General features: G+C 44.6%; 4 protein-coding genes across 8 annotated transcripts in view; 1 reads left to right on the plus strand and 3 right to left on the minus strand.

The window, feature by feature from the left end:
• The window catches only part of apobec2a (apolipoprotein B mRNA editing enzyme, catalytic polypeptide-like 2a), a 4,381-nt gene extending 2,344 nt beyond the window's left edge, over positions 1 to 2,037 (plus strand). The window contains exons 3-4 of the mRNA XM_056606858.1: positions 116 to 427; positions 1,178 to 2,037. Coding sequence (XP_056462833.1) covers positions 116 to 422 — 307 coding nt within the window. The 3' untranslated portion in view covers positions 423 to 427; positions 1,178 to 2,037. The remainder of the gene's footprint in view (positions 1 to 115; positions 428 to 1,177) is intronic.
• Positions 2,038 to 2,580: 543 nt separating this feature from the next.
• pth4 (parathyroid hormone 4) lies at positions 2,581 to 5,369 on the minus strand. Its single transcript, XM_056605308.1, has 3 exons — positions 5,162 to 5,369; positions 4,773 to 4,861; positions 2,581 to 2,878 (listed from the first exon to the last, which is right to left on the minus strand). Exons 1-3 carry the CDS (start codon positions 5,189 to 5,191, stop codon positions 2,581 to 2,583), a joined length of 417 nt encoding a protein of 138 aa, XP_056461283.1. The 5' UTR covers positions 5,192 to 5,369.
• Positions 5,370 to 29,055: 23,686 nt separating this feature from the next.
• LOC130402651 (uncharacterized) lies at positions 29,056 to 32,262 on the minus strand. 5 transcript variants are annotated; one of them, XR_008903956.1, is made up of 7 exons: positions 32,122 to 32,262; positions 31,350 to 31,407; positions 31,030 to 31,080; positions 30,908 to 30,951; positions 30,598 to 30,662; positions 30,431 to 30,511; positions 29,058 to 30,216 (listed from the first exon to the last, which is right to left on the minus strand). XR_008903956.1 is itself a non-coding variant. In XM_056606899.1 (6 exons), exons 1-6 carry the CDS (start codon positions 32,229 to 32,231, stop codon positions 29,784 to 29,786), a joined length of 780 nt encoding a protein of 259 aa, XP_056462874.1. In that variant the 5' UTR covers positions 32,232 to 32,262; the 3' UTR covers positions 29,056 to 29,783. The 5 variants fall into 5 exon arrangements, 2 of the variants coding, with proteins under 2 accessions (XP_056462874.1, XP_056462875.1); XR_008903955.1 differs by lacking the exon at positions 32,122 to 32,262 and adding an exon at positions 32,044 to 32,108 and having other exon boundaries at positions 29,059 to 30,216; XM_056606899.1 differs by lacking the exon at positions 30,908 to 30,951 and having other exon boundaries at positions 29,056 to 30,216; positions 32,140 to 32,262.
• A 3,669-nt stretch (positions 32,263 to 35,931) lies between these two features.
• Positions 35,932 to 88,150, minus strand: atp2b4 (ATPase plasma membrane Ca2+ transporting 4). Its single transcript, XM_056606831.1, has 21 exons — positions 87,428 to 88,150; positions 73,138 to 73,569; positions 69,013 to 69,210; positions 68,479 to 68,736; positions 66,072 to 66,197; positions 65,731 to 65,856; positions 63,444 to 63,479; positions 59,207 to 59,380; positions 58,392 to 58,606; positions 57,892 to 58,134; positions 56,073 to 56,314; positions 55,440 to 55,677; positions 54,125 to 54,304; positions 52,973 to 53,060; positions 52,310 to 52,416; positions 51,808 to 51,999; positions 50,839 to 51,052; positions 50,348 to 50,559; positions 50,088 to 50,195; positions 47,465 to 47,647; positions 35,932 to 41,270 (listed from the first exon to the last, which is right to left on the minus strand). Exons 2-21 carry the CDS (start codon positions 73,331 to 73,333, stop codon positions 41,097 to 41,099), a joined length of 3,510 nt encoding a protein of 1,169 aa, XP_056462806.1. The 5' UTR covers positions 73,334 to 73,569; positions 87,428 to 88,150; the 3' UTR covers positions 35,932 to 41,096.
• Between the last annotated feature and the right edge of the window lie 56,029 nt (positions 88,151 to 144,179).

Raw genomic sequence — 144,179 nt, forward strand, 5'->3', positions numbered from 1 at the left:
CATGTTATGTCCACCACCTGGTAACTACGCTGGCCCTTGGTACCTACACACAAAGGTAGGAATACTACCATGTGTTCCTCTGAAGAGTAAAGTACTACTTTGACTCCCTCCTCAGGTATGTGTCATCTAGTCCATGCACGGCCTGTGCGTCAAAAATCGTGGAGGCTCTAAAGATAAGGAAGAACGTCAAACTCAGCATCTTTGCCTCCCGGCTGTTTGAGTGGGAGGAGCCAGAGATCCAGACGGGCCTCAAAGCCATGCAAGAGGCGGGCTGCAAACTGAGGATCATGAAGCCCCTGGACTTCTCCTATATTTGGGACACATTTGTGGAGAACGATGAATGTGACCTGAACCTCTGGGAAGACTGCAAGGACAGCTATGAGTATTACCAGGAGAAGCTGGCAGACATACTGCAGTACTAGCCAGAGTGAGTGTTGAGGGGCGGGGCGGTGGAGGGCAAAGCGGGGAGGATGGTGACCCAATAGACACACCCTACATTGCTAGTGTTGGGGACCCAATAGACACAGTTCACGCTAAATTGGTAGTGTTGGGGACCCAATAGACACAGTTCACACTACATTGGTAGTGTTGGGGACCCAATAGACATAGTTCACACTACATTGGTATTGTTGGGGACACAATAGGCACAGTTCACACTAAATTGGTAGTGTCGGGGACACAATAGACCCAATAGACACAATACACACTACATTGATAGTATGCTGTGTAGTTCAAGGTGCCGTACCTATAATTTGAGTGCCATTTGTTGTGACTGAAATGCTCTGTAAAATGTCTGCTCCAATTGGTTGCAAGCCTAACCCAATTTACATTTAAGATCACTCCCTGCCCACTTCTGACCAATCAGGGAATGTTTCCCTGGGAGCAGAATAGGAGGTAGGAAGGGAGGGAGAGGGGAGGGAGGGAGGGAGGGAGGGAGGGAGGGAGGGAGGGAGGGAGGGAGGGAGGGAGAGGAGAGCGGGATGGAGTGAGAGGAGAGAGGGAAGGAGGGAGAGAAAAAAACCTTAAAAAACCCATGCTTAACACAGCTTAAGCTGTGTTAAGCAAGCTCTTAACCCCATGTTTAAGAGTCAGAGCAGGTACAGCAGGTAGATACTGTGATACACAACATGATGTTGATACTGCTATATCCTCTCTCGTTCTGTCTCCCTCAACATAGGAACACAGTTGACTCAACACAGAACATCATCATAACTCGAAGACCACCTCTACTGCATCAGCCTCCATGTTGTTCCCCTTTTGGTGATCGATCTGTATTGTCCATAATGCACAATGCATAATGTTTGTTTTTATCTAATTGAGTAGATGTTTTTTTAATTACAAAAATGTAATACTTAGTTATAAATTAAAATAAAAAAAATATTTTAAGAGAAGTTAGCAGAATATGCGCTTGAGTATGCAAGTATGCAATGTACAATTGCAAAATCCATCAGGACAGATTTGTTGATCCATTTGTCATTTGAACCACCTGTATGAATGGATTTATGTGTTTATGTGTGTTAATCTAAATGGATTCACAAACCTTGAATACATTCACCAACCAAAAGATTAATCTTTGCAGAATTTTAGACAGAGGTTCACTATTCCAATAGCTCTTGTAATACGACTTACACACTCACATTACATATATCATATTATATAAGCCAATTTAGGTATTTTATTCATGCTGTTTATTTGCCATATATCTTAGTAATGGAATGCACTGCCAGTATTGCAATGCACAGTGCAGGGCACACTGCCAGTGTGGCAGTGCACATCTGTGTTTCAAATGCTGCTTCATCCAACCTGAACCAGCCATCATCTTCACTCGGCCAATAATGTGGAACTGAGTAAGACAATCTCACCTCTTTTATTCATTAATACAATTATAGATATAATAATATATCATCAATGTATATTATCTATATTTATAATAACTGTTTTCATATGATGTAATAATCCAAAACATGTCTTAAATCATATTAATACTTAAAATAAAAGTGCTATTTTAAATTATTATTTGTGACCTTCTCAATGTTCTGATTGTGTATTTAAATTGGCACTGATTTGTAACTGAATCAAACCAAGAACGCAAACAGGGCCAACGTCTGGCTCACCTTAAAGGCGTCTTCTTTCTGTTCTTAAATGGGGACGCCAAATCAACCATCAGGGTCACAGTTCCTACTAACATAGTGAGGAAAAAACGTATGCAATGACAAATTATTTGACAGATTATGATTGCAATGTATTTATCTGAGCAACATTTACTATTATTACAAGGCATTTAAATACACAACATAGTAGATTGCTTAATACAAAGTTAAACAATGATGGCAAGCTTACTGATATCAAAAATACTTTAGAAAATTATAATAAAATGACTGAAAGAAATATTCCATCACATATTGAGCGTAAACATAACAAGTGATGTATCCAATACTTTGTATTGTTGTCCATGCAATGGATTCAATTATATATAATAACTAGGTATATAAATTGATCTATATATAGATCAATATATATAGATCAATATATATAGATCAATATATATATATATATATATATATATATATATATGTGATTCTATGGCTCTCTCTCTGGCAGTGGCATCAGGTAGGGATTAAAAACGTCTCTGAGCAGGTTGTCCCTGGCTGCTCTGTACTGGCCGTTTGACCCAACAGACTGGGGGCTTCCCCCTAAGCGGGCCCCCAGCCCTGGACCCAGGCCCAACCGGAGGGCCTTGGGGGGGATGAGCGGGGCGGAGCGGGGCTGGGCGGTGTGGAGGCCCTCCATGGCGCTGGACAGCCAGATCAGTCTCCTGAGGCTCTGGATGCTGCGGCCGCGGTCGTGCAGGAGCTGGTGTTCGGTCACCGAGCGACGGCTGAGGTAGGGGTACACGGAGCAGAAAGGTTGTTCTACTGCATCTACTGCACGGTACCGTCAACAACAAGAACAACCTTAAGACCCAAACCTTAGCATGTAGGACGGACGGCACAGAAAGGTTGTTCTACTGCATCTACCAAATCTGACACAGTTTTACTGTTACTGCAAAGAGCCACATCACACACACACACACACACACACACACACACACACACACACACACACACACACACACACACACACACACACACACACACACACACACACACACACACACACACACACACACGTAAACACCTCTGCTCAGAACTCTGCTCTGACAGATTTACTGTAATTTACTTTCATAAATGCAGCCATCGTTGTTTCGTTCACATTTATGCCAAGGGTTCTTTTAATGGCACATAATCAAGGAGTTATTCTTTGATCACACAATCGTTTCACACAGATCGTGCAAATATTGCAAAAAGGCTTGTCTTGTATGTCGCAAGACTCATCCCATGAGACACAAAAATACTTGCATGCTTGAAGATCGGAGTGCAGCTGCTTTTTAATAGCCGTGTTGATGTCTGATATTCTGTTTCCTTCAGTAAACGATTTTACACTGCCAAATATAACCATCTTATGCCCGCCTTTTTCCCGCCATGGTCCGCGGGTTTACACTAACAGAGGTTATATACCGGCTCTAAAGCAGAGACAACGCAGCGTTATCAAAATGAGTAGTTCTTACTGGAGAGACGTTGAAATCCGCAAGCTGCTGACTATCATGGGAGAGAAGGGGATGCAGTCGCATTTAACGCAGACGGAGAAAGAGGGTGCGATCTACGAGAAAGATGCAGAGCAACTTTCCTTACAAGGCTTTTGTCTGGATAAAAAACATGTGGTCAGCAAAATAAAGAATATGTTGGCGTCTTTGCACTTGTAAATAGTAGCCTACACTGAGATGTCTCATTCGTGCATGCGAGTGGCTTGAATAAAAATAAAAATAAAACATTCGGAGAATGCAAATATTCCAAAGACGTCTACTCTCAGTGCGTAGCCCAGTCTACTCCATTGAACCATGAAAGCCGGCTCTGTGACGGAGGCGGAATAAACCCCCTCGGTTTTACACAAGCAAGACAGTGAAATTGCAGGGTGTGCCAATCCACGACCGAACCGGCTTGGCAGTGTAAAAATGCCTAGTGTGGCGGGACAGTTGGACGTCTGATACCATTCGTTTTAGATTGTTGTTTTCAGGAGACAAGATTTCAACAACAAGTGAGCTGAAGTGGCGCTGAAGATTTTGCAGAGTGGCTCGCCATTACGTTATTTTTTTTTCTCCCACTCTGTTAAAAACGTCCTGTGTTCATCTTCATATTTTCGTTTTGCAGTGCATTTTTCCCTGCCACTTTGTGAGTGAACTTGACACAAATTGTTTACTTAACAATAAGGTTTTCCTTACCTCCAAGCAGAGCGAGTAGTTTTATGTTTGGTACTCATGTTTACATACTCATGTTTACATACAAAGTGAATGTACAGAAGCGATCACACGAAAACGCACATTTGCGTGAGATGAAAATATTCATGCGGCTCGGGAGCTGAGAGAAAAGAAGGGGAGAGATTGAGCAGTATATCATCTTGTGCTGCTGCAAAACTTGAAAAATAGCAGTAGCAATCAGTTCCCCATTAGTGAAGTTCAAGTAGAACAGCTCCCCCTGCAGGTGGCGTCCAACCTCTCGGTTGAAACACATTTATTGTCCCTATAGACACGTTTTAAGATAATTACATGAATATGCTTTATTGCAAAACGTTTAGGTTCCTAAAAACACATTGTCACTTTATAAAAACGACTTGTACTATCATGTGTTTAATCATAGCTTACAGAAGGTAAAGAGCTCCTTCAACACAGCGCTCACCTCTCATCCTCCTGACACCGGCCAGCCGGGACCAGAGCCAAAACAAGAACAGCAAGGAACAGCACAGGATTACGATCAAACCACATCTTCTGCAATGGATAAAGAGAAGCCATGAATGACACTAATCACCATAGAGACTGATGTGCTCCTTATGATCAGGGACACTCATCATGAATGATCAAACTCGTACACCATCACTTTGGACCCACTCCAAAAATGTTTACATTCTCCTAAAACTCAGTTTATCACGGGGGGCGAACTGACCTGAAAATTAAATCTTCATTCATGCGTTGATTTAATACAAATAATATTCATAAGACTTAGGATCTCTCGGATGACATAAAGCAATAAGCTCCCTGCGGGCTGTAAAGAATTGAGGCAGTACTTACGTCCGCCCCGGGTTGGACGAGCAGGGTCATCAGTGCTCTGACTTACAGCCTTTCACTGCTGATCATTGTGCTGCAAGGCTTTTTATAGAGCTCCTCTCTCATACACACACACACACACACACACACACACACACACACACACACACACACACACACACACACACACACACACACACACACACACACACACACACACAAACACACACACACACACACACACACACACACACACACACACACACACACACACACACACACACACAAACACACACACACAAACACACAGAAACAGGCACACACTCGTACATGCACACACACACAAACACACACGCACATGCAAAAGCTCACACCACACCACAATCACACACATAAGCACACACACACAGTTTAACATGCTCAGGCATATGTACCCCCCCATTGGCTGAGTTAATAGACACAGATCCACTCATTGCTTAAGTTTATCATGCAATGAAGAGAATAATAAATCCATTAATCAGGATTTAGATGAACCTTTAGTCTGAGTTCCGTTTGTCTGAGCATAATTAATGATTTTGTTAATATACCTTATTGTTGAGATATAAGGGTGAGGGAGATTCCACCATCTTTCGTGCTATTCACATAAAATAACTCTGTGGGTCTTTAGACTTAAGTGAAATAACTGTGTGCACAGCTCAAACATTGCGACACTGTGATTCTGCTTTAGAGAAACATCTGAAAGCAAGGGGTAAATGTTTTCTCCAATCCACACTCTCACACACAAGCAAGAGCGCAAACACACACATGCAGACACGCACGCACGCACACACACACACACACACACACACACACACACACACACACACACACACACACACACACACACACAGACACAGACAGACAGACAGACACACACTGACACACACACACACACACACACACACACACACACACACACACACACACACACACACACACACACACACACACACACACACACACACACACACACACACACACACACAAACATGCCTAGTTAAGATGTTTGTTCCTTGGTTTCGCTTTCACATGACATTTTCACAACTGAAACTATTCTCCCACCAGCTAACAAGCCCTAATGAAGCTGTGACACCACTTCCTGGGATGACAGAAGCATCTCCACCATCACTGCTGGCAACACTGTTGTCTTGACTACATGGTGGAAGGTTTCCCTTGGTGAGAAATGCTGTCTGGTAAGGCAAGTTTATCTACACATCACCAATGTGTAGATAATTCACTCATCATTCAAATGTCATTGATTACAAATGCATTTTCAATTACAGTAAAAGCTGGGGCAAACGTTGTTTTGAAAAAAATAAATGTTGAGACCAGATTTAAAAGAATAAACAGACCTAAAAGCAGCTCCATCGTGATAGGTCTGATGCCTGGGAACAGCCAGCAGTGTTCTGGGAGCAGGGAGCAGCGTTCTGTTAACAGTGAGCAGCGTTCTGTTAACAGTGAGCAGTGTTCTGTTAACAGTGAGCAGTGTTCTGTTAACAGTGAGCAGCGTTCTGGGAACAGCCAGCAGTGTTCTGTTAACAGGGAGCAGCGTTCTGTTAACAGTGAGCAGCGTTCTGTTAACAGTGAGCAGCGTTCTGGGAACAGCCAGCAGTGTTCTGTTAACAGTGAGCAGCGTTCTGTTAACAGTGAGCAGCGTTCTGGGAACAGTGAGCAGCGTTCTGTTAACAGTGAGCAGCGTTCTGTTAACAGTGAGCAGCGTTCTGTTAACAGTGAGCAGCGTTCTGTTAACAGTGAGCAGTGTTCTGTTAACAGTGAGCCCCGTTCTGTTAACAGTGAGCAGCGTTCTGTTAACAGTGAGCAGCGTTCTGTTAACAGTGAGCAGTGTTCTGTTAACAGTGAGCAGTGTTCTGTTAACAGTGAGCAGTGTTCTGTTAACAGTGAGCAGTGTTCTGGGAACAGTGCGCTGTTCTGTTCTGTTAACAGTGAGCAATGTTCTGTTAACAGTGAGCAATGTTCTGTTAACAGTGAGCAGTGTTCTGTTAACAGTGAGCAGTGTTCTGTTAACAGTGAGCAGTGTCCTGTTAACAGTGAGCAGTGTTCCGGGAGCAGGAGCAGTGTTCTGTTAACAGTGAGCAGTGTTCCGTTAACAGTGAGCAGTGTTCCGGGAGCAGGAGCAGTGTCCTGTTAACAATGAGCAGTGTCCTGTTAACAATGAGCAGTGTTCTGTTAACAGTGAGCAGTGTTCTGTTAACAGTGAGCGGTGTTCTGTTAACAGTGAGCAGTGTTCTGTTAACAGTGAGCGGCGTTCTGTTAACAGTGAGCAGAGTTCTGTTAACAGTGAGCAGCGTTCTGTTAACAGTGAGCAGTGTTCTGTTAACAGTGAGCAGTGTCCTGTTAACAGTGAGCAGTGTTCCGGGAGCAGGAGCAGTGTTCTGTTAACAGTGAGCAGTGTTCCGTTAACAGTGAGCAGCGTTCTGGGAACAGCCAGCAGTGTTCTGTAAACAGTGAGCAGCGTTCTGTTAACAGTGAGCAGCGTTCTGGGAACAGTGGGCAGCGTTCTGTTAACAGTGAGCAGCGTTCTGTTAACAGTGAGCAGCGTTCTGTTAACAGTGAGCAGCGTTCTGTTAACAGTGAGCAGCGTTCTGTTAACAGTGAGCAGCGTTCTGTTAACAGTGAGCAGTGTTCTGTTAACAGTGAGCCCCGTTCTGTTAACAGTGAGCAGCGTTCTGTTAACAGTGAGCAGCGTTCTGTTAACAGTGAGCAGTGTTCTGTTAACAGTGAGCAGTGTTCTGTTAACAGTGAGCAGTGTTCTGGGAACAGTGAGCTGTTCTGTTCTGTTAACAGTGAGCAATGTTCTGTTAACAGTGAGCAATGTTCTGTTAACAGTGAGCAGTGTTCTGTTAACAGTGAGCAGTGTTCTGTTAACAGTGAGCAGTGTCCTGTTAACAGTGAGCAGTGTTCCGGGAGCAGGAGCAGTGTTCTGTTAACAGTGAGCAGTGTTCCGTTAACAGTGAGCAGTGTTCTGTTAACAGTGAGCAGTGTTCTGTTAACAGTGAGCAGCGTTCTGTTAACAGTGAGCAGAGTTCTGTTAACAGTGAGCAGCGTTCTGTTAACAGTGAGCAGTGTTCTGTTAACAGTGAGCAGTGTCCTGTTAACAGTGAGCAGTGTTCCGGGAGCAGGAGCAGTGTTCTGTTAACAGTGAGCAGTGTTCCGTTAACAGTGAGCAGTGTTCCGGGAGCAGGAGCAGTGTCCTGTTAACAATGAGCAGTGTTCTGTTAACAGTGAGCAGTATTCTGTTAACAGTGAGCAGTGTTCTGTTAACAGTGAGCAATGTTCTGTTAACAGTGAGCAGTGTTCCGTTAACAGTGAGCAGTGGAACTGTTAACAGTGAGCAATGTTCCGGGAGCAGGAGCAGTGTTCTGGGAAAAGGGAGCAGTGCTCTTTGAACAGCCATCAGTGTTCCGGGAAGAGTGAGCAGGGCGCTCCTGAGGACCAGAGAGCTTTAGTGTGCTCATAACTAACAAGCAGATCAGAGATGGATTTGGATACTAACCTATTCAGTGCTTTATACACTAGAGGTATCGAATGCAATAAGTAAAATAACAATAACAAATAACACTTATCGCCGTATAAATTGTAATAAGACTTGTCTGTTGAATGTAATGCAGTTAAGTTGAATTGAATGAATTCGTCAACTTTATTTTAATTAATGAAACACAAGGGGCCGGTTGTACCAGTCTTAACTAAGCTGTTGTTCTGTCACGCTCTACTGAGGAGACTGGCAGATTTGAACCCAAAAGCACGACTCAGAGACAAGCAAATACAATGATATTCCGTTCTTTACTTCGTTAAGCAAATCAACGGGGACGGGGCGGAGAACGTAGTCGGGGACAGGCAGGGTCGGGAAACCGGGACAGGAGACAGGCGAACGAGGATCCAGAAGGACGAGGCGGGGAACGTTGTCGGGGACAGGCAGGATCGGGAAACCGGGACGGAAGACAGGCGAACGAGGATTCAGAAGGACGAGGCGGGGAACGTAGTCGGAAACAGGCAGGATCGGGAAACCGGGAACAGGAGACAGGCGAATTACTGGAGAGACTAGCATGAACCTAACAGCGAAGACAATCTGGCAACAGGTGAACAGTGTTCAGCCAACTTAAAGGCTCCACTAATCACCTGACGCAGCCCAGCTGAGAGGGTGAAAGGGGCGTGACGGACAGACCGTGACATGTTCTGTTGTTTCTGGGTTTGCGCAGCGGAATCCATGCTAGCATTTCGCTGCTGTTCCCTTCTCGAGGCTGTTCTGGGCTCCTCCTCGGTCCACACGCACCTTTTGTTGCTACCAGAACCAGACATGTGTTCGCACATAATGGGCGGTAGAAGGCTTTTTCTAATGCAATACTAGAAAAGCTAATTTAGATGTGTGTGCCGTGACGAGTAACTGTGGACAGCTTCACCACCACTTTGGACGCAGAGTCTAGTCCTCCAAAGTTTCAGGGCTCGTGGTGAAGTTTTGTTCATGACCGGCGAAGATTGCTCCTTGTAAGTATCGAGCTTGCGTGATGGCGGACCAAATATGCTGTTTTTAATTTGGTAGGGGCTGGTTGAATCTTGGCAGGTTTGGTAGGGCCTAATGGCTCAGCTGCTGGTGCAGTAAGTAAACCTTTTTTTAGTGGGCCGTTGAACCCCAAGTCCGACTTCTCATGATAGAGACACCAGCTGCAGCTGTTACGGCCTGATTCCACCGGACGCGTTACGGCAACGTTACGGCAGCGGCACGTCTTGGCCGCGGTCACCGCAGCAGATAGGTTCCACTCTAATCAATGAGACCATTTCCACAGGGCGCGGCTGCGGAACGTCTCAGCAACGTCCCAGGAGCGGCTCGCCGTGCCGCAGCGCTATCATTCCGTAGCATTTCTATTTTTGCCGCAAGCCGTTGCTGAACCGCGTAAATTTCAACAGAGCAGATCGATCAGGGCAGGAAGTGAAAAAGTAAAAGCCATAGAGCATTCCGGTCCATTTTCAAAATAAAACACAATAAATAAAACACCAACATTATTACGTCATGACCGGTGGCACAAGGTCAGCAGTCAATCAATCAAAGGGTCTCAAATCATCCTTTTTATAAGAACAATGTCAGAAAGGACAAAGCGTGGCATTTAATTGCAGTCGTTTTGGGAGTGGAAGGTGAATACATTAGGTTTAGGATTATCGCGGGATCTTGTGATCTCGCGTGAATACGGCTGGCTCGCAAGGCAGCGTTGCGCTGCCGTAACGCGCCCGGTGGAAATGCAAGCAGGGCAAGTCGCGGCCAAGACGTGCCGCAGCCGTAACGTTGCCGTAAAGGCTAGATTCCACCGGAGGCGTACGCGCCGCGGGACGGCTGCGCCGCGGTCACGCTGCTGATCGCTTCGACTATAATCAATGAGACCATTTCCACCAGGCGCGCCGCGGAACGTTTCAGCAGCGTCCCAGGAGCGGCGTGCCGCGCCGCGGCGCTATCTTTCCGTCCAATTCTATTTTTGCCGCGAGCCGCTGCTAAACCGCGTCAATTTCGACAGAGCAGGTCGAGCCGGGCAGGAAGTGAAAAGTAAAAGCCATAGAGCATCCGGTAAATTTTCAAAATAAAACACAATACTCAGCTCATGTAACTTCACATCAACATTATTACGTCATGACCGGTGGGTCTGCTCAGAGGGTCGGCAACATTGACGACGAGAGACTCATTGTCGAAGTTCAGCAACATGAAGTCATTTATGTACCAAATCATCCTTTTTATAAGGAAAATGTCAGAAAGGACAAAGCGTGGCATTTAATTGCAATAGTTTTGGGAGTGGAAGGTGAGTACATTAGGTTTAGGATTATCGCGTGATCTCGTGATCTCGCGTGAATACGGCTGGCTCGCAAGGCAGCGCTACGCTGCCGTTACGCGCCCGGTAGGAATGGACGCAGGGCAGAGGACGCAGCCGTTCCGCGGCGCGTACGCGTCCGGTGGGATCCCGGTGTAAAGGCCTCCACACACCGGCGCCGCAGCGCAGCGTCGCGTATTTTACGCGCGTCAAAAGCACGCCCCTAGCACCAACAGGAGGCGGCGCGACGGCCGCGCTGCAGTATAAAATCAGGAAGTCACCTGTCAATCAACCGCAGCAAAGACACGAAACGCAATGGGTGAGTAGCCTATTGTAGCCTAGTTTATTTATTTTCCATCTTTTTGGCTGAATAGTTGGAAAAATGTAGGCTAATCTGCGCAGTGAAAGTATGTTTTCAAGCATCAGATCAACTTAGTTTGTAGGGCACTTTATCGTTTTATTGACTGTCATTTCTTATTTATTTTATATTTTGCAATTATTCATCTACTGCATCAACAATCTCAATATCTGCAGGACCTTCTATTAAGCCTTTTTAGTATATAGTGCAGTCACCTTTTAAGGCCAATTGTTATTGTGTGTATTTATTGTATTGAGCTCCTGGATGGCTTTATTGATCCCCATTGGGACCAATACAGTATCTATCTATCTATCCATCTATCTATCCTTAACATAGCCACACATTTACATGTATGCAGCCAGTAGTTAGCCATTTTAATTGAGCAAGCTCTTTTACATTTTATTGAGTTTTTTTTATTTCAACAGAACAAATAACTGTTGCCAGACAGAGGGGGGCTGCCCTTCTTCTCCTGCAAGGAGCAAGGAGAAGACGAAGGGTTTGGGTGCACCCCATCAATGAACGGAGACAAGAACAGGGGGTATGCCACAATCTGGTCCAGGAGCTCCGTGCAGATCCTGAGAGGCACGCCAATATTTCAATTCGCTACTAAGTGTGCAATGGCAGAACCATATGGTGCAGCCTATATGATGACCTATAATCTAGTTATTATCCCTCTCTGGTATACTCTTTTGCATATATATACATTTTTTTTATCCCTCGGGATAAATACAGTGATGTTATTGCTGTGCTGGATTCAGTAGCCAGTGTATTTTATTTGAGTGCTCGAGACACTTAATGTTATTTTTCCCTAAATCCAGAGAGACAGTTAATACATGTTCTGATAACAGAGAGACAGTTAATACATGACAATGCATTTTTGAGTTTTGCCTGTGTTTCCTTTTACTTATCTATTTTATTGTATGAGAATGTTTCTATGTGAAGCACTTTGAGTCTGCTTCATGTATTAAAAGTGCTATATGAATGAAGTTGCCTTGCCTTAAATAAAAAAATATATATTACAAGTAATCTGGTTTCTACCTACATGGTGTGATTATATGTGACTTGATTTCGTCTATTTCCCATTATGGTTAATGGTTTGGGTACTTAGTCCACCATTGTTGATTTCTCACCTGAAGATCCAATCTCCAGAGCTATGGCTCGCCAGGCAATGACCTTTTTGGAGTTGTCTTTGTAATGACGGGAACTTTGGTCATACAATTCGACGTATTTTTCCACCCTCGACGACCAGTCTCTCATCGTCCATTCTCGTAATTGTTTCTCACAAACGAAAGAGGGCGACATCCAGTGGTGAGGGGTAGATATGGAGGTGCCTACGGGACCCGGGATGAACAAACCAGCTTTTACAATGCGCTTTTTCAGGGGCGGCGACGCTCGGGAATAGAACATTGTCTCGAAGAGTAGTTGGGCGGCGCGGCGCGGAACGCTGCCGCGCGGCTAGTCGGCGCCGGTGTGTGCTAGTGTAACCTGCGTTGTGTTTTGTTTCCCTTCAAGCATTGGACTCGGACGCTCAGCATTGGATGCAGCGGTTTTATTGCCTGCACAATGGGTCAGCAACATAAAGGACAGGTTTAGAGCATTTCCTGGTCCGCCTGCAGCAGTTACCGTCTTTTCTGCTCTATAATTTATTATATATATTTAAAACAGTTGCGCTAAACAGCGCGCATAAACAGGTGATCCCTCCCCTCATGTGGCGACCAGCGGTATTCAGTGGCGGCGCCAGGGGGGGGCTAGGGGGTGCTAGAGCACCCCCTAGATTGGCCATAGCACCCCCATAGCACCCCCAAGAAAATAATGGTTTATTTATTATTGTTATTTAATAACAGTTCTTAATGAAATGTATTGTGTGATAATAATATTTTAATCACAAAAGAAAATAACAGATTGAAATAAACAGATTGTTCACCTAGCACGACACAGACACGTTGCGTGCGTGAACGTGATTGTTCAATGAGTAGGCTATAGGCTAGTAACAGTAATCCTGGCGATCGGTCAATTTTAAGTCAAGCGTTCACAAAATCACGAAAATGGATCGGCTCTTTTTGAAAGCATTTCTGACTCTTTGCCTGTTTAAATTAATTCTATCTGACATTCTAATCTGCCGTCTTTAGTTAGAAGTGTAGGCTATTGAACTTGGTATGTTTAGTTTAATTTGTCGCTCATGGTAGTGGTGACCTGGTAGTCATCTGGCGCAAACTTTAATCCACACACTGAAGTAAGTGAAGTATTTGGGATTACGTTATCTATAACATGCTGCATCCATTTTGACCGTCGGAGATGAACGCGGCTTTGTGCGCGTCCGTCAGAAGTAGCCTAATGACAATAATAATACGATCGATTTGAATGGTGCTTTTTATGTACCCCAAAGACCCGTTAGAGAGCAAACGTGTAAACATAGGCCTATGTGACGATATGGTGGGGAGGTGTTGTAGTAGAGAAAAATGCGACTCATATGCTATCACCCTAATTTCATAGCACCCTCAGTAAAACGCCGAGCACCCCCATAGCACCACCAGAAAAAAATCTCTGCCGCCGCCACTGGCGGTATTGCATGTAAAAATGGCGGGACCGGCTAGATTTTGAATGCTAGCATTGAATGCTAGCAACGCCACAAGTGGGATTATAAACATACATTTAACTAAAACAACCTATCGGTTACCTGCACAATGGGTCAGCAACATAAAGGACAGGTTTAGAGCATTTCCTGGTCCGCCTAGACAAAATACATACAATATTACAAATGCAAACGAAAATCAAAACTCAAATAAAAGAAACAATACAATGCCAAATATATGAAGAGTGTATTAAACAACCGTCTACAGATAAGTGACAATGATATTGATGAATTACTGAATCAATGAATTAGTTTAATAAAAGTTTCATGCGGACACGTTTTATGCTCAACCTACCTGCAGCAGTTACCGTCTTTTCTGCTGCAGGATATCCGGAATACAACATTAACAACATATCAAAATAAAAGTCTTGACCCAATGATACAGGATTTAACTATACACATACTCATTTTATTTGTTCCGTTACATACACCTCCCTTAAATCCTGCTAAATTGGGGACGTAGCGGAAAACACTCACCAAAATAAAGAGGAAGAGAGATAGAAAAAAAAATAATAAAAAAAAATACCTCCTAGGCCTCAAAACCGAGAAAAAATGCGTGTGGAATGGGGGAGTCAACCTGCTGCAGTTGAGGAACAGCCGGACTCGCACCCAGGACTTCACTCAGACCACCACTGGAATGAGCTTCCAGAACAGCTGAAACATCTGGAGCTCCGACCGAACCAGTGTCTGAGGCTTCGTCGGCGGACGTGTTATGTGGATTTTTGCCTGATCTCAGGACCATCTGATGATTGTTGGAGTACCTGAAGGCATTTTGGACTGTGTCATCCACAACACCACTGAAATTTCTCAAGAGAGACATGTATGGCTCGGTAACAATGCGGTGGCTTACGCAAGACTGGACGAAGGGTTCTCTGCTTAAAGCATCTGCCACAATGTTTCTAGGGCCTGGGACATACTTTATGTCAAAGCTGTATGATGCAAGTTTAGCCACCCATCGCTGTTCACAGGCATCCAGTCTGGGCTTTGTCAAAATGTATGTCAAAGGGTTGTTGTCAGTCCATGCTGTGAAATGTCTTCCCTTAAGCCAATGGCTGAACTTTTCACAAACAGCCCACTTCAGTGCAAAGAATTCAAGTCTATGAGCAGGGTAGTTCATCTGTGACCGAGACAACGTTCTGCTGACTACATCCTTGGCCTTGCCCCTTAAATGGATGAGAATCTCTTCCCCCTGCTCTCCAATAGATAGACCTCCCTTCTTTATGAAAGTTTGCATTAGCTCAATCCACTCTTCAAGAGTAACTGAGTCTGAATTCTCACCTCTGAAAGTAGGGGGATCTCTCACCTTCCTCTGACTCATTACATGTAGCTGAGATGATGACACAGAGTCCTGAGCTGCTATTTTTTTTTCTTCTCTCCGTCTTTTCCATTGTCATGGCTGGCTCACGGGTTACTGGAGCTCAAGGCTTTCTGACTCCTGTTAGTGTGGGTCGGGGTAGAGGTGTGTTGGGGTTGCCTATCCCTTTCCCTCAGCTTAGTGCGTCTGTGGGTACTACTGTAGGGATGGCAGCGAGGACTCCACGTCCTGTTGTTAGTGACACACCACACGCTGCTCACACAGAACAAAATAGTTTCCCTGCGCAACAGGCCCCCTGCACTTCCACTCCTTTAACTACAGAGGACCTTGTAGGCCAGATGAGTGGCATCGTGCAACACATAGGTAAACAACTAGCAGACAGCATTCTCACACACTTGGGTAGGTCTAGTCCTGCGGCGGCTTTGTCTACTCCAAGTGTACACAGTGGTAGCTACGCTCCAGCTCAGGACTCTGTGTCATCATCTCAGCTACATGTAATGAGTCAGAGGAAGGTGAGAGATCCCCCTACTTTCAGAGGTGAGAATTCAGACTCAGTTACTCTTGAAGAGTGGATTGAGCTAATGCAAACTTTCATAAAGAAGGGAGGTCTATCTATTGGAGAGCAGGGGGAAGAGATTCTCATCCATTTAAGGGGCAAGGCCAAGGATGTAGTCAAAGTGGGCATTAAATCAAGTGGCGTTGACATCAGACATAGTCCAGCTTCTATCTATAGCCTTTTAAGGAAGCATTTCAGTTGCAAGCAGTTTTCACCACTGCCTCTGCAAGACTTCTACACAACCTTCCCTGAACCACGGGAAGATCCCTTTGACTACTGGCTTCGCCTTAACTGTGCTGCTGATATTGCTGCCGAGTGTCTCCTGGAACAGGGTAAGCAGCAAGACAGCTTGTCCATTGAGGTCACACGTATGTTCATTAGGAACTGCCCAGATTCAGGTCTATTGCTCACTTTTCGTTCTAAGACCATCGACAAGTGGTCGGCTGCAGAAGTGCAAGAAGTTTTGGATGAGTACCACTCAGAGAAGGTCATCAAAGCAGCAGGGGTAGGGAAAGATGGGGCTGTTGGGGAGAAGAACGTGGCTGTGAACAGGATGGAGGTGGAGAGTAGCCTAGCTCCCCTGTGTAGCGCTCAGCCAAAACCACAGTCCACATCAGCTGATCACTCTGCTCTGGAGAGGATGATTGGTATGATGGAGAAGGTTCTTATGAATACTGCTCAGTCCAGATCAGCGGATAGAAGGACAAGTGGTCTACCTCGTATTCAAGGTCTTAAAGACACACCGTGTTTAGTTTGCAAAGACCCCTCTCATTCTGCCTTGTCACACTGTAAGGATAACAGACTGTGTTTCCAGTGTTTTTCTCCTGACCATGCAAGGGACAGATGTCCACGTAGGGGACAGAGTGCAGTACCCGGTGGCCAGGCGTCAAACTAACAGATCTGCGTGTGGGGGAGGACCACGTAGATTGTGAAAGTGTGCTTCCCAATTCTAGCTTTGAGGCTTTTTCTGACTATGAATCTCTTAGTCAGTTGTACAGTAGTGATTGTTCGTCAGAGAATACAGTTATTTTTCAGAATTTGCAGACAGTTCCCAGGTCTGATAGTTTATTTTACACATCAGTTTCAATAGTGAATGGACTCTTTCAAAGCGCTTATTGATAGTGGATCCATGGCGTGTACTCTTAGTGAGTCTGCTGAAGCCATGTTGTTGAAATACATTCCAAGCATTTCAAAGCAGTCAGCTCAAGATATTGTGATTGTTGGCTGTGGAGGCCATCGTGTCACTCCAACAGCAATCTATGACCTCCAAGTCAGTGTGTACGGTTATTCAATGACTGTTCCCACTTTAGTTGTCCCAGGTCAATCTGAGGAGATGATTCTGGGCAGTAACGTCATCAAAAGGCTTTTGACGTGTCTGAGAGAGGCAGGTGGCAATTGGAAGCTCACGTCCATGCCCAGCAATAACCAGAGTGATGAATGCTCTCAGTTTTTGTCCCTTTTCTCCAACACTCAGAGGTGGAGAGGTGAGTCTGTGCCAGACAGAGTGGGCACTGTAAAGCTCATGAGAAGTGTGACATTAGAGCCACAAACAAAACACAACGCAGGTTACACTAGTACACCCGGAATAATGGGGGCAGACTTTTTGACGCGCCGCAGCGTCGCGTCAAAAAGTCTGCCCCCATTATTCCGGGTGTACTAGCACACACCGGCGCCGACTAGCCGCGCGGCAGCGTTCCGCGCCGCGCCGCCCAACTACTCTTCGAGACAATGTTCTATTCCCGAGCGTCGCCGCCCCTGAGAAAGCGCTTTGTAAAAGCTGGTTTGTACATCGCGGGTCCCGTAGGCACCTCCATATCTACCCCTCACCACTGGATGTCGCCCTCTTTCGTTTGTGATAAACAATTACGAGAATGGACGATGAGAGACTGGTCGTCGAGGTGGAAAAATATGTCGAATTGTATGACCAAAGTTCCCGTCATTACAAGGACAACTCCAAAAAGGTCATTGCCTGGCGAGCCTTAGCTCTGGAGATTGGATCTTCAGGTGAGAAATCAACAATGGTGGACTAAGTACCCAAACCATTAACCATAATGGAAAATAGACGAAATCAAGTCACATATAATCACACCATGTAGGTAGAAACCAGATTACTTGTAATATATATATATTTTTTTAAGGCAAGGCAACTTCATTCATATAGCACTTTTAATACATGAAGCAGACTCAAAGTGCTTCACATAGAAACATTCTCATACAATAAAATAGATAAGTAAAAGGAAACACAGGCAAAGCTCAAAAATGCATTGTCATGTATTAACTGTCTCTCTGGTATCAGATCATGTATTAACTGTCTCTCTGGATTTAGGGAAAAATAACATTAAGTGTCTCGAGCACTCAAATAAAATACACTGGCTACTGAATCCAGCACAGCAATAACAACACTGTATTTATCCCGAGGGATAAAAAAAAAGTATATATATGCAAAAGAGTATACCAGAGAGGGATAATAACTAGATTATAGGTCATCATATAGGCTGCACCATATGGTTCTGCCATTGCACACTTAGTAGCGAATTGAAATATTGGCGTGCCTCTCAGGATCTGCACGGAGCTCCTGGACCAGATTGTGGCATACCCCCTGTTCTTGTCTCCGTTCATTGATGGGGTGCACCCAAACCCTTCGTCTTCTCCTTGCTCCTTGCAGGAGAAGAAGGGCAGCCCCCCTCTGTCTGGCAACAGTTATTTGTTCTGTTGAAATAAAAAAAACTCAATAAAATGTAAAAGAGCTTGCTCAATTAAAATGGATAACTACTGGCTGCATACATGTAAATGTGTGACTATGTTAAGGATAGATAGATGGATAGATAGATAGATACTGTATTGGTCCCAATGGGGATCAATAAAGCCATCCAGGAGCTCAATACAATAAATACACACAATAACAATTGGCCTTAAAAGGTGACTGCACTATATACTAAAAAGGCTTAATAGAAGGTCCTGCAGATATTGAGATTGTTGATGCAGTAGATGAATAATTGCAAAATATAAAATAAATAAGAAATGACAGTCAATAAAACGATAAAGTGCCCTACAAACTAAGTTGATCTGATGCTTGAAAACATACTTTCACTGCGCAGATTAGCCTACATTTTTCCAACTATTCAGCCAAAAAGATGGAAAATAAATAAACTAGGCTACAATAGGTATACTCACCCATTGCGCTTCGCCGGTGTGTGGAGGCCTTAAAGGCGGCTGCATGCTTCAGCGTTGGTGTTACGTTGTTGCGCAAAATTTACTCAAAGCAATTCATGCTCCCTTTTAGGTTGCGCGTGTTGCGCGTGTTGCCAAGCAATTTACCGCCAGAACAGTAGGTGGAGTAATATGTGGAGGAAAGTTTTTCGTTGAAGACGACCTCGAGAATGACGTCTTTGTCTGTGGGAGTCGTTGGTTTGTTTATGTGCCAGATCGTGTTCTCCCCATACACAGTGAATGATGGCAACAGACAGAGGAACAGGGGTGATGAAGTTGTTGATCATTGGGGTTGTATAAATGTGCATATCTCTCTACATTTTAAAACGACATAATGTGTTGGCAGCAAAGTTAACTTCACTTCAGGTTAACTTTGAGCATAAACCAGCCTTAAGGCTGGTTTATGCTCGGTTACGTAAGCGTAAGCGCAAGCGCAAGAGGCCCTTGCGCGCCCTTGCGCCCCCCTTGCGCGACTTCTCACGTCTTGCGTGCGTCGGGTGATTTTTCTAGACTTGCGTCATTTTTTACGTAAGCTTTTACGCGAGCAGCCCAGCCTGCAAGGCTGTGATTGGTTTGCTGGTCTGGTTACTACTTCCTGTCTGGAGTATCACCCGGCAAGCTCATATACAAAAGCATTAACCTGAAGTGAAGTTAACTTTGCTGCCAACACATTCTGTCGTTTTAAAATGTAGAGAGATATGCACATTTATACAACCCCAATGATCAACAACTTCATCACCCCTGTTCCTCTGTCTGTTGCCATCATTCACTGTGTATGGGGAGAACCCATACACAACCCGTGTATGAGTAAATTTTGCGCAACAACGTAACACCAACGCTGAAGGCGGCTGCATGCTTCAGCGTTGGTGTTACGTTGTTGCGCAAAATTTACTCAAAGCAATTCATGCTCCCTTTTAGGTTGCGCGTGTTGCGCGTGTTGCCAAGCAATTTACCGCCAGAACAGTAGGTGGAGTAATATGTGGAGGAAAGTTTTTCGTTGAAGACGACCTCGAGAATGACGTCTTTGTCTGTGGGAGTCGTTGGTTTGTTTATGTGCCAGATCGTGTTCTCCCCATACACAGTGAATGATGGCAACAGACAGAGGAACAGGGGTGATGAAGTTGTTGATCATTGGGGTTGTATAAATGTGCATATCTCTCTACATTTTAAAACGACATAATGTGTTGGCAGCAAAGTTAACTTCACTTCAGGTTAATGCTTTTGTATATGAGCCTGCCGGGTGATACTCCAGACAGGAAGTAGTAACCAGACCAGCAAACCAATCACAGCCTTGCAGGCTGGGCGGCTCGCGTAAAAGCTTACGTAAAAAATGACGCAAGTCTAGAAAAATCGCCCGACGCACGCAAGACGTGAGAAGTCGCGCAAGGGGGGCGCAAGGGCGCGCAAGGGCCTCTTGCGCTTGCGCTTACGCTTACGTAACCGAGCATAAACCAGCCTTGAGGCGGCTGCATGCTTCAGCGTTGGTGTTACGTTGTTGCGCAAAATTTACTCAAAGCAATTCATGCTCCCTTTTAGGTTGCGCGTGTTGCCAAGCAATTTACCGCCAGAACAGTAGGTGGAGTAATATGTGGAGGAAAGTTTTTTGTTGAAGACGACCTCGAGAATGACGTCTTTGTCTGTGGGAGTCGTTGGTTTGTTTATGTGCCAGATCGTGTTCTCCCCATACACAGTGAATGATGGCAACAGACAGAGGAACAGGGGTGATGAAGTTGTTGATCATTGGGGTTGTATAAATGTGCATATCTCTCTACATTTTAAAACGACATAATGTGTTGGCAGCAAAGTTAACTTCACTTCAGGTTAATGCTTTTGTATATGAGCCTGCCGGGTGATACTCCAGACAGGAAGTAGTAACCAGACCAGCAAACCAATCACAGCCTTGCAGGCTGGGCTGCTCGCGTAAAAGCTTACGTAAAAAATGACGCAAGTCTAGAAAAATCACCCGACGCACGCAAGACGTGAGAAGTCGCGCAAGGGGGGCGCAAGGGCGCGCAAGGGCCTCTTGCGCTTGCGCTTACGCTTACGTAACCGAGCATAAACCAGCCTGAAGCGCAGCGTCGCGTATTTTACGCGCGTCAAAAGCACGCCCCTAGCACCAACAGGAGGCGGCGCGACGGCCGCGCTGCAGTATAAAATCAGGAAGTCACCTGTCAATCAACCGCAGCAAAGACACGAAACGCAATGGGTGAGTATACCTATTGTAGCCTAGTTTATTTATTTTCCATCTTTTTGGCTAAAAAATTGGAAAAATGTAGGCTAATCTGCGCAGTGAAAGTATGTTTTCAAGCATCAGATCAACTTAGTTTGTAGGGCACTTTATCGTTTTATTTACTGTCATTTCTTATTTATTTTATATTTTGCAATTATTCATCTACTGCATCAACAATCTCAATAACTGCAGGACCTTCTATTAAGCCTTTTTAGTATATAGTGCAGTCACCTTTTAAGGCCAATTGTTATTGTGTGTATTTATTGTATTGAGCTCCTGGATGGATTTATTGCTCCCCATTGGGACCAATACAGTATCTATCTATCTATCCATCTATCTATCCTTAACATAGCCACACATGTACATGTATGCAGCCAGTAGTTATATAATTGAGCAAGCTCTTTTACATTTTATTGAGTTTTTTTTATTTCAACAGAACAAATAACTGTTGCCAGACAGAGGGGGGCTGCCCTTCTTCTCCTGCAAGGAGCAAGGAGAAGACGAAGGGTTTGGGTGCACCCCATCAATGAACGGAGACAAGAACAGGGGGTATGCCACAATCTGGTCCAGGAGCTCCGTGCAGATCCTGAGAGGCACGCCAATATTTCAATTCGCTGCTAAGTGTGCAATGGCAGAACCATATGGTGCAGCTTATATGATGACCTATAATCTAGTTATTATCCCTCTCTGGTATACTCTTTTAATAATAATAATAATACATTTAATTTAGAGGCGCCTTTCAAAACACCCAAGGTCACCTTACAGAGCATATAGTCATCATACATTTTTTAAAAAACAAGACATTGTGGAAAAAATAAATAAATAAATAAATAAATAAACATAAGCAATAAGAAATAAATAAAACAAAAACAAGACAAAACAAAACAAAAAAACAAACAAAACAGTGATCAGTTAGACGTTGTGTGCGAGTTTGAACAGGTGAGTTTTGAGTTGTGACTTGAAGGTTGTAATGGTGTCTGACTGTTTTATGTGTGGGGGGAGGGAGTTCCAGAGCCTGGGTGCTGAACAGCTGAATGACCGGGCACCCATTGAAGTGAGTCGTGATGTGGGGATACATAGTAGTCCAGCAGAGGTTGAGCGGAGGGAGCGGGAGGGAGTGTATTCTTGGAGGAGGTCGCAGAGATAACTGGGGGCTAGGTTGTGGAGAGCTTTGTAGGTGAGGAGTAGGGTTTTGTATTGGATGCGGTAGTGTACTGGGAGCCAGTGAAGTTGAATGAGGACAGGGGTGATGTGGTCAGATGATTTGGTGCGGGTGATGATCCGGGCGGCTGAGTTCTGAATGATCTGCAGTCTGTTGATGAGTTTGGTGGGGAGTCCGGTGAGGAGGGCGTTGCAGTAGTCTATGCGTGATGTGACAAATGAGTGAACTAGGATTTCAGTGCTGGATTGGGTCAGTGATGGGCGGAGTCTGGCGATGTTGCGGAGGTGGAAGAATGCAGTCCGGGTGATGTTGTGAATATGGGGTGCGAATGAGAGGGTGTTGTCCAGGATGACGCCGAGGCTCTTGACTTTGGAGGAGAAGGGTACTGGGAATCCATCGATAATTATGAGTGGAGCTGGGGTGTGTTGTGATTTAGTGAGGGTGGATTTGGATCCGATGAGCAGGGCCTCGGTCTTGTTTCCATTGAGTTTCAGGAAGTTCCTGCTCAACCAGCTCCGGATCTCTTCCAGGCACGTGATGAGGGAAGTGGGGGGGATGGCAGCGGTGGGTTTGGTGGAGATGTAGACCTGTGTGTCGTCAGCGTAGCAGTGAAAATGAACCCCATGGTGACGGAGGAGTGTGCCCAGCGGGAGGAGGTAAGTGGTGAAGAGGAGTGGACCCAAGACTGACCCCTGGGGGACACCCAGTGAGACACCTGAACACCCAGACTTGTGGTTGCTTAGTTGAACAAATTGTTGACGGCCAGTGAGGTAGGATGTAAACCAGGAGAGTGCAGCACCAGTGATCCCAATACCAGCTAGGCGGTCCAGGAGCAGAGGGTGGGAGATGGTGTCGAATGCTGCGCTGAGATCGAGGAGGATGAGAATGGTGAGTAATCCAGAGTCGGCTGCAAGGAGGAGGTCGTTGGTGATTTTGACTAGGGCTGTTTCAGTGCTGTGTTTTGGACGGAAGCCAGATTGGAACGGTTCGTGGAGATTGTTAGTGTCGAGGTGGGACTGTAGTTGTGCGGCAACCACCCTTTCAAGTGTTTTGGAGATGAAAGGGAGATTGGAGATGGGCCGGTAATGGTTAAGGTCAGTTGGGTCAGCACCAGGTTTTTTCAGGATGGGAGTGATGGCAGCCAGCTTGAGAGTGGGGGGTACAGTACCAGTAGTGAGGGAGGAGTTAATTATGTTGGTGATCATGGGGGAGATGGACGGAAGACATGCTTTGACAAGGGAGGTGGGAAGAGGATCGAGCTGACAGGTGGTGGTTTTGGCTTTGCGGATGAGTTCTGAAACGGTCTGTTCTGTTACTAGGGTGAAGTCAGAGAGGGAGCTGATGAGAGGTTGGCCAGAGGTTATCATCCAGGGTGGGTCATCAGAGGGGGTGCGAGATGAGGCCAGTTGTTGGTGAATGGTGTTGATTTTAGAGCTGAAGAAGTCAAGGAACGCAGTGCATTGGGTGGTGGAAATGTCTGGAGGGAGAGATTTAGGAGGCTGAAGTAAGTGGCTGACTGTTGAGAAGAGGACTCTGCTGTTGCCTGTACCAGTGTTGATGAGGTTGGAGTAGTATGAGGTTTTGGCAGTAGTGAGGGCATTCTTGTAGTGATGGAGGTGGTCCGAATACATTTGGCGGTGTACAGTGAGTTGAGTCTTTTTGTAGAGTCGCTCCAGTCGACGACCAGTGGCTTTGAGCTGGCGCAGATGAGGAGTGAACCAGGGAGCAGTGTGGGTGAATGAGACTGAACGGGTTTTCAGGGGGGCCAGGGTGGTGAGGGAGGAGGAGAGGCAGTTATTGTAGTGAGTCACCAGGTCAGTCAGGGAGGAAGCTGGGGGAGGGTTGGGGTAGGAGCTGATCATGGTGGAGAGGTCTGTGGTGTTGATAAGTTTGATGTTTCTGAAGGAGATGGTCCGTTGTTCCTTGGTTTTGTGTAGTTGGGTATGAATGTCAAAAAGTACAGCTTTGTGGTCGGAGATGGGGAAATCAATGACATCAAGGTTAGTGGGAGTGATGTCAGTGCAGCAGATTAAATCCAGAATGTGACCTTTGTTATGGGTTGGGAGGTTGACATGTTGTGTGATGCCAAGACAGTCCAGAAGTGATGTGAAGTCATTAGCAAAAGTACAGGATGGGTTGTCAATGTGGATGTTGAAATCACCAAGGAGGATAACAGTGGGGGACATTGCACATACAGATGTAAGTAGTGATGAGAATTCATTGAGGAAAACGGCGGAGGGTTTTGGCGGTCTGTAAATGGTGACAATGATAGTGGGTTTGGGCCCTGAGAGTTTTACAGCTAGACATTCAAAGGAGGAATGAAGGGGGACTGTGACAGTGGTGACTTTGATGTTATCACGATGGAGGAGAGCGAGGCCACCCCCCCTCCCATTAACCCGGGGTTTACTAATAAAAGAAAAACCTGGTGGGACAGCTTCATTTAGATGGGAGAAGTCATTTGGTTGTTGCCAGGTCTCAGTGAGGCAGAGAATGTCTAGGCTCTGGTCAACAATAAAGTCATTTATCAAAAGGGCCTTATTACTGAGGGATCTGGTGTTCAGCAGACAGAGTTTCAGACAGGTGAGTGGAGTGTAGCAGGTTGCTTTGAGCAGAGGGAACAGTACACTGTGATTGACGGGACTGACCGTACGGGCTGTGCGAGGAGGGGGGCGGGGCCCAGTGGACCAGAAGGAGCGGATGTTTTTGTTGCTGGTGTGAGTGTACTGAAAATTCCGTCCAGAGCCTCGGTGGATGTATTTTGGTCGTTTGAGAATGTCCTGGTGGGATGCAAGCTGAGGTGGTTGGGTCCTTGAGAAGATCCGTAGACGTAACATCTCCGTTACCGAGTAACGGAGCGGCAGAGATGCGCTCGTTACGTGAGAGTCAAACATAGCGCAATCCAGAGGAACAGGTTAAAATCCACAGGTTGTGAAGTCGGAAGAAGCCAGCGGTAGATCCAGGCGATTATGGTGAAGCCACAGAGCGAGCACGGCGGAGGCAGAGGAGTGGAGCAAGCCGGTTGTAGCTACGCTGGAGACGGGGAAGCCAGTTGGACGGCGCCGGGGGTTAACAGCAGTCTAGCCGGCCAGCAGGTGTCATCCACCAACAGCTGCACGACTCCACGCACAAAACACAAAACAAAACACGCAGACGTTTAACGTTCAGAAATAAATAAATAAATCAAGAAAACTGACGCAGTTACTTAACTTGACTTTGTATTCCGATCCGAGGTCCAGAAGGGTTTCAGACAGAAGGTGTTGAAAGTAAGCAAAAGAAAACTGATTAAAAAGTTAAAAGACTAGAAAGAAAAAGAAAATCGCGAAAAAATAATGTTCAGAATGACGTTCCGGTGAGCAGCAGCAGCAACAGCGTTCAAAAGGCAACAGCGTCCACCAACGTACGACCTCACGTATAAAACACGTAAAAATAAAGAAAAAAGGCGCACTGACAATAGCGAAAAGTGACTATATATAACAAGTAAACTTAGCTAAACTACTAAAGACCAAAAAAAACGGCAAAATGTTCAATGCAATCGTGAGAAATATTGGAAATACTGAATAAAAACAAGCCATACAGAGCGGCGTTAGACTCGCCAGCGTCCCCGTTACTAGGCAATCATCAGCTACCTGATTTTGCATATATATACTTTTTTTTTATCCCTCGGGATAAATACAGTGTTGTTATTGCTGTGCTGGATTCAGTAGCCAGTGTATTTTATTTGAGTGCTCGAGACACTTAATGTTATTTTTCCCTAAATCCAGAGAGACAGTTAATACATGATCTGATACCAGAGAGACAGTTAATACATGACAATGCATTTTTGAGCTTTGCCTGTGTTTCCTTTTACTTATCTATTTTATTGTATGAGAATGTTTCTATGTGAAGCACTTTGAGTCTGCTTCATGTATTAAAAGTGCTATATGAATGAAGTTGCCTTGCCTTAAATAAAAAAATATATATTACAAGTAATCTGGTTTCTACCTACATGGTGTGATTATATGTAAGTAAGTAAGTAAGTTTTATTTATAGAGCACATATACACACAGCATACACTGACCAAAGTGCTGTACAATAAGATAAAAATAATAATGATAATTAAAAAAAATAACAATAATAATAATTATAATTATAATAATAAATATGTGACTTGATTTCGTCTATTTCCCATTATGGTTAATGGTTTGGGTACTTAGTCCACCATTGTTGATTTCTCACCTGAAGATCCAATCTCCAGAGCTATGGCTCGCCAGGCAATGACCTTTTTGGAGTTGTCTTTGTAATGACGGGAACTTTGGTCATACAATTCGACATATTTTTCCACCTCGACGACCAGTCTCTCATCGTCCATTCTCGTAATTGTTTACCACAAACGAAAGAGGGCGACATCCAGTGGTGAGGGGTAGATATGGAGGTGCCTACGGGACCCGGGATGTACAAACCAGCTTTTACAAAGCGCTTTTTCAGGGGCGGCGACGCGACTTTCCGTCTCGTAAACGGTCGTTGCCATTTGAAACGGTCGATGCCATTTCCGAACATTTCCGATTGCGTCCGCTCTCCGATCTTGAATTGATTAGCCGCGTTGCCCAATCAGCGTTGAGCTTGACCCAACGTCACTGGCAGAGAGTAGTGAGCTTGGACAGAAGCATACGGCCGACATCTTTCTTTATTCTGTGTGGAAATAGTAACATAGTTACGCCATTAAATGCTTTTATGGAAACATTTTTAACGAGAAATGTGCATTTTACTTTCATAATGTTCGCTCGGTGAATGTGAAGGATGTGTGGTTTGATAGTTATGACGAAGAGGAAACGCTCCGTTCACTTGCATGGACAGAGTCTCTGGTTGCTAAGCAATCTCAACGTCTTGGCGGACTATATATCTGCTGATCAACACTACGAATGCTGGAAACACACCAGACACACCATGTGAAGTTATTTAACCCGATTATTGTTATTTATATCCGAGCATATCAGTCTTTATCATGGGTGTCTTTACGGGGACAGTTGCTGTTGGCATCTTACATTCAAAGGCCAACTGTGAATAATGTAATTATCCTTAAATTTTATTGATGAATAGCTGACAGATGTAAGTTTATTTTATTCAAATATCATCCCTTAAATTCAAATGGTTGCTAAGCAAAAGAGCCATTATAGCAAAAAGTGTTGCAACTGTCCCAGGTCTCCTCTATTCAATCAATCATTATGTATGACTGGCATAGATAGTTTCATAATTACTCACGGCAACTGAGCGGAAAAAAACATTCCACCCTGTGCTGTTTTTAACTGACTCCAAGAGCGGACGCAATCGGACATGGTCGGAAATGGCATCGACCGTTTCACGAAGCATTCGGAATTCAAGATCGGAGAGCGGACGCAATCGGAAATGTTCGGAAATGGCATCGACCGTTTCAAATGGCAACGACCGTTTACGAGACGGAAAGTCGCGGCGGCGACGCTCGGGAATAGAACATTGTCTCGAAGAGTAGTTGGGCGGCGCGGCGCGGAACGCTGCCGCGCGGCTAGTCGGCGCCGGTGTGTGCTAGTACACCCGGAATATGGCGACACATTAGTGCCATAATTCACTAATGTGATAAAAGATGCATTCGGGCGTATTATATTATTCCACACGCGTAGATATTAACTGTGAGCGCGCAAATGATCTCTGCGCGCGCAAAACAGCCTCTCGCGCGCGCAAATTACCTCAGCGCGCGCAAAACCTCTCGCGAAAGATGTTTTTACGCTCTCGCTCGAATTTAATTTTGGCACTATGGGGGAGGGAACCAAGGCAGGGCGGGCTTTCCTATGATTGGCCGTTTCTGAAGCGCGATATTTGATTGACAGCCCTCCTCACATTCAATTCTGAATTGTACAGTAAATGGCTGAAACAGTATTTGTAACTCCAGATTCTATGAGCATAGGCGCAGCCTTTTAAGTGTCGGCCTCATTGTCCTTTAAATAGCTGAAGAAAAGCTGATTATTGGGAGCAGAACGTCCGCCGGCGCCCGACTATATCTGCGAAATGCGGACGTCGTTGAGGCACGCCGCACGCGGACGTAATTGAGGCCCACGCTGTTGGTGGTCGGGGATTACAAATTTTTCAGTGCTACGTCTCACGCCTAGGGATAACCCAATAGCGATAGCCTTAAAAGGCTGCGCCTATACTCATAGAATCTAGAGTTACAATAAGTAACTATCGTTTCAGCCATTTACTGTACAATTCAGAATTGAATGAGAGGAGGGCTGAGGAGGGCTGTCAATCAAATATCGCGCTTCAGAAACGGCCAATCATAGGAAAGCCCGCCCTGCCTTGGTTCCCTCCCACATAGTGCCAAAATTAAATTCGAGCGAGAGCGTAAAAACATCTTTCGCGAGAGGTTTTGTGCGCGCTGAGGTAATTTGCGCGAGTGAGAGGCTGTTTTGCGCGCGCTGAGGTAATTTGCGCGCGCAAGAGATCATTTGCGCGCTCGCAGTTAATATCTACGCGTGTGGAATAATATAATACGCCCGAATGCATCTTTTATCACATTAGTGAATTATGGCACTAATGTGTCGCCATACCGGAATAATCAATATCATCCGACTGCAGACACAAATGGGCGTTCCCGTGTCGTGGGCGTTCTCGTTCACGCAGACTAAAACGCCCCCCCGGCGTTCTCGTTTACGCAGGCTGGAACGCCCAGTTCTTCTTCGTCGATCTAGTAGTATGGGCAGCATAAAACTGACGTTAGCGCCCCCTTCTTCTTCGATCTTGTTATACGGGTACGTTAGCCAGCTAGGCCTACAGAATGTTAGCTTACATTTATGCGTCGGATCTCGGCCCAAACTTTGCATCAAACTTGATGCAACACGATCATTACAGGGAGGCTCCATGATCTCATGTTCATTATCTTCTGGGTTAGTATAGGTAGGGTATTAGATATAAGTGAGATGTTTGATATAGTTGTTTAAGAATATGCCCAAATTAAATAATGAATAGATTCAAATAACACTTGGGACATTATGCAGTTCAAATCCAGTTACCACCAGACACTATGAAGGCTCAAACAGTAGACCATTTGACTCCAAGTGTTCACTTACTTTTCCCACTGAATGTTTTCAATAAAGACAAAATACAGTAATTGCTCTGTAACAATTAACCTTACAACATACATCGTAGGCACAAATGCATGTTATACATCGTATAGCATTTGTCACAAAAACAAAAAAGAAAGGAGTAATAAAATACCAGCATTTCTGGGCAGATACATTTACTACAGTAGTATGTACATTTACAAATGAAAGGGATTGCAAAAAATGACGTCCCAAATAAAACGAAAAAGGAGTAATAGAAGAACATTACGCTAGGCAGACATCTTTTATGACAAACCTGCCATATGCAACGTGCCTCAGTACCAGAGGTGCGCTTGGCCAATTCTTTTTTGAGAAGCCTTTGAGGCGTAGCGCAAGGCCACTGCCACAGCCTGCATTGTTGTAAATCTTTCTAACCGTTATGTATATGAGATTGTCTTTATTAAGCTTAATGTCCCCTGCCAAACTGTCATTTATATATATGGAAGGATGGAGAGGCTTGATTAGTTCTCGGAATGTGTTTGAAACCCTGTTGAACACGCCAAGCATCGCCATGTCCAGTCTCAGCGTCTCTTGTACAAATTGCTGAAGGACTTCGGGTGGTAAGAATGGCCTGTCCTCTGTTGTGCCAGATTGGAGCGTGTGACTGAGATGGGGAGATGGAGAGGGTGAGCTTGGTGTGCCAGCTAGTCCTGCAGGGCTAGAGAGAGCGAGAGAGCCGAAAAAGAGTGAAGGAGAGCGAGAGAGAGGGAGAGAAACAGGGATTATAATCAACCTTCAATTCAATCACACAAGCCCAGACCAACACTACCCACACCATTAAACAAAAAGGCAATCACTGATCGATCAAAAGTCTGAGAAAGAGCAAGAGAGAATATACGTAAATAGAAAAGTATGGACATAGTATGCAATACCTTTCACTGCTTAGTGATTGGAAGGTGTGACTGAGATGGGGAGATGGAGAGGGTGAGAAGGAGCCAGCTAGTTCTGCAGGGCTAGAGACAGAGAGACAAGTGTATTGGCTACGATCTTCGTGAGCACAAAAAATAAGTAAATAGCAACATGGACACAGTATATAAACCTTTCAAGCATAAAGGTCTCCAACAGCTGTCCACACCACCACCTCCTGATAGAGAGCATGTCCCCCTGAAAAGTAAAGTTATGCATTAAATGACTTCATAGCCTGATACAAATCCATGTTACAGTACTGTTTAGCAGTGTACTATGGCAGTGTAAATTAAGATGTAGCCATATCCTCCCGTAAGTGCAGTACCTGAAGACAAAGTAATGTGTATGATGCATGTTAATTGTAGCCTCCAGTAAGGATGACTAAATTATTAAAAGCCTTATATTTCATGCTACACATCTGATTGAGATTTGAAAGAACTCACCTCACTGAAATCATATTGCTTTTGAGGGTAGAATACATTGCGTACTGAAATTAACATACAAATGAGTTAGTTGTTTTGCAAACTAGTCATCAGTCATCATTTCTGAAAATAATGCATCTCACCATCAGCATAAACACCCCACAGCTGTTGCTCTGATACTGGTGAGGTGCGTCCTGTGGTGGTAAAAGGGGAATGTGATTTGTCAATGATTCTTATTAGTATATAATGCCTATAAACTATAAAGTGATATCCACCCTCATTTTGTAGCTACATACAAAAAGTGCACAATGCACTTTCAACAAGCATTTAGCAGCAACCAGGGCCCATCAGCGTCACATAGGAACACTTCATTAAATCATAATAAACAATCTAGAGGCCTGCCTGTCTACCAGTGAATGCTACTACTAGATGCAATGAATCGTGCGCCAGCCACACGTTTTACCTCGTCAGCCAAGTAAAGTCCCTTCCATGGTCCATTGGACAAAGCATGTGCCAGGGTACTGAAAAGGTTTGGAAGACGTGTAAGTTGCAATTCATATGCATCATCATCAACACGCATTCAGTACACACTACGCTTCGATTTCACCCAAGGAGGTAATAAAGTAGTAACTTCGGGCACATCTGTCATCTGTTTTTCAGAGTGCTAACGATCTTTATTCATTCGTTGCCCCGCGACCGAAATGACAGAATTCTCTGATATGCCATGCATGTAAACATACTAGTTATTAGTTTAGACGTACTAGTACGTTTACATGCAGTTTAATCCGATGCGTGTGTCACCACAACGAAGCAGAGTGGCCGCGATTTCATGCCTCTTACCATGCCAGCTGACACCTTAACATCCAACTTAACAATGTACTTTGGTAATGTTAACCTCACAGTAAAATAGTCGGCAAAGCCTTCGCTGCAAACTTTACCCTACCTACAAACCGTCTTAAACGATGCTGATTTCTGAATAGTATATGCAACGTTTATGGACGAGATAGCATAGCATTCGCTGCTACCGAACCATGCTTGTCACGAGTATTTATATCGGATTCGAATTCGGATACAACGATACCACAGCTAAATCAGTGATTTAAATGAGAATGCTTCACAGCCAATCTTGTCAAATAAACAATATCATATTTACTGACAATCTCTCATCATAACCCTTTCGTTTTTCTGGAAAGTTACTACGAGGTAAAACCGCCAAAAAAGGAAGGGTAGCATACCTTGCGAAACTCACTCACCTCTTCTTGATTGATCGATGAAACGCAACAGGAACGCCTGATGGGCGTTTTTGTGTCATGACGGGAACGCCCGATGGGCGTTTTTGTGTCATGACGGGAACGCCCAAGCCTGCAGCTGGACCCTTCTCGGAATAATGGGGGCAGAGTTTTTGACGCGACGCTGCGGCGCCGGTGTTTGGAGGCCTTTAGCGGTTAAAAACTCACCACCTGATGACTCATGCTCTGGTGTGTCTGTCTATCTACTCGGTTCTCTCTTTGTCATTAATGCTTTGTGTGATGGATGCCTGTGGCAATACATTTCCTCTCCGGAGGACAATACAACCTAATCTAATGTTATCTTAAAATGAGCTCATGATGTTTCAAATAAACAAGCCTGGTCCGTGAGGCCCCTGGGAACAGCTGTTTGAAGGGTTGGCAGGCGCTATGAAACAATTTTGCTGATGAACAAACAAGACACGTTTGCCGACCTTTTCTGTGGATCCTATATGTGCATGTTGTTTTCAGCAGTCTGAATTCTGAGCACAGCCTTTTATAGAATTAGCGTTATCTTAAAATATACATTAAATGCTAACGCCGATAAAGAATGTGCCGCACTCATAAAAATCAGCTGACTACAGAAGTAAGCCGAGTGAAACAGAGTTATTTCAGGCTTGTTTTATCTCTTTTGGAGCAGGCGTCTCTTTAAGCTCTCTGATGTCCCCCTACATCCGGTCCAACCGCTGAACAACAGTATCCACAAACCATTCCCGCTATTCATCTTCTCTAAAAATGCATTTAACATGAATTTGTTGTATTTGTTTGGTGGAATAATGGATTTTCAGCACCCAGGAGTATCCTTGCTGCTCCGCTGTCCGTTAGAAGACTTAAGTGGTCTATTGTAAGCCTTCTTCATAGTGAGCATTTTCAACAGGATACTTAGTCCTACCTCTGTAGTCTTCTGCAATGCTTCTGCTATATACCTTGCTATCGGTTGCTTTCAAACAAATGCAGCGGGCAGCGCACGTTTCAGTCTACTTCTGATTGATGTGGAAGTGGAAGAACCAGAGACATCTGAGAACCCGCCGCAGTCCTTTGTGATTCATGATACATGATATTATTTAGATATAGAGCTCCTGGACTGTAATGCAAGTGTTGCACACTTCTTTGTTATTTTGATAATCGTTCTGCTGTCGGTCTTATGGCGCATAACACGTCGGACTCTCGTCTCTGGTTTTTCCACAACGAGACTCGTAGTGGGGATTATCTCAGCCATGGTTGAGAAGGAATTGGGGGAAAGAAACTTTGGCTTTGACTCCCTGAATTACATGAACCACGGCATGGAGGAGAAAGGGAATGTTGCCCGCGATTGTCTCTCGCTTGAGACCCACTTCCCGCTGTCCGCTAGCCGCTGCCGAGGGCCCACCGCCTCGGTGCTGCCCACTGCAGGAGGCTGTGGTGCCTAAGCGCTACCCGCTGCCCGCCGCTGAGGCGGTGGTCCTTCGGCAGCGAGGCTCTGGCGGGAGACAATCGCGGTCAACAAGCTACCCTCCTTTCTCCTCCATGTCGTGGTTCAGTCTACTTCAGATTGATGTGGACGTGGAAGAACCAGAGACGTCGGAGAACCCAACGCAGTCGTTTGAGATTCATAATATCGTCTGGAGGTGCAACCAGCTTTTGGCCGTGATAATTTATATTTTATGATATAGATATCTATGTATATTATGATATTATTTAGATATAGAGCTCCAGGACTCCCGCCGGAGCACCCAGAGTGTTCTAGAATATTTACAGAGCACGGCCAAAGGCTGTGTGCGCCTCGCCATTGTGATACATCCACTGTAAACAGAGCGCATGGTACCATGGCCGCAAGCTGCTCAGGGCCACACCACCACCCTCCTCCTTGATCCGCCTCTCTCTTCCTCATTTGCATTAAACCTACCGACACCGAAACGGCGCGTTTGGGGAAAGCTCAATGTGCAACTGGCTCGTAGTGTCGTAGCGTAATTTCGGGAACGTCCTCAAATACTGTGTTACGGGCCCACTAATATCTATATTAAAGCATCCATAAAGCAGCATGCCATGGGACCTTTAAGAAAAGAAAAAGAGAGGTGCTTTCTACCACCCTACCTGTTGTGTCTGCAGGTAGAAGGTTCAGAATGTGTGCATAACACCAGACATGAATCTGAGAGAGATGCAGAGAGCCCTTGATACCGCCCCTGCATGCTAGCTGCATCATCAGGGGAGTCGCCCACGAGTGTGCCACAATGTCAGTTTCATGTGTAATGTCGGTTTCAGTAACTCTGTGAAACACTTCAACTAACAGCACCACCACATTAACCAGTCGCTCACCAACGGCATCTGAATGATTGCATCTGAATGATTGGGCCCGGTTGTGACCGGGCCTGGTTGACAGTGGTGCATGATGGACCGGTGACCACAGGGAGGCTCCATAGAAATTAGCTTCTTCTCCAACAAAGGATGTACAGAAGAACAATGTGAATTTTTTCCTGCGAGAACAGTTTGGACAACGTTAAAATGGACACATCCGGAATTTGGCAACTAAGAAGCAGATATACATTGGTGAGAGTGGGCACAGATTTATTTTGAGTATCTAATTTGCAATTTCCAAAGTGTTGACCATTTATTTTTGGATAGAATTTATAGGAATAGAAGACACAACTGAAATCCAACCGCTCCATGTAGCTAATCCAAAATTAACTAAAACCTGAGGTAATCTCCAATAATGGTGGTGAAAAAGAATTAGTCAATTTAATATTATGACCTTTCTGTTCTTTTTAATTTGCAGTTTGTAGAATTAGGTGGTATCTAATGGAACAGACTTGACATGAATGGAATGTAATAATATGTTTTAATGATTGTATAATCCCATGATAAGAATTCTGTTTTCATTACCTTAAAATCAGCCATTTTAATATCTACATAGGGGGTTTACAGCCAAGGAGCCTGTCATGTTTTTTTCCCCCCCAAGCCATACGGACAATGAATGACATAATTCCCCCCTCTTCATAAACTTTTATTTTATTTTATTTATTTAATCCTATCTTCTTACTTTTCAATTATTATTAAACTTGGCACATCTGGTAGTTGCAGTTGCAAATCAATCCCCATTTCACTGCTTTTTATTTCTCAAATTAAGCATGTGACAAATAAATACTTGAATCTTGAATGTTTCTACAGTAGCCCAGGACGTACAGACTGCTCCACAGACAGGCACAGCTGATCTGACGGAGCACCACACATCCACACACCGTGGTGTTACAGATGTAAACCCTGTATCGGACCTGGCTATCAACAACAACCGGTGTTCTGAGCAGAGAGGAGCGTTCTTAAACCGTCTGAGAGAAGACCGGCAGGAACATATAATTGTATGGCTGTTGCCTTTTAATTACGGTATTAGTTTAGGAACAGTGGCATAGATTACTATGTTGACAATCAAAGACATTACCTCGTCTAAACAAGAACAAAAACGAGTTTGGGTGCACTGCCCCTTTACAGACAGAATTGCCATCTTTACTTGAAAACTGCAGCCTATAAATGTACAGACTACAGTATTTTACTTTACCATCAAACACAAATCATGCCAGTACAGGACACCTGACACAATATAGGCCAGTACAGGACACCTAACACAATATAGGCCAGTACAGGACACCTGACACAATACAGGCCAGGACATGATACCTTACCCACCACAGGCCACCTTACCCAATAAGAGAGTCATGTGTTTGGGCTCTCAGTTGTTTGCAATCTGCAACCTGACCGCTAGATGCCACTAAATCATACAAACTGCACCTTTAAATTGTTCATATAATAAAATAGGTCACCTCCATTTGACTCAACACGCAAACCAAAATCAATTATTTATGTATTAAGGTAAGCTACATAATGTCTTTGCAAAGCTTAGTCATAGCAGCATATCCTGTATCTTCTCTCCGTACTATAGCTCGGAGCAGACAGATTTCAATATTTTGGATATTTGTCAAAATCCCTTGACATAGGATTCTTACAATTCCAAAAAATGGTTTAATCTGTGGCTATACATTTCTGTGGGTTATTTCTAATTTTGGCGAGCCATCATGAGTTCAGTGCCTCCTTACCTCGTCCCATGGAGGAGGAGCCTGGAGCAGGAGGGGGCACCAGACAAAAGATTGCAGACGTCAGGGTTGCTGAATAAGATTACATTGTACTTTATTCATTGGCAAGAGTAAATGAATATTACAGCCTATAAATTAACATTCTTTATCGGCACACCAAAGACTAGTCGTCTGTGTTGCGCAGGAATCTACAGGACATGCTCAACATTGAGTTGACCCTCAGGTGCTTCAAATTTGATGGCTTTGAATATATCTACATATAGATATATATCCATATATATAGTTATCTACATATAGATATATATCCATACATAGATATAAATATATAGTATCTTCAATTGCTTGATTATCATTATTTTGTTGTTCTGATGCATTCAAATGACATGACACTTAGACCAAAGCATTCCACATGATCATATATTACAAAAGAGTAAAGAAAATAGGTTAGTGCACACCTTATGCGCACACTTACACATATACAGAGTTGCACATGTATTGTGATTCCGTCAGTGCAAACTGAAATGATAAAATGATAACCAAACTGCCGTCCACTGAGACAGAGACAAGCACACGGCAGCACATGTTAGGAGGTCAAACACATGTTAGGAGGTCAAGCAAAGGGAGCGGAGCTCAACAAATCAAATCATTATGTTGCATAGATTGAAGCAAACTGGAATAACAAGTTGACGCGTGACAACAGAGAAACACATTGGGGGACACTGAAGGAACACAGGATATGTTATATTGAAGACAGAAATAGTGGGTAAGGAAAGGACACACACTGAGGAAAAACAACTTCACCCAATTTATATGTGGCGGAAGATCACTTTCTAACCGTAAACCAAACATGGCAGTTTCTCAGATGGGAAATGTTTGTTATCCTATACAAAAGATGTTGAAATCAAAGCCATGTTACTAAACGCTGTGGTGGAGGCATATGGAAGCAGAGGAAAGTAAAACCAGAATGAATGAGATGCACAATGTTTTATGAAATGACAACATGGAAACAAGCAAGTATTCCTTCCATTCTCCTCTCTCAACGTCTGCTCCTGAAGTCAGCTTCCGCCAAGTTAAATCAACAATTACACAAACCCCGATACAAAATATGGCAGTTTTAATAGGTTTTAAAGTCAGAGAAAATGTGCTTTTTTATGGCAACTATATCTCTAATATATGTTGTCTTCAATGTGTAATACTCCCAGGGTAAAATCAAAGAACAAAGCCAGCCTCGAAATGAAGTGGATTATTCTCTTGAGGACAAACCCAAATTAACCAATATAAAAAAAATAGACAAACTTAAAACAATCCTTTCCTCGAATTTTTTCTCCAAATCCTCAGAAGATCTCCCTACCTCAGTGGTCCGGATGTGCTAGTAGGATCTTTCTCAAGTCTCTAGCCCTTAATGTGTGATCAAGATGTCAGGTTCTTATGGACATGAACACAGGTAGCTGACACAGGTGTGAGGTGCGGGGTAACAACAGTGTTTTGTTACAGGAGCAAAAAATGAAATATTTTAAATAATATACTGTCTGAAAGAAGAGAAAATGTGTTGGAAAAACTTTTGCAATCATCTATTGATTGAATTGACAAATAGTATAATCAAATGTTTTGAAAGGATTTAAATGAAAAGTAAATCTGAATATATGATTTCTGTAAAAATGCAGATGTTAATTTCAAACAACATGCATGTCAGTAAAAACATTGTGATGGTTTTGAAGTGATGAATTTGTGTCAAATTCAATTAATAAGAATAATCCCATGTCTTTCCAGTAACTCATCCATTGTCAATCTCTAAAGGGCATGTTTCAGTCAGACTTTCCTCAGTGTGTTCCACCTTGCAGTGCAAGTATATATGTTTACATTTAAGTCTGCATGTATGTTTGCATGTTAAGTGTGTACTGGGGTTATAAAAGTTGTTTTAAAGCGGGTCACATTTGGGACACTTCATTCCATACAAAAACATGCAGAACACTGAACACATATTGAGCAGTTAGCTTAATCCAAATGGAGTCTTTTTTCTTTTTCATACAGAGTGACTTTAGGCTACACTGAACACAACAATACCAATCACACCAGGTCCAACATATTGCTTTAAACAACCATGTTTTGTATATAGGTCTTGCATGCGACATAAATGCTATTATGTTTATATAAAAGTAACACCAGTGCCTAATATTTTGGATATTACCAATTACAGAAATGATTAGTTTTTTTTGTGCAAATAAAACTGAAGCTATTATAAATTCAGGAATCAGATTTGTGTAGATTGTTTATGGCTATGCAATAGAAATTTGGAAGTTTAGTTGTGATGTGCAATAACAGATCTTCGAAATCTAGATTTCTTTAGGTTTTACTATATGTCAAGTGAAATACAATGATAAAGTATTTTTGTGAGGATGTGATCCAGAAGTTAGCATTAGAGTTTTGCAGAGTCCCCCCCATTAGACTTACATGGGACCTGGGTGTCATGTTGTCAGTATTATGGGAAACAATGTTGCACAGGAGTGAGTGTCAGTCTGTAGAATGTGTCAAGCTAGCATCAGTGAGCCCAGAGACACAAGCCCCCCATCACCTCAGTCACACACTTTTCTGCAACATCTGCCAAGCAACACAGTTTAAGTCAGCAGTGGGGATGGGTGGCTGAGACCTGGCCAGAAAGTAGCCATTAACAACATGCGACAAATGTAAAATCGAATTCTATATGAAGACTTAAAGCTAAGCTGGGGACCATGTCTTCTCCTTCACCGCTGCCTAGTTTTACATTATTTTGTGACACGCTACTATTAAAGTAAATTCTTTGTAGAAGCATGTTTTTGGCAAATTTGGCAGAAGAAGATGGATAAACAAAGGATAAAATATCAACCATTTCCTTTGGAAAGGTGCATGTAAACCGAGCGTTGAGATGAGGACACCACGCTGAGGCAGCCAATAGTCTAGACCCACAACACGAGGAACAGGTGAAGCCGTTATCCGCTCTGCTCTCTTCAAAAGGTTTCCTGGGTTAACAAGGAAAGCTGAAAACCTCTTCATGGTCGCCTGACAATATCCACCAGCTAAAGCCTCCTTTTGGTATCCCAAGGTAAAAAACTATATTGAATTGGACTATCATCAATTCATAATTATACAACCTCCACGTTTAAAACTCTGTTAAGGGGGGCTTCACTTCGTATTTGTACAAATCCAATAAAGATTAAATAAAGCCCAGTTGACACCAGATTGCTGATATCGCAGTAGCATGGTCACCAAGTAAACAAGTTGTCATCTCTTAGCCCAACATCACATGACGAGAAGATGAAGCATGGCAGAACTATAGAGAGGTGTAAAAGACATACGTCAAAACAGGTTCATTGATGTTGTGTGCGAACACCAGACTCACGCCTTTACATACGTATTCAAATCTCTAAAATATTAAAAAGTACTTAATATAAAAATACAGAAGATTTAAAAAAAATGGGAAAAGTTATGTTTTTTTATGAAAATCATGCAAGAAGATTGCCCATTAGGTTAAATAGAGCACATAAGACTCACACAAGGGCCGAAGGACTGATCAGAAGACGGGCGATCGTCACTGACATTACTTTATGTAAACATTGCAGAGGTCCTTTAAACCTAGTTCGGCAGTGACAACTGGAGCTGTACTCTTCCCCTCAGGGTTATGATGGGAGAGCAGGGGTCATGACAAAAGCAGAAAAATGAAGTCACAGACCACCTTTAAGATATGGCTCTGGGTGACACTTAGAAGCTGACAGTAAAGGAATCATTTCAAGATACTGTATCCCTACGGCTTTGTTTGTCTACGATTCAAACCGCAGCCTGCAGACAACAACGTAGGAGGATGGAAACACTCTTACGAGTGACTTGTTATTTGAAAAAATGACATATTTATATTGCACACAAGATGGATGTTGGTTGCATTAAACACTCAATAGCATTTCTAGAATCCAATCTAACAACCCTAACAATAAAAAGCTAAAAGCCCCCTCCCCCCTATACACACACAAGAGGGGCTAGGAATGGTAAAAATTAAAATATAAAACTCCACACTTAAAATAAAAATGTTCACACCAAATTTAGGTCAAACAATACAAAAACTAGAAATAAAGGGGCAAATCAAATGCTCCAACACCTTCCCTATGCACCGACCCTAATGCAGAGAAGCCTATTAGTTCTACTTAGTCCGACAACACATTAAGCATAGTCCTGTCTTTGCAGAGAAAACTATAAATTATAAAAAGATGATAGGAATATTCTTGGGGACAATAGACAACGTTTGGACAGTTAGAAGCTATACACAATCCTTAGACATATTCGGTATTTTAAGCATCAGTCGACTCATCGGTTGGATAAGAAACCATTAGGGGTTTGTGCTGAAGAATCAAAGCCCGACGCGTTCTTCTTAAAGGATAAGCTCCAGTAGTGTCATTCCAGAGCATTGAGAAGTTGTACAACAAACAGACGTGCTTTTCTTCGGTACCAGACAAAAACTCGGACTGAATTAAAAACATAGGTCACCGGGATACCGCTGGAAAAGGAACATTTAAAGGGGGCCCAGATGGACTCCAGGTAATGTGTTTGTGCGCGTGGGGCCCCAAAAGCCTGTTGGCAGGGACGGGCAAGTGGGAGGACCGCTTCATGAGTTTGGTGAATGAATGAGAATCACCAGAGGTTAGGGGGACTTAAAGAGACCGATGATATAAAGACATGAGGGCTGAGCAAAAAAGGACATAGTGTATAAACAATATATAGATATAGATATAGATATCTACATACATGTCTATAGATATATATCTATATCTATAGACATGTGTATAGATAAAGCCCAATCATGGAAGGTGAGAGTATGGTGGAGGGAGGCAGGTCCAGCTAGGGCCCGGTGATCTCGTCTCCCGTCTCCTGGATCGTGGGGATTGGGTCCTCGTTGTCCGAGGACAGCGACGCGAAGTCGGGGTGGGCCATGAAGCTGTGGATGGAGTTGCGTGATTCGGGGTTCTCTAGTCCCTCGTACAGGGAGCTCCGGAAGGCATTCACCACCTTAATCTGAGAGGTCAGAGAGAGGGAGAGAGGGGGAGGGAGAGGGAGAGGGGGGGGGGGAAAGAGAGGGGGATTAGCGTGTGCTTGTGATGAGGTCTCTGGGCATAAGGGCGGATGAATGGAGGGGGGGGGGGGATCCACCTGGGAACAAACGGGTGTTATGGAGAGGATGCTTAATGGAAAAGGGTAATTTGGGCAAAAACATACCAATGTGCAAACAACAGCGACAACAACCACAGCAACAACAACAATCCAGTACACATTGCATGGAATGGATCAACTTGACATTCAACACGAGGATGCAACTTCCACTCAGGATGTAGGAGCACAACGCTACGTCACGCCACGACACGCCAGCCCACGCATCATGCACACACGCCTTGCAGAGGGCTGAATGACATTAAATCATCTGCTGTCATAGTTCTCAAAACACTCAAATCAATAGATCTGACATTATCAGTTTAAGAATTAAAATCCTACTTTAAAATGTTCAGGATTCCAATCAAGGTCTGTCCCATTGAACTGCTATGCAATACGGATTATATTACCAGACAAATGCTTCATTTTTTGTCGTTATTTTGTATCATGACGAAATAGTTTTGAAGGCCTATAACCATCAAAAAAATACCAATGCAATTATGATTATATTGAATTATGCCCAAGCCCTACATACAATATTCTCATGCAACCAAGATGAGTGCTCAAAATAGACACAACACAAATGTGTGGACTTGGAAGTACACTAAAGAGGTTCACACAAGCACAGCTCTGTTTGGAATACCAGAACCAAACGTGGTTCATCTCTTCTCTCCTGCTGTTCTCTGCAGCTCTGTTCTCAGACTCTCTGTCCTCAGCTAGGAGAACGCAGCCTACGCTAGGATCCACAGACATATCCTCTATTCTTGGTTCTCTGCATTGGCAAGCGATTCAATCTAGAAACAAATTTTAATTCTAGAAATTATAGACACTCGGAAATAAGCTGAATTAAGGTGAACCTTGCAGGTTGGATAGATTGTTTAAAATGGCTGCTCTGCTGAGCTGCACGGTGAACTATAACAAATATGTCGTCTTCAGAAGGTCATAGTCCATCAGCATGCATATGCGTTTGGCCACTTTGGGCAAATGCATGTGTAATAACTTGACACACTCCAATTCTGTACTGCAATGTGAGCTTCGTGAGATGGCCGTTTTATGATTTACTTAAGAGTATTACTCTGTCCTTATAATTATCTAGTCAATGTTTGGTTTGCCCTGCCCTAGGCCCTAGTGCTAGTGCTAGGCCCTAGTGCTCGACCCGCTGTTCTAGTGCTAGGCCCTAGTGCTCGACCCGCTGTTCTAGTGCTAGGCCCTAGTGCTCGACCCGCTGTTCTAGCACTAGGCCCTAGTGCTCGACCCGCTGTTCTAGCACTAGGCCCTAGTGCTAGGCCCTAGTGCTAGGCCCTAGTGCTCGACCCGCTGTTCTAGTGCTAGGCCCTAGTTTTAGGCCCTAGTGCTAGGCCCTAGTGCTAGGCCCTAGTGCTAGGCCGCTGTTCTAACAAAGTCGACCACAGGGGGTCAGAGGAGAGGGGCACGTTCGGTTCAAGAGGGCAACAAGGTGAGTTTGAAGTGGAGCCGGGGAGTCCCACTTGGGGCATGAAGACTCTACAGGGAAGCAGATGTAGCAGGGAGCTGGATTGCACAATGGGGGGGGGGGGATGTTAGTAAATGAAGAACAAGCAGGAGCATGGATGGGGAATGAGGAAGGCAGTGTCATTACAACAGCCGTCCAGAACTCGCCCCTCACAAAGAAGGGAACGACTAAGCAGGCCATTAGGGGTTCATTCATGCAGCATTCAGCAGGGCCACGGTCACCACAGAGGAGGGGAGCAACACAGCAGACAGAGCAGAGGCCGGTTAGCCGGCCCTCAGGCCAGGCACTCACTGCCTGCCGAAGAGGAGGGAGCGGTAGTAGTAGTAGTAGTAGTAGTAGTGGTGGGGAGAGGCAGCACCCCGCTCGGATAGGTCAGAGAGGAGGAGGAGGGGCTAAGCCCAACGTGGGAGGGGCTAGAGACAGATTTGGGCGGCGCAGAGTCGTTGTGCTGGCTGACGACGGAGGGCTGGCGGCGCAGTGCCCCTGGCACGGCCGCCTGGCCCGTCTGGAAGGTGTACACCACGTCCATCTACAGGAGGACACAGCCACAGCAGAGTTAGGAGCAGCAAAAGGTTAGTCTGAAGAGGAGCGCGCTTCGCTCCCGTCTGGAGAGAGCTCGTCTAGACCGAGGAGGAAGGAGGAGGAAGGCGGCGCTATGGATGTGGAAGAAAACAGGTCGGTCATTGGAGGAGAGCCGAGAGTATAGTCAGAGGGACAGAGAGTGGGGAAAGAGGCAGAGAAAACAACTGGAAGAACAAGCGGATTTTCTTTGAACTTATAAATGAACATAACATGAAATATTATAAATATCTGTACTTCGACCAGTGAATAAAGTTGTGCATTTTTTTGCATTCAGGGAGGATTGAACATTGAAGCACTTCTTTTGCAATACAACATTTTTTCCAGAGCGGCAAATACGTTATCAATGTACTAGTTTTCAATGTGCTCTTAAATTAAAAAGTCATGACAAACTCATGTTCATTTACACGATTTCTCAAGATCCGATTCTCTACATTACTGAGGGTGTCAGCCGGACTACAGTATCACTGGACAGCAGCAGATGATATCAAAGACTCTGTATTTGGAGGACTCAGTGGTAGATATTGACAGCAGCAGCTGATATCAAAGACTCTGTATTGGGAGGATTGTGTGGTGGAGATATTGACAGCAGCAGGTGATATCAAAGACTCTCCTTTGGGAATTCTGTGCGGTAGAGTTATTGACAGCAGCAGCCTGGTGCAGGTGACATAACATCTCAGCCAGTTGAGCTTCACGCCTCTGAACAGATTTGACGTAGGAAGGGAAGTGGAGGCTGAGGCGGTGGATAAGGCCCCGCGAAGTCCGAGCCAGGGGCGACACGTGCCGCTTCCAATACCAGACTAAACTATTTAGAATACTGGTTACACCGCTACATAAACCCTGGACTTGTACATTATGCATTGAATCTGTAAAGCAGATTGTATAAACAGTATATGTACATAATGAAGTGATGTTCTAATAAAAGTTTCAGTAAGGCTGAATCATCCATCTCAGAGACCTGGAGAACCCACTCAACTGCTCCTGCCTCGTCTGACTTGAATTTCATAATCATCATCTTATACCGATGACATTTATTCAGCAAATTATACGTTGCTTGATTTGGATTTTTATAATAATTTTTTTAATTAGACCAACTAGGAAAATGTCATGTAGATTCAGATTGAAATTCAAAGGTTTAATTGTAGCTCTGTTGACTCTTACCATTTTTAAAAAGGTTGAGGTCTGAGGACGGCGTGACCCAGCAATGCTTTGCTGAGCCCTATGCTAGCAGGTATTAGCATCATGTTGCAATACTGAGAGTTTGAACAATACAACCCTAATTGTATCCATTATTGCATCAAAATATTACAGGAATGCCTCAATCTATAAATCTTTGTCTACAAGCATGTGTATTGACAGCCTTCCTCTTGAAAAGCTATCGAAAATGACCTAAAAGTAGTGTAGGTCGCCAACAGGGCCCCTAGCAGACCTCCCAGGATGAACAGCCCACATCAAAGGGCCAGTATCAGCCTATGAGAGGCCCTGTGTTTAGGTGGAAATTAAAGGGCCAGTATCAGCCAATGGAGGCTCTGTGTTTAGGTGGACACTAAAGGGCCAGTATCAGCCAATGAGAGGCATAGAGGCTTATCGCCATAGAACCGCCCACAAAGCTACTTGCGTTTGGCGCTTCTCAATTACGTTTCAGACCGTTAAAATAGGGCCCTCTGTGTTTAGGGGGACATTAAAGAGGCAGTATCAGCCTATGCAAGGCTCTGTGTTTGATTGACATTGAAGAGGCATTATAACCTATGAGAGGCTCTGTATTTAAGTGGACATTAAGTATCAGCCTATTAGAGGCTATGTTTTTAGCGAGAGAGGGCGATATTATATGTCCCATGGCATGCTACTTTATGGATGTTTTAATATAAATATTAGTGTGCTCCTAACACAGAATTTGAAGACGTTCCCGAATTTCAGCCGTGGTGCAGAATTACAGCCACTACAAGCCAGTCGCACATTGAGCTTTCCCCAAACGCGCCGTATCGATGTCTCTAGCTTTACTGCAAATGAGGAGGAGAGAGGCGGGTCAAGGAGGAGGGTGTGGCCCTGAGCAGTTTGGGGCCACGGTACCATGTGCTCTCATGCGTTTACAGTGGATGTATCGCAATGGCGAGGCGCACACAGTCTTTGGCCTTGTTCAAATATTCTAGAACACTCTGGCGGGAGTCCTGGAGCTCTATATCTAAATAATATCATATTATACATAGATACCACCTCGCGGCGGTGGTGCCCCGCGGCGGAGGGCAACAGGCAGAGGGCTCCGGTGGGAGACAATGGCGGGCGACAATCCCTTTCTCCTCCTTGTCGTGGTTCATGTACTTCAGGGAGTCAAAGCCAAAGTTCCTTTCCCCCAATTCCTTCTCAACCATGGCTGAGATAACCCCACTAAGAGTCTCATTGTGGAAATACCAGACGTCGTCAAAGAACGCCAACAATCGTAGCTCATCATCTCATTGGCGGGTCAAATTCTCTGGGCGTATGTCCCCTAATGATGTCATACGGGGAAAATTCCAAATCGGCACGCCTCAGCTTTGTTTTTCAAAGGCAAAGCAGGATACCTAGTGCTCGTTATACACCTAACGCCATTTCTAGCTCCTGGGGGATCATAGTCAGGCTAGGGGAACCTCATAAAGTGAGATTTTAATGCCATGGGACCTTTAAAGATAGGCCTATTAAAGTCCAACTTAATTTTATGTTCAAAATAGGGTTGATTGCAAGATGATTTATTTGTTGAATATATAAATGTTTATGCCATGGGATCTTAAAAGGGACAGTATCAGGCTATGTTTTTTAGCGGGAGAGGGGGACAGCTGATGCAGGCACGCGTTACAGGGCATGTTCTAAAATACATCTGGCAGATATGCAAATTACTTTCGAGCAAGTGAAAGTTTTGACATGAAGTGCTACTTGTGTCATTTATTTTTCTTTAGTGTAAGATCAGCCAGGCATGCGATGGCACAATTAGAAAAGTCACAGCAATTACACACCAGAATTACAATAGATTGGGAGCGAGGCGCGGGTAGAAAGATAAAAAGCTAATTAAGTTGCATCCCTTTGTTGGCTTCCTTAGCCCCACTCAGCCCAGCCCCCCTCCATTGGCTCTCTTCAAAATAGTCTCTCTTTACATCTCATTGAAATATAAACTGCTGTCATTTTACACCTCCAAACCGGGAGTTCAGAGAAGACCAGTTGCAATGCACAGCGAGTCAGAACCTCCCAGAACCGCCTAGGTCGTACAAGAATCTACCAGAACCAACCAGGGCCTACCAGCTCTACCAGAGATTACCAGAGCGTACCAGAACCTACCAGAGCCAACCAGAATCGACCAGAGCGTATCAGAGCCTACAATAACCTACCAGAACTTACTAGAACCACCGACCATCACATAAAGCCGATGAGGGATGAATGTGGTTGGTTGCATGTGGGTTGGTGGGTGCTGCGTTTGTATGGGGGTGTGAGCAGTAGATTCAGATACTGGAGGCTGTTCTTCTCTGCACACGGCCCCGTTTACAGACGTGTACAGAGAGGAGCCTCACTGCTGCCTATGGAGTGATGCTACCAAGGAACCCACAAAGAAACAATGTTTCACAAAGATATACTTCACATAGGTATTGGATGTGGGTCCCTCCTCGACTATGCCACTATGTAGAACATCTTGGTTTCCAATTCAACAGTTTAGCAAAAACAACCTGTGGTCGTAAAGTCAACTGAAAATGGGCTTTAATAATCATTTGGGAAGATTGGTTTGTTAACTAGGAACTTCTTGTATGCCATTGAGATTCTGTCCCCATGTCTGGATTGGGGCGTACTGCAGTACTAATCCACCACTGCATCATAGTGTCTCATTGATATTATTGAGACCAACCACTGGAATCAGAGCGATCCTGTCTGATCGTAACGAGGATCTGCAAACACAATATCGATCTTTCAGGGAAGACGAGCTGAAGGGCCCCAAGGGGAGGCCCAAGGGCCCGCAGGCGGTGCTGTGTACCTGGGTCTGGATGCGGTTGAGGCCCCTGAACCAGAGGATCTGGCCCCTGCGGAGCTCCATCTCTGCGTGGTCGATCTCGTCGGTGCCCTCGTTCAGGCCCTCCTGCTGGATCTGCTCCTTGGTGCTGCTGTGGCCCGCCTCCATCAGGAACTTCAGGCGGTGCGTGGGGATGGCGGTGATCAGCTGGGAAGACACACGCACACGTTTAGTACAAGCCCTGGGTGACGTAAGATGACGTCATCGTTTAGGACCTAATGATGGTCAAAGATGGCCCGGGAGCCGGCTTGATCTGCTGAGGCACATGTGTCCGCGCCATCCGCCCCCCACTCGTAGCACGCTGACAGGGTCATAAGTTTATACAGTATATGACCGGGATTCTGCTGCTGGATCTGCTGACCCCTGACCCCATATATATCCATTAGCGATCCGACAGATGCTAATGGGAATGCTAATGAGTTGGTGTGTTTATGACTGCTAGGTCATTAGCTTGTGCGGGGTAATCATTCAAAAGTCCCTGATGTACACTAACAGTCAGGTTGTTAACAAGCTGCCATTTTCACTTGAATATTTGCACACTGCACATTTGCATTTCAACCTGGGTTAGAAGGCCTCCTCAAGAACACCTCAAGAAATGTAATAACACACTAAGGGCCCAATTTTAGCGGTCTTAAACACAAGTGAGAAGCGCGAAACGGCAGTAGCTTTGTGGGCGGGTCTCTGGCGCTGTTGCTATTATACCGGCGGATAAATAACTCATGCGCCCCACGCAAATCTAAAATGGGTTGGTCTGAATACCCGTAGGTGTGTTTTGGGTGTAACGTGCAATAAACCAATGAGAGAGCCATCTCCCATCCCCTTTAAGAGCAATGAGCGCATTTGAACCTGACGAGTTGATATTTTGACAGCGTGTTTGCAGTCTCTGATGAGACAGATGCATGACCACATGAATTTCAAACTTCTAATGGATCAGTTTATGGCCAAATAATATGGCCTAATTCACACATGGTATAGCGTTTCTTCTACAACTTCAGAAAGACTGAGTCGTCTTGAACATTTCTGTTGGTCTATAATATGCATGTGTCCCCCCGTTAATATACATTACCATGGACTGTATAATGCGTTATGTGTTTAGTTTGTGTATGTTTAAACAGATTGGGGCACACATGCGCCAAGCATCACCTGCATTCATCCATTATTTTAAACACTCACTCACGGTAAAACTACGTTTTCTCACGATCAAATACTCATCAATCCTAAAAGTTATGGGCTTGTACATGATGTATGTGTCTAGAAATTATGGGTTTGCTGTACGGTGTTTGCAGATGCATGGTTTTAACGTGCAACTTCTTACCGCTGTATCTTTCCCAAATAATTTAACCAGCATTATATTACTCTAAGGCTGGGATTTAGCCTACTTTGCTCAAGTTTATTATTGTTATTATTTTAAAGCAAGGCATAGCCTTCTACAGTGTTCATTCATGCAGCCCCTATGGATATATACTCAAGCGCAACTGCTTTATCGATCTGTAAGATAGCACCATGTATCAATTGAGCAGGAACACGCCTCTGCCTTTCGCCGACACGCCTCTCGGAAGTTTAGTGGCGCGAGTTGACAGCGGGGGATATTTAGCTTTGTGCAAACTAGGAACGATACATGCATCGTGCAGAAAGTAAATTGAGCTGGGTGCATGATAGGGCCCCAAGGAAATTGGAATACTAAGGGTGACTGAAAGTTAACACAGACACACACACACAAATGTTAACACACACTAAGGAGTACTTAAGGTGAGAGTTTAAACACACCAATTAACACGCAATAAGGGGAAATAAGGATGACGGAAAGTTAACACACACACTTAGGGTGATGGAGTGTTAAAATACACTAGTTAACACACAATATCAGGAAGAGTGATAGTTTGTTCAAATGGCAACGTTTTCTAGGGTGTTTTAACAGCATGACACACACACACACGCGTTTAGGAGTGAACGATAAACAGTCAGTAAAACAGACTGATGTAGTATTATGTACTACACTAATCTTTAGTATTATGCTATGTATGTATAGATGATCATGTGTAGGTGATTGAGGATCAGTCGATGGCCTGCCATAGTCTCAGACCATCGAGTAAAAACCACATGAGATGAGGAATCTTCCTCTTTCTTTCAGTCACTCATCACACAACATTCAGCTCCTCGCTGAAGAACTCAGTTCAGCCTTGAACAAAGGCCGAAGCCTGCGCTGAACAAAGCACCGAAACAAAGATACCCGTCACCTGCCTTAGATCGTTTCCATCTCATATTAATATCCCACGCAGTATCTGGCCTCCGCGCGAACCTAAAGCTCTTATAGAACATCATATACCAGCCATTCTTGGTCCTACATCAAGCGGGTTTTGCTGTGGCTTTAAAGCTATATATTTCCTCTATGGGCATGTTGGCTTATCATCACAATGGGACTGGAATGTGGAGTTCTTTGTTCCTGAGGGTTTTGTAAGTAGGAGTTGCCCCACTTTCACAGAGTTCATTACCATGGTGATGAGGATTACACAGTTCTGTTCTGTGTGTGTGAGAATCAAAAGTGGCGTTTCCCCACAATGTGTTGTCAACACACGCACTCTCTTACCTGTCCCCACAGGAGCTCTCCCACGCCGATGAACACGCACCACAGCCACTGGTCGATGGTGAGGGCCGTGCAGGAGAAGGGCTTACCTCCAAACTGAACGATGATGATCTACAGAACACACAGGAAAGGGACGTTAGACTCCTGTTATCCAGCCAGACGTTGGACTCTCCTCATCCGGAGCAGCCTCTGCTGGGATCTGGTCATGAGGAGCAACCTGAGGTAGTCTCTGCTCATGAGGAACAGCCCGTGTGAGGACTTGCCTGCAGGACGAAGGTTCCCAGGACCACACTGCAGAAGATGGGGTTGCGGTAGATGCCCTCGAAGACGTTCCTCTCCCCGTGAATCTTGCGGGCGTTGATCTCGTTGAACAGCTGCATCATGACGAAGACGTTGAAGACGATGGTGTAGTGTTCGGACGGTGGCGAGTGCAGTGGCGCGTTGCGACCGCTGTCGATGTCAAAGATCTTCTCACCTACAATGGCGGGTGAGTGTGTGTGAGTGACACACACACACAGAACAAGATACAGAGAGAGAACAAGATACAGACATAGAGAGGAACATACAGAAAGAGAGAGAGGGCTTGCGAGGGAGACAGAGAGAGAGAGTGAGAGTGAGAGTGAGAGAGACAGAGACAGAGACAGAGACAGAGACAGAGACAGAGAGAGAGAGTGAGACAGAGACAGAGACAGAGACAGAGACAGAGACAGAGAGAGACAGAGAGAGAGAGAGACGGAGAGACGGAAAGACTCACCAGCGAAGAGGAGGGTGAAGATGATGACGAGCTGGTAGATGGCGTGTCCCAGGATGTTCTTCATCATGGTACGGGAGATGAGGGGCTTGTTGCGGCCGTAGGGCCGGCGCAGCAGAAGAGACTCGGTGGGGGGCTCGGTGGCCAGGGCCAGGGAGGCCAGGGTGTCCATGATCAGGTTGACCCACAGCATCTGCACCGCTTTGAGGGGAGAGTCCTGGAGAGGGGGCCGGGCGGTTATTTCTGTTACAAGGATCTCCGTTAACCGTTACCTTGACGACCGGGTCGTCCTCCTGCGGTCTGAGATGATGTGCCCACGCAGAGTAGGGGCCGAGGGGGAACTCCTAATGCGGGGTCACATTTAACACACACCTCAGGGGGGTTGCATTAAGAGCTAAGAGTTTCCTGTTCATTACCACAGTATAGCAGCACTCTTTGAGCCAATCTATGGAGATAGTCATCTTTTTACCTTCCTGAACGGGGACATTTTTACCACCAGTGTTTTGAGATGACTTGTGAAGGTCAGTGAATCCAAATGCATTTTAATTCATCACCAACTTGTGTATGTAGACTATGGGGTAGAATAGTTTTCATTGCACACGGTTGGAGTAGCGGTAGCGTCTTTTACACAGTGCTACTACTAGGGGGTTGGGCTTGAAAAACAACATTGACAACATATACGATATAGAGATCTATATATACGCATACATATTTATACAAACACACACACACACACACACACACACACACACACACACACACACACACACACACACACACACACACACACACACACACACACACACACACACACACACACACACAAAAATGGCAATTTAAAGATTAAACAATCTGTATTTTTTGCAGATAATTCTATTCTATCCATTTATTTGTATCCAACATAATGTAATGTTAGGAAAGCAGCTAATACAGCTGTAGCTTGGTTCCCATATGTAGGATCTGGCTGCTCACCTGGGTGATGCAGGCCCCCGTGAAGGCCACGATCACCGCCACAACGTTGACCGTCAGCTGGAACTGCAGGAACTTGGAGATGCTGTCGTAGACATTCCTCCCCCACATCACCGCCTTCACGATGCTGCTGAAGTTGTCGTCGGTGAGGATGATATCGGAGGCCTCCTTGGCCACGTCAGTGCCGGCGATACCCTGAGGGACACGGAGGAACATACAAAGGATCAAGACAACGCAGAGGCAGACAGCAGGGCTTTGGTCTGCAACAATCAGGAGCTGCAGAAGACCTTGGAACAGAAAAGGAACTTGTGGTTCCATGCTATGAAACCCTGCCCCATTTGTTGAAATGTTTTGCCACTCTGATTGGCTCGTCGTGGAATATTGATATGTCATTATGAGGTCTAACGAAATAGACATTTATGATGATGATCAGGCTACAAATGTCCTTAAAATCCTAAGCAAATTGTTTAAATGGGACAACAATGCTTTACAGAGTCACATGTACCATAGCGAATCCAACGTCGGCTTTCTTGAGGGCGGGCCCGTCGTTGGTGCCATCCCCGGTCACCGCCACCACCTGCCTGGTCTCCCCCACGGTGCTGTCGATGATGCCTGCACCACAGCACAGGGAGAACAGCTCTCATTTAATTCGGGAACATGGAGACCAACCACATGCACCTGACAGAGACGTCAATAGATCTCTCTAGGTGTTGATTTGGAACAGAAACTGATCTTTTGGTAAGCGTCACATCGGCATTGTTTACACTAAATAAATATCTTGATTCTCAATCATCCAGAATGTATCTAAATCTTTCTATCTATCTAAACGTGTTTGAGCTCAATAGAAAGATCTGAGGGCCTGCGAATGATGGCCTTCACATTTTGGGCAAGCTTTTCAATAATCTTGCAGAATAAACAAACGTAATAATTTGTTCATTAAACAGATTATAGTTGTATAGGTCTTAAAGAAATGATCATATTTGAACTGAAAGACTCCGACACTATCTTCATGAAATAACATTACTTCAATCACTATATCACTTATCACAATAACTGGCTGAAGAAGCGTTCTCAGATGGTTAGTGAATTGTACTTCCTCTCTGAACATACCCCAGCTCTGTTTCAGAGGGGAACAGTGGAATAATGCCGTTGTGGAGCATTGACCTACCTTTAACTAGGGTGTGTTTGTCGGTGGGTGAAGACCGGGCCAGGACACGCAGGTTGGGCCAGACCTTGTCCAGACGTTCTTGTTCAACCTTGTGTTCAGAAGAGTGAAGTGTTACATTTCACTTTGAATCAATTCAATATCTCGACAACACATTCACAATAGTAAGTATATCATTTTCAAGTAGATGTGCTAATTTAACTCATATGGTTCATCTGTAATATAGTTGTATAATCTCATGAATGGACAGAGGCAGCTTCTGTCAGAACCCAATCCAAATACGGAATTCGGCAAAGCACAAATTCAAACCTTTATTTCATTCAAATACCCCCCAATTTTGGGGGGGGGGAATAAAGAGGAAAAAAATAAATAGCGTGGTCGGCATTCAATATATGTAATACATTTTATATATTAGTATAGTATTTTTGCTCAACCTACACCTGCGGACGTACAGGAAGACAGGAGAGTGTAAGAGAGAGCAGACTGAGGAACAGCGCATGCTTAGTAACATAAGGAAAACGTAGTACATTGGTACGTCACTATTCAGTTTTAATCGGTTTTCTTTTGACCGTTCACGGTTTACTGAGGTAGTTTATCATAACGTGACCTCTCTTTTGTATTCCTGTTTGAACCTGCACTATGCTAAGCAGAGTTTGTTTGACAGGGGGTAGCTCTGCCCTGAAGTGGAGCTGGTTTACCGCTCAGTGGAGCTGGTTCACCACTCAGAGGAGATCAGCCCAGCCTGCTAGCCCGTTTTCTGTTGTTTTATATTCTGTTCAGCATCCTCCAATAGGACGCTGTTCACTCATTAGTTAACTTTATTGGTTTGAGTGTGGATAAGGACATGGATGTTAGGTTTAAAATTATTTTCTTTTCAATTATGTTCATGGTTATACATGTTTATGAAAACCATAAACCAACATTCATTAAAGGTAGGATAGGAGGTACGGTGCAAGGATCATTGATTGGCCCGAGACCCGGCCAATCAGGGACTGTGTCTCAGTCGACGACGTGACCGGGCCAATCAGGGACGGTGTCTTAGTCGATGACGTAAAATACAGGCCACAAGACCTAGAATACGCACTAACAGACTTTCCGGTGGACGCCAATCTATTCCACCCCCTCCTCAATAGCACCGATAGCAGTCCGTCTCACCTCTCCTTTGTCGTTGCGGATCTGTAGGTTGAATTCCTTGCCTTCCATACACAAGAAGTCCTCCCCGGGCAGAAGGATGCCACACTTGGTTGCTATGGCGCGGGCTGTGTTGATGTTGTCGCCGGTGACCATGCGCACAGTGATGCCAGCACGTTGACACTTTGAGATGGCATCTGGTACCTAGAGGAGTCAGAGAGATGCCTCATGTCAGTGTCCTCCAATAAACACTCCTGGTAAACATGTTCCATGTCTGGGTTAAGCACAAGACAACCATGTTCATGGAACCCGCTGTGCGGTTGACAAGTTGACTTGTTTGCCTTCCTCTTAAATAAATACTGTTTTGAAAGAGAACAAACGAAACAAACATGTTTATTAATGAGGCTTTACTGTTTGTGTTTCACTCCACACCTATGTTTAACCCTATAGCATGGAACCAGATTCAACCTGTATTTTTAACCTGATGATAAACACTGGTGCTGTGCTATGTGGGGCTATGAGCCCTAATGCTTTTTACATTCCACTCATGAGGTGGGGGCTCCTGACTGGAGGGCTGACATCACTCACATTTTCCATGTTCATAAAGTATATATTAGAAATAGAGATCATCTGCAAAGTTATTCATTTACATTCAGACTTATTCTACTAAAAACACCCACTCCTCTAGACTCTGTTCATCGTCATGGTGACGGTGCTTTTAAACGAGCTCTGCCTAACAAACGCTAGGCAGTGAGTCACAGATTCCCTGCCAGGGAAAGCGGCTAACATTTCCATCTATGGATTCCCCCTCACTGGCAGTGGGGCTGTGATGGAGAGAAATATCACTGGCACCTTTACTGCATAAACTAAACATAAAACAGTGACATGAGCTCTACTCCATCTTAAGCCTGAGTTTAGTTGTCCAGGTGTAAGCCTTACACATGCCAGGCCGCTGCAACAACGTTATTCTAAAACAACGTTATGAGCTCAGTAGCTGAGTCAAATTGAAGACTGATGGCGGTGATCTAGCATAACTTATTCTAATATTTCAGGGAATTTGAATGAACTTGTTCTAAATACATGTCCACGTGTTACTGATCCAACCAGTTTTTGGGGTTATAAATGGATTCTCTCTAATCCCAAAACTCAAATGCGAGCAAAAGTGACCTGTGGGAGAAAGTCTGCATCAGTTGGACCAGACATTAAACAGTGAGTGTTTTTAATGGCCGAGCAGCCTGTGTGTGAGGGGGCCACTCTGAACTATGCATGCACCTCATCCTCTGGACATTGTTCAGAGTTAACATGTTGTACTGGCTTCACGGCTCCTGGTTCCTCCTACCTCGGGTCTGACGGGGTCCTCGATGCCCACCACCACGATGCAAGTGAGGTCGTTCAGGATGTCGTTCTCGTTGTCCCAGTTGGGCTCGCCGGCCTCGGCGGGGAAGTCGCGGTAGGCCACGCAGATGGTGCGCAGGCCGTCGCAGGCCATGGGCTCGATCACGCGGCGCACCATGTCGTCGCGGTCCTTGGGGCTGAAGCTACGCGGCTTACCTTTGGTGTCCAAGATGTGGGAGCATCTTGGGGAGGAGGATTCAGAAGAAAACAGGGACAAATCACCATCGGATCGGCATTGCTCAATCCGTACGTTCACTGGCTCTTTGAGGCACTTCATGTACGCACCTATTGTATGTCATACGTCCTAGCACAAAATAAATAAAAAGTACTCAGTAGTGTAGCTTTTATCCTAGCTCCCTTGGTTGTGTCCAGGGAATGGGTTAACCTAGTGATTGTTAGTGCTTTGCCATTGGTTCTATGAACATCCTTACTGTACCAACAGCGATATATTGTTCCACCTTCTTCTGACAAATGTAGTTATTGTAAGTCGCTTTAGATAACAGCGTCTGCAAAAGGCTCTTAATGTAAATGGATCTGGATGGAGCCACAGGGCCCGGTCGGGAGTGGCCTCTCTTACTTGCGCAGGACGATCTCGGAAGCCCCTTTGCTGTACATGCGGAAGCTTCCATCTGCGTTCTTCAGCACCGTGCTCATGGACTTGCGGGAGGAGTTGAAGGTGTACACCTTGTACAGCTTCTCCTCTGGGATCTCGTCCCTGATTGGCTGGTAGTCCCTCTTGAGCTCCAGCACAAGACCCAACAGGGAGCACTCCGTCTTGTTGCCCACGTGACGCGGGAGGCCTCCCTCTCTCTCTGGGGGCTGGGGAGAACCGGGACATGATATAATGGTTACAAGGTTTGGATATCCACCATATTACTAGTGGCAGTGACTTTTGATTTAAGTCCTGCTGATGAGCCCTAGCTTTGAATGCCCAGGGCCAAATTAATAATTCATAATTAATTCTGCCCCACACTGACCCATCCAGCAACACCAGCCCTCTTTTAAAAGGACATTCCTAGTAACAGACTCTAGTTTATGCAATGTCAGTGTGTGTTGCTTTTAAAGTAGCGCATGCATTGGACTTTTTTCTACTTGTAAAGGCCTCCCTCAGCCTAAGCAGACATTATATTTGGTATAATTGAACCACTCTAATATAATAATAGGATGTTGCATCACAAAGTTGGTGTGACAGTCTACAGGTAAGTGAAACTCTAGTCGTAAATGTGATCTGATTCATTTGGTGGCATAAGGCATTGTAGGCTGTGTTATAGGATTTAGAGCTGAAGTGAATTCAGTTTTCCTCCCGACACACACTCGGTATTGGAGACCCTCCCCCCCATGGTAGGATGAACACGGGCCAGCATTCAGCCAGCATTCAGCCTGCATTCAGCCAGCATTTAGATCCACACAAAGATGGAAACCCAGCTGCACCGCTGTAATCATTTTCTCATCAATCAATTGTACAAACTACTAGAATTCTTGTAATGTTTTAACACAAAAAACATTGGAAATCGTCTTTCAAAATGGGCAGAATATTCATGTGCTGCATTCACTGGTCATATGGACCAATCACCACATGAGGTGGTTCTGCTACATGCAGTAACCAGACCTCCTGTCTAGTGGCCCTGGTCCATGCAGTAACCTGACCTCCTGTCTAGTGGCCCTGGTCCATGCAGTAACCGGACCTCCTGTCTAGTGGCCCTGGTCCATGCAGTAACCGGACCTCCTGTCTAGTGGCCCTGGTCCTTGCAGTAACCTGACCTCCTGTCTAGTGGCCCTGGTCCTTGCAGTAACCTGACCTCCTGACTAGTGGTCCTGGTCCATGCAGTAACCTGACCTCCTGTCTAGTGGCCCTGGTCCATGCAGTAACCGGACCTCCTGTCTAGTGGCCCTGGTCCATGCAATAACCAGACCTCCTGTCTAGTGGCCCTGGTCCTTGCAGTAACCTGACCTCCTGTCTAGTTGCCCTGGTCCATGCAGTAACCTGATCTCCTGTCTAGTTGCCCTGGTCCATGCAGTAACCTGACCTCCTGTCTAGTGGCCCTGGTCCATGCAGTAACCGGACCTCCTGTCTAGTGGCCCTGGTCCATGCAATAACCAGACCTCCTGTCTAGTGGCCCTGGTCCTTGCAGTAACCTGACCTCCTGTCTAGTGGCCCTGGTCCATGCAGTAACCGGACCTCCTGTCTAGTGGCCCTGGTCCATGCAGTAACCTGACCTCCTGTCTAGTGGCCCTGGTCCATGCAGGAACCAGACCTCTTGTCTAGTGGCCCTGGTCCATGCAGTAACCTGACCTACTGTCTAGTTGCCCTGGTACATGCAGTAACCAGACCTCCTGTCTAGTGGCCCTGGTCCATGCAGTAACCAGACCTCCTGTCTGCACATGAGGAGCCTCACCAGGATCTTGGTGGTGTAGGCAGAGTTGATGGAGATGCTGTTGACCAGGACCTCCAGCGTGTCAGGCATGATGGCGTCGGGCTCAGGGACGGCCTTGTAGTGGGTGTCCCCCACGTAGGCCTGCACCACCGTCATGCGGTTCATGGTCAGCGTTCCCGTCTTGTCCGAGCAGATGGCCGTGGCGTTGCCCATGGTTTCGCAGGCGTCCAGGTGGCGCACCAGGTTGTTGTCCTTCATCATTTTCTACCGGGAGATAAAAGGACAGGAAAGTGAACCACCTCAAACGGTATGCACCTACATCATACAAGTAGTAGCCACGTAAAGCCAAATAATGTACGTAATTGTTAGGCGCTTGAAAGAGACATTATGACAGGATATGCTACATTACTGATACAGTATTGACCATAACATGTAACTCAAGTGTTTCTCCAATTTAAATGTCAAGTCTAGTGTGGGGAATGCCCTGAGGTTAGCCGTCAGTGTGTGAAGGGGTCCCTCACCTTGACGGAGTAGGCCAGGGAGATGGTGACGGCCAGGGGGAGCCCCTCGGGCACCGCCACCACCAGAACCGTCACCCCGATGATGAAGAACTTGACAAAGTACTGGATGTAGATGGGGGTGCACTCCGACTCCCAGGTGCGGCCCTGAACCCCGAAGGTGTCGATGACGAAGTACAGTATGAGGATGATGACGGTGACGGCGGACATAATGAGGCCTGGGAGAAGAAGCAGGATAATGAAGTCATTATTTGGGTTCGGCATCGTTATTCATAAACTCTTGCTTATATTCCAGATATAAAAAAAGATTGAGACAATGCCAGGATAATTCGACTTTACCTACTGCATCAAATTATTTTGTTTGAACTTATTTGAATGATTCAAAATACACATATCATTTGCCACATAAAAATAAATTGCTCTACCTTTTTTGTTGAGTTGTGTACTTTCATTTTATCAATTGTTTCAACCATAACCAAACCCAAAGAAACACTGCGGTGGATTTGGTAAAATTGCCCGTTAAGGTCGTCTCACCCCTCCCCCCACCCCCTAACTTCCAGGGAAACGGTATCTAGCAGAGACCTGCTCTGCTGAAATTTTATTTCAGTATCCGTCCAGCTTACTGTGTTGTGCTGCTATGACAGATGGCTCCTAACCAGCCACCAGATAATGCGTAGGCTAACGTTCTAATGTTACCGCAACGCTCAGAAAGTCATGTAGAGTAGGATTTTTTTGACCACGGATATCAGCACTGGGCTGACGCAGTAGCAGAACCAAGCATGGATTCAAAAGCCTCGCTTTGTGTGCCTGTCTCTTACCGGCCTTCCCGATCTGCACGGCCAGTCTGGTGAGCTTTCCCTGGAGCACAGACTTCTCCTTCTTAGTGACGTTGACCTTCTTCACTGGCTTCAGCTCCTCCTTCTCCTCCGACTCGGCCGCCTCCTCGCTCTTCAGGGGCTGGATCTCCAGAGCAATGCCATCCTGGGTCTTGGCTGGAGGGAGGCGGGTGAACAAGCAGGGGGGGTGTGATGAGGGGAGAGGGCACGGGTAGAGGGTAGAGGCAGCAGTGATGAGGGGAGAGGGCACGGGTAGAGGGAAGAGGCAGCAGAACAAAACAAAGATGTGATGAGAAGAGAGGAGAGAGGGTAAAAGGTACAGAGATGGAAAAGACAGGGTAGACCGAACGTTTGGAAAGGTCAATGTAGGGATTCAAAAGGAATTCAATAGGAGAAAGTAGGAGGAGTTTGGTTGACATCAAGAAAGAGTAAAGGCCGGGGTAAAGGTTTCGGCGGGCAAACATAAGTGATGGAGTGGAAGTGGAATTGGGCATTTGCAAAATAAGTACAAAAATAAATGAAAAGACGAGGAGGATTGAGGACAGGTTTGGGATAAAGGGGATACAGGGTAGAGGCAGATAATGTGTCAACATTGAAGCTTGAAGAAGAGAAAAAATGGCAGACTAGAACACCCTGGCCATTAGGATTCATAAATAATAAGAATATTGATAAAGATATATTCTTGGAGGTCAAACTAGTGAGATTGATTTTATTCATTGCTATGCATTCCTGAAGTGTTACTCCTAAAAATACAATTGTTTTTTTTACTGCAGTAAATATAATACATTAAGTGTGTTCTTCATCACATTGCTACTATTGGTGGCTGGGCCAGCTCTCCTGACCCACACAAAGGTGCACATTGGTAATAAAATATATTAAAGATCTACCATTAACAAGATCAACTTACCAAAACATTAATTATACATATAGTCGTTATTGGAAGAAGTCACAGATTTAAGAAAGGGAGCCATCCAATCATGGTGGAGGACTGAATAAATCCTCCACCATGAATAAATTAACAATTGAATCGGCTAAATGTAATCTTGAACACTTGCAAACCGGTTATGGGAGATTAGCATGTGCCCTAAGAAAGATAGCGGTAGGAAAAAGAAAAGACACGAAACAGCGATCACACAACTATGTCTGGAAACCAGTGGAAATATCAGAGCTAAGATACAGTGAAGCAGGCAGACGTGGAGACCACATGACTATGTGCTCAATCATCGGCTATCCATCTACAGTGCTCTGTGCTCCATCTCTAACGGACTTCATTTAGTGTCTTTCAGTGTGCCGTGAGTGTGTTTAAAGCTATTTGATCATGAAACACATCATGCTTATATCTCCGTTTACCATCTCATTAAGACACTTAAAAAAAATCCAGTCAAAGGAATCATAATGCTTTTTGTTGAAAAATACAGCCAGTCAAACCAAGTGAGACTGATATACAAATGCCCCATGACAGATTGGAGTAACAAAGTAGGAGAAGATCGCCCTTCACTCACACAGCCACAGAATGGGCCTCACTGGGCCTCACTGGCAGACTGACGCCGGTAGGGGACCAGGTTCAAGCTGCCATCTCAAGGCCAACACCCCCGGCAGGGTCACTGTGAAGACCTTGTGACGCTCACAGAAACCGTTTCACTCCCTCACTAAGAGAAGTCATGGCAACACCATCCTAAAGACCCCCCGAGCTAGACCTTTGGTTTGATTACGAAACTCAATTAAAAAGGGCCAACATGTGCTCAACCTTGAGATGGCAGCAAACTCAGACACAGTCTCAGAGTGTCCTTTGGACAGATGCAATACTCAACCACTGGACCACACACACACACACACACACACACACACACACACACACACACACACACACACACACACACACACACACACACACACACACACACACACACACACACACACACACACAACAGAGAGAGGAGGGGTAATGGAGCAAGTGTGGGTCACAACATAAAATACACTTTACAACACGTTTAACAGTGAGGTCTTAAAGTAAATGGATGAATAAATAACCAAATAACACTAGATTACAACAACACAGTTATAAAGGAGATACCCTCAAAATAAAACAACAATACCAAACTCCAACGATAATCAAAGAGTGAGCGTTGATGGTAAAGTAAGAAATCCTGTAAGCAACATCCCATGGAGACAGAGGCAGAGAGCAGGAGAAGAACCGGGAACAGAGAAACAGTGAGCTTGTGACACTTGCTACAAAGAGAGTCAAACACCGGTTACAAGACAGCATGAGCCCCGGGCAACAGCCCGGAAGAAGGCAACAGTGACATAAACAAGATAATTCAAAGGAAAAACTGAAAATGGAAAACACACAGAGAAAACATGACTGCCCACTGGTATATTCTGAAAGGTGCAACTCCCACACAGCAGAGTCACAGAGTCACAGTCTCAACACTGACTCACACACCTTCTGGGTTCATGGGCTCTGCTCGTTTGCTTACTGAGCCCGGTATGGTGATAGAGATCTAGTTCAGCTAGAGCTCAGAGTGTGGAGGAGATGAGCTTGTTGGTGGTGTAGGCAGGTCTGAATGGCCACTAAGGAGGGCGAGACCATGTGGAAGGATGGAGCTGTCTAAATAATGACCAATATAATACTCCAAAAATATGCAGCCAATATTCTCTTAATATTTTGATAAAATGTATTGAATTGAAAGCTTAGAGGAAATGAATAACTTTTTTTACTTACTCATTTTAACACACACAAACAGACGCACACACACACACACACACCGTCTGTTTGCAGCAGATGCCAAACCCGTGGGAGGTACAGGGTTAGATAATGTGTGTGTGTGTGTTTATTTGTGTGTGTGTGTGTGTGTGTGTGTTGTATGTGTGTGTGTGTGTGTGTGTGTGTGTGTGTGTGTGTGTGTGTGTGTGTGTGTGTGTGTGTGTGTGTGTGTGTGTGTGTGTGTGTGTGTGTGTGTATGTGTGTGTGTGTGTGTGTTGTATGTGCATGTGTGGGTCTGCATGTGTGTGTGTGTGTGTGTGTTAGTGCGTACGTGTGCGCAAGTGTATGTGTGTGAGACAGGACCGTGCGATGCGCACCGAGCCCAGGAGTCAGAGGGAGGGAGTCGGGGCGTGGCGGAGGATGCTTTTCGCTGCAGGGACTTTGCAACCTCTCCCCTGACGGTGGGGTTGTGGTGAAGACACACAAACACGCTTCAGTTACCAGGCAGACGCAGCCAAGAAAAGGCTTGGGCAGAAAATATAGAAAGAATACATGGATTCTGAATAACATGAGAAAGCCCATGGGAGCAGTAATTACAAGCAACATAGTATGACTCATTAGTAAGGTTCAATATTAGGTCTCATTAGAAAAGGTTTACTCGAAATATAGAAGGACTCATTAGAAAGGTTAACTAGAGATAAATAAGGACTCATTAGAAAGGTTAACTAGCAACCTACTAGGACTCATCAGAAAGGTTAACTAGCAAACTACTAGGTCTCATTAGAAAGGTTAACTAGCAACCTGCTAGGTCTCATTAGAAGGTTAACTATCAACTACTAGGTCTCATTAGAAAGGTTAACTAGCAACCTGCTAGGTCTCATTGGAAGGTTGACTACCAACTACTAGGTCTCATTAGAAAGGTTAACTAGCAACCTGCTTTGTCTCATTAGAAAGGTTAACTAGATACCTTCTAGGTCTCATTAGAAAGGATAACTAGAATCCTGATAGGCCTCTTCTAAAAAGGAGTGCAAACCATCTTCTCCTGGATGCATGTAGTCCACACAACAGCCCACGTTGGATGCCCAGTCTTCATCTATACTGTGTAATAAAACAGAACTATTGACTGCAGCTGCTGGAGGTACGTTTAAGAGCCAATCTCTGAAATGGCATAGCCATCGATCAGCTACAGTGATTGAAATGTGCGGTGAAAATATGTCTTTTGAGACGCCTGCGCCTTCCTTTGTGTAAGACCTGCTGTGAGAGTTGCACCTTTGTTTATAGGTCATGTCACGGTGAGGCCCTGATGCAGCAGCAGGTAGAGGTCAAAGAATGGCTGTGGGGAATGGAGCGAGGGGAGAGAGATGACAGAGAGAGAGAGAGCTACAGACAGACAGGCGGACGGGAGGCCGACATTAGATTCCCAGCAACCCACTGAATGGAAGGAGTCGAAGTCAAAGTAGGCAAAAAGGAGGAAAGAGGAGAAAGGATGAGGTCATGGAGGGAGGATGGGGTTACCTTTGTTGCGATTCTCAGGGGGTCCTTGTTTTTTACCTGTTCGGACAAAGGAGAGAGGGCGGAATGCTGATAACATGACTCAAAGGAAAGAGGAAAAACAAATCATAGAACTGAGGAAAAATGCAGAGGTCACAAACTGATATAACCATCTGTATGTCTCTCTCTCTCAGTGTTCGTTTTGTGTGTGTGTGGGGGGGGGGGGGGGGGGGGGGGGAGCGAGAGAGAGAGGAGAGAGATCTAGGCAGTAAGTAATTGTGAATGTAAAACAACCAATTGTGGTTGAATATTTAACAAGTTATTTCAAGGATTCCCATTAACTGACAAAAAACATATGCAACAGGCCCTGAATAAAAGAGCTACTTAATAAACCCAATACACACACTTTGTCATTCCCTGGCGCGCGCACACACACACACACACACACACACACACACACACACACACACACACACACACACACACACACACACACACACACACACACACACACACACACACACACACACACACACACGTGTGAGTGTGTATAGAACAGATGCCTAAGAACGATTGAATCCACCTAAAGCCTTAGACAGCTTGAACACAAGTCCCAAGGCAGAACGGTCTAGTGACATCTGCTTATGTTGTCAACGTGTGCGGCACAAATACATGTCATTAAATAATTGTTCATGTGATTAGAGTTAAATTGCTAGATTTGATCATTTTAGAGTAAGAGGATAATGGTGACAAGTTGGTCTGGTTTGATTCAACCTTTTCTTTGTCTCATTTGTGACCAAATATAAATCCGAGCCCAATCCTCTTGCCTTACGCAGACAAACCAAGCTGTTTGAGAAGAGATTCTCAGAGTGCGGATGTGACTGACTAGGTGATCTCAGGGCTCATCCCTGCTGGCAAATTTTTCATCCTTTTTTCAATTCCTCTGAAAGTTCAACATAAACATAATAGTGAGTGATTAACATGGAATTTAAAGAACAATGCTTAACAGTATCTCGGAAAGAAACAGCCCCAAAGGGCTATAAGATGTACCTCAATAGAAAACATGTTACCATCCCCAGCTAATGGCCTCGCTGTTTCCATACTACGCAAGGTACCCAGAATGATCAAAGTGTTTTTTAAAAATACATTTCATAAAGGCCTGGTTATACAAGAAAAAAAACAAGTGCAAAAAACAGTGTTCAGTGCTGGTCAGAGGCACTGAAGAAAAAAATAATAATCAGCCAGACACTTAATTCTACCAAATCTGATGCAATTGGAAAACATTAAATATTGATAAAGAGCGGTATCTGTTCAAGTGAATGATACAAACCGCATGGCCTGGTTCCTCCCTCTTTTTCAACACAGTCGTACTGTTTATCAAGTACATCCCAGCATGTGAACATCTTAATCCACTGGTGAATGGATGAATACATGTACACCTTACACTTCATGTTTGCATAAATAAGACATACAGATAGCGTTCACAAATGAGGACGTGCATATCCATTTAGCCTAAAATTTAAACTAGCTATAACATACCTCAACATGTTGAGAAAATGTTTTCTTGTATACAGATACTTTATCGTAAAAGGCAGTTTGCTGGATAAACCTGATATTTTTCACCAAACATTTAAACTATCCACTGACCGCTCTAAGACCTGAATACATGCGCCAGACGTGCTTTCAGCTTGAAATAATTGACATCAGTTTTGTGAAAAGCTTCAAATTAGCCACCTTAGACGGCCAATTAACGATGATTCCAGCACGAAAAGCATAAGGAGGTGGACAGGGTAGAATCCTTTGTCTTGGGCCAGCCCTCCATGTTCCATCAGATCACTCCTGATCACACGTCCACATGAGGCTCAGCAGCATCCTGTCTACCAATGGCTGTTTGAAGTCTCATCTCAAGAGGGGCACAGAGAGTTCAGTGCATTTCTCCGGAAATACTCCATTTGGGGAGGTAGAAGGGAGACAAGTGTGTATGTTTGTACGACTCTTCTGTAGTCCATTGTGCTGCTGCTGCTGCCGTGTGATGACTCACAGAAGGGATCATGCACTACATTTGAAGATTATTCTGAGATGTGAAACCGCAATTAGAACACAATGAAAGAGAGCGTGTCAATGCTGTCTTCCGAATACGCTGCTCTTTGAGGCATTCTAACCCACTTATATCCCGTTTTGCGTTTACTTTCATGGTCACATGCGTTACACAATCAGTATTTACCTGGAAACCCTTTCCCACAACCCCAAACCAAAAGCAGCAGCTCTTACGGTAGGAGATTAAAGGGGTTGTGTTTGGTCTGCCTCTTACTTTTCTTGACTTTCTTTTCCTCGTCGCTGTCGCCCGCCCCCAGGAGGGTGAAGATGATGCCGGTCTGGGAGTTGAGGCCCACAGCCGACACAACCATGCGCCCAGAGCCCTCCATCACATGGGTGCCTGGAGAGGGAAGGGCTTATCTTAATGACTTCTGCATCCTTTCATTCACTAACTAATCTCACCACACGTTAATGCTGCACAACAGAAATACGCATACAATTAAATGGATAAAGAAGTAGTGCATAATCCAAGATAGTATTATTGTTGAAATTATTCATAGTCACTTTTTTCCCTTTCTATCTGATTCCATGTGAAGCGAGTGCAGGGGGTCTCACCAGACAGCAGCATGGGGTCCTTGTCCAGGGACTTGCGGACGTGGTCGGACTCGCCCGTCAGAGAGCTCTCGTCGATCTTCAGGTCATTGCCTTGGATCAGGATGCCGTCGGCTGGCAGAAGGTCCCCTGAATCACCAAGGCAGCGAGGAGTCAGACACCAGTGGTTCATGCTGCTTCATCCATTATTATTATCCTACTGTTCTACAACCCATCCTTCAAAGCTTCCTCATCCATTATTATTAGGATCACCCTTAAGCTGGGTGATTCTCCTACTGTTCTACAACCCATCCTTCAAAGCTTCCTCATCCATTATTATTAGGATCACCCTTAAGATGGGTGAGTTCTCCTACTGTACTACAACACGTCCTTCAAAGCTCTTCATGCTTCTACATGTGGTTTCAGAAGTCCTCTTCTGCACTACTCAGAGGATGCATGAGCAACACTCACGGTTCAGTTCTACACCGTATGGCGTTGGTGGTTCATTTGGATTTAGATGTTTTGTAAATTATAACTGTAGCATCATGATCGCTTGGTTTCCAGCAGCTCTTGGATACACAAACCCATCACTAGTGCCGGCCATATAACCTCGAATATATCATGTCATTCACACATGGCTCATCACATCTGGCTGAATCCACTCACAGTCGCCTTAATCCAGATTGGACCACTTCTTCATTAACAAGAGATCAGTGCATCCCTGTCCTGATGAGCGTGACAGGGAGGTGGCTCTCGATCTTCAGAGATCCAGAAACCAGCCCGTTTAAATCTGGTCTGCGGTCCAGTTCCTGACCTCGCCCTGGAGCGCTGCCTGCTCATCTCAGGGACTGCACCTCACTTCACCAGCGTCACCAACTCACCTGGCCATTTCCCTACGTTTTGTATTTATGTATTTATATGTGCCATTTGTTTGGGTCAAAACGTCATTTTCTAGAAAGAATGATGAATTGATTTATTTTTCACTAGATACAATAACTAAATGTGCTCCCAATCTGTGCGCTTTGAAGTAGAACAGCTAGTATAAATGCATATGTACACCTATCTGCATTGCTTTCTGACTCACTACCCCTACATGGTTTATTATTATTTATAATGACCAGGTTCCAGAGACCCGCTCAGCACCAGACTACAACATCTGATTTTGATTGGCTTCGTGACTTGTGTTATTACTTTAATTATATACCAGTAGCTGCTATTCTGATCCTAATGTCAGCCCGTCTGGCCCCTACTGAGCTGAGAAGGAGGAGATCGCCTTGCCACCGCGCTGATGCCACTTATGCTCCTTTTCCACCGACAGTACCAGCTCAACTCACCCGACCCACCCACCTTTTTTTGCGTTTCCATCGCCAAAATGTGGTACCTGGTACTTTTTTAGTCTCACCTCCGTTGAGGTTCCAGGAGAGCTGATGCTGTACTTTGGTGTATCGTAAACAGGCTGCTGGCCACTGATTGGTCAGAGAGTGACGACAACGGACGAGTGTGACGTCTGAGCCCGACCCCCGACACCAGGTGTTGTGCCGAAAATGAATTCCCCGTCGGAAATCGCAGCCCCTCTCCGCGTTATAGTAGTGTTTATATCATCACAAGATGAGCAACTTGTCACAGAAAGAGATGTTGCATTTTATAGGCAACCCAAAACGTGAGATATCCCATTCACAATAATGAACTACGAGGGCACTAAAATACGTAATAGTTTACACGTCTTACATGTATTCATGATGTGACCCTAGAAAGCACAGACGAAATAAATGAAAGCGCATTCACACAGCAAGACCGTGCAATGCATTAATTGGTGACCGGAATAAAGTAGCAATGTTAAAAAAGATTGTGTAAGAAAATTTAAAATCAACATTAAATGACCAACGTGATACAAATACAAAGAAAATAAATCTCGTTACGGGCGGAGCCATTTTTGTTGAGAGCGTCATCACTGAACTCGGTATACTCTTAGAATTCCGAGGGGGCCCGACCAAAAGTGGGCGCGCCTCCGAGAAATAACGCAAGAAAGCTGTGCCGCGCCAAGTCGTGGCAAGTTGAGCTGAGACTGTCGGTGAAATGGCGGCACTAGTCATTGGGTTCTCTATGGGATAAAGTGAAGTGGATTAATTTGTAAATAAAAGTTGTGAAGCACAAACCCTACTTTAATCCACCTTGGGTTGATACTGTTCTAGAATCTGTATCTGTTTTATTCCACTGCTGCCCTGTACTTCCCGCTGTAACATCCACATCCCATCTCAGATGCCCTAGCCCCTCAGTAGTGATCTGAACCTAACCTGCCGCACAGGGGTCTGTTTCAGGAGCGCAGGGAACTCCATCTAAATGTACCATAGGAATAAAGGAACAGCTCACTGAACATGGTCCTGTTGTTTCAAATGAGTCCCGGCTGGGTGGATGTTCTGGGAGGTCTCACCGTATTTGATCTGCGCGATGTCGCCTGTCACGATCTCCGACACAGGGATCTGGATGACCTGGCCCTTGCGGATGACCGTGAACTTCTGCTCCTGCTCGATGCGGCTCTGCAGCCCGCGGAACTGCTTCTCCTTGGACCAGTCGTTGAAGGCTGTGACCAGCACCACGATGGCCACCGAGAAGAGGATGGCGGCGCCCTCGATCCAGCCCGCCTGGGCTTCGCCTTCGTCCTCCACACCGGACGCTGCCTGACCACAACCTGAGGGGCACAGTGGGGGGGGATGGGGGGGCAGAGTCAAGACTGCTGTCCTCCACCGAGTCACACGCTCACCATTGGAGATGTGTGGATAAGAAGTGAACACAGCGACACACGAAAGACATCAGCCTGTTGTCCTTTTTTGTTTGATTTCAATTGCATTTCTATGTGCATGCCTCTTTTGCACACAATAACGATAGTCAATCACAAGGAGTGTTATTTAGGTCATAAACAATAGAAGATAATGCCTTCCTGATGAATGCGTTTCTTTGTGCTTACTTTCACTGTCCCCCCCTGGTGGATGGTAGAAGGATAAGCCCAGGGATATGATGGCAGCGATCTCCAGGATGATGAGGGTGACGTCTTGCAGAGCTTCCCACACCAGTGCCAGGAAACTCTTGGCCTTTTTGGGTGGGATGAAATTCTTCCCAAATGAAGCGTGCCGTTTTTCTAGATCAACAGGGTTGCCAGAAAGACCTGAAAGAGGGAGGAGACACAATTATGATCCTCTATTAATAATAATTAAGTGCAGTGTGCGTGCATGAGTGCGTAGGTCCATGCGTCACCTTATCCACTACTTACTTGACATCCCTATGCTTTGTGATGCTGCAACACACCTTCCATATATGTACAATATCATCGACATTACAGATTAAATGCATTCATATTTTTCATCTTTTAGGAAGTAAAAACAACACAAAAATGCTCAGATATGTGAATGCATTTAATCTGTAGAGCAGATAGAACGAAGATAAATGAGCCATTTCCTTACCGGGGCTAGCATGCTATCACGATTCTTTTTGAGTTTTGTGAATTAATGCATGAAATGCAACAGGCCAGTCTTACATAATTTATTCTACTAATATTTAGCCTAATTTACCCCCATGTAAATGTACAATGACGGATTTTACGCCGCTGTCAAACCAGCTGTTCATCAATTGTTAAAAATAGAGACTGTGTCAGTCCATAAGTGGCAGCTTCCATATATTACACTGTTACACTACGAAGGAGACGAGGGTGTGACTTTGAATCCATACAAAAGGCCAATCGCCTAACCCTTTATGCATGATTAAACTCAAGGAGAATGACAGAGGCTACGCAGGCTAATGCCACAGAGAGTGATGGGAGGCAGAGGACATGGGAGTAAGGGTGGCAGTAAAGATCAGTGACACGTCTTCCCCTGCCTCTTCCTAGATCCCTTCAAAGAGCAGTCTTCCACTCAGCAGGGACAGCTGTGGCCCCATGGCTTATGGTGTGTGTGAAGGACTGCTTAGGCAGGAATGCTCTTGTGTGTACGTCAGCCCATGTAGTTCGTAGCACAATGCTTTCTCTTCACAACACTGCTGTCTTCAATATGCTGACACGCAAACATCAGCTCTGATGCTCTGTGACTTCACTGGTTCACAAAAGAGTTCCACTGTGTCTCTTTGCCTCTGAACTCGCAAGACAAAAGAAAGGCCTATGAATTGAAGCATGTGTATGACTCATTTACAACAAATCAAGACGACTGGGTACTGTGCACAAAATATTGCCCCGCAGAATTACCCGAGCAACCCATTATTCCATTGCAATCATATGACACCATCTCATTTAGACAGTCCTACCAAAACAAAGGAAACTACAGGGGATTTTAATGGATGTGCAAAGTAATTCAATTGGCAAAATTGTTTGATCAGGGGCTAGGGACCTGGATTTCTGGTTATTGATTCCCGATAGAATCTCAAACTAAAATTATTCTATGAATACGGATCCAATCCAAGTTCCTCAAACAAGTTTTACTTCGCATTAATAACGAGCGGCCAGCACCTGCTGAAGAATCAGACCTGGCCCTTTATGTTGGTACCAATTACTGACCCATTTCCAAGCTGCCCTTCATCTCAGAAGTCTCTGGAACCTTTCCTTCCTCAACGGCTAGTGCTCACAGGTTTGGTATGAAACATTAATAACAGGTTTCAGGCTGACTGCATATTCAACAGAGACGAGACTGCTCTTCTCAAAGTATAAAACAGCATTGTGCGATGTTCAGTTTTAAAATAGGATTCTCTGTGTTGTTTGTGGCGAACGGCTCCGTGTGCTTTGTGTTGATAGAGATTCAGAAGTGAAAGCGACCAGTCACCGCACCACAGAGGGTCTCCAACACCTGGCTGGGGCTCTACTGTCGGAGTAGCCAGTATTTTTGATTTAGCATTTACCTTAATCTCTGATGACACATCCGCAACAGCATGATTTAGAACAGCACATTTGTTACAGATAGCACCTTTAACATAACACATTTGATGAATTTTCATTGTTCTAAATGCGGCTTCCCGTCTCTTTCTCTAACCAGAAACCATAATTTGAACTATACTGAAAATTGTATTGCGAATAGTTGATCAGGAATATCTCACAAGGCTCAAAATATAAAAAAGATAAATATTTTATCTTTTTACAATGTCTCCAAAACATTTCCTTTTGTTATTCCCACGTATGAAAGTAGCTGTTGAGCAGATCAAATACGCATGTCAGCACAAACAAAGGGCAAGGGCATGGAGTAAGCCTTCTTACATCAAGAGAGGGACGGATTTCCCCCACTAAGACAGAGAGCTAACCATAGCACCAGATACTGGGTGTCCCCGGCAGCCCGGTCACACGGGGCAGGGCGTTACCTGGCAAGATGCCATCTTGCTCCTAGCTATACAGCAAGTCATCTGCAGCTGAGCCAGGGCATGGCTCTGTGTGAAGGCCGCTCACACAGTTCTATGGTCCACTCCCGGTACAGTTCTACGCCCCCCCCCCCCCCCGTACGGTTCTACGGTCCATCCCACTTCCTCTCAGTATGGTCCAACTCCAGTACAGTTCTACGGTCAAACCCCAATATATTGGGTTGAATAACCTCAAAACCATGGCGGACCAATACCATATTACCATTATTCATGTGAGGTTGGCGTCATACGTTTGTTCCCAGAACTGGATTTGTGCTGACCTCTCGTGTACGGATGAAATAGGAAGTTACTGAATATGCCTGCAGTGGCCATTAACTCAAGTACTTTATCCAATTGCATCGTGCGAGTCAAGTTCATCATTAAGCATGATGATGGACAGTCCATTAGAGAGTGCTTAGAGCAGCCCGACTCCAGGGTAGAGACTAGCGTGAACACACCGTCCACACACTGTAGACAACACTCTCTCCCCCTCGCTACATATAGCTGGTAGATGCAACTTACATTTCCTTGTCTTAAAACCTTACAATAGGGTGTGGTGTTGAGGGTCAACAGATTAGTGGTCTAGTGGTTAGGATATCCGTCTGCCAGCCAACAGGTCCTGGTTCGAACCCTGATATCTAGTCGTTGAGTTGCTTTGGAATAAAATCATCCACTAAAGGACTAAATAGTATTTTGTCCTAGAGGAATTTGTTGCCTTTTATACTAAATTCAAAGGCTGTAAAAGCTATGATGCTTATTGCTAAGGCCAATATCTGTGTACTTTAGTCTACGGTAATTGAGGGTGGAGACCCAGTCTTAAAATATACTTTATTGTTCAAGCCTCAACAGCAGTAATGGAAGTATTATATTCTTATTCAGTAATTAACAATGAGTCATATTTTCACATGTATTTCTCCCTCTTAAACCTATCCATCCATCCCATCTCCCAAACACACAAATTTAGGGATGCGAATATTCCCTTTATTCATGGTCAGTGGGGAATAATCAGTGGGTGGGGTGACCAAAGATTATTCGTTGTGTGCCAACAATCACTCGTGCTCAATCTAGTATAAAAGCAGAGCACATTTCTTTTGTGGGATTGTGGGAAGGCTTGTTTGCCGGTGGGGGGTATCGTGTTGTAGGGGTGGGGCAAAGGTTTAACTTCTGTAAACTTTATGCAAATTAGCGCATATTGCAGCGCTGTGTGTGATGTGATTGGACGACCAACATTCAGTGAGTTCTGGTGGACTGTACAGACTTTCATTTTCTCTAACGAATAATCCAACACAAGACCCATCCCTGATATCTGATATCTATGTAGGTAGGTGATCCCAGAAATGAAAGAAGTTTTCATCCGTACATGTCTTCATCTGGAGCCCCATCCCCCTACTGGCAAACCGAAAAATACCCTTGTTTTTATTCATTAACCTTCGTAATTTCTACGATGGATGTTACGGCCGTCCTTTGAGTACTAAATGGAACAGAGCAATGATCTATGGCATCATCAGGGGACCCGCTGAAACTCATTTAGGAACCCTGAATGGATCTCTGGTGAGATGCACTTTGCGTAATTGGGGGGAGAGAGAGCGATAGCGTCAGCGAGAGAGAATTGTGACAGACAAAGGATTTGTTTAAGAGAAGGTTTATACCTGGGGTCTTAAATATGTAGTATTTGACCTAATCATGTGTACAAAAGTGTTTATGTGGGGGTGGTGCTCCTTACCTTCTATGGGCGAGGTTTTGAGCCGGCGGCAGATGCCCTGCACGTCTCCGTAGCCGTCCCTGATGCTGGCCACCGCCTCGGCGCTGCGCAGCTCCATCAGGTTCCTAAGGTCCATGGTGGTGATGCCGAAGTCCCCCTCCTGGCTGGGGTCCGCCACCGAGTTCCCCGGTGGGTGCTCTGCAGCGTTGTTCGCCATCTTCCCCTCTTCTGTCGTCTCCTTCAAGCGTCTGTGGGCCCTCGGCACGTGGTCTCACACCTGGTCCAGAGGCAGCAGCAGCTGGGGAACCCTTCTGTCAAGTCTGGTGGTTCCCAGGTAGGTCGGAGCGGCCTGAGGGGATCTCTGAGGTTAGATCTTTAACCTGATCTGCACCTCACAGTCAGCAGGTCTGGAGAGGAGGATGTAAACATGATCCGGTGGACTTCCCCTTCGCACTGCAGAGAGAAAGGAACAGAAAGAGGTTTGAGGGAGGCAGCTCATTGAAGAGGCATGAGGATGAAGCCATCAAATGGGAGTGGACGTCTCTTGGGGCAGCGAGCACGAGACGGGGAGAACCTTGTTTTAGTTTCATATTTGAAGCATTGATCTCATTTATTGCAATTAACAAGTGCCAGCCTCGAGCATACTTTTATAGAGCACTCATTGTTGTTACTTAAATGTAACACACAAATTGGACAGCATAGAATAGCTGTCTAAAAGAGGAGAAAACATCCATGGATCGATGCGTTTCCTCTAGACAAATTACACTTTTCACAGAAACCACATAATGTATTATTTAAAGTTTTCTCTTTCAGGAAAAGACACACTTGGGGAATAGAACCACAATGGCATTCATGGTTTTCTACAATTTGTTGAGGGTTTTAACCGATCCATTTTGGTTGAATGCATAACATCGCAATATGTTAAAGGGGACATATTTCTCTCCATCAACATAGCTGCATATCGTTTACACTACGATACAGATTGTTAAATAGTGTCAAATCGCTAGCGTTGGCCCGCTACCTATGCCAATGACTTGCACTGGTAGTGACCAAGTAATACCTCTAGGGCAGGGGTGCCCAACCAGTCGATCGCGGTCTACCAGTAGATCGCCGACAGATCCCAAGTCGATCGCGAGGGGTGAAAAAAAAAAAAAGTTTTTTTTTTTATTTTTTTTTTTAAATGAAATTAAATTTGCGCGGGACATATACGCGCGGTAGCGCATGTGCTGTTAACAGCAGTTGAAAGCCGTCAACAGTAGTTACACACTCCTAAACGTTGGCATGGCTGAGGGGAAACAAGCTAAGACCTACCATTTTCACCCTGAGTGGGAGGAAGATTATTGATTATCGTTGAGAAGGTGCCGTGCGCAGACGGAATGAAACCCCCACTGAAGTCCGTAGGTTCACGATACAACCCCCCCCCCCCCCCCCCCCCCCCCCCCCCCCCCCCCCCCCCCCCCCCCCTGGCTTGAAGGTAGGTTTGCTGGTAGATCTCGGGAGGTTGGCTACTTGAAAAGTAGATCTTGGGTCAAAAAAGGTTGGGCACCCCTGCTCTAGGGATTGATGAATCTCCGACACAAACACATACACAAAGTATGAAAACCAACACCAACAAACAATACATAATTAGAAAAAGTTATTCCTCTTCCAGATTACAATGTTTTTTGTGCAAAGATGTAAAAGGTAGTAAAACTGTAGGACATACAAAACATTTGAAATGAGCCCTGCCTGATGTTCAACTCATGTGACAGCAGCTCACAAGCAAGTGTTAAACTGTGAGCAAAAGTAACATAGGCTTAAAAACACTCTCTTGCTCTCACTCTCTCTCCCACTCACACCCATAGACACACCTTCATGTGCTGTTGTTTGACTCGGACTCAAATTAACACCACATCTATTCTGAGAGTTCACTGATCTCTTTTTCTACCTGTGATAACCACGAGCCGGGTTAGAAGGCCTTTAAAGAATAGCATAACCTTCTCTTCAGTCAAGTCTTCTTCTAATAAGTATTCAGTAAAGAAATATTTAGCTTTCTTACCACATTATACTTCATATAAAAAATAAATACAGACAAAGCTCAAAGTCAAGAATATAAGCCCATTAAAGCTGCAATTATTTTACTCTGTAAACATCAATGGTACAGTTTACTTGATTTATGTTCTGTCGAACGATCGTTTCAGCACCATTTTCAATTTTACAACACTAAATAAACACTGAAATGGCTTACAAGACAGCGTCTTGTTGTGTCAACAGTCATGAGTGACAAGGGTTGTGAACATTGTCATGCCTCTCCCACGCAGCACAATGCACCTGTTGTCTACTTGTAGTTCTGGAGGCAGCGGCTGATAAGCCTGCTGCTGACGCGCTGTGGCCCGCTACCCTGCCCACCTTCTATCAAACAGCCCTAGGACCTTTCACACACAGCTCCCGGTAAACCACTGGGAGACCATCGCAGGCACCGCTAGTGATTTACACTTTTCACACATGCAGTTCAGGAACTTGCGCCCGCTCACACAAGTCTGAAGACACCCATTGCAGGAGAGACCAAGTAAATGCTCAATACACTATGGATGAGGAGGGCATGTCTGCAGTGCAAGGTGGAGCAAGAATCTCCACCCCAAAGAAGTCAAGTGAATGGCCTCATCGTCAGACTTCGGGGCTACAGTTGCAATTCAAACTAGCCTAACACCTTTCAATTACAGAAAGGAAGGGAGTATCTCTTAGTCCAAGGAGAATTCATACAAATGGCTTTTCAATTGACTCGTAATAATATAAACAAGGTATATAAAATGTGTATAGCACTCTTTAATATGGTTACGATTAATAATTCCAAGTCAACCTGCCTCTGGCGGCAGGGGGAGCGCCCTCCTTCACAGCAGTGAGGCAGTGGTCCGGAGACGGTACTACCGGAACCTCGATACACCAGTGGTCCGGAGACGGTACTACCGGAACCTCGATACACCAGTGGTCCGGAGACGGTGCTACCGGAACCTCGATACACCAGTGGTCCGGAGACGGTGCTACCGGAACCTCGATACACCAGTGGTCCGGAGACGGTACTACCGGAACCTCGATACACCAGTGGTCCGGAGACGGTACTACCGGAACCTCGATACACCAGTGGTCCGGAGACGGTACTACCGGAACCTCGATACACCAGTGGTCCGGAGACGGTGCTACCGGAACCTCGATACACCAGTGGTCCGGAGACGGTGCTACCGGAACCTCGATACACCAGTGGTCCGGAGACGGTACTACCGGAACCTCGATACACCAGTGGTCCGGAGACGGTACAACTGGAACCTCGATACACCAGTGGTCCGGAGACGGTACAACTGGAACCTCGATACACCAGTGGTCCGGAGACGGTACAACTGGAACCTCGATACACCAGTGGTCCGGAGACGGTACAACCGGAACCTCGATACACCAGTGGTCGGGAGACGGTACAACTGGAACCTCGATACACCAGTGGTCCGGAGACGGTACAACTGGAACCTCGATACACCAGTGGAGACGGTGCTCCAGGAACCTCGATACACCAGTTGTTCGGAGACGGTACCACTGGAACCTCGATACACCAGTGGAGACGGTACTACCGGAACCTCTAAACACCAATATATGCATCCACTGGGAAAAAGAGTCGCTTCAAAGACCATGAAAAAGTGAAGCATGTATTGGTTGAGCATTTGATTGTGTCTGAGGGGGAACTAGGGTGTGGGTGTGTTCTCAGTCAGGTGAATTGATGGACTCCAGATTAAAGGAGGAGCCATCTCACTGACGGGATGTTGCACATGTCCCCAACATTTCTGTATCAAACTCCATCTAAAGGGGGCCGGTATTGTGGTCTCTGTGTAGGCCTTTCCCATGTAGACCCTCAAATACCAGACAGAAAGAGGTACGGTAATGGAATTCAACACAGAACCCGTTGGACCAAAAGGGTATTGGAATTTGGAAACTGGTCTTTGATGGACAATCTGTCGGACTGGAAACAAAATCAGGCTGAGGGTGATGTTGCATGAAGTTGGTGTGGCCAGTCACTGAGGGCAGCTTAATACTACTTGATTGCATCATCTATGTTGTAGGTTTCTCACCAAGAAACCAATAATATTAAAATCTGTAATCATGTGTTCTTCTCAAGATCTTTTCATGCATCACCATATAATGTATTTGCATCTTCTCCTCACATAATGTTCAGTTCTTCTTTCTTCTCCTTTCCATAATCCATGGAACCATTTGGTCCACTTAAAATTGTGTTTACTCAAAGCACCTATCCTTAACTGCGGTGCATTGGCTGTGCAGTGCATTAAACATAGCAACGCTCAACTGATGAGTACTTCTATACCGAATCAATCTGATTGCATCATTCAGTCTTTGACATTTTGAAATTGGAAAATGTTAATTAATGGAACATTCTAATGAATCATTTAATTTGATGCCCAATTTTAAAAAAAGAGGTCTTCTGTGTACAAAATGGATTTAGAGGAATGAGAAAAAGGAATTATTTTCACACACAGACACACACGTTGAATTAATAATATTTAAACATTCACTAAAATGTAGCATGCAGTTTATCATTATTTGATGAATTGTATGAAATCGCATGATTCTTGCAATGCCTGGGTTGTATCTTCATGGTTGATTTCACTGTTGGTCCCATTTGGAGCGCAATACATCTAATGTAATGCACCTAAAAGACGACAGACGTCATGAGGAATTGATGTAGGTTTGGGGCAGAGAAGAGAGCTCACATAAGCATGGTGGTTAAGTATCAGGGAGTGAAGTCATGATGTCTCCGTCACCACTACCCACTAGGTCTGCCCTCTTATCGTTTCCTCTATGTTCTTTCCTGTCCCACTCTCCACCTCCCTGCCTCTGCAGACACACCTGCCTTGCATACCAAATCAGAACACTGCGCCGTCCTCACCCAGTAAAGCCTGCTCTGTACACACACACACACACACACACACACACACACACACACACACACACACACACACACACACACACACACACACACACACACACACACACACACACACACACACACACACACACACACACACACACACACACACACACACACCACCCTCAGAGGGAGGGTAAGCAGTGTTGCACAGTGTTAGCGATCGCGTACTTCCTGTTACGGCTGCCGAACATGTTGCCTCTGAACACATTCAAACAACATTTGCAAAACTTGTCTATTGTAAACAGTGTTTATGTCAATAGTTTAGAGAGCCACGTTGACACTGAATGGATGTTTACATGTCTAAACACAGATATGGGGAGTAAGCTAAAGAGATAAGTACAACTCCACGTTCATTGCCACACTACAAGAGGTTTCCACTTGTGTGCACAGCCGTCACAAACACGTGGAGTTTCTCTCATGAAAGGACCGATGCACAAAGTTTCCTACCACACCATTCCCTCTTATTCCATACAGCTCCTTCAGCCAGTTCCAATCCATCCTTCATGAGGACTTCACTCTACTTGTCTGTGTACCTGTGTGTGCCTAGAGGAGAGGGGGAAGGGGGGGTACGGGTGGAATGCAGACAGGACCACACCCGTATCTGCAGTCATGTGACCCGAGGGGAAAGGGAAGTCCACGTCACTGCTGAACCCAGACGCAGACGAAAACGGAGAGAGGACTATATGGACACAGATTGAGCAGAATTAAATCAAGGGACGAGGCAAATACATTGTGAACCGAATTAGACTTGGAAAAGGGGAAAAAGGAAGGGAAAGAGAAAAAAGAAATGGCAGAAATGCCAGGACGGTTCTTGAAATAGAAAGAAAAAGCAAACATGTGACACATTTATACGCGGTGTTACTCACAATATCATTGTACGCCGAAAATAATACATGAACCACCCCTTAGGCGATTGAAGTACTCAAAGCCAATGTGTAAACAATAACAATTACCAACATTAGGCCATGTTTTATCATTAACTTACACTTCCTTAACTTAACCTCCTCAGAGTCATCCAGAAGACAAACGCCATTAACAAGGATGATCAAATGGTTTGTAGGTTAGATAGTTAGATGAACATTCTACTTTCCTTTGCTATTAACTTATTGATCAGATACTCCTCTATGGAGATGGAAGTGGCCCAAGCCAAGCCTATATTCTCATTGGTAGAAGCATTGCCAATGGTGTGCTACTACATAGGACTTCAGTTAATTTTCCTACCGATCGGTTCACCCAAATCCTACAGTCATTATCGTTTCTGTCTGTCATCTTTTTTTATTTTTACAAAAAAAAACACCCAAATAATTTGCACTACTGTTGTTTTAACATCTATAGTTAGGTAGACTCATACAATTCTTGAAATGACCTTTGTGATCACTGAGAATAATGGATATCCACAAGAGGGTACAATAGAAAGCAGAACTTCTGTACCAAACGTTTGAAAACCATGAGAAAAACAAGGAACCAGCCCTGCTTGGGAGAATGTGAAGTATTAAGTCTACTCAGATCATCTGTTGGCCCATTAGTGTGCATTTCATGTTAGGAACCTTTTCTGTTGGATTCATTTTGAATAACCTTCCGCTATACCACAGAGTGAACTAGAGAAGGTTATTATACCCTCCATGTGCTTGCGGGGGCTGTAGACCACAAAGGCTAAAGGAACTGTTGAGTGTGACCCTGGAGATGAAATAACTACAAATTCAATTGTATATCATTGTTAAAGATCTACCTCTCCATCATGTGGATGATGACAAAATCTGCTCCACGAAAACGCTTTCAAACCAGATCCATGTTGTTTGATGAGTATGGGCCGTTTCTAGAACCTTTCATAATGAAACATGGGCCCAACACCTCAGTGGGAATCCTGCCTTTACAGAAGGAAGATTAACTTCTGTAATAATACAAGTACATCCACATGTTTAAACTATCTCATTTGATTTATTTCATAGGCTCCTTGCAAGTGAACAGGACAAAATGAGTAGTTTCCAATCAAAACCGGGTCATTAAATATTGATGCGTCATTTTGTGCTTGTATTCAATGGCGTGTAACTGGATAATGAGCCAAATATTCAAACAGTGCTGAAATATGTCATTAACAGTTTTGGAATCTCCAATGGGATGCCAGATTGTATTTTGTGTGAAACATGTCTATTTATTTATTCACCAATTTGAAAGACATTTATTTTGAAGTGCTTCCAAACATCTGCACATTTAAGGGCTGCATCACCTAACAAGCCCTCTTACCCTCCGAGGGACGACCCAGGTAGTGTGCCCTGGAGGGACGGCCTAGCCCTGAGGACCCATGGTACTGTGCCCTGAGGCCCCAGGTTACTGAGGAACCACGGTACTGTGCTCTGAGGCCCCAGGGTACAGTGCCCTGAGGAACCACGGTACTGTGCCCCGAGGCCCCAGGGTACTGTGCTCTGAGGCCCCAGGGTACTGTGCCCCGAGGCCCCAGGGTACTGTGCTCTGAGGCCCCAGGGTACTGTGCCCCGAGGCCCCAGGGTACTGTGCCCCGAGGCCCCAGGGTACTGTGTCCCGAGGCCCCAGGGTACTGTGCTCTGAGGCCCCATGGTACTGTGCCCCGAGGCCCCAGGGTACTGTGCCCCGAGGCCCCAGGGTACTGTGTCCCGAGGCCCCAGGGTACTGTGCCCTGAGGCTTCAGGTTACTGAGGAACCATGGTACTATGCTCTGAGGCCCCAGGGTACTGTGCCCTGAGGCCCCAGGTTAGTATAAGTTAACCTGTTCCCATCAGAGCCCATGTACACTGAGGAACTGATATGGTTGGATTGAAAATTGTATGTTTTAAGGCCAAATGATAATCCTGTAAAGAGAACTTTCTTGTGCTGTAAATGGAGAAAGAAACAATCAATGAAACCTCGACCACGGGCCAACATAAGGCTATTTAAGGCCTTCCATTTGCAATCTGATTCATCTTGCCGACAGAGCTTAAGGCAGCGGTACATGATCCTTACGACACTGTGCTAATAGAACCAGTGTAAACAAGCGGCAGGCCCAGCTCCACGGCAGAATGCAATTCACACCAGAAGTTGGTACGATGTGAAGGCACGTTTTAGGTAATGCTGTCAACCGATTCCTGAGAAATCATAACCTTTAGGCCTTATTGAAATTAGTGTTAGCCAACCGGCTAAAGGGGTAGCTTAGCTTCCTCTCACTGTCAAAACAAAGAGCAGGGGGCTGCAGGATCCAGGAAACGAGAAGAAGCAGGTTAAGGGTTGCGTAGTCAAATATTTAAAAGATGATTGTTCAAAAATTTGTGTTAACAATGGCACTGAAACTAAAATATGTCTTCCAACACTGCTTAGATCATGTCTGGGATGATCATGACGCCATGGTCACATTGTGTTGAACGCACGCATCTCTTAACAGCATTGCACTGAAACACTTAAAGGCACCCAGTGCAACTTTCGAGGCTTAAAAATAAACATTCAATTTCTAGTCTTTTTTACACGTAGTAAGTTTCATTAACTCCATACCATTACATACCGACATTCAAGCAGCAAAGATGAGACGTCGTTGTGTGGTGAGAAAATCGATAACAACAACAATGCCGCCATTTTCTTTATTTTTTGTAACCTACAATAAATAAAGCAGGCTTCCAGTCAATGGAAAAATGGCTTCTCCCCACCGGCGATTGTTGTTGTTTACGATTTTCTATCAGTTCTCACCACACAGTGACGTCTCATCTTTGCTCCTTGAATGTCGATATGTAATGGTATGGAGTTATTGAAACTTACTACGTGTAAAAAAGACTAGAAATTGAATGTTTATTTTTCATTGAATGTTTACATAAAGTTGCACTGGGTGCCTTTAATGAATGATGTGTTTTCATGGAATCACATCGACCATCTTGACTTCTTAATCTTGATTAAATTAAAATGACACTTATTACCAAATAGCATTTCAACGAATGAGCATGCCAGAGTGTGAATGGATGCACTGTGAAGGGTTGTACCCTTAGAATAGAGAATGCTTGTTTCCATGCAAACACAGTAATGGCTCCATGCATCTTGCCTCATCACATTGTCCAAACTGCAGCGCCACACCTAGTTTCTCATTCCATTGACCATACTCAGAGTCTCTCATGACACATGGTATGGAGCATGAATCTCTGAACAGCAGGCTGCCTGGCTGTGCTACCAACCCTCAATGTGGACGGACGTGTTCCTATTCTACGTGTACTCTATAGAATAATAGCACAAAGAAAAAGGCATTGCTTGTGCGTTTATAAAGAGTCCGATGCAAAGTAATCAAATTTACTGGTGACCAAAGTGTATGGTGGCGACCGTGGGCATTGTCGCCGTGTTCAAGGTGCTGCAACAGATCCTGGTGAGGGTTAGGTAGGACAATCGCAAGTTGGACCTCTGGCGCCCTCCTAGGTCCTTTGCGGCAGAGACATTGTGTGGGGTTTGTTGATCGCTATGGGTGGGTTAGCGTTGCTGTGACTGAGTTGTTGTTCCCGACACCAAGACGTTTATGTTGGTGAGTTATTTTGAGTGTGTTTTGGTGTGTCATGTGTGCGTGTTCAATGAAGGCAACTCTCGTAGTCGTGCGGTTTAAGGGGCTTGAGAGTTGCATAACCGCTGAACCTGGGCTCCCGTCTCGTCCTTCCCGCGCTGCTCGCCACAGTATCTCAGATGCCTGAGACAAAATCATTTCTATCAAGGATGAAAACAATGACTGGTGTGCGCCTGCGTTTCCCATCTTGGCAGAAGCAGGCCCACATCCTGTATCGAGCTTACAGTGAAATCAGGATTGAATAGGTTAGGAGGCTATTTATAATACTTGATGGTAGCAGGATGGCCTAACAGAGAGGACATATCAATGTGTATTCTTCTTTAGAAATCAAAAGCATGCCATACAGAATAACATAAAAGAACTAAAATAAACGAATGGACTAATAATAATACAACTAAATCATAATAAGAACCGTGTAAGGCCCTTCGTTACATGGTGAGTGTAAAGGGGATATGACCCCTTTACACTCACCATCACCATGTAAGGCCCTTTGAAGGCATTAGATGGTGATTATGAGTGTGTAGGGGACGGGTTGTCCCCTTCACAGTTCACACTCACTATGTGGAGGGGATACGACCCCTCTTCCACTGCCAGTGAGTATAGGACCCTCACATCCCACTGGCCCCAAGACCAGGGGAGGAGGATAGAATCACATTAGAGAGAGGGATGATAAGGGGGTACAAGATGTCGTCCAAGAGCAAGGTTGGGGATCGAGCCGGGACACAATGCCACCACTGATCTAGCAATGAGATGAGATGAATAGTGGGAGCCCCTTATTGGTGAATCTTTATCGAGCGTGATCACTGGTTTGCCCTATAGCACATTCCCAATCATGGGAGTATTCAGTATTCTACATGTGAACGTAGGGCTGCTCGACTATGGAACAAATATTAGTTTTGTGCTTGTTTGACGCTAAAATTGAAATCGAAATTCGATTAATCTCCCAGCCCTATGTGATCGTCTAACCAATGACCAGTTATTTTTGTATCAAGTCTCCAGATGGTTAACAAACATTTCATTACCATCCCATACCATGTGTCTGTTATTGGTAAACCAAGATAGCTCCAACCTCATCATTAATGTGATAGTCAATAGTTATTTACCTGTACTGCACCAAAACACCCATGGAAAAAAAGCTTAGAAAACCTTGGGATTTTCCAGTTCACAACAAGGAAATTTTATATGTAATCTAACAAGATAAAAGTGGAAGCGCAGTATTCAGCCGTTAGGTTTTAAGCCATGCCTGATTTTATAAGTGATCGCATATGGTAATAGCCTTTTCAGCTCCAATGTTAATCTTCTTATATTTGATCACAGTGTTCTCTCTCCACCTCTGTCCAACCATGTGTCATTTAGGGACATAGCTCAGTGGAGATGTTGATGAAAAAGAAACACAAAGGATGAGCAAAGCAGAGCCCTGTGACCCTGTAGCCATGAGGAAAAGCCAACAACTGCTTGAAAATATCCATCCCTACTCAATAAATATCCTCACACGAGTTCCATATTCCTCTGTGTAAAACAACATGGGCTAAACGACTCAATAGATTTGCCTTTGTTAAAATAAATAAGATAAAGTGACACATGCCATATAGATAGGCCCCTTGAGAACTTACTATGAATATTAGTACAAATCAATAATATTTCTACTAATCAATTCATCCACAAGACATTTTAGCAGTAATTGACACTTTTTGCAGACTATAAGAAAAACCCCATAGATGCTTCATGATGTCTAGTATGCAGACAGAGCATGTGTTCTGATACCAGCATTCCTCTTCCAGGAGAGGCCCGAACAGAAAACATTGTGCTCTGCATCACATGAGTCCACAGATGACCTGCATGTGCTCCTCCCCTTCAGCCATTTAGTCATGGCTTGGCATCATTCATCAGCTGCCTACGAGTCGCCCAAACGTGGATGTGGTGATACATTTCTTCAAGGCAGTCTTGCCTCCCATCTATGGTGTGGATGCGTGGCCCTTTCAGGTACTGGTGCGTGATTCTGCGTCTTTGTACTACATCCTTGTTAAGGCCCGACAAGCAGCCAGGCACCTGATCTGAGGTTCATGGTTAATGTCCAACTGCTCAGTGTTGAAACACAGAGCTCTGGGAGACCAACGTGCAACATGCATCACTGGGTCAGAGGGGGATGAAGTGGGTGAATCTCTGCAGATGTGCATGCATGCTCTGCAGAGTAGCAGTGGGAACATCGGAACATGTTAAGGAGAGACTGTGCATACTGTGGTTAAGGGAACATCAGTACATAGTACATGCTAAGGAGAGACCGTGCATACAGTGGATATGGCAACATCAGTACATAGTGCACGTTAAGGTGAGACCGTGCATACTGTGGGTATGGGAACAGTAGTACATGTTAAGGAGAGACCGTGCATACTGTGGCTATGGGAACATCAGTACATAGTACATGTTAAGGAGAGACCATTACAATGATTGGAAAAGGGGAAGAACGATTCCTAAAACTACAAAAAATAGGCTACTAAACTGTATTTTTAAATTATATATAGGACCTGCATGAGTCATGAATCCAACCTAATTCAACCTTTACTGTCCCTGATGTTGACTATGACGTGACAGACCATTCATCTCATGTTGGCCGAAAGTGAATCAGCTATTAGTGAGGATACAACTATTAGAAGGGTACTTTAGGGAAACCGTTTCTAGATGAAAATAATATAACATCAGTTTCATTCAAATGAGGGAAATCAGCAAAGCCTTTCCTAACTACAGAACTGCTCCTCCTGGTCCCCAGTGACGTCCCAGTGGGGGGCCCCCAGGAGCCACGCTTCAAGGGCACACATGTTGGTGATAGACGATACTTTGTGTTATGAAAGGAACATGACTATACAGGTACATAATCTTAAACGATATATATTATACCCACCCAAGGTAGAGGGTAAGCGTCTTACAGGTTCATGAGACAGGGATGAAGACGTATGCTGCTCCCTCGGGGGGAGGGTAGAGCAGGCATATTATTCGTGACAATGAATCAAACAATCTACCACAACAAATAGCACCACACCGTGCTCCAGTCCTGTTAGAACTATGGACGTTTTTTTAATAACTACCGCCACGTTCTCTGAATATGCATTCCTCTCAGAAGAGAGGGAAAGATGGCGCGGTTCTAACGTCTCGCTAAATGGAGAAATCATCCTCCATTATCAACCAACCCGGTCTGCTCTCCGCAGCGGGAGAGGATGAATAACGCACCGCGTGTTGCGCACCAAGAGTCACCTCACACGAGAGCCGGAGGGGCGCCCCAGTGACAGAGGGTAGAGCGCGTAACAAAACGGCACATTCATGATCGCAGCGACTCGGGTTCAATTCCTGCCCGTGGTCCTCTACTGCATATTCTCCCCTCTCTCTCCCGTACATTCCTGTCTTTCTCACGCTATCATAAAGCATACAAATGCAAAAATGAATATATATATATATATATATAAAAAAAAACGGGAACTCTGTGACGCGGTACAACCGGGTTGGGGGAATCCAACCCGAGTCATAACATTATTTTGGCTTAAAAAGGCGCTTAGAAAAAATTAGTCACGTTACATATCTAGAAAAATGGTGTTCAGATGAAAGACAAAATATGACAAGCCACAATATAACCTCTTTGGAGGTCACGGGGGACAAACAGAGGCAGAGTGCGGGATCTCCCTTTTTACCAGAGGACACACCCAAAACCACAGGGGGGCGGGGCCTGGTCCTGGGGCATGACGTCAGGAGGAACCAGCAGGCCACGGAGAAGCTTTTAGGACATTAAAACAAGACCGGTTCTGTCTGCGTCCGCCTTTTTACTCGTCAACAAGTTGCTTTGTGAGTCTAATTAGAGTCTAGGTGGGAAAATAGTCGGAGTCTAATGAGAGTCAACTGAGTCTAATGAGAGTCTACTGAGTGCCTATGTGGGAGTAGTGAGAGCCTATAGTGGGAGTGGGACTCTAGTGAGACTCTAGTGAGCATTGTGAGACTCTTGTGAGTCTAGTAACTCTAGTGAGAGCCTAGTGAGACTGCATAGCGGGTGCATAGTGAGACTCTAGTGGGAGCCTAGAGTCTAGTGAGAGTCTAGTCAGCCTAGTTAGAGTCATAAGTGTCTATTGAGAGTCTAGGGAGACTCTAGAGAGAGTCTACTGAGAGAGCCTGGTTGGACTCTAGTGAGAGAGTCTAATGAGCCTAATGAGTGACTAGTGAGCCTAGTCAGTCTAGTGAGCCTAATGAGTGTCTTGTGAGCGCCTGGCGTCCATAAGGATAGGCGGTCTGAAAAAAGCAGACCTGCTCCTGGGTCCATGGGTTGACCCGCACAAGAAGGCTGAGCCCGCCGATCTGGAAACACCAGTCCGGGCAGAGGCATGATCACACCTCGGCGTTTTTCAGACGGAAAGTACTGCTTCCTATTCAGACATGATTGTGTCTCTGATCAGATGTTTACTTAAGTAGCCTATTCAGGAACTGCGGGGACATGTAACCTCTGCGGTCCCCCACCACGGTATCGCTTTACCCCCCACTGCGCTGCGGGACCGGGTCCTCAGGCCCCACCTGAGGAGGGGACCCAACGTTTTTTATTTTACGCACGGGTAGGCTACCATGAAGGACGTTTAGAAAACTCATGCGAGACGAGTGCGATCGCGAACCATACGTGTTGGTTTGGACTGGTTCCCGGTTCATAAGAATAATACGTTAAACGGTGCTCTTTCAGATACCAGAGCCCCATTTCACACCTGTGGAAAAAAGGTACCTCTGTCCCCAGTCGTTACCCGGTAGGGTGGACTATGACGGAGAAGGATCCTTACCCAGATGCTCCACGGCAGGACTCCAGAGTCCGTCGATGAGACCCTCGTTTAAAATCCACTCCCGTGTGTACGTGTGTCAAAGCCCTCCTCTGCTTTGATCACAGCGAAATGACATTCAATCCAGACCTTTATCGGCCTACTACACCTCGAGGGTTGAGGGTTCAGCGTTCAGAGAGGATCCACAAGCGGTCTGTCTTAAGGCGAAGGGCGAGGAAATGGAGCAGGATCAGGGAAGTTTGGGTTTGGGTTGGGGGGTGGGGGGGAATGCTGGTTTCCACCGGGACCCTGATGGCGTAAGGCTGCTCGACGAAAAGAACCACAACGTGGTCGCACTAGCGGAATATTCACAGGACAGAAGCGCTCTTCCTCCGCATGTGGTGCCGCTCAGACCCTGATGCAGCACCGCCTGGTCCCCTTGGTCTTCAGTAGTCTCTTCAGTAGTCTCTGTGTTTCCCGACACCAAACACCCAGAGATACAGTTCACAACAGGTCTGTAGTCGTCAATTTGCAACAGATGTGTCTGGAAAGTTTGAGGGTAGGCTATCATCCACACGGAGCCCAGCAGCCTACATCCGCACCGAGACGAGCAGGCGAGTGGACAGCGAGCCCGGGTCGGGACAAAAAAAAGAGTTGCGAGGTCTTCCGTGATTTCGGTGGTAGGAGATTGAAAAGAAGGAGGTGAGCTCAGCTCGATGCGCTGCAGGAGAGCACCGGAAAAGAGAGAGGGGAGGGGCCAAAGCAGGATTCCCTTCTCTAAACGGGCCCTTCAGAGCCGTCTGACTGTCTGACTGTGGGCATGGCCTCAATGGAAAGGGATGGGCTGCAAACCAAACTCCATATCCTGATCCAGGGCTAGGCCAGAGGACTCAAAGAAACCGAGCGGCAGAATGACCTATCCCAATCACACCTAATATTGTGTTTGGAGATACCATATGGAACTGAGAATGTAGTGTATGGCATTACATATATGCCATATATATAGTGTAGGCCTATATAATCTTACATATACATGATTTGTCAAAATATGTTGGCCACAAAGATTCTTCCTTATGGAGTCCTTTTGTAGTAGCCTACCTTTTACATTAGATGTAAATTCAGCCTCTTAACAGCCTGTTTTTACAGTTAATAATTACTTTCATATGGCAGTCTATGGCAATACAATGTTTTTCAGAAAAACAATGTATTTTAAAGTACAGAATTGCATATATGTTTCATGTTTCAAAAAAGCATAGGCCTACTCAACGCTATTGGTATGGAAGGATCAGTAGAATATCTCTGAGTATCCCAGAGTTGCTCACAGTTGATCAGTTTTCACGGGAATTTCTGTCCACTCTTTCTCATCCAATAAATATTGACTTTCTCTCTCATCAGACAGTGCTCTATTGACATTACATACAAGGCTATGGCTGTTATGGCAACACGGAATGGGAGAGGTGGACACAATGCAGAGACGCTCTTCCCAGACCCTACTGATGCTAGGATCCAAACATTCTCTTCAGCCCAAACAGGGAGGGAGGGGCACAAGTCGAGTTTCTTCACTGGGGTGCATGATGACATCCAGATACAAACCAAGTTGATAGACTTCAAATAAACAAAAATGGGTCATTTAAACGATTCTCTTTCCTGTTGTTCAGTGGGCCGGGAAAGGGCCGTTAACAATAGAATGGATGAGTAAGGGGGACAGACATTGCTGTAAGCTAAGCACAGGGAGGTTCGTTTTTAGGAATATAAGTTAATTAATGTTGTATACATGAGGGGGAATTTAGTATTAGTTCATTATAATTTCTGTCAGATCAGATTTTTTACATAAATATATTTACAGTAATATATTAAAGAGCTCAGTTGTATCGCAGTTGGAAAAGGAATCATTGCAATTAAAAAAAGAGATTTAAGATTTTGAGTAAGGTGTGGTTCCTTAAAGGGGTAGTTCGGAATTTTGGACATAGGGCCTGATTCCGAAGTGAGCATTGGTATTCTATATCACTGGAGACAGTTTTCAACACATTTCATTCAGTCCTTCTAGTTGCAGAGTTCGCTCGTGCTAGGCTAGCGCAAGTCAACGGGCAATGCTAGCCTGCTATTAAAAACAGTCTTACCCACTCCACAGTACACCCGAGGTAAATCAATTATAACGCCAGACTAGAATTCCGCTTCTGCTGAGAAAGTAGTCCCTCGATGATTCATGCGATGCATGGTTAGTTTTATTTCTAACATTATTCTATCAACACAGACATTTAAATCTATAGTCTGGCGTTATAATTGATTTACCTCGGGTGTACTGTGGAGTGGGTAAGACTGTTTTTAATAGCAGGCTAGCATTGCCCGTTGACTTGCGCTAGCCTAGCACGAGCGAACTCTGCAACTAGAAGGACTGAATGAAATGTGTTGAAAACTGTCTCCAGTGATATAGAATACCAATGCTCACTTCGGAATCAGGCCCTATGTCCAAAATTCCGAACTACCCCTTTAAAGCTAGGGTGGGCGATTTTGGAGAAAACAGCCGTTGAGATTCCGTCGCGTGCTCTCTGGCCCGTCCCTGCCACGCTACCTGCTGTAGCTCCTCCCACCAAACGTCAGTTATGCGCGTTCATGTGAATTCAGTTACATTGATAGGAAGACGAAACACCATGTCCGATTCCGAGGTAATTAAACATTAGTGCTGATAGCTACATAAGTACATATATAGCATCAACATCTTACTCACAGACATACCATGTATGTTATCTTAAAATCATTGCAATTGCGCTGGTAGGCCTAAGAAAGGTAGATGTATCAGCCAAGCAAGATAGCAAACTAATTGCAACTGTAGTTCGTTAGCATAAGCTGCCAGAGCTAGTAACCCTGGTCATCAATATATTATATACTGACGTTTTGAAGTCATGAATTGTACTACAATAACGCTATTTTTTTGCATTATAAGAGTGTCCAAGAAGAGAGCCAAGCTGGCTCTGGGGACGATTATGTCCCAGGTCCTAGCAGCACAGGACGTGGGATATGTAGGGTCAGCGGACGTCCTGTTGCTAGAGGCAGGCAGCCTAGGGGCAGAGGCAGGGCCAGAGGAAGGGGACGAGGTCGCGGTAGGAGAGGTCCTGACACGATAGGGCAAGAGGACATGGCCCGTGTGGAAGCAATCAGGATTCAACGAATCACAAATGAGCAGGTATGTTTATTTCATGTCATACTTTTAACAAAAAAAAATCAGGCGAGCCAATTGTCAGTATAAATGTGTAATAAGTAATTGTACATTTCCTGGCCAGGTTCGAAACCTGAACCTAGAAGCTTCCCACCATCTGCTGGAGCTGTGTTTGGAACGGGAACCATCCCTCATCTTTGACCTCCTGGCCATGTCCATCCCTCATCCCACATCTGACCCACAAGAGCCTGGTCCCAGTGACCCACAGCAGCCAGCCTGGTGCATTTGCACCAAATGCAAGGAGATGCCTACCGATATAGAGAGGAAATGCTGTGGACAACTCCTGGACTCCTGTGTCTCCATGATGCCTCACATGGACGCATACATAATGCAGGGGGGGGTTCTGCGGCTGGCCAGGAGGATCTGGAATGATGTCCGTGCTGTGGCTGACCGTCCAGACCCAGGGGAGGACAACAAACAATTTAGGTTTGCCGCCTATAGGCAGTTTGTTGTTTGGCAATACGGAGCACTGGCTCGGGGACACAGGGTCGTCATCCCTAGTTGTTGTGTCTGGAGGATACGGGACAAGTACCCAGACCCACTTGGACAATATGTTGGCTTCCTCACAAGGAGACTTTAAACATCATTAAAAAGTGTTTAAAAAATACATGTTCAGTTTCCTGTTATTATGACCCATCTTTTCATTGTCGGTTACAGCAGACATCAAAATAACTATAGCATATCATAATAACAATGCACATTCAGCAGGTGTAATGCTGGATAAAGGATGAGGGCAGGTGCGGTAAAAAGCTTTTTTATTAAATAATAAAACAATAAGATAATAACACACACACAGGAACACCCTGGCCTTCGATGACTACATGCAGCACAAGTGCATATTCTAAATAAGTATAAAACCACTACATAACAAAATGCCTTTTTAGCAGAACAATCGTGCAACTGCATTGAAAATATGTCAATTATAAACAAATTGATCATAAAAAACTATATACAAAATCCTATTTTTTTTAAATATATTTTATAAGAACCAAGTGTAAATAATACAAAACTGTGAAGGACATTTAGATCTAATAAATCGAATATTTACAAATATCAAAAATCAAAAAGTGAGCAGCGTAATACTGTTCCAAACAGCCCCCAGCAGCCTACAGTCAGCTCCAGTTTAGTTGGTATGGGACCTCCAATCTCTTCTATGGTCTCTTACTGCATTCCTTGCCCTGTTGAAAGAATAAAGTCACTACTTTTCCTTAGTGTTTAATTTCCCTTTACTTGGGATATGTACTGTATCATGTGTAGATAATATGTCAAACAGGTTTCATTCCATACCTACTCCTCTGTGGAATTGGGTTTGCAACAGGTCCTGGGTGGTGGGAGGTGGGATGCTTGCAAGAACCCCATATTGCCGTGGGTCATTAGGCCTTTTTTTTCTGGTCTTTGGCAAACCCTTGTCTGATGTCAGCCGGGCTTCTAGGATAGCACTCTGCAGGTCTGCCATGTATCCGTAGTCCTTCTCCACCTTCACTGTGTATAGACTCCAAGTCTTTGACTTTTTATTGTAGAGCTTGCAGTACCTGACACAGGATGAAATAATGTCTCCATGTATCCACGTCAGTCTTGCAGCTTAGAATATTGTAAATCTGAAATATATATACATGAAAATTATTGAAAACGTACTCTATTGAGCCATCAGCCTTCCTCTTCACCGGTCTGTGGACATGATGGTTATAGTCCAACGCTGCTAAGAGGGTGCGAGCCTTGTAAACAGGTGGGCTAAAGCTGAATCGCTTGCTGGCATACATCAGTATATGATTATGGAAGGATTCCAGCTCAGCGGTTGACCTTACAGAATAAAAGAAACATAATTAAGCTATGACCCCACATCTATACACATATAATAGAACTTTAGTGCTCATTTGAAAGTGGCCATGAATACAGCGTTATAGATTTGCTTGTAAGAGCCATTACCATGAATAGTGTTTATAACACCATGTGCCCAGTATTGTGACAAGTGTAAGACAGTGTATAGCAAGCACCTCAGCCAAGTCAATGGCTTGAGCACTGTATGTCAAATGCCCATAAAGCAGGACTTAGCCACTTACAATAACCTTCTTATGAAAACATCTTTAATTACCTGAAACTCAGGAACTTCTCCACATTCTTCAGCCAGTGCTCATCCAGCACTATTTCTGACAGTAACTGAAAGGCCTCAGAATCACTCTGGATCCACTCCTTCTCCCTGTCGGCCGATAAGGGGCCATGTTCACAGCAAGATAGTGCCCACTCATGCTCTCCTTGAACATGGTGGAGAAGACCTGTCCACATATCCTACAGTAAAACAGAACTGCATCATTTCTTATTGTGTTTTTTTTTTTTACACAATATGACAATACCTATTTTGTCATTATATAAACGCTAGTGCAAGTTTTTAAAATAAATATAAAATAAAATAACCAAAGTCAATTTATCAATAAAAACAAAATGTAAGAAATGGTCAGGAATCGCAGAGTGAAATCCAAAACAGAATTTCAACACAATACTTACACCGAACTGATTAGTGTTCTGTGCAGTCTTACAGCAATACCAGAAATGGTTGCATATCTCCTTACTCCAGGTAAGGAGAATTGAACATCCTTTCCGAAGGCCTGCCTTGACACGGAATGGAAAAGAACATTTAAATAAAGCTCAGACTTTGTCATCAATGTTGATTTGGCAAATTCTCTGGAACCAGGAACCTGTAATCACCATCTGTGTGCTAGACACCTGGCTTATAACTGAATGGCAGGAAATGGCAAGACCTTTACAATTCAGTCATTGTGATCATCATCTCAAAGAAGTTGTTTTATCATAAACAACATGAGTAGAAATCAAGTAGGAAAAAACTGTGTTGTTTGACTTAGTATTATAACAATCTATTATCAAGGACCAATAACAGAATCGAAGTCAGGAACTTACTGCATGGATTTTTTTTACCCAAGTTCTTTGACCCATGCCAGATGTCAAGGGTGTGTCGAACACCAGAGTCCTTGAACCTGCCTTTTGTTGGATCTGCATGGAAGGATGCAAACAGATATATGTTAGACGCAGGCTAAAACATTTTGACAATGATCAATCATGAAATACATAGAGCAATACTTCATCCGTAAAATTATACACATAAATATCTTTGCACTTACTGAAGAGCGCCGAGATCTGTGAATGAGCATCAGTGCAAAACTCTTGTAGGCGAATCTCTTGGTGGAGAGTCTCAAAGGTCCGGATGAAAGCCTCCTTCTCCATGATTACAGAATTCTTCTGGGTCTCCCTCTTATCAATATTGACAATCGATATGATCTCTTTACTGTCGTTGTCCATCGTTGTGTATGTACAGTACTGTGCTGAAAACCCAGGACTATCCATACGACCGTCACCTATGAAAGATGAAAAAACAAACAAAAAAAACAACATTGCAGATATAATAGATAAAAGCCACCTTATCTCACTTATCAATGTCAAAGGTGAACATAGTATGAAATTACACATTACACAAAAAGTAAATAAATCAAATGTAGTTTAGCCACATTGTAATCAGCTGTGTGTAGGACTGTAGGAGTAATATTTGTAGGAGAGGGATTTGCAAACTTACCAAGGGCCACTACACTGTCCTTCAAAACAGTAAGCGGTAAGAGAGAGAGAGAGAGAGAGAGAAATCGAGTGAGACATAAATCGAGTGAAACATGAAGCGACACTGCAGTAGGCGTCCTGGATTTTAAAGAATGTTGTTCTATGTACTATTCCCAAGTTCATGAATTTGAACAGCAGAGCCACCTTCCCGTAGTTGTTCCCAGAGAGGAGGATGTTCGAGGACAACATGAAGTCACCTGCATGCATGCCATATTTTAGAGTGGGCTGGGAGTTCCACCTCCAGACACTGTGACCCTGATGACATATCTGAAAAATTAAAAAAGACCAACACAGCACAGAAAAGTAGCTGTCATTAAATAGATAATAATTAACAAGCATGTGTACACTATGCCCTCAAAGTGAAATATATGATCCTACAGTATGTCTTTATTGCTAACCAAGTACTCACCCATTCCACGACAACTGATGTGCCCCTGGAAGTTATTTTCACTTCAAATGGTCTAAGTGCTCCACATTCAGCATCAGTTACTGGGTCCTTTGTGTTGCACTTGGGGATTGGTACCACGAGATACTGAGCCAGCTGTTTAAGACAGCTATGGTAGACAATGGAAGCTGGTTGTCCAATTATATCTTCCTTGCAGAGGACTTGGGTCTTCTCTGGTAGCGGTGGTATCACTTCTGAGGAATTGTGTCCATCATCAATGTCATGAACAGTCTCCTCCAGACCAACAGCTGGTAATGTGTCCAGCCATTTGCTCTTTTGGAGAGCTCCACCAGTCCTGTGATAACAACATATACAAACGCTACAGAGTTTAGGAATAACATTTGCATATTGAAATGCCTGAACCACAATACAGATATATCAAACATGCAAGTTGCTGGAGCCATTATGCTATTGTTTTTCGTGTTATTTGGGGAATATGCCGTTTTATGTTTTGACTACTGCGTGGATTAATTGTTCATGGGAAGGCATTTAGGTAATCACCTGGCATGGTGTACGTAATTCGTAGCAGCTAACAGTTTTGTACAGTGTCCTAAGTCATGGGAATTGTTTGCTTTGTATTGAACTGAATTGAATACCTGATATGGCAAATAGACGTAATTGAGTTGCATGTTGTAATTTAGTTGCATCATGTGCTACGGTGAGCAAGAACCAGCAATGAATAAACGGGTCACAACACTCAAAGATATTTGATTTATTATACATACCGCACACAGAGATAAGGCACGTAATCGATGTCACTGTCATCACTGCATTCGCTGTCTTCCCCCATCATTTCTTCCTCCTCTGAAGATGACCCATCGTCCATCTCCATTTCTGGGTGCCAACTGTCATCTTCTCCACTGTCATCTTCCCAGGTGTTATCGGCCCAGCCAATTCTTTGAAGGAGATTTTTTAGAGGGCTAAGTTTAAAAAGTGTATTGCATCAATAATACAGGGATTTGATGGAACATACAAGGGAACACTAGAGCCGAGGACACACTTACGTAGAGTTCCGGATGTCATTAAATTCTTCTTCAGGTATGACTTCAATGTCAGTTACCTGTGAAGAAGTACTACAAATACAAAAACAATAAAATACAATATTAACATATAGGAGTACTTGAGAAGTCAATAAATGGAGAGGTATTAATGTTGATTAGTTGATACAGAAGTAACTTTTTCCACTGTTCTTTATTTACCTTGCATCCATACTTTGAAATGTAGTGGCAGGATTGGTGTCCGGCTCTGAGAATATAAATAGTGTTATAAAATAAAGATCTTTGAAATTAGTTATTAGGCTATATTGTCTTCTATAAAGGTGGAAGCTGAAAATAAATGTACAATTTCATAATTTGGAAATGTTAATGGAAAACGGTGGTGGGGTAGTGATCACCTGTCTAAGAGGGTCTCTGAATGTATGCTTGAAGCTGGGGGAAGAGGCAGGTTTCTCCTGCGCTTGCATGGTGTGGATGAAGTAGGGGATGTGAGGTTCTCATAACTGCCAAAACAGGTCAAGCACAACAGTGATTGGACAACAAAGAAAAACGTTATCGGAATTAAAAATATATATATATTTGTTAAAATAACACAGAAAGCCAGATTACACACAAGGAAACCGTCACTTCAAAGCGATCGCGAAACTGAGCTAGGCTGCTGCTAGCTTGCAACAACGTTATAACAATACATGGAATATCTTATGCTAGACTTCCCTCGCTGTGCTTATCTTGGCACTTGGCAGTTGTGTCAAAGTAGCTTTTACACAAACGTGACTCGGACATTATCAACAGTTGAGTTGAGGCCTAGGCCACGTGTTAGCACAAACTCTGAGTTATTCCGACAAGGTTGGTGTGACCATAACTAACCTATAAAACGGACCGGGAAAAGAACCATGGGCCGATGCAAGACATCCTACAGAACCGTATTGAAATGGTTACATTACAGAACCGTAATGTAACGGTTATCGTGGCTATGCTTAGTAAAAAACCATACCAGCCGACACTTTACATATTCATCACAATATACCATGGAGAGATAACACAATTCCTTACCTGTCTATAAGAAATGTAGCCATCTCAGCGTCCGATTTTAAGTTTCTCCGGTCACGTAACTCTCTCCATCGCTCATAAGCCACGCCGATGTTTACTCTGGTTTTATTTCGAGCTCTCTCCGCCTCCCTTTTAGTAGCTGTCCTTTCAACAAGTGTCTTTCCTCTATTTTTCGCTGTCTTAGTGGTGTTAGTTGATGGTATCCGGGGAATGGGAAATTTATGGGCCGTTGATGAAGACATGGCTATTCATTTGTTGTCCGCCGTAGTAGTACAAAACTGTCAGACTGCTAGGCTCGTGAACGCTCACGCAGGGACGCACCAACGTCGTTGCCAAGGTGACGGACAGTCCCACAGCCAATAAGAACGGAGAATCGGAGCCTCGCTCTGATTGGTCAAAGTGTACATGCATTGCAGGGGAGAGCAAAGTTATGAGCAGATATTCTCAGAGCACTTCACCTACATATAGCTGACTGGCTATTAGGAAAGTGTTGCCAAATATTACAGTAAAGAAATGACCCACCCCAGCTTTAAGTCTAACAATCGACATATGTATGTGTGGTAGGTGTAGTAAACAACAGCTGTATGTGTGATAGATTTAGTTCACAACATCTGTATATGTGGTAGATGTATTTCAAAACATCTGTATGCATGGAAGACCTAAGCCCTGGTCAGACTCTAGACCTAAGCCCTGGTCAGACTCTAGACCTAAGCCCTGGTCAGACTCTAGACCTAAGCCCTGGTCAGACTCTAGACCTAAGCCCTGATCAGACTCTAGAGCAGACTAGAGAGCAGGCCTAAAGTGTGGCTAGTTGTTTGCTGCGATAGGTAAACACTGGGTGTCCTCTTCCCCTGATGCGGGCTGAATGCTAGTGTCTGGGTAGTGTGTCTCCGAGGTTGCTCCGGTTCATGGCCAAGGAGAAGCTTCACATGCAGAGAATCTCCTTCTCCATTCCTCCTCTTCCGTGTACATTTCACCAGCTGCTCCTACCGCTTGGATGACAATAAACACACAAAAAAAACTATATTCATTGGCACTTTAAACAGACTTGTGCAATTTCACATAAAAGAGCAAGGGAGTTCGTAGAAAACAAATGCGCAATTTACCGGTCATCATATTTGTCCTAATCCAGTAAAAGAATATTCATGCCACTCTAATTGGTATGGATATCAGTGGTTTAACTGAACATATAATATCTATAGTGTGTGTGTGTGTGTGTGTATATATATATAATTCATTTAATTCAGGAGCTATATGGAACATCTCTAAGCCTAATTAATTTTTAATGCCACCTTCAAGTTGCAGTCTTCCCTGAGGAATCGGTAATGATATACTATGGCTTCTTGTTATGCACCACCGACAGGGCGGGGGGCTGAAGGGATCAGTATTCCTGCTACAAGGAAGGTAACCTTTCTGTCTGTATTCACACTGCTGTATGGTGAACCATGGCTCACTATATAGCAGTCTGGCTAGCAGAAGGGGATCATCCTGCTACTCAGGATAGTAGCCTTTCTGTCCATAGCCACACTGCCATATAGTGAACCATGGCTCACTATATAGCAGTGTGGCTAGTTGAAGGGTATAGGAAGTCCTGCTACGAGGATAGTAACCTTTCTGTATGTAGCCACACTGCTGTATGGTGAACCATGGTTTACCATACAGCACTGTGGCTAGCTGAAGGGGATCCGTTCAGTGACTATGATGTCTATTGTTCTTCTTGTGTGTAGATCACCCTTGGGCTGACTGGGTATAGGCTATAGTAGATGCTTGATGTCGAGGGAAAAAACTGAATGTCCAGATGAGATGTAAATAAAAGGATCTTCATTTATTAACTATTCAGATTCCAAAGCTCATTCAAACAAATATTCAAAAGTATGTATTCAAGAGAAAACAAAGGAATTGGCTCCTACAATAGGTAATCCTGCTTCTGGGTATAGTAACCTTTCTGTGTATAGAGCCTCACTGCTGTACAGTACAGTGCACCATGGTTCACTGGATAAGAGTTGTGTGCAATATGAATGTTGATCTTTAATCTACCCATCGCAAGCAGGTCCCCCCTCGTACCCGCCCTCAGACCTTTCACTCTGAAAGGTGGTGGTTGTATTTAAAAACAAAGACCTTTTGACCTTTGATCCCAACACTGAGTCGGCCTTTTACCAGCAACACCTGTGGTGGAATCATTATTGTAAGTATAATATATAATTAAATACTAATGATATAAACCTTGTTTTTACAATGACCCCATTTAAATAATTACTAGTCAATTGAAAAGGAATTTGTATGCATTCTCCATTGACCTAGAGTGCCTCCCTTCCTCGCTCTAATTGAAATGTGTTTAGATAGATAGTTAGCATTTTGTATTTCCATTGTAGCCACAAGGACTGATACTGATGCAAAGCAACATACTTCTTTGTTGTGTAGAGTCCTTTAACTGTCTTGCTGACATGCCCACTTCAACCATAGTGTATTGCAATATAGCTGGTCTCTCCCTAAATGGCTGAATTCAGCCATGGCCAATCCTAAACTCTCCACGATGGTCACTCCCCCTTACCTTTGTTTCCTTTGTATTTACTACCAACAATGTGAATTTTTCCCTATAAGAATCCTATACACCTTTGTTTCATTGAATGTATGCTTGGTAAATTGCTGCCTGAATCCTACCATGACTGGGCTCTTTAATAGAATAAAATATTTGAGTGTCCTAAAAATAAGGTATTCTTCATCAATACCCTTCTACGGTGTCTAGGTATTTTTTAAGTGTGTATACAAGCTTGTCTGAGAGATTGGGTTATTAGGGATATTATGGATATTTCCTCTTTTTTCCAATTTCCTCTTTTTGTCTAAGAATTGCTGAATATTGAGATCAGTCACATTTTCCACGCATGTGCACGGTCACGTTGTTTCAGTGGTTGCTCTTCGCAGACAGTGTCTGTAGCTGAAAAAAGGGTTGTAGCATTCAATATAGTGTGTATTCAAGTACACACATGCAAATTCAAATCTACACACACACACACACACACACACACACACACACACACACACACACACACACACACACACACACACACACACACACACACACACACACACACACACACACACACACACACACACACACACACACACACACACACTGCAGTTTCCCCTGCAACACCTTTATGAAATATAGACTGGCTTCACAAACCACAGCATGGCAGAAAGGTCATGTTCTTTATGGTCTTATTGTACAGGTCAGTTACAAATAAACCTTTACTCCTTGAGCCTCTGTGTTGTAAAGACACAACCTAGGAAAGTGATGCAGAAATAGTTAATATGCACCAGAACGCTCCTCGCCTAGTGCAGATCCACCATCTTCATGCCTGGTTCTCCCTGTAAGGGTTGCCGTGGCCACAGGGAAAGTGGACCCTCTCCCTGACAGGTGCCTCTCCCCCCCCGATGGGCTCCTCCAGATCCTCCCAGGAGTCCCCCAGGTGTCCCTGGCCTGGGTCTTGTCTCAGTGGCTGGCACCCCTCAAACCAGGTCCTCCTGAGAGCCTCCTGGGAGCCTCCTGATCACGGAGCTGCTCCCCCAGTCACGGCCCGCTTCGACCCGACCACTCCTGGTCTCCGGACCCCTACCGTGAGCTTGTGGCCCCCAGAGTGATAAAGTCTGTCTGAAGCGGAGCCATAACAGGCCTTCCATTTGCAATGGGATGCTGGGGGTGCCCCCTCACTCACACACTGGATGTGCAGGGAGGAAAGGCCTCGCCTTTATTTGCAGCAGGTTAAGGAATGGGTGAACTGTTCCATAATTGTGAGTCAGCACATTCCAAGGCTGTTCATGTAAACCAACCCGTTTAGCCCCTTTCCCAAGTTAGCAGTATAATATAGCACAAAAGTCCAAACCAAGTACATTTGGAAGTAAAATACACTGCAGCTGCTGATGTGTTTTTTTTATTAACATTATTGCATAAAAAAAATCAAATTCAAAGGAATAGTCTTAATAAAAATGACATTTTGGTCCTTGGTAAGCTATCCATAGCATAGGACTGTGTTGATGAAGGATGGTTTAAGCAGCCTCACCTGGCCTTAGTAAGACTGATTGGACTCTGGGGCTGGGTGAGGCTACACACCTGTCATTTGTTGAGTAATCGATGTGTATTGTTTAAAACAGCCATTGACACACACACTCCGGGAGAGACTTCCTGCATGACAACGTGGAGCAGCAGCATCATGTATGATTGACTGCTAACATTCCAATAAACCGGCCTATCCCCACCCTTATGGGGTCAGAACAGTCTCATTAATAATGAATGCACAGAGAAGGATTCACAAATGTATTTTGTGATTTATATATAAATTACTCTCTTCGTTCTCACAAATACATTTCAATGCACACACCAATGGATATCGGTATGTATAAATCTAAAATAAATCCGTAAACAAAATTAAGTTTCACAAACACATTTCTGATCCACACACATGTGCCTTGTTTTAAATAAATGTAATATAAATTGACACCAACGACCTCTTTGAACTCCTCCAATCCGGTTTCCGCTCCAAACACAGTACAGAAACTGCCCTCCTCAAAGTGACCAATGACCTTCTGCTATCCTCTGACACTGGCTCCCTAAACATCCTCATCCTCCTTGACCTCAGTGCTGCCTTTGACACGATCAATCACTCCATTCTCCTCTCCCGTCTCCAATCCACCCTTGGCATCACTGGCACCGCCCTCTCCTGGCTTGGATCCTATCTCTCCGACAGACATCAATTCATCGCCATCAACAACTGTCAATCAGCCACTACTCCTCTCATCCACGGTGTCCCCCAGGGTTCTGTGCTTGGTCCACTCCTCTTCATTCTGTACATGCTTCCTCTTGGTCAGATCCTTCGTCATCATGGACTCCGGTTCCATTGTTACGCCGATGACACAGCTTTACCTCCCCTCCAAAACCATCAGTCCTTCCACCCTCTCAACCCTCTCCAACTGTTTGACTGACATCAAGACCTGGATGCAAAACAGCTTTCTCAAACTCAACTCCAACAAATCCGAAATCCTCATCATTGGTCCTGACACCCTCACTCACTCCACTCTGAATTTCACCCTTAACATTGACGGCTCCACCATCACCCCCTCCACCAAAATCCGTAACCTTGGAGTTATCCTGGACCCCACTCTCTCCTTCCTCCCCCATGTTAACCATATTACCAAAACTGCCTTTTTCCACCTCCGAAACATCGCCCGCCTCCGCCCCACCCTGTCAACTACCGCTGCTGCAACACTCATCCACGCTTTCATTTCATCCAGGCTTGACTACTGCAATGGTCTTCTCTATGGCACCACCAACAAAGTCCTCAAAAAACTTCAATATGTCCAGAACTCAGCTGCACGCCTCCTCACTGGTACCCGCTCCAGAGAACACATCACACCTGTCCTCCGTGAACTCCATTGGCTTCCAATTAAACACAGAATCAACTACAAAATCTTACTCATCACCTACAAGGCCCTCAACAGCCTAGCCCCCCCCTACCTTGCCGACCTCCTCCATCACCACGCCCCCTCCCGATTCCTCAGGTCCAATTCTGCCAACCTGCTACAAGTTCCACGGACTGAGCGACGGACTTGGGGTGATCGGGCCTTCTCAGTTGCTGCCCCCACCCTTTGGAATTCACTCCCCTCCCACATCAAAGTCTCTCCAACCCTCTCTTCTTTCAAATCTGCCCTCAAAACATACCTTTTCACACTAGCCTTCCCCACCTAACTCCCACCTTATTCTTCATGTTTAACCTCTGTTTTCTTTTATTCCTAGTCTGTCTTACATAGTTTTGATAGGGCAATATGTAAAGCGTCTTAGAGTACCATATAAAGCGCTATATAAATTTCATTTATTATTATTATTAGTAACATCCAAACACGTTTTGATGAAAATTGTAAATATTTTTTTAATTCATATATTTATGGATTTATATTACATTTATTTAAAACAAGGTAGGCCTACATTTGTGTGTGGATCAGAAATGTGTTTGTGAAACTTATTTTTGTTTATGGATACATTTTACATTTAAACATACTACAATACTTATAAATGTACAATACAATCTCTATCCATACTACAGAAAAGAGCCATACGAATAATTCATAATACTGGGTATAGAGACCACACAAATTTACTATTCTTAAAATCAAAAACATTAAAATTCACTGATCTGGTTCATTTCCAAACAGCACAAATCATGTACAAAGCAAAAAACAATCTACTTCCCAGCAACATTCAAAAATTGTTTTTTTACAGAGTTGGGGGTTATAATCTGAGGGGGGAGTTCAATTTAAAACATCAGCGGGCACGAACAACATTAAAAAGTTTTTGTCTTTCAGTTTGTGGAGTGAGGTTGTGGAACAGACTGGGTGTGGGACTCAAGCAATGTCCAAGCATGATCCAGTTTAAAAAGCGGTTCAAACATATAGTTTTCACAAGGTACAGGGAGGAAGAAGGGCTTTAACAACGGGTGTTTTCATGAATTATAAATGACTTATGTATTTGTTTATTTAATCTATTTATTTTCTATTTTTTTTTTCTATTTTCTATGTTTGTAAATATGTATTATTAGATATGTATATTTGGGGAGTTAGATTATTACTTGAGTAGTCGAGAAGGGGTAGGTTTAAATAAGCATATGCTTCATCCTACTCCTTTTCGGACATGTTGGGTTCACATTATTACTTTTTATACTGACTTTTGTTATTGTTGTTTTCACTATTCTCATTGGATTTGTTTTTTTTGTTTTTGTTTTTTCAGTTCACTTTGTTGTGTTACCCGCACATGTTCGAAATAAACTATCTAAACTAAACTAAACTAAACTAAACATACCGATATCCATTTGTGTGTGCATTGAATTTGTGAGAAGAGAGTAATTTATGTATAAATCACAAAATACATTTGTGAATCCTTCTCTGTGCATTCATTCTTAATGAGAATGTTCTGACCCATACACCCTGCGTCCTGGGCTGGAGGAGCCCAGTAGAAGCCAACTAGGTGGAGTGTGGCATTCGTCTTGGTGGTGTGAAGCATGGCTGTTGCTACAGTATGCATGCAACATGCCAACATTATGCATCCAGTTGATAGAGTTAGAATTATCCCTCCTATTTACCTCAGCAGCAGTATAGTTGTGTAGATGGAGAGAAGTGCCCCTCTCAATGCGTGTCCGCCTCAGAAAGACCTCCAGAGTATCATGACCCTGGCCTGATTTTCTAATCAACACACTATGTGATTCCCATTGCTCATAAGCTATTGGTTCTGTCCAAAGCGGATGCCTCCCTGAAACACCAGAACTGTTTCTTATCTTAGGGACACTCTTGCAGGTCCTGAATCACCACTCAATGTCTTCCAAGGCTCTTACATAACAGCAGACTGTACATTCTGATTGGGACACATCTTTGAAAGGTTCGCTCTTTGATTTTCAGTTGATATATAAAGGGCTTGTTCGGCAAAAAGCTCATAACATAGGTAATTGAGACAAATAACATTCTCCTATTTTATAAAGTAGCAATTTCATGGTAACATCCATTCGTCCTTGACCTTCACAACCACTGCAGGGCGACTTTGATATGTTTCCTTGAGAGCATGGGCTGCTGATCAAGCTGTATCCAATCACCCCAGTATTGCCATAAACAAGGGAACCCAAAATACATTTGGTTAGGGGGTTAGTCATCGCCCCTTTGAATTCTGATAAGCAACTAAATCTAAATCATGAAATTAAATAAATAAATCCTTAAATGGGTTTAATTGACTGAAGGGGATTTATGACATAATTAAGTCTTACAACGGTGTGTGTGTGTGTGTGTGTGTGTGTGTGTGTGTGTGTGTGTGTGTGTGTGTGTGTGTGTGTGTGTGTGTGTGTGTGTGTGTCTGCGTGTCTGTGTCTGTGTGTTTGTGTGTGTGTGTGTGTGTGTGTGTGTGTGTGTGTGTGTGTGTGTGTGTGTGTGTGTGTGTGTGTGTGTGTGTGTGTGTGTGTGTGTGTGTTAACAATGGCCACCAACTAACTAAAATGCCTATCACATTCTGCTACGTTTATTCAATGATGGATCTAATAAATCTGCGTGCCATGTATTCGTTGTTTCGTATGTGTTCTCCCATAGAATACAAAAGATAAGCTCAAACAAATAATACCAAGGTGGGGATAACTGGATTGCTTGTAAAAACAATAAATTGTGTGCAAAGCCGTAGCCATGGATACCTCCTCCCGGCAGCCTTGTCAGTGCATATATGCAGGGATTTATGTGCACTCCTCAAGTAGTTGTCTAAATGCAGCCGTTGTGAGATTGCCGTGGTGTGGGTGGATTCTGACCCCAGGAGTTCATTCCATTACATAAGCTTGATGGATTTGATTCAGAGGCTTTTTCCATAATTACCATTAGTGTAGAAATGTTGCTCTGCAAAAATTGCATTTGAAAAAATAAAGGTACCCTTTACACTACAACTACAATAATATCAGCTCCACTGCAACCACCGCCCATGTGCAGGTGGTGCGGAATACACTGGGCTCCTCAGACATCTCCCAGCCGTAGAACGGTGATGTCAAAGCAGAGCAGCGGCGATAACAGGGATAGATGGGATGCAGAATAACAGGAAAGGCAGACACTATGATGAGGGAAAGTGGTGATGACAGAGTGAAAACCACCCACAACAGTTTGAACTTAAGCCAACCAAGTGGAGCACGATGAATTCAGCTGTGGAATTCAAGCCAGCAGCAGCCCAGATCCTATGTGGATAATGCAAAGAACAAGCTTGAGTATTTTCCAAAAATGCATCATTAGAACATCCATTTGGACCAGGCTAGTAGTAGCATGTATTTCAAATGTACTCTCTGTCTCTCTCTTGAATAAATCTGACCCACACAATTCCTGCAGTTGTGAAAATAAATATAAACTGCTGCTGGCTGCCACTAAGATGCTTTCTACTGAATTGGTATTCACATTATGTGACCCAGGAAAACTGGCTCCTTTTGGGTGTATTCTGTCTTCTTCCTATCTTCTGAAAACCTTGAATGGCGTTATTAAACGGCTATACAGATGCCAGTCTGTACAATTGGATACGTGTGAGCGATGACCTATAGTTTCACAGACTCCTTAGCTAAATACAATTCATAAATCTACCATGAACCTCCTCACCTGACACTTGGTTGCTTGATGCTGTCGTAGAGGATGACATCATTGTGAAGCACCTCCTGCACCTTCCAGGCAGTCCGGCCCACCGTAGCTCTCTTGCATCGTTGGGGTTGGGGAGGGGGAGGAGAGGGGAAGGGGGGGAGAGGGGTGGGGGGAGAGGGAAGGGGCGGTTTTTTTTCAGTTGGTTGCAATCTGCAGCCTCACCACTAGAGGCCATTAAATCATACAAACTGCACCTTTAACTGTATACCTTACCATATGACAATTTAGTGTAATGCAAAATTGTTGCATCATGGAGGGGCATGACGTATTCACCCAAGCTTCCCAAATCATAGAAGCTGTTTGAAGCTGTGGCGGCAATTACTAAACATCTACATGACCAGAAATGTAGGAAGGATATAACAATTGCAGGTGGCAAACATTCAAATCACTGAAGTTTAAAGAAAGTTAAACCGCTAAACAAAGCCTTGTAAACCCTTATCTTAATTTATGGTATACTTAAGACGCCTGTAATCCAGAGCGTTCAGAGTCCAGAGTCGATAGAGAAGCTCTGCTGAACTGCACCAGAGTTCTAGAATGTGGAGGGGAAGCGATAGGGATCTTTCAGCTTGTGATCTTCCAGCTTCACTCCTACCAGAGGAGAATGCATCCATTCTTGTGAAGAAACCGTTAGCACTGGCTTTCTCAATTCGGGACAATTGGGACTACACAACTACAAAAAAGTGCAGATTTGCCAACCAAACCATAAATATAAATGTAGAGATACCATCTTACTGTAATGGAGGGAGACTCTTGTATATGTGTGTGTGTGTGTGTGTGTGTGTGTGTGTGTGTGTGTGTGTGTGTGTGTGTGTGTGTGTGTGTGTGTGTGTGTGTGTGTGTGTGTGTGTGTGTGTGTGTGTGTGTGTGTGTATATTTTTCTGTGTGTGTGTGCGTGTGTGTGTGTGTCACATTTGGCAGTTGCAGATTTGAAGTGGCTTGGAAGAGCGTTTCTCTAATAGCTGTTCTGAGAGCCATTTTGAACTGCCTGCACTAGTACGTCAAACATTAACATCCAGTTAATACCTTCAAGGTACTACTGTGGTAGGCCTGTTGTCGTGTGTTTTTTATGTGACTTCAAAGGAAAGGCATTGTATTTCATTGCTTTTGGATTTACATAGGTTGCTTGTCATGCAGCAGTTTAAATATATTTGAGTTGAGCAATGAAGTCCCTTATGCAGACCATTTATGCAAGGGTGTTTGATGCAAGAAGGGCCTCGCTATGTGACAAGGAGGATGTGATGCTTGGCAGGAGAAAGCAGACAGCTCCACCTACACCAATGAAGGATTTGATCAATATAAACTAGTGCATTCAAAGTTTTGCAAGTTCACTTTGTCAGAAAGCACAGATGTAATCCCGGCAAGCGAGTATGCAAACAATTTCTAAAACATCATCAATCAAAAGCAATGATCTCCCAAACTTCTCTTTACCATGTCCAGTACTAGCATTTAAGAGAGAAGAAACCAGTTTAGCAGTACTTTCCCTACATGTAAACTGGCTGGGATATAAATAGATCAGTTTTAGGATCTAGATACAAGTTCAATTCTATAATTCACATATTTATCTTGATTAGGAGGGCTTTGGTTGACAAAGGGTAATGCAGTTAGCCTTCCTATAAACACATGCTGTGAAGCATAGTCACATTAGTAAGCAGCTCATGATCATTAGGCTGATGTGTCTTTAGGATCAGATGTCTGAAAGGCCATTCAGCCTATTATCAGCATGTGTGAAATGAGAGCACGGAATTCTGATCTGAAATCTACAGAGAACCACTGGTGATATTCTGTTTGTGGCAGAAGTTAGCTGTTAGCCAGTGACGAGGTTTTTAATTCATTTGCATTTAAGATGATCATTCATCAGCCTTTACTGACTTTAGTATTGCATCAGGGTATTTGCTTGTGATTGCATTACACTGGTTTGTGCTTTAATTCACAGTTCTATGGATGTTGACATACATGCACGCACACACACACACACACACACACACACACACACACACACACACACACACACACACACACACACACACACACACACACACACACACACACACACACACACACACACACACACACACACACACACACACACAGAATGGACCAATGACTGTAACCTAAAGACATCCTCGAAACGAATGTTTCCGGACGTCCCTTTCAGTAGGCAATATTGTTATCACTTCGAATGCACTACTACTATATAATGACCCTTAATCTCTATACAAATTATGCCTTCCTCCCCCGCAGAACACATCCTACGTAGCTCCCTACAGCAATCTGAGGCAGTTCTATAGTAATCATCAACAATCTGGCCACAATCATGTGCCCAATGCTTTTAGTTTGAAAAAGATATATAGCTGTTATTTGGTGCTGAATATATGAGTGTGTATTTACTGTGCATGTGCATGTGTACGTGCGTGTGAATGTTTGTGTGTGTGTGTGTGTGTGTGTGTGTGTGTGTGTGTGTGTGTGTGTGTGTGTGTGTGTGTGTGTGTGTGTGTGTGTGTGTGTGTGTGTGTGTGTGTGTGTGTGTGTGTGTGTGTGTGTCTGTAAGTGTAAGTGTATGTACATATGCATACGTGTGCGCGCACGTGTGTGTGTGTGTGCCTGTGTGTCTCCTAAGTAACAGTGGTAGAGTGGGCAGGCTCTGGCCTTTTCCCCTCATCTCCCACGTTCTCCAGCGCTGCCTCAATATTAGCATGCAAACAGCAGCTGTGCTCCTGCACCCCATCGCTCACTTCAAACAGCAGCCTGGCCTCAGCTGAAAGCTGTGCTCCCACACAGGATACACAAATACACACACACACACACACACACACACACACACACACACACACACACACACACACACACACACACACACACACACACACACACACACACACACACACACACACACACACACACACACACACACAAGCGCACACACAAGCGCACACACACAATGTTTAAAATGTATACATTCATCTTAATATATTGAGGTTATTCACATACACATGGAGACACACCAAATCAAAGCAACAGACACACAATACTACCAAATATACCGCCGCACACGATTTTTTTTGACGCAATTGTCAAATGTTTCAGGATGCACCTACGGAAGGGATAGTAAAGCGCAAATATTTGGGCTCTCTCAAAAGACATTCAACGATTCATATTGACTTAGCAATTACTGACGCATTCCATCCTTTTTGAGTTTATATTTGAGTTGTTTTTATATTTAGGCTCAACCACTTCAATAAATGTGACTTTATAGCAAACCTGATTGCAATTCACAAATATGACAGTGATATACATTCAATATTTTTCTATGAATAAATCAAATTAAGTGCCAATCCGAGCTGATGCCAATCTCAGTTCCAGACCTATCAGGGTAAAGATGGAAACACAACAGATAAAGAACGGGAAGACCAATGAAGGCACACAGAGGGGGGAGCACTTTGATGTATGATGGTGTTCAACATGAAGATCATAAACCCCCCCTAATGCATCTCCTAAATCATTGATCTGATTAATAGAGCACGTCGAAACGGAGCACTAAGGTGAGATCCTGTGGGTTGTACAGGGCTGGAGGTGCAGTGAACAGGCTTCGGGATCTACGTTAGAATGGGTTCCGCTCTATTTCTACCAAACGTCTACATCAGCAAAGGGTATTGGTGAAATCCTAGAAATTCTGTAGGAATACGTGGATAAGGATGGCTTCAATTTGACCTGAGACTTCTCCATAACCTGAATGTATCTCATACCAATGACTTTATACAGTCCATTGTTCAGACAAGGTTCACTTCATGAACAAGATTAACACAAATTGGTCCAAAAGGTTGTTCACATTGCCTTCCCTATGTATTGGTTAGGATTAATAGATTCCCTGCTTAACAAAACTCAACGTTGAATGTGATTTAATATATATCTATATTTATTGCTATAATTAAAATGGCTATGCTCTTCTTGAAGTTGGCCCTACAGATGAGGAGAGACGGAGGAGAGAGAGAAAGGATGTTGTGGTATTGTTTACGCACCAAAGGGTTTAACCTGTTCGATGCGTAGTATTACCTCGCCATCCGTCCTGCCTCTATAACCCTGTACCATCCTGCCTCTTTAACCCTGAACCATCCTGCCTCTATAACCCTGAACCATCCTGCCTCTATAACCATCCATCCTGCCTCTATAACCCTGAACCATCCATCCTGCCTCTATAACCCTGAAACATCCTGCCTCTATAACCCTGAACCATCCATCCTGCCTCTATAACCCTGAACCATCCATCCTGCATAACCCTGAACCATCCTGCCTCTATAACCCTGAACCATCCTGCCTCTATAACCCTGAACCATCCATCCTGCCTCTATAACCCTGAACCATCCTGCCTCTATAACCCTGAACCATCCATCCTGCCTCTATTACCCTGAACCATCTACCTGCCTCTATAACCCTGAACCATCCATCCTGCCTCTATAACCCTGAACCATCTACCTGCCTCTATAACCCTGAACCATCCATCCTGCCTCTATAACCCTGAATCATCCATCCTGCCTTTCTAACCCTGAACCATCCTGGCTCTATAACCCTAAACCCTCCATCCTGCCTCTATTACCCTGAACCATCGGTAACCAGTGGTGTAGTCTATTTTATTGTAGTGGGTATACTGTGATGATTCCCTCCCAGCCTCCTACAAACCCGTCCCACCGGTACGTGTACGTGTGTGGCGCTTATGGGGTGTCGCACCACACTCACCAAAGCAGGGGTCTACAACCCGCTGATTTAAGAGTATAACGATTATCAACAATCATGGAAAGCTGAGTAGGTTTATCAGTTTTAATAACAGTATGAACAAATAGAACACAAAAATTAAAAGTTGTCCTTTGTATGTCTATAGTAGCAATAGCACATGCTAAACAAGGACAAAATCTACTCAAAATAATTTAATGAACTGTTTACAACCATGGCTAACCAGTGCATGAGAAGGAGATGACAGGAGACTAATGTTTCACTCTTTCAATTGCTCTAATTTGAGCTCTTACTGTTGTTATCTAACATACCATACAGTAATTGAATTGTGTAAAAGTGTGAAATTACTGCACCTTAAGAATGACCATGAATTAGCTATACTCTCATTTGCATAGTGATTAACATTATGAATTTCAATTGTGTATACCAACTGTATGTTGGCTGACATTTAGCTAACTTGTATTCCCTCCACTCTAACCAAGGATGCCTGTTTTTAAATTCCCTAGCCTGACACCCAGTCTGAAATGCTGGCCAGGGGGTTCACATCTAAAAGTAACAAGGAGATATAAAGTGGGATTAAAACATTGTCTTCTGTTGACTACTTATTATGTGGTTTACACAATAATATGGGCAGAGGCGCTGCATCCCATTAGGCATACCAGGCAAAAAAAAATCGCTCCATACCCCCCCCCCCCCTCGTCAACAATCGCTCCATACCCCCCCCCCCCCGTCAACAATCGCTCCATACCCCCCCCCCCCCCCCCCCTCAACAATCGCTCCATACCCCCCCCCCCCCAACAATCGCTCCATACCCCTCCCCCCCTCCCCCCCGATCCAATCGCTCCATACCCCCCCCCCACCCCAACCCCCCTGGGAGGACTGGACACACACACACGCACGCGCGCACGCACGCACACACACACGCGCGAGAAGGAGGGGCTCGGCCCGCCAACTAACGTGCAGAGATGCAGGGGCAGCTTCGCGCTTCATAACAGAGACAGGGCAGAGCGCGAGCGCGCAGGGGGAATTTTATGAATGGTGAATGTAGGAGATAACTTCACCTGCTTAAAGTATTTTATTGCAGTTATACCCAACCGGTATTTGCGAAAAATAAACACAGAAGTGAAAGATCTGTCACAAGACGATTGATACGTATCCGTGCACATTTTTAAGTGGGTATACGCAAATCCTGGTGCGTTCCTAGTGGGTATACGGCGTATACCTGCGTATCACGTAGACTACACCACTGTCGGTAACCCATTCTTTTACAGTCCCCTAATTACTAGGTATTTACCCGGTACATACATGGTAAATCATAGTGTATTACTGGGTAATTACCACTGGTAATAAGAAGGTAAATACAGAGGTAGTTACCCGGTAAATACATGGTAAATCATAGTGTATTACTGGGTAATTATAGGTAATAAGAAGGTAAATACAGAGGAATTATCCGGTAAATTATAGTGTATTACTGTGTAATTACCACTGGTAATAAGATATTGTGTACTCCCTAGGAAATTAGGCAACCAATTCTTAGAAACACATATTATCCAAGGTTTATGTTGGTAACAGCCCAAATGTAATGATGTACTATCTAGAAATTAGCATAGTACTTTCCAATTAAATACTTTTTCTTAGTTATTATTAGCTACACCCATTTAGAAAGGGTTTATTCGATTTACCACTAAGGAATTACTTACCTGGTAACCTCTGCAGGAAGTTTTCCTCTAGTGTCATGGTACATCTTCTTAAATACTGGGTACAAAGCCGTTTGTTTCCATGGTATTACCAGGTTCTTACCATATCATTTATAATAGATACATTCCATTGTCCATGCAGTCAACACAAACTTGTACCATGTACGTTCTGCGACGTAACCAAGTAAAACACACCGATTTACCCAGAAAGTAAGCTGAAACTGTACTGTAAAAGGAAGCCTTGTTTGTTTCCATGGTATTACCAGGTTCTTACCATATAATTTGTAATACATTATTCCCTTTTCCATGCAGTCAACACAAACTTGTACCATGTACGTTCTGCGACGTTGCCAAGTAAAACACGACAATTTACCCAGTAATTAAGCTGAAACTGTACTGTAAAAGGAAGCCTCGTTGTTTCCATGGTATTACCAGGCTCTTACCATGTAAGTTGTAACTGGTTATTCCCTTTTCCATGCAATCAACACAAACCATATATGTTCTGCAACATCGTTCACCAGTCAACCCTGTCTCGTCAAAATTACGTTCCCATAGAACTATTCGGCATTCTCAATTACGTTTGTCATAAAACGTATTTTGTCCGCGATTACGTTTCATTGAACGTATTGCAAATACGTTCGTCCTCAGCCTATTTTTTGCCATTCATTAACCTCTAGGATTATGTTTGGTTGAAACGTATCCCAGATAGGTTAAATGTCAACGTATAGCACATTATTGTCATTAAGGCATATCTTCCTTTCAGGGAACGTTTCATTTAACGTATTTTGTCTGAAAAACGTATCTTGGCTGTGGATACGTGTTATTGAACATATCGCAAATACGTTCGTTGTCAACCTATTTTTTGCCATTCATTTACCTCTAGGATTATGTTTGGTTGAAACGTATTCCAAATATGTTAAATGTCAACGTATAGCACATTATTGTCATTAAGGCATATTTCCCTTTCGGGAAACGTTTCATTTAACGTTATTTTGTCCCTGATTACGTCTTATTGAACATATTGCAAATAGGTTCGTTCTCAACATTTTTGTTGTTATTTAAGCTACCTCTTGGATTACAGGCTACATTTAATTGAAACGTATCCTTAATAGGCTACGTTAAATTTCGATAACACATTATTGTCAGCATGTAGGCATAAGTCTACCTCTCGGGGAAGCGTACGTTTGATTGTAATGTTAATAGTCCAACGTTATATCAACATGTCACAAGAGGAGAAATTAGCTGCTGACGGGGTAACTGTAGGAGCGGGGGTTGCTTTGTTGATTTCTTTATCTAGGGCTATAGATGTGGTCAAAGCGGGAAGTGTGCGTTGTCTGGGCGGCTGCCTGAACTGAGCTGCAGGAAATTATGTTCACACGTTTCTTCATTCATTCATGAAGGCTATACCGGTGAACGGTGACGTCAGACTCACGCCCACCTACAAACCAATCAATGTCCACTATCAGCCTGTCCTCTCGGAAAATACGACCACGTAGGTGGTTTGTTCCGCCACAGATTACGACCCATTGGAATTTATCCAAAACGAGCGAACGAGGCCCTCTACATGTGCGGGGAACCCTTTCTCATCAAAATTACGTTCCCAGAGAACTATTCGGCATTCTCAATTACATTTGTCTAAAAAACGTTTTTTGTCCGTGATTATGTTTTATTGAACATATTGTAATGACCTCGCCGGTGACATAACGATGTCGAGTCATTAGTAATTGAAGGAACTTTTAATGGACCAAAACCAGGTCACTGAAACCCGTAACCAACGGCAGAAATCCCACCCAAAACAAACCCCGGTTACCTCGGCAACCCCCAACACGGTCTCACTCACGTGCAGGCCCCCACCCTCGTGTTCTTCCAAGGCCCTCCCCCAGCTGACCTAATGATTCGCCCTCACACTGATTGACAAGAAGAACATTACAATACATGCACACAGACAACCCAGTCGCCAAGAAAAAACGTCAGTGGTGTACGTTTCCATGAACACTGGATACGTAGCATTTCAAAGTAAAAAATAGCGTGTTATACCTACAGTATCCACGTGTGCCGCTGTGGAGGCGGGTTTCGGGGTTTGGGTTTCACGGCTTTCGCGGCAAATTGTGGACACGATTGTTTAGGGGGGGGGGGGGAGACTGTTGTTGACCGGGGAGGGGGGGGGGGGGGGAGACACGTTTGTTGAGGGGGGGGGACGACACACGATTGTGGGGGGGGGGACGACGACGACGACACGTTAGTTGAAGGGGGGGGGGGGGACACGTTTGTTGAGGGGGGGTGAGACACGTTTGTAGGGGGGGGGGCACGCTCGACAACGAGAGTTGGTTTTTATTGAACGCTCGACAACGAGAGTTGGTTTTTATTGAACGAGACTTCAACACGGAACAGCTGCGCGAAACGATGGTCACGTCACTCTCGGTGACGGTGTCGACAATAATGAACACACGGACAATGTTAATAGAACAACACACAACCACATAACATCCCGAACCCATTAACCCCACTTAATCCTAACAACAAAACAAGTTAACAAAAGCCCCATTTGTCAACTGAGAACCCCAATTCCCAGAATCCCCCGCGGCTCCGGAACACGGCGTAGCTTATATTAATCTTCATTATCTGAATGGGAAATGCAATATTTTAGGACAGATACACCATTAAACGCGTTTCTAATGACATTTCTAGCGAGAAATGTACATTTTCCTTACATAATCTTCAGTCAGTGAATGTGTATGATCTTTATTAATCTTTATTATCTGAATGGGAAATGCAATATTTTAGGACCGATTCACCGTTAAACGTGTTTCTAATAACATTTCTAGCGAGAAATATACTTTTTAATTGCATAATCTTCAGTCAGTGATTGTGTCTGATCTTTAGTTTTATAGTTATTAGGAGTTGATCGGCTCGCTCGCATGTTTCAACGACGTCAGGTTGCTTTCGCTAAACTAGCAGCTCACGTGCTTCCTACGTTTGTGTTATTAAACTGTTACTTTATGTAACTTTTAATGATATCATCTTGTTAGAAACACGTATATCTGAGAGCCAACCCAGTCGCCAAAAACATACCTACGTTGACAGTGTACGTTTCGTGAACACTGGATTACGTCGCATTTCAACATAAAATAGCGTGTTATACACACACACACACGCACGCACATGCACAGACACACACACACACAAGCACACACAAGCACACACACGCACGCACAGACACACAGACACAGACACACACACACACACACACACGCACACACGCACACGGTGCATTTCGCTGCTAAAACAACAACAAAAAAATATTCCCTCAAATATTATTACTTTCAAAACGTTGGCCAAAATGGCCAATAATATCTTTTTTTTTTGGGATGCTTCCAGGACATTTTGGGTGGATTTTGAACGGTATGTGGGGGGCACGTTTTTTGCAGGACCTGGCAACCCTGCGCTGTTGCCCGAGATCTGGATCCACCCCGGCGTGGTGCTGTCTCCTTTTGACCTTTTGACCCCAGACTTCTGGGGGAATAGCTGAATCAATTCATTAGTCAATCAGAAGCATGTAAATATCTTTCCGGTGGGGTAAGAGGACGAACAAGGTGTCCTTCAGCATCTACGCTTCCAGGCGATTGCAACGGTGCCACACATGAGCATATTCGAACATGTTTAATGGTAGTAATTAGCTGTCGAAATTGGAGGCCTTAATCAATACTGAGCAGCTATTGATTTGCTTCCCGATAAAGATTTGTCACAAATGACATGTTATTTAGCATCTACACGTTGAGCTGAGTCCAATGACACCAAGAACGACACTCTAGCTAATGGTAACATGTATTTGACATGGTACACCTAGGTCTAGGACATGATCTCGGTGTAGCAAGAGGCCGAGCTTGATCTCATTGGACTCAGCTTAACGTGTAGATGCTAATTAACATGTAATTTGTCAAAAATCTCCATCGGGAAGCAAATCTATAGCTGGTCATTATTGATAAAGGCCTCCAAAATCGACAGCTAATTACTACCCCGAAACATATTCAAATATGATCATGTGTGGCACTGTTGCAATCGTCTCGAAACGTAGATGTCAAAGGACACCTTGTTCGTCCTCTTACCCCACCGGAAAGATATTTACATGCTTCTGATTGACTAATGAATTGATTCAGCTATTCCCCCAGAAGTCTGGGGTCAAAAGGTCAAAAGGAGACAGCACCACGCCGGGGTGGATCCAGATCTCGGGCAACAGCGCAGGGTTGCCAGGTCCTGCAAAAAACGTGCCCCCCACATACCGTTCAAAATCCACCCAAAATGTCCTGGAAGCATCCCAAAAAAAAAAGATATTATTGGCCATTTTGGCCAACGTTTTGAAAGTAATAATATTTGAGGGAATATTTTTTTGTTGTTGTTTTAGCAGCGAAATGCACCGTGTGCGTGTGTGCGTGTGTGTGTGTGTGTGTGTGTCTGTGTCTGTGTGTCTGTGCGTGCGTGTGTGTGCTTGTGTGTGCTTGTGTGTGTGTGTGTCTGTGCATGTGCGTGCGTGTGTGTGTGTGTATAACACGCTATTTTATGTTGAAATGCGACGTAATCCAGTGTTCACGAAACGTACACTGTCAACGTAGGTATGTTTTTGGCGACTGGGTTGGCTCTCAGATATACGTGTTTCTAACAAGATGATATCATTAAAAGTTACATAAAGTAACAGTTTAATAACACAAACGTAGGAAGCACGTGAGCTGCTAGTTTAGCGAAAGCAACCTGACGTCGTTGAAACATGCGAGCGAGCCGATCAACTCCTAATAACTATAAAACTAAAGATCAGACACAATCACTGACTGAAGATTATGCAATTAAAAAGTATATTTCTCGCTAGAAATGTTATTAGAAACACGTTTAACGGTGAATCGGTCCTAAAATATTGCATTTCCCATTCAGATAATAAAGATTAATAAAGATCATACACATTCACTGACTGAAGATTATGTAAGGAAAATGTACATTTCTCGCTAGAAATGTCATTAGAAACGCGTTTAATGGTGTATCTGTCCTAAAATATTGCATTTCCCATTCAGATAATGAAGATTAATATAAGCTACGCCGTGTTCCGGAGCCGCGGGGGATTCTGGGAATTGGGGTTCTCAGTTGACAAATGGGGCTTTTGTTAACTTGTTTTGTTGTTAGGATTAAGTGGGGTTAATGGGTTCGGGATGTTATGTGGTTGTGTGTTGTTCTATTAACATTGTCCGTGTGTTCATTATTGTCGACACCGTCACCGAGAGTGACGTGACCATCGTTTCGCGCAGCTGTTCCGTGTTGAAGTCTCGTTCAATAAAAACCAACTCTCGTTGTCGAGCGTTCAATAAAAACCAACTCTCGTTGTCGAGCGTGCCCCCCCCCCTACAAACGTGTCTCACCCCCCCTCAACAAACGTGTCCCCCCCCCCCTTCAACTAACGTGTCGTCGTCGTCCCCCCCCCCCCCACAATCGTGTGTCGTCCCCCCCCCTCAACAAACGTGTCTCCCCCCCCCCCCCCCTCCCCGGTCAACAACAGTCTCCCCCCCCCCCCCTAAACAATCGTGTCCACAATTTGCCGCGAAAGCCGTGAAACCCAAACCCCGAAACCCGCCTCCACAGCGGCACACGTGGATACTGTAGGTATAACACGCTATTTTTTACTTTGAAATGCTACGTATCCAGTGTTCATGGAAACGTACACCACTGACGTTTTTTCTTGGCGACTGGGTTGTCTGTGTGCATGTATTGTAATGTTCTTCTTGTCAATCAGTGTGAGGGCGAATCATTAGGTCAGCTGGGGGAGGGCCTTGGAAGAACACGAGGGTGGGGGCCTGCACGTGAGTGAGACCGTGTTGGGGGTTGCCGAGGTAACCGGGGTTTGTTTTGGGTGGGATTTCTGCCGTTGGTTACGGGTTTCAGTGACCTGGTTTTGGTCCATTAAAAGTTCCTTCAATTACTAATGACTCGACATCGTTATGTCACCGGCGAGGTCATTACAATATGTTCAATAAAACATAATCACGGACAAAAAACGTTTTTTAGACAAATGTAATTGAGAATGCCGAATAGTTCTCTGGGAACGTAATTTTGATGAGAAAGGGTTCCCCGCACATGTAGAGGGCCTCGTTCGCTCGTTTTGGATAAATTCCAATGGGTCGTAATCTGTGGCGGAACAAACCACCTACGTGGTCGTATTTTCCGAGAGGACAGGCTGATAGTGGACATTGATTGGTTTGTAGGTGGGCGTGAGTCTGACGTCACCGTTCACCGGTATAGCCTTCATGAATGAATGAAGAAACGTGTGAACATAATTTCCTGCAGCTCAGTTCAGGCAGCCGCCCAGACAACGCACACTTCCCGCTTTGACCACATCTATAGCCCTAGATAAAGAAATCAACAAAGCAACCCCCGCTCCTACAGTTACCCCGTCAGCAGCTAATTTCTCCTCTTGTGACATGTTGATATAACGTTGGACTATTAACATTACAATCAAACGTACGCTTCCCCGAGAGGTAGACTTATGCCTACATGCTGACAATAATGTGTTATCGAAATTTAACGTAGCCTATTAAGGATACGTTTCAATTAAATGTAGCCTGTAATCCAAGAGGTAGCTTAAATAACAACAAAAATGTTGAGAACGAACCTATTTGCAATATGTTCAATAAGACGTAATCAGGGACAAAATAACGTTAAATGAAACGTTTCCCGAAAGGGAAATATGCCTTAATGACAATAATGTGCTATACGTTGACATTTAACATATTTGGAATACGTTTCAACCAAACATAATCCTAGAGGTAAATGAATGGCAAAAAATAGGTTGACAACGAACGTATTTGCGATATGTTCAATAACACGTATCCACAGCCAAGATACGTTTTTCAGACAAAATACGTTAAATGAAACGTTCCCTGAAAGGAAGATATGCCTTAATGACAATAATGTGCTATACGTTGACATTTAACCTATCTGGGATACGTTTCAACCAAACATAATCCTAGAGGTTAATGAATGGCAAAAAATAGGCTGAGGACGAACGTATTTGCAATACGTTCAATGAAACGTAATCGCGGACAAAATACGTTTTATGACAAACGTAATTGAGAATGCCGAATAGTTCTATGGGAACGTAATTTTGACGAGACAGGGTTGCACCAGTAGTTTAGTTGTTTACTTTAATTGTTGTTATAAAACCCAAAACCACTGTTGATGAAAGGCATATTAAAATTAAACAAAATCATAGGCTTATCTTTCAAACAATGCACTTCTTTCAAACAAGCACTGAACACTGAAAAAATCATACAAAAAAAAGAGCCTTCGACATCAACTCAGGTTGTGAAAGCTGGCCGGCACACCTCACCCCCCCTCACCCTCAACACAGGGGGCCCCCAGGGATGTGTTCTGTCCCCTCTACTGTACTCCCTGTACACCCACGACTGTGCAGCCATCTCAGACTCAAACACCATCATAAAGTTTGCTGACGACACCGTAGTGGTAGGCCTAATCCAAAACAACGATGAGACGGCCTACCTGGAGGAGGTGAGGTGCCTGACACAATGGTGTCTGGAAAACAATCTGCACCTCAACGCCAGCAAAACGAAGGAGATGCTGGTGGACTTCGGGACTACACGCCTGTATCCATCAATGCAACCCAGTCGCCAAGAAAAAACGTCAGTGGTGTACGTTTCCATGAACACTGGATACGTAGCATTTCAACGTAAAAAATAGCGTGTTATACCTACAGTATCCACGTGTGCCGCTGTGGAGGCGGGTTTCGGGGTTTGGGTTTCACGGCTTTCGCGGCAAATTGTGGACACGATTGTTTAGGGGGGGGGGGGGGAGACTGTTGTTGACCGGGGAGGGGGGGGGGGGGGGAGACACGTTTGTTGAGGGGGGACGACGACACACGATTGTGGGGGGGGGGGGGGACGACGACGACACGTTAGTTGAAGGGGGGGGGGGGGACACGTTTGTTGAGGGGGGGTGAGACACGTTTGTAGGGGGGGGGGCACGCTCGACAACGAGAGTTGGTTTTTATTGAACGCTCGACAACGAGAGTTGGTTTTTATTGAACGAGACTTCAACACGGAACAGCTGCGCGAAACGATGGTCACGTCACTCTCGGTGACGGTGTCGACAATAATGAACACACGGACAATGTTAATAGAACAACACACAACCACATAACATCCCGAACCCATTAACCCCACTCAGGGGCGGATCTAGCCATTTTGGGGCCCTAGGCAAAATATAGACATTGGGCCCTAATTTTTGAAACACGTACACAAAACAAATAACCATCCCAATACTCTTAGAATCGCAATAAACCCATAGTGCACTGCCACTCAACTCTCCACAGTAAAATCAGTTTCAGATATATATATATATTTTTTCAGGTTTTTTTTTTTTTTTTTTGGTTGGGGCCCTAGGCACTTGCCTAGGTTTGCCTAATGGAAGATCCGCCACTGACCCCACTTAATCCTAACAACAAAACAAGTTAACAAAAGCCCCATTTGTCAACTGAGAACCCCAATTCCCAGAATCCCCCGCGGCTCCGGAACACGGCGTAGCTTATATTAATCTTTATTATCTGAATGGGAAATGCAATATTTTAGGACAGATACACCATTAAACGCGTTTCTAATGACATTTCTAGCGAGAAATGTACATTTTCCTTACATAATCTTCAGTCAGTGAATGTGTATGATCTTTATTAATCTTTATTATCTGAATGGGAAATGCAATATTTTAGGACCGATTCACCGTTAAACGTGTTTCTAATAACATTTCTAGCGAGAAATATACTTTTTAATTGCATAATCTTCAGTCAGTGATTGTGTCTGATCTTTAGTTTTATAGTTATTAGGAGTTGATCGGCTCGCTCGCATGTTTCAACGACGTCAGGTTGCTTTCGCTAAACTAGCAGCTCACGTGCTTCCTGCGTTTGTGTTATTAAACTGTTACTTTATGTAACTTTTAATGATATCATCTTGTTAGAAACACGTATATCTGAGAGCCAACCCAGTCGCCAAAAACATACCTACGTTGACAGTGTACGTTTCGTGAACACTGGATTACGTCGCATTTCAACATAAAATAGCGTGTTATACACACACACACACGCACGCACATGCACAGACACACACACACACAAGCACACACAAGCACACACACGCACGCACAGACACACAGACACAGACACAGACACACACACACACACACACACACACGCACACACGCACACGGTGCATTTCGCTGCTAAAACAACAACAAAAAAATATTCCCTCAAATATTATTACTTTCAAAACGTTGGCCAAAATGGCCAATAATATCTTTTTTTTTTGGGATGCTTCCAGGACATTTTGGGTGGATTTTGAACGGTATGTGGGGGGCACGTTTTTTGCAGGACCTGGCAACCCTGCGCTGTTGCCCGAGATCTGGATCCACCCCGGCGTGGTGCTGTCTCCTTTTGACCTTTTGACCCCAGACTTCTGGGGGAATAGCTGAATCAATTCATTAGTCAATCAGAAGCATGTAAATATATTTCCGGTGGGGTAAGAGGACGAACAAGGTGTCCTTCAGCATCTACGCTTCCAGGCGATTGCAACGGTGCCACACATGAGCATATTCGAACATGTTTAATGGTAGTAATTAGCTGTCGAAATTGGAGGCCTTAATCAATACTGAGCAGCTATTGATTTGCTTCCCGATAAAGATTTGTCACAAATGACATGTTATTTAGCATCTACACGTTGAGCTGAGTCCAATGACACCAAGAACGACACTCTAGCTAATGGTAACATGTATTTGACATGGTACACCTAGGTCTAGGACATGATCTCGGTGTAGCAAGAGGCCGAGCTTGATCTCATTGGACTCAGCTTAACGTGTAGATGCTAATTAACATGTAATTTGTCAAAAATCTCCATCGGGAAGCAAATCTATAGCTGGTCATTATTGATAAAGGCCTCCAAAATCGACAGCTAATTACTACCCCGAAACATATTCAAATATGATCATGTGTGGCACTGTTGCAATCGTCTCGAAACGTAGATGTCAAAGGACACCTTGTTTGCTCTGTTGCACCACCGGGAACATATTTTCATACTTCTAATGGATTGATTCATATTTTAAGGTTCTCGGAGTGAGACTTTAAGTGGCTGCAGCAGAAGTGTTGAGACGAAAGATGATATCAAGAGATTTATAGAATATTCCCATTCACATTATGATTCTTCGTCGTAACCTCCGACCAAACATCCTTTACATTCACAGAGCGAAGATTATGAAAGTCCAGGCTCAGCAAGTGCTCCATCTCGTTGCACCTGCACCCAGCGGCTCGCTTGCAAGATTTTGGCCTGAAGTTCTTCCCAGACCTATACCCTAACAGTCCAATATGCATATCTGAGAATCAGGCCTCTCTTCAATAATGACAAAATGTAATGAGAGAAATACAGATTCACTTTTTGTTATCTCATAAGCGGCGTGGTGCCGGCTCCTTTTGACCTTTTGACCCCAGACTTCAAAGACGTGGCCACAGGCCAGCTGTGTCTACACACATTAAGCCACAAATGTACACCTCCATCCCGCAAAAAATGGGGCCTAGAAACTAACCTCTGTCTTATATACATTGACTGTACTGTTGGAGGTCACGCCCCTTTTCCAGCCTTTTCGAGATAGCTAGGGATGCTAAAATGTTGACACACATTTCCCGGGGCCCCGAGAACGACATATGCAAGATTTGTAGTTCTAGCCCATAGAGAAAAAAAGTTTTCCCAAATGGACTGTCATTTGGACAAAGCCCCTTCAGAAGTGTTGCCTGCGAGACCTAATGGTTCATCGGGGTCTGACCGGGCCAAGTCTCGGGCAGGAAGGGCCCCCCCTTCCTCCCCTCGGGGTCCGACCGGGCCAAGTTTCGGTGCGGAGGTCCCAGTTAGGCCCTAGAATAAGGTATTACAATTTCAGGGCGGTAGGACCTTCCTATCTCAAAAACTGTTTTTCCACCACATTCTGAACCATTAGGTCTTGCAGGCTACACTTCTGAGGGGCTTTGTCCAAATGACACTCCATTTGGGAAAACTTTTTTTCTCTAAGGGCTAGAACTCCAAATCTCGGATATGTCGTACACGGGGCCCCGGGAAATGTGTGTAAACATTTTAGCATCCCTAGCTATCTCGAAAAGGTCGGCAAAGGGGCGTGACCTCCAACAGTACAGTAAATGTACATAAGACAGAGGTTAGTTTCTAGTCTAGTTTTTTGTGGGATGGAGGTGTACATTTGTGGCTAAAGGTGTGTAGACACAGCTGGCCTGTGGCCACGTTTTTGAAGTCGGGGGTCAAAAGGTCAAAAGGGGCCGGCACCACGCCGCTTATGAGATAACAAAAAGTTAATGTGTGTTTCTCTCATAACTTTATGTCATTATTAAAGAGAGGCCTGATTCTCAGATATGCATGTTGGATGGCTAGGGTGTTGGTCTGGGAAGATCTTCAGGCCAAAATCTTGCAAGCGAGCCGCTGGGTGCAGGTGCAACGAGATGGAGCACTTGCTGAGCCTGGACTTAATCATAATCTTCGCTCTGTGAATGTGAAGGATGTTTGGTCGGATGTTACGACGAAGAATCATAATGTGAATGGGAATATTCTATAAATCTCTTGATATCATCTTTCGTCTCAACACTTCTGCTGCAGCCACTTAAAGTCTCACTCCGAGAACCTTAAAATATGAATCAATCCATTAGAAGTATGAAAATATGTTCCCGGTGGTGCAACAGAGCAAACAAGGTGTCCTTTGACATCTACGTTTCGAGACGATTGCAACAGTGCCACACATGATCATATTTGAATATGTTTCGGGGTAGTAATTAGCTGTCGATTTTGGAGGCCTTTATCAATAATGACCAGCTATAGATTTGCTTCCCGATGGAGATTTTTGACAAATTACATGTTAATTAGCATCTACACGTTAAGCTGAGTCCAATGAGATCAAGCTCGGCCTCTTGCTACACCGAGATCATGTCCTAGACCTAGGTGTACCATGTCAAATACATGTTACCATTAGCTAGAGTGTCGTTCTTGGTGTCATTGGACTCAGCTCAACGTGTAGATGCTAAATAACATGTCATTTGTGACAAATCTTTATCGGGAAGCAAATCAATAGCTGCTCAGTATTGATTAAGGCCTCCAATTTCGACAGCTAATTACTACCATTAAACATGTTCGAATATGCTCATGTGTGGCACCGTTGCAATCGCCTGGAAGCGTAGATGCTGAAGGACACCTTGTTCGTCCTCTTACCCCACCGGAAAGATATTTACATGCTTCTGATTGACTAATGAATTGATTCAGCTATTCCCCCAGAAGTCTGGGGTCAAAAGGTCAAAAGGAGACAGCACCACGCCGGGGTGGATCCAGATCTCGGGCAACAGCGCAGGGTTGCCAGGTCCTGCAAAAAACGTGCCCCCCACATACCGTTCAAAATCCACCCAAAATGTCCTGGAAGCATCCCAAAAAAAAAAGATATTATTGGCCATTTTGGCCAACGTTTTGAAAGTAATAATATTTGAGGGAATATTTTTTGTTGTTGTTTTAGCAGCGAAATGCACCGTGTGCGTGTGTGCGTGTGTGTGTGTGTGTGTGTGTGTCTGTGTCTGTGTCTGTGTGTCTGTGCGTGCGTGTGTGTGCTTGTGTGTGCTTGTGTGTGTGTGTGTCTGTGCATGTGCGTGCGTGTGTGTGTGTGTATAACACGCTATTTTATGTTGAAATGCGACGTAATCCAGTGTTCACGAAACGTACACTGTCAACGTAGGTATGTTTTTGGCGACTGGGTTGGCTCTCAGATATACGTGTTTCTAACAAGATGATATCATTAAAAGTTACATAAAGTAACAGTTTAATAACACAAACGCAGGAAGCACGTGAGCTGCTAGTTTAGCGAAAGCAACCTGACGTCGTTGAAACATGCGAGCGAGCCGATCAACTCCTAATAACTATAAAACTAAAGATCAGACACAATCACTGACTGAAGATTATGCAATTAAAAAGTATATTTCTCGCTAGAAATGTTATTAGAAACACGTTTAACGGTGAATCGGTCCTAAAATATTGCATTTCCCATTCAGATAATAAAGATTAATAAAGATCATACACATTCACTGACTGAAGATTATGTAAGGAAAATGTACATTTCTCGCTAGAAATGTCATTAGAAACGCGTTTAATGGTGTATCTGTCCTAAAATATTGCATTTCCCATTCAGATAATAAAGATTAATATAAGCTACGCCGTGTTCCGGAGCCGCGGGGGATTCTGGGAATTGGGGTTCTCAGTTGACAAATGGGGCTTTTGTTAACTTGTTTTGTTGTTAGGATTAAGTGGGGTTAATGGGTTCGGGATGTTATGTGGTTGTGTGTTGTTCTATTAACATTGTCCGTGTGTTCATTATTGTCGACACCGTCACCGAGAGTGACGTGACCATCGTTTCGCGCAGCTGTTCCGTGTTGAAGTCTCGTTCAATAAAAACCAACTCTCGTTGTCGAGCGTTCAATAAAAACCAACTCTCGTTGTCGAGCGTGCCCCCCCCCTACAAACGTGTCTCACCCCCCCTCAACAAACGTGTCCCCCCCCCCCCCCTTCAACTAACGTGTCCCCCCCCCCCCCCCCCCCCCCCCCCCCCCCCACAATCGTGTGTCGTCGTCCCCCCCCAACAAACGTGTCTCCCCCCCCCCCCCCCTCCCCGGTCAACAACAGTCTCCCCCCCCCCCCCTAAACAATCGTGTCCACAATTTGCCGCGAAAGCCGTGAAACCCAAACCCCGAAACCCGCCTCCACAGCGGCACACGTGGATACTGTAGGTATAACACGCTATTTTTTACGTTGAAATGCTACGTATCCAGTGTTCATGGAAACGTACACCACTGACGTTTTTTCTTGGCGACTGGGTTGATCAATGGGACCCCTCTGGAGAGGGTGGATACATTTAAGTACCTCGGTGTCCAGATCACCGATGATCTGACGTGGTCTACCCACCTGGACACCGTGGGAAAGAAAGCCAGACAGAGACTGTACCATCTCAGGAGGCTGAAGAAATTCAGAGCCTCCAAACCAGTCCTGCAGAGCTTCTATGCATGCACCATAGAGAGCATGCTGACTGGGAACATCACCGCTTGGTATGGGAACACCACCATTCAGGACCGTAAGGCTCTGCAGAGAGTGGTGCGTTCAGCTGAGCGTACCATAGGGGGGAAACTCCCTAATCTAGCAGACATTTACACCAAGCGGTGCAAGGGCAAAACCAGCAGCATCCTGAAAGACCCCAGCCATCCTGGCTACGGACTATTCTCCCTGCTCCGCTCTGGAAACAGATACCGCTCACTGGCGGCAAAAACTGAGAGACTAAGGAAGAGTTTCTACCCCCAAGCTGTGAGGTATCTAAATGGCACTGATTAAAGCACTTTGAGCTGCTGCACTTATTGATATATATATTTATTTAAGTACCCCCCCCCCCCCGCTCCTTAGACTTTGTGCAATAACCTCTGACATATTGAATGTATTTACTGTTTTGTTATGTTTGTTATTCATATATTTAGCATGGAGCCGACTGTGAACATTTCACTGCAATGTATTGTGTATGTGACAAATAAAATCTGAATCTGAAACTCAATTTAAATGTTACTGATGGTGTTTTGATAAAACACATTCGCAAACTAATGAGTCCACTCGATGAATGAGAGATGACTCTTTAGTGTCCTCTCTGAGAGGTATCCCTGCAGTCTCCACATCTGGGATTTGTAGGCAAGACCTGACCAGGTACCTCCAAATCTCCCCTTCCATACTGTAATAAAGAATCATAAGACAAGAAAATAAACATTAGGACTTTCAATTAATGAACATTTCTACAACATGTAGAACTCAAAGATTCGTTTGTTTATCAGTTAAGAAAGGATGCTGGTCCTCTGGCCATTGTGTTTGGTCATATTGAAAAGAGAAAAAGGCATAGCCATAATTACAGTTAAAGGCCCACTATGCAACTTCGGGCATTTCTTCGCTGTTTTCTTGGTTTTGGCACGCACATTTCGCTACACAGCGCCCCCTACAGCTTCGTAGTAGATATTTTACAACACTGTCGTAACAACTCGTTGACGACCCTTCCCCATGCACTTCTACGCGAGCCATGTGCATTTGTTTTCAAAGAAGCCGGCGAATGCGTGGAGCCATGTCCGAAGTAGATGTTCATAAAGTGTAGGCAAGGTTATACATTTTTAAAATGGTGTATTTGTATTGCAATAAACATAAATCCATCCTTTTTTATAGTTGACGGGGAGAATTTATATCCTAGATTATAATTGTTTTATCTTAGGTTGAACAGAACAATCAGTGTAAGAGTGTTGGCCAACATAATAATCTAAATAAACAAGAACCTGGATTCGGTGATTCAGTCTGTATCTGGGGGACGAGACAGACGAACAGCAAAACACCCATGGAAACAAGGTGTTTATATGATTGCAACCAAGCAAGCTAGAAATATACAGGGCTCACAACAAAACGGTTGAGAAAACAATTTTTACAGGGCTCACAACAAAATGGTTGAGCAAACACATTTGCACAGAGACTATCAACATCAAGAATACCACGAAGACAACGTTCACCCAAGGGTACTTTCAATTTCAAAAGCAACACGGCCAAGTCGGCGTTTGATTTGCAGTCTTCTTTTTCTTTCAGTTCACGCTATTCCTGAAAAGCTTGCCCAACGTTTACTCGTGTCTGGCCTCTCTGTCGGTCAGTCTCCCTTTTCTCTTCTTCTGTTCCTCCGACATTGGGTTTCTCTGTCTCTTTTTAGTCGGCTGATCTATGATGAATGTAACAATCCCTTAGTTACTTGTGTTTATATCAAGCCGGTTCTGTGTTTGGGGGTCTGTGCCGTAAAGCAATTCGTTACTTCGTACCACCCGAGACTCCCGCGAGAGCGGCCCGCGGGTCGCCGGCAGAAACATATTCCTTTTCTCCGCCAAGATGCGCAAGGGGGAGTCGAAACAACGAACAATCCAACAAAAATGTATAATAGAACCATCGCAATGACTCTTAGCCTGTTATATTAAGGTAAATCAAGCCAAAAAAGTTGCATAGTTCCCCTTTCACTCGTGTCTGATCTCTTTTCTGGTCCAATCTTCTTTTGTTCCACCGACAGTCGCCTCTTGGGTCCATAATCAGTCGATTGATCCATGATGAATGCAACAATTGCCTCGCAACTGGCTGTTTATATCTAGCCGGTGCCATGTTTGGGTGTGTGTCTGTGCCGTAAAGCATTTTCGAAACTACAATCTGACTACATTTTCGAGGCGCGATTGGATACTTCCGCTGCGTCACATCCGGATTGTGTCGGTCCGAACAGAGCAAGTTGCATATGCGCTTTTTCCTTGGAGAGGTGACATGGGGCAATGACACACCCACCAAACGACCCAAAAATGGTTGCAGAACCATCAGAATAACTCTCAACCAGCATAATTAATGTAATTTTGGCTAAAAAAGTTGTATAGTGGGCCTTTAATAGGACGGGAGGGGACAGGCTGTTAGCTCCGGTTAGCACTTTAGCATCGAGCTAGCGGAGCTTCTGTCATTCAAACAACTCGGACATGTTGTTTAAAACCTATAACACTCAATTTATTAAAATATCCGGATTTAATCGGGCTCTCTCCCATAAGTACAGTTAATAGGACGGGAAGAGACAGGCTCTGTTAGCTGCCGTGTTCCAATACCCGTACTGTCCGTACTTACTAGCCAAAATTTGAGTACGCAGTACGTTCCAATTCAGATCTGGCGAAAAGAAGTATACTTCAAGGACCCGGATGCCGTACTCAAAACGGGCTAACTTTTTTTTTTGGAGGCAAACTTGCACCTGTTGAGGCGGCATGCTCCGGTAGAGCTGCTCTTTAGCATCGCGCTAACCGGGGCTAACAGAGCCTGTCTCTTCCCGTCCTATTAACTGTACTTATGGGAGGGAGCCCGATTTAAATCTGGATATTTTAATAAATTGGGTGTTATAGGTTTTAAACAACATGTCTGAGTTGTTTGAATGACAGAAGCTCCGCTAGCTCGATGCTAAAGTGCTAACCGGAGCTAACAGCCTGTCCCCTCCCGTCCTATTAACTGTATTTATGGCTATGCCTTTTTCTCTTTTCAATATGACCAAACACAATGGCCCGAGGAACAGCATTGTTTCTTAACTGATAAGTAAAATAATCTTTGAGTTCTACATGTTCTAGAAATGTTCATTAATTGACAGTCCTAATGTTTATTTTCTTGTCTTCTGATTCTATATTACAGTATGGAAGGGGAGATTTGGAGGTACCTGGTCAGGTCTTGGGTCAGCCTTCAAATCCCAGATGTGGAGACTGCAGGGATACCTGAGAGGACACTAAAGAGCCATCTCTCATTCATCGAGTGGACTCATTGGTTTGCGAATGACCACAAAGATGCTCCCATAGGCAGATTGCTGCATGGCATTCACCACTTATTCAAATTGTAGGGGTTGAAGCAGTCTTCCTTGTGGTCACTTGCCATAACACTGTCATGTGTTTTATCAAAACACCATCAGTAACATTTAAATTGAGTTGATGTCGACGGCTCTTTTTTTGTCTGATTTATTCAGTGTTCAGTGCCAGTTTGTGAGATATGCATTGTTTGAAAGATAAGCCTTTGATTTTGGTTAATTTTAATATGCCTTTCATCAACAGTGGTTTGGGGTTTTATAACAACAATTAAAGTGCCTAACTACTGGTGAACTATGTTGCAGAACATATATGGTTTGTGTTGATTGCATGGAAAAGAGAATAACCAGTTACAACTTATATTGTAAGAGCCTGGTAATACCATGGAAACAAACGAGGCTTCCTTTTACAGTACAGTTTCAGCTTACTTACTGGGTAAATTGTCGTGTTTTACTTGGTAACGTCGCAGAACGTACACGGTACAAGTTTGTGTTGACTGCATGGAAAAGGGAATAATGTATTACAAATTGTATGGTAAGAACCTGGTAATACCATGGAAACAAACGAGGCTTCCTTTTACAGTACAGTTTCAGCTTAATTACTGGGTAAATTGTCGTGTTTTAATTGGTAACGTTGCAGAACGTACATGGTACAAGTTTGTGTTGACTGCATGGGAAAGGGAATAATGTATTACAAATGATATGGTAAGAACCTGGTAATACCATGGAAACAAACGAGGCTTCCTTTTACTGTTCAGTTTCAGCTTAATTACTGGGTAAATTGTCGTGTTTTACTTGGTAACGTCGCAGAACGTACATGGTACAAGTTTGTGTTGACTGCATGGAAAAGGGAATAATGTATTACAAATTATATGGTGAGAACCTGGTAATACCATGGAAACAAACAAGGCTTCCTTTTACAGTACAGTTTCAGCTTAATTACTGGGTAAATTGTCGTGTTTTACTTGGTAACGTCGCAGAACGTACATGGTACAAGTTTGTGTTGACTGCATGGATAATGGAATGTATCTATTATAAATTATATGCTAAGAACCTGGTAATACCATGGAAACAAACGGCTTTGTACCCAGTATTTAAGAAGATGTACCATAACACCAGAGGAAAACTGTTCCTGCAGAGGTTGTTACCAGGTAAGTAATTCCATAGTGGTAAATCGAATAAACCCTTTCTAAATGGGTGTAGCTATGAATAATAACTAAGAAAAAGTATTTTATTGGAAAGTACTATGCTAATTTCTAGATAGTACATCATTAAACTTGGGCTGTTACCAACATAAACCTTGGATAATAGGTGTTTCCAAGAATTGGTTGCCTAATTTCCTAGGAAGTACACAATATCAGAGTTATTACCAACCTAAAACAGTTACAACTACACGCTACTTAGTTGAGTTGATGGGTAATAGTGGAGGTTTTACTTAGTACTTCAGCTGTAATTCCTCTGTATTTACCTTCTTATTACCAGTGGTAATTAAACAGTAATACACTATAATTTACTGGATAATTCCTCTGTATTTACCTTCTTATTACCTGTGGTAATTACCCAGTAATACACTATGATTTACCATGTATGTACCGGGTAAATACCTAGTAATTAGGGGACTGTAAAAGGCAGGGTTACCGAACCATCCTGCCTCTATAACCCTGAACCATCCTGCCTCTATAACCATCCATCCTGCCTCTATAACCCTGAACCATCCATCCTGCCTTTCTAACCCTGAACCATCCTGCCTCTATAACCCTGAACCATCCGACCTCTATTAAAATCAAAATTCAAAGAACTTTATTCTTCTGTTAGGAACTTCCTATTTGGAGGAGTAGCAGGGTGTGTCCATACCCAACAGTACATACAATAAACAAGCACACACACACACACACACACACACACACACACACACACACACACACACACACACACACACACACACACACACACACACACACACACACACACACACACACACACACACACACACACACACACGTGCACACACACACACACACACACACACCATCAGCCCACACTAGACATATGTCAGATTAATAGTAGTACCTCCACAGTGGAGGAGAAATAAATCAATAATTTAAAAAGATTCAGGGTATTAAAACGAGAGGATACAGTTCAAAGAGGGGTCCAACCATTCAAAAGTCTTATGGATGCCGGGCAAAGCTTGACAGGGCTCTGTTTGTCCTTACTGTAGGGGCTCTGTGTCTGCGGCCTGAGGGTAAGAGGGAATACTGGCTGTGTAGAGTGTGTGTGATGTCAAGGGGGATTGATTTGTGTTGCTTTTTGCTTAGTTATTTTGTTGTATATATTGATGAGGAATTCCTTCTGTTGTCCAATTATTTTGCTTCTCAGTTTGATGATTCTGTTCAGTGGGTTCCTATGGATGTTGGACGGGTGCTCCAAACCAGGAAGTGATGTTAAAGGTGATTATGGATTCAATGAAACATCTGTAGAATGCTGTCAGAACGGATTGGTGGACCTGGATGAGCTGAGGTGGCCGCTAACTCTCACTGTCTTGTGTCTGCCTGTCAGGAATGAGAGGACCCAGAGTATGAGGTGGGGATTGACATCCATCTGGGTAAGTTTTTGTCCCATCAGATGGGGTTGCACAGTATTGAAGGCACTTGAGAAGTCTATGAACACCAGCCGCAGAAATGACTTGGGCTTCTCAAGGTGGGTGTAGGCTCCGTGCAGCAGCGTTAGTGAGGCGTCGTCTACCCCTCTGTGACATTTGTACGCAAACTGAAGCGGGTCAGCATACTTACTGACCTCTGCCTGTATTTGTGTGAGAATTATCCTCTCAAAGCCTTTAATGACCAGGGATGTTAAGGTCACAGGTCGATAGTCATTATAACAGGTGACTTTACTCTTTTTAGGCACTGGGCATATGATGGAAGGTTTCCAGACTAAGAGGATCGAGTGTTCCGCCAGTGAGCGGTTAAAGAGGTGCTGCAGGCCTTCAGCAAGCGGCCACAGATCTGGTCTGGCCCTTGTGCTTTATTTGGCCTCATCCTTCTCAAGACCAGCCCCACCTCCGCCTCCTGCAGCTCCCGATTTACATAGCCCGGCATCCTAGCAGTGAGCTCCTCCATTAGCTTCTCCCTCTCCTGTGTGTGGTCCAACTTCTCAAACATGCAGTAGAACTGGTTAAGGTTCTCTGCCATGTCAATGCAGTCTTTTGTCCCGGTGGTGGGAAGACCTGAGTTGTTGTTTACGAGGCCAGCTAGGGTTTTGAAACCTTGCAAGGCATCTCTTGGATTACCCTCCAGAAAGAATTTCTCAACTCTCTCCTTGTATTCCTTCTTTGCTGCTTTTCTTTTTTTTTTCTGTATTCCTTCTTTGCTGCTACGTGGCTCCCCCCACGTAGCCACTAGGAAGCAGGATCGAACACACAAGCTGCATTACCCTTACATAGCCACTAGGAAGCAGGATTGAACACATAAACTGCAATAACTACTCCAGCCACAGATGGCAGCAACTTTAGACTGGTGAGGATGGCGGAGCCATTACGTCACAGCGGCCACGCCCACTTCACATATGCCACGCCCACTTGATAGAAACCAGCGCAGAGTTCAGATTTAGGCCAGAACGAATAGGTAGCCCCGCCGAGAGGACCGGGCCTAAGCCCGGGACTCGAAGTAGTGCACGATATTATTCTCAATACGCGTTAGATACAATTCCCTCCCTTTTGCTTCATAGTTACCATACCAAAATAGGCCAATTTAACAAATAAGGTGAGTTAAAAGCGACCAAGGATTGGACTACTTACTTAAAAAAACCGCAACAATTCCGTTTATTTTGAATGAGACTCATTCATTTCTTCGGAAATTTTATTTCCGAAGAAGAACGCAATTTCCTTTACATTCAGGGTTGATTTCAGGGCTTTTGTAATCCAAGGCTTGTTGTTAGAAAAAACCTTAACAGTATTAGTAGGGACAACCATTGCTTCACAGAAAGTTAGATAGTTAGTTACCACATCAGTAGCCTCCTCTACGCTGTTTCCCACTCAGTGCACTCAAAGCAGGCCAGCCACACTGAAACATCCATCCTGCCTCTATAACACTGAACCATCCATCCTGCCTCTATTACCCTGAACCATCCTGCCTCTATAACCCTGAACCATCCTGCCTCTATAACACTGAACCATCCATCCTGCCTCTATTACCCTGAACCATCCTGCCTCTATAACCCTGAACCATCCATCCTGCCACTATTACCCTGAACCATCAGTCCTGCCTCTAAAACCCTTAAGCCATCCATTCTGCCTCTATAACCCTGATGCCAAACCAGGACGCCAGACTAGAGGCAGAAGAGCGTGAAAGAAGTCGCAGAAAACAACCTTAAAACAGACTCAATAGCAAACCCGGCAGGACCAGAACCAGGGAACTGCAACAGCTGGACCACAGGTGGACAGAATGATTCATGAACAGGAGACAACTGGGCTCCATTCAAGATGCTGAATACTCAACAAGATCCTTAATTAGCCGCTCGTGGGGACTGAGGAGACAAAACAGAACGGTTCTTAGGACCTCTTCTGACTATGTCATCAGGCCTTTAGGTTTGGGGTAGTGTGGGCTAAGGGTCATGGATTCTAAGTAGTTAAGTAATTGAGTGATAATTATATATATTTGTTATCATAATTATGCTGTTGACACACAAATTTATATAATTATATCACCAGGGGATTATGGTCCATTTCTAGCAGTAAGTAGTAAGTGCATTAAACAGATGAACGACTCGATGTGCCAAAACCGTATTCAATTAAACAAAGATAAAAGTAATTGTTATCGGAGCCAAATTACAACCTTAAGCCACCAAATAGCCGGTCGAATTCCACCTAACACCTTAAGGTTTCATCAAGGAATACAGATCTCAAGTCTTAGCAGGGAGCAGCGTCTCTTTGCGAGACTCCTTAAAGAATCAATCAGAGAGCTGCAGTTGATTCAGAGCGCTGCTGCTCCCGTCCTCACTGAGCCGAAAGAAATGCTCAGGCACCTTGCAGAGTAAACCTGTACTAAATGCACCTTTTTTAAATGCACTTTATAGACTGCACAAGGCACTTTATGGGAAGTTGCAATAGCACAAGATCTTTACAGCTTTTTCTGGTTTGAAGGATTTTCTATGTGATTGTCTTTTATATACTGTATGTTCTTGTGTGTGTGTTGCCTTTTTTTTAACCTGATTTACACCAAGACAAATTCCAATCAACTATGTTGACATCGCAAAAAAGTATTGAACTTGAACTCGAACTTGAACTTGAAAGTGGATCATATCAACTCTGTTCTTAGATCCTTATTTCTGGCTTCCTGGCTGTCAACATATAAAAACATACATAGTTATTGTCTGTAAAGCACTGAATGGATAAATCTGTTTAGCGGTTGTCCAAGTGGGATATGAGACCACAGGGTACCTGGATAGATCTAGGGGGGGAATAGTACCTCGGGGGCTGTGGAGTCCCGGGGCCCTCATGCAGCAAGGCTGCCTCCTAAAACAGGTTTCCCAGCGGCTCCAGAAAGGCCAACTCTGATCCGTGATGGTTTGGTTGTGTGTCAATTGGAACCGGATTTTGATGTCATTGTTTGTTGCTTGTTGTGGAGCAGAACATTAAATGTATAAATTAGGGGAACCGTCTATCTCATGCTCCCTAGAGGAGCACCCAGCCGGCCTGCCGAGCCGGCTTGGGCCCCCCCGCCTCAAGGGGCTCTGGGGTCTTATAGTGGGATCAGGGGGATCTTAGTCCTCTTCAAACCTGTTTAAAGCAGATATTCCTTTCACAACTAGGAGCATTTTTGGAATATCCGATTGTGCGTGCGACTGCACGGTTATAGCCCTGCACTGGTAGAAGCATACTGTTTATGGTTAGTTTTGTTCATGTGTGACCTGAATCGGCAATCTCAGAAATGACAGAAGACAATTTCCCTCCCATAGGGCTGACCCACGACCTGTGGTTTAACCTTTTACTACTTTGACCCCCACACATCGTTCCCCATAAAGGAAGCATAGAGCAGAGGCTCATGCATACAAAAATATAACTATTTTATTCACTCAATCTAGACGTATGCCATGTCAGCGCCTTCAGCACATGCCTCCCTGGCCCTTCTAGAAGGATGGAGCCCTGGGGGCCTCTGTCACTCTCTCCTGTATGGCGAACAGATACCCTGGCTTGTAGAGTGCCTCATCTGACTCCAGCCTCACCATCAACCAGACTAGCCTAGCGGCGCTTCTCTGTGGATTTGTTGATCAATGGCATGAGATGAGAGTGAGATCAGTGTCCAGTCATTGGTAGTTCCAAGCCCTCACGGTACTCTGCGGTCAACAGGCGGTCAGGGAGAGCTGTCACCATCTGGTCCAACTCAGGACTATGAAGTGATTGGACCCCAGCTGGTCTGATGTCCTGACTACAGAGCCGACTCCTCCTGACCCTTTGGCTAATAGGTGCTCATGGTACCAGGAGCGGCCCTGTGGTTCAACCAGGGTTTCTAAAAGGCCCCTGAGCAGTGGAGTCAGACCCCGGCTCAGGGGCCCATGAGGGGTCCCATTGGACGGATGTCAGTCAGTAGGTAGGGTCTTACAAAGAGTCCTCCAAACCTCTCCAAGAATAACTAGCACTAAGAAGTAATCTGCACACCCTCATGTGAACACGCAAAAACACACACAGTCAGAGTTTCCTCCATGCACCTCAAAGTCACATGTTTGGATCCTCTCGTCTACTGGGATGCACGCCTACGGCGAGGCCGCTAGCGGGATATCTGCTCCCACCATCCCACCAACTGCCAGTAGCAGTAGTGGTGGGAGGAAACCCTTCCTTGTCCTCTGTTGGTTCTGGAGCCAAGGATGTACATATGAGTTGAACTTTGTCTAACTGGTATTTCTCAACGTCACTCCACCTCCTCCATCCATTGCCATGGATATACTCCAGCTAAGAAGACTGCATGTTACAATAATGCATCTTCTCAGTAGAAGCCATAGAACGGAATGGCCCCATTACCTTTATCACCTGATATTGCATGTTATCTGATGACGATTAACTATAGGATGGATTATTTATTATGTGCCAGGGAGAGCTGTCTCATGTATTATGTGTCACAATATTGTTTAATACAACAAGTGGGATTACCCATGGCCAAAATGTGTTGCTTTAGACTTGTATTGCTTAAGAACATTGCTCTAATAGAACATGTATTGCTTTCATAGACATGTATTGCTTTACTAGAACTATATTGCTTTAGTAGAACATTTATTGCTTTAGTAGAACATGTATAGTAAAACATTTATTGCTTTAGAACATGTATTGCTTTAGTACAACATGTATTGCTTTAGTATAACATGTATTGCTTTAGAAAATGTATGTTTAGTAGAACATCTAGAACATGTACTGCTTTAGTATACTAACCCAACATGTATTACTTTAGAACATGTGTTGCTTTAGAACATGTATTTCTTTCGTAAGACATGTATTGCTTTAGAACATGTATTTATTTAGTACAACATGTATTGCTTTAGTATAACATGTATAGCTTTAGGAGGAAGACATTTGTTCACACTTTGCTGCAGTGGTATGTTGCATTAGACCCTCCCTTAAAGGAATATAGTATATGTGTAATTTAATCTCAGCATCATCTCTAAACAACCACATGGCATATTGGTAAATAACAAGTATCTCTGAAACACTTTGATAATTACATGAAAATGGCCAGTAGTGATATATTGTACTCTATTGAATTGGGATCAATCAAATAAGAAATTACCACTAGGTGTTGTTCAGGGTAGTCTCTTTGACCTTATATAAGGTCATATAAGCCTTATATGACCTTAGAAAGATATCAATTGTACAGCCTTGAAGGCCATTTTGAAGGGAGCACATCTGCTCTTAGCTGCCAAATGGATGTGCAACATTAGATCAGCTAGCAGTGTTGGCTTCTGTATGTGGCGTGAGAAGATACAAACCGATTTAGAGAATTGACATCTTGTGCTATTGTTTATATATTGTAGCGGGCCTGTGGGTGTGGGCTTTCCACGCCACCAAGTTAAATAGACAAAATGACACAACACAGAGAGCAGATCCAATGCCGATTGGTTTATTCACCTTGTAAACAAAACTAGGGTGGGAAAAGGGTCATTCACCTCCTTTATCCTCCTATTACGTATTTCTTCAAGGAAAAGTTCAAAATCCGGGATTGCTTTTAACTTAGTTTATTGTTAAAGTCTGCATGTTTCGGCATGGTAACTGGCTATGGAACGAAAGTCTAGGAATCGTGTAGAACACGTGTGAGAGATAATAATTCTGGCTACTATGGGCCACGGGCAGAGGCCCGTGACCCTTCGCGGGTGTCGCTGAAAATCTCTGGCCCCTTCACCTAGTGTGCACAGGTAAGGGACCGTCAAGTGGGCGTGGCCTAGTGGGCGTGGTGGCTTCGGCTTCTTCAGGTGATGCCTTCTGTGGTGGAGCCGCCTTCAATAAGGTCTTGCTCCCCTAGTGGCTATGTATAGTATTTACGGCTTATATGTTTGGTCCTGCTTCATTGGGTCTATGTGTGGGTAGCTTAGATTCTTAAAATACGTAACACTCCCATGTCTCTTTACTCGCCCTCTTAAGCCCAAGCACCCCTGCTTAACGATCCCCAGGCTTGCCTCGTTAAAGGGAGGAAGTCCATGTAAGGCTTTGGGGTGGAGCCAGCAGGTTGCCAGACCTACCCCTCCCCTCACTCCTCCCTGGCGTCGGTCACACACCCTCCACCTCAGCTTCGACCTAGAGGGAGGGGCGGTCCAGCTCCCTGGAGCATCCCTCCTGGTCAGGGCCTCTGCAATCCCCTGGGCTGCCTCATCTCCCTCTGCGTCGTCTCCCACTGCGTCATCTCCCACTGCGTCGTCTCCCCCTTCGTCGGCTCCGTCTCCCACTGCGTCGTCTCCCCCTGCGTCGGCTCCGTCTCCCCCTGCGTCGGCTCCGTCTCCCCCTGCGTCGGCTCCGTCTCCCCCTGCGTCGGCTCCGTCTCCCCCTGCGTCGTCTCCCCCTGCGTCGGCTACCACTGCGTCGGCTCCGTCTGCCACTGCGTCATCTCCCACTGAGTCCTCTCCGCCTCCCACTGCGTCATCTCCCACTGCGTCATCTCCGTCCCCCACTGCGGCCTCGTCTCTGGCGGCGGCGGCAGCGTCCCTTTCGGCGGCGGCGGCCCTTTCTGCGGTGGCGTCCCTTTCGGCGGCGGCGGCCCTTTCTGCGGTGGCGTCCCTTTCGGCGGCGGCGTCCCTTTCTGCGGCGGCGTCCCTTTCGGCGGCGGCGGCGGCGTCTCTTGCAGTGGCGGCGGCCCTTTCGGCGGCGGTGGTGTCTCTTGCGGCGGTGGCGTCTCTTGCGGCGGTGGCGTCTCCTGCGGCGGCGGCGTCTCCTGCGGCGGCGGCGGCGGCGTCTCTTGCAGTGGCGGCGGCCCTTTCGGCGGCGGCGGTGTCTCTTGCGGCGGCGGCGTCTCTTGCAAATTAGAACATTTTTGCATGAGCCATGTTCCCTCTCTATCCTCATGTAAATTTGAATGGCATGTCCCATTTGCAATCCATGGAGCTAGTTCCTCATGTCGCCTGGCCATCGATTAGCTGCCAGAGCAGTTAGAGTCATGGCCCTTGCATTTAGAGTCATGGACTAGTCGCATTCTATCACCACTCATGTGAGATAATCTATATATATTTATGTATACGGTAAGAGAGAGAGTAATAAAGGGTCAAAAGCTTGATATCAGTAATTCAAACTACTATTGGCGGAACGGTTTGTTTATCTGTTGCAATGTCAACATTGATTACAACATTCATTGTGACAGCAACAAGCAATGAGTATATATATAGAGCAGAAGCCAATGTCGGCACCATATATCTGGGGGCAATACGGATGAGACAGCTCCAGATCAAACCTCAAAGTTCCCATAACCAACGTTGTAGGCCTGGCACAGTTACAAGGACACCACACCCTTCTCACAGCAGACGTCACTGGTCACTGATAAGCCTGGACCTGAATGCCTCAGCAATCTTTACCAACGCTGCGGGAGTCTTTGACCTAGAGCAGCGACAAAGAGCCAACCAATGAAACCCTGTCTCTCAAGACCTGGCCGTCTGAAAAGGTCTGAGCTCATAGCCATTGGTTGGCTCTGTAGATCAGAAAGCCAGATGCTATGATAGGTGAATTCAGAAACTGAACAGGAAATAGCTCCCTCCGAAGCATACTCGCTAACTCAAATGTGGAGAGCTCTGTTTCAGGCCTCCGCCATGAGAAGAGAACACCTGAGAACAGCTGGGAACAGCTGGGAACACATGAGAACACCTGGGAACACCTGAGAACACCTGAGCCCAACTGATAACACCTGAGAACACCTGGGAACACCTGAGAACACCTGGGACCACCTGAGAACACCTGGGACCACCTGATAACACCTGGGACCACCTGAGAACACCTGGGAACACCTGGGAACACCTGAGAACACCTGAGAACACCTGGGAACACCTGGGAACACCTGGGTACTGCTGGGAACAGCAGGGAAAACCTGGAAAAAGGTTACCCACAGCCAGCAGCCATGATCGTGTCACTTGAGCAGGACATAATCCAGCAGCCATGGCAAGTCACAGAGAGGAATTCTGAGGTAAACAGTGATGATGATGACACGCACCCCCCACTAGCACCTAACTAGCTCCCTGGAGGAGGGGCCTGCTGTCTTCACTGAGGGAGAAGGATGAGGGTAACCCAGTGATCTCGTGCTGCTGAAGAGGAATTGTCTTTGGCTGTCCTGTTGGCCAGAACTCATAACCCGTGGCAGGGGCAGGAGTACCACACAAACTATATCTAGATCATTGAATTAATGTCGACATGTTGCAAACTATCATACAAACATGATAGCCAAATTCAGTCAGAGGAAAATTGACAAAATGATACGTGAATAATAAATAAATACACGCAAAACAGCAGAGCAGCATTGACTGATGAACACAGGGGAGATGATAAAGTAATAATGCTAAGAAGAACGAAGAGACACATCTAGTGGACAATACCAAAGACAGTAGGGATGAGACTTCTGCACACAATGGATGTAGAAAATGTCACCCCCTCCCCGCAATGCATTTGTCCGTATATAACCCTCTCCAACCCACTCAAACATGTTACACCATAAAGGTATTTCTAATTCTCTTTCACATTTGACCACATCAGTGGCTAATGCTGAATGGATGAATTGCTGATGTTCGAAGGGTTAACCCCCTATGAGAATGGGTTAACCCATTACAGAATGGGTTAGCCCATCACAGAATGGGTTAACCCATCACAGAACGGGTTAGCCCATCAGAGAATGGGTAAGCACAACACAAGATGGGTTAGCCCCCGCACAGAATGGGTAACCAATTACAGAACGGGTTAGCCCATCACAGAATGGGTTTACCCCTTAACAGATTGGGTCAGTCCATCACAGAATTGGTTAGCCCATCACATAAGGAGTCAGCCCCATCACAGAATTGGTTAGCCCATTACAGGATGGGTTAGCCCATCACAGAATGGGTTTATCTATGAGTTAACATTATTTCTAAGTGGGTTTGAGCAGGTGCATTTGGCTAAAGTCAACTATGTTGATCCTAATGGAAGGCTACTCTGAGAGATCCCCTCTCTCTACACTAATCTTCAGGCTCTCCAACACGTAGAGCGGCGTTGGTGTAGCACACTACCCACACTGCTAAGTGCATGGATGTTGGTGTTTAGGTGTGTCTGTATTAGTGTGCGTGATAGTGTGTCTTTGTATGTGTGTTTTACCACTTGTGTGTGTGTGCATTTGTGTGTGTGCATCTTTCATTTGTCAGAGAAGATTGAATGAATGACACTGTATCTGAATGTGTTGCATGTTTTTCTACACATATGCAACGTAATGCAACCACAGTGAGCTGTGAACGAGCTTTGAACAGCTGGAGTGTCACTGAGCATCTTCATCCATCGGGGCCACAAAGGAGGAAGGAGAGAGTAGGTGAGGTGCAGAGGGGCCAAACCAAGCCTGGACTATGAATGTCTAACAAGTGAACTGGTAAATAGGGGACAATGTCAGAATGTCTTGTGGAGCAGAGACGTCTTGAATAACCCCACACTCATTCATAATTGAATGGTTGCAGTATTTAATAATACATGTATAGAGATTAATGTTTCACGATGACAGAGCTGGAGAGGACCCGACAATATGCACAGGCAGAAACAAAACCCAGTAAGATGGAAAATGGAAGATGAAAGAAAAGACAACGCAAATGTGGAAGTGGTGTTTCACAGGATTCGTTAATTTGAATACATGAATGCTTAAAAGGTGTGGCACACGTTGAGAACCTGAACAATAGGACCGAACAATACATTGCAAGGCAGTGCACCAACCCTACCCCAGCCCTTCCCCGGCCCAACCACAGCCCTACCCCAGTTTTACCCTGCCTTACCCTACCCTACCCCAGTTTCACCCTGCCTTACCCTACCCTACTCAAGCCCAACCCTTACCCAGCCCTAAACTAACCTACCCTATCCTACCCTACCCCAGCCCAGCCCTATCCTACCCTATCCAAGTCCTACCATACCCTACCCTATCCTACCCTACCCCAACCCTACCCTATCCCAGTCCTACCCTACCCAGGACCTATGCTACCCCAGACCTACCCTACCCTACCCAAGCCTTAACCTACCCCAGACCTACCCTACCCTACCCCAACTCATCCCTACCCCAGCCCTACCCTACCCTACCCAAGCCCTACTCTACCCGGGCCCTACCTTACCCTACCCCAGCCCTACCCTACCCCGGCGCTACCCTGCCCTAGCCCTACCCTACCCTATCGCTGCCCTGGGGCATTCACTGGTCCAAGCTCAATGAACTAATTTCCCCTTCTCATTGGGTTCATCTCATTGGGTTCATCTCTGCCCCCTTCCTCGCTGAGCAGTTAGGTGAATGACCGTGCTGCTCTATAAATGATGGTAGGCCCGAGGGGGGCGGGGGCCTCATGGAGAGGGGGGAGGGGGAATGTGGAGAGAAGTACAATAGTGACTTAAAGGCTGGTTGCTCTATAGCTGCTCAAAGGGTAGCTATAACGCGTCATCCATTGCACAGTTATTTCTTGTAATCCTCCCCAAGGAGCAGCCACCAACATATAGAGCTGCTTTGTCACCCTGCGTTCACACCAAAAGATGCATTTGCTGCCCGAACGCGTTGACGCCTGAGTTTTGCGGCGCGTCAAATCAAGTTTTGCGGCGCGTCAAACTTTTGACGCGTGTCAAAAGTTGAAATATTTCAACTCGAGCAGCATTTGACGCGCCGCAAAATACGTGAACGCGCCCTTCGCCCGTGCCCGGCAGCGGGCACGGGCATGCCGCGCCGCAAATCAGATTTTGACGCGCCGCAAATCAAGTTTTGCTGCCCGTTTTCTCAGCAGCAAATGCTGCGGCAGCAAAGCAGCAACGCGTCTCTACATTCACTTTGAATGGGATCACGACGAGCGTCAACTTTTTGCATCTTTTGGTGTGAACGCAGGGTTAGGATTTATTATTCCATCTCACATAGGCCTGTAGCTTTCATTTTCAGTTCTCCGGACAGTATATTAAACACATCACTTTATAGTGTTAGAAATTCATAGTTGGATAAAATGAGATATCAGCTATCATGTATCCCGTGCTAAAGAACCTCTTCACAATGCAGTGTTTATACCTTTAAGAGCTCGTCCACCACCAGGACAGCTCGGTCCTCGCTGCCTGTTAGCAAAACCAAACCACACAGCCTGTAGCCATGTGCCTTCAACAGCTGAACCCACCAGCAAATCACACTCACCCTCCAGCATCTCACACCCTATTGGATACTGACAATGTTTTTGCTTAAAAATCGGAGGGAGTAAAAACGATGAATAGAGTATTCGTGCCGGAAGAATAAAAAGATTTGATTCTGTGAATCATTTATCACAAGTTTCAGTCGTTTTATAATTCAATTTAGTTCAGACATGCTCTTGCAACCAACCATTTCCTTACCATCCCCTGTAAAACATGCAGATGTCCAACGAGTCTTCAGGAAACTAAACATGCAAACACAGTAAACTGCTGCCCTACCTAACCTACAAGCCCCTCAGCTCTCCAGGAGTCCACAATGGGTTGGACTGTCCTTGTCAGTCTGTGGCTGGTCTTCTTTCCATCACCACCCCCTTATTCCTTACCATTCTGCCTCTCTGAGTCTCTACAGACCCAGAGTTCTGGCAGCATCTTCAATGGCCCATTGAGGAGGTCAAACCTCACCGCTAGACTTTAACATCCAGGGCAGTGCAGACATCATCACCATCAGACCAAAGCCCTGCAGAGAGAGAGATT

Source organism: Gadus chalcogrammus, chromosome 13 (genome assembly GCF_026213295.1).
Source record: "Gadus chalcogrammus isolate NIFS_2021 chromosome 13, NIFS_Gcha_1.0, whole genome shotgun sequence".
NCBI lineage: Eukaryota > Metazoa > Chordata > Actinopteri > Gadiformes > Gadidae > Gadus > Gadus chalcogrammus.

Bases quoted from the DNA above. Each gene is read 5' to 3' on its own strand.
- pth4 (XM_056605308.1), bottom strand. From the start codon at position 5,191: ATGACCCTGCTCGTCCAACCCGGGGCGGAC. The intron at 4,862-5,161 runs GTAAGTACTGCC...TATCCATTGCAG, and splicing joins TCGTCCAACCCGGGGCGGAC to AAGATGTGGTTTGATCGTAA. The intron at 2,879-4,772 runs GTGAGCGCTGTG...CCCCTACCTCAG, and splicing joins CGGTGTCAGGAGGATGAGAG to CCGTCGCTCGGTGACCGAAC.
- LOC130402651 (XM_056606899.1), bottom strand. From the start codon at position 32,231: ATGACACAAAAACGCCCATCGGGCGTTCCCGTCATGACACAAAAACGC. The intron at 31,408-32,139 runs GTGAGTGAGTTT...AAACCTTTTCAG, and splicing joins CATCGATCAATCAAGAAGAG to TACCCTGGCACATGCTTTGT. The intron at 31,081-31,349 runs GTAAAACGTGTG...TTACCACCACAG, and splicing joins GACTTTACTTGGCTGACGAG to GACGCACCTCACCAGTATCA.
- atp2b4 (XM_056606831.1), bottom strand. From the start codon at position 73,333: ATGGCGAACAACGCTGCAGAGCACCCACCGGGGAACTCGGTGGCGGAC. The intron at 50,560-50,838 runs GTGAGTCTTTCC...CCGCCATTGTAG, and splicing joins CTTCACCCTCCTCTTCGCTG to GTGAGAAGATCTTTGACATC. The intron at 50,196-50,347 runs GCAAGTCCTCAC...TGTGTTCTGTAG, and splicing joins TGGGAACCTTCGTCCTGCAG to ATCATCATCGTTCAGTTTGG.